The 105,878-nt window shown below is 46.3% G+C and overlaps 2 protein-coding genes across 3 annotated transcripts; one reads left to right on the top strand and one right to left on the bottom strand.

The window, feature by feature from the left end:
* Positions 1-2,750: 2,750 nt before the first annotated feature.
* Positions 2,751-42,429, top strand: c22h17orf75 (chromosome 22 C17orf75 homolog). Its single transcript, XM_063030654.1, has 10 exons — positions 2,751-3,216; positions 6,200-6,295; positions 8,367-8,492; positions 15,904-16,050; positions 19,713-19,770; positions 21,793-21,912; positions 25,467-25,531; positions 29,155-29,291; positions 37,100-37,203; positions 41,619-42,429. The coding sequence occupies exons 1-10, from the start codon at positions 3,083-3,085 to the stop codon at positions 41,838-41,840; spliced, it is 1,209 nt and encodes a 402-aa protein (XP_062886724.1). The 5' UTR covers positions 2,751-3,082; the 3' UTR covers positions 41,841-42,429.
* Positions 42,430-42,547: 118 nt separating this feature from the next.
* On the bottom strand, positions 42,548-96,982 carry rhbdl3 (rhomboid, veinlet-like 3 (Drosophila)). Of its 2 annotated transcripts, XM_063030652.1 has the most exons (10): positions 96,846-96,982; positions 96,324-96,491; positions 90,985-91,008; positions 85,964-86,122; positions 76,878-77,102; positions 70,243-70,391; positions 60,951-61,063; positions 53,565-53,665; positions 49,867-49,927; positions 42,548-47,313 (listed from the first exon to the last, which is right to left on the bottom strand). In XM_063030652.1, exons 2-10 carry the CDS (start codon positions 96,438-96,440, stop codon positions 47,042-47,044), a joined length of 1,221 nt encoding a protein of 406 aa, XP_062886722.1. In that variant the 5' UTR covers positions 96,441-96,491; positions 96,846-96,982; the 3' UTR covers positions 42,548-47,041. The 2 variants fall into 2 exon arrangements, with proteins under 2 accessions (XP_062886722.1, XP_062886723.1); XM_063030653.1 differs by lacking the exon at positions 90,985-91,008.
* Positions 96,983-105,878: the final 8,896 nt, after the last annotated feature.

Here is a 105,878-nt window from a genome sequence, read left to right as displayed (position 1 = left end):
AATTCCTCCCCATATCTTTTCTAAGTGGACGTTCCTCTATTCTGAGTCTGTGACCTCTGGCTGGAGACTCTTCCACTATAGGAAACATCCTCTCCACACCCACTCTATCTAAGCCTTTCAATATTGAATATTATATGGCGAGTTCATAAGCTACATGTTGTTGTCAATGAAAAGTGCTTTATCTTTAGTCTGGGTATGAGGTGACCACTACTTCTTTTTCTTTGCCTTTTTTCTGGTTTGTTCTTCTTTATTCTTGTAACACTTAATAAAATGGCTGTAACCACCAGGTTTTATGCCCCATATAACTTGGTGTATAATATAAGATAGTATTTAACTCAGGAGAAAAGCTTGTAAAATTGCCTGAAGAATATTGTAAATCTGAGGATTGGGAATGCTTTAGACCTCAGTAAGCAATGTCTAAGAAATTGTTAATGGTAAAATGGATTATGAGAGTAATCCAATTGAATTGACTTTATTACTTGCATCCTTCATATACAAGAGGAGTAAAAATCTTTACGTTACGTTTCCGTCTCTTCTATATATTCAAAGATTCAAAAAACTTTATTGTCATTCTAACCATATATCAGCTCTGCAGGGCAGAATGAGACAGTGTTTCCCAGGAGCAGTGCAATCATAACATAACAAATGCAACACTAAATAATAAACATAACAATAATTAGTAAAACACAACAGCCACATGTCAGTTAAAATCAAGTTAAAAGTGTCCAAAGCAGAGTCAGGTAGAGCAGCTATTTAGCAATCTGACTGCCTGTGGGAGGAAGCTGTTTAATAGCCTTGTGGTTTTAGTTTTGATGCTCCTGTAATGTCTGCCTGATGGCAGAAGAACAAACAGTTCATGGAGAGGGTGTGAGGGGTCTTTAATGATGTACTGTGTCTTCTGGAGGCATTGACTCTGAAAGAGGTCTTGGACAGAGGTAGGGAGACCCCAATAACCTTCTCTGCTCCCCTAACCACCCTCTACAAGGCTTTTTTGTCAACAGCACTGCAGCTGGAGTACCAGGTTGTGATGCAAAAGGTCAGCACACTCTCAACCACGCCTCTGTAAAATGTAGTTAAGACGTTAGTGGGGAGTGATGCTTGTTTAAGCTTCCTCGGAAAGTGCAGTCTCTGCTGGGCCCGTTTCACAATCCCAGTGGTGTTCCTGGACTGGGTGAGATTGTCCGAGATCTGCACCCCAAGGAACTTAATGTTTTCCACTCTCTCCACTGTGGAGCCACTGATGCTGAGGGGTGTGCGCTCAGGCTGAGACCGTCTGAAATCGACGATCATCTCCTTGGTTTTGGTGACATTAAGTATCAGGTTGTTATCCCTGCACCAGCTCTCTAGGTGTTTGACTTCCTCCCTGTACATTGTTTCGTCATTTTTGCTGATGAGCCCCACCACTGTGGTATCATCAGCAAATTTAATGATCAGGTTCTCCTTGAATCTGGCTGCACGGTCATGTGTTAGCAGTGTAAACAGCAATGGGCTAAGCACACAATGTGTAATTATAGTAATTTATAATAAATATTATGTATCATGTACAACAGGATAGTCAATATAACATGGAAATACAGTTGTGTCAGCATGAGTTCATCAGTCTGATGGTCTGTTGGAAGAAGCTGTTCTAGAGCCTGTAGGTCCTGGCTTTTATGCTGTGGTACCATTTCCCGGATGGCAGCAGCTGGAACAGTTTGTGGTTGGGGTGACTCGGGTCCCTGATGATCCTTTGGGCCCTTTTGTAAATATTCTGGATAGTGGGAAATTCACACCTACAGATGCGCTGGGCTGTCCGCACCACTCTCTGCAGAGTCCTGCAATTGAGGGAAGTACAGTTCCCATACCAGGCAGTGATGCAGCCAGTCAGGATGCTCTTAATTGCACCCCTATAGAAAATTCTTAGAATTTGGGGGGGCCATTCCAAACTTGTTCAACCGTCTGAGGTGAAAGGGGCACTTTCCACCACACAGCCAGTATGTACAGACCATGTGAGATCCTCCGTGATGTTTATGCTTTATACTTTATTGTCGCCAAAGAATTGATACTAGAACGTACAATCATCACAGTGATATTTGATTCTGCACTTCCCGCTCCCTGGAGTAATAGTAAATATTAAAAATTTAAATTATAAATCATAAATAGAAAATGGAAAGTAAGGTAGTGCAAAAAAACCGAGATGCAGGTCTGGATATTTGGAGGGTATGGCCCAGATCCAGGTCCCAGTGCTGAGGAACTTAAAGATGTTCATCTTCTCAATCCCAGATCCATTGATGTCTATGGGGGTTGAGACATCCCTCCTGTAGACTTCTGTTTTTGCAACATTGAGGGAGAGGTTGTTTTCTTTACACCAGCAAGAAAAGACACTCGAACAAGTTCTATGACAAGACGAAAAGTCCATTCAGGACAAATGTAGTCCCTTTATGTAAATAGGAGAATTTTTAGAGGAGTAAGGAACAGCCATCCTGTTGGCCTCCATCAGCAGCTGCAAAATTACCAGAACCTCGATAGATATTGTGACGTCAAGACATAGGATGACAATAATATGATTGAGCAGAGTTAACTTGGAATTGCGAATATTTCTCTAATCTATAGTGTCCTTTTAGAATGTATCTAGGTTTGTAAATGAGATTTATTTTTGATTTTAAAAGGCTTTCAATAAAGGGACAAACAGGAGTAATGTCCCACAGGAGAACATAGGGGGTTAAAACACAAGCATAGATTGGGAGTTGGTTAACAGAACGTAAATGTTCGTGTTGTACAGCGAATTCGCAAGTAAACACATTAAAGCAGTTTAAAATTTCGAGTGCAGCACCATTCAAGGTTTCTATAATATACAGTACTGTATGTGGGAAGGGGAAACTTTACAGGGACACCCGCCGCAGCCGGAGTGTATTCGAGGACGGACGGCTGACGCTCGCTGTGCGGAGAGAAGCCGAACAATTCCCCCGGGATCAGTGAGGGGTGCGCGGCTGGCGTTGGAATCAGGTCGCGGATCGGACGGGCTGACAAGGCCCGGGCCAGGAGCTGGAGTTGGTGGCGACGCCGGGCTCGGCGCTGGCGTGACGGAGGGGAGCAGCCCGCGATGATCAGTCAGAGCTCACTGCAGGACTCGCTGGACGGCGATGAGAAGGAGGTGGACTCGGAGCCGGTGGAAGAGGAGCGGCCGAAGGAGCTGCAGCAGACTAACGCTTACTACAGCCTGTACCGGAGGCAGAGGTGAAGACAGCCGCCATTCATAGAACATAACACCGTATGGCCTTTTCGGCCCACGATATTGTGCTAACTTGTATAAACCTACTCCACAGTCAATCTAACCCTTCCCACCTAACCTCCATTTTCCTTAATATCCATGTCATCAGCCTCTCCACAGATACAACCTCACACAGAACAGTAGAGCAATGTTGTGCCGACCTTTTAACCACTCCTAGATCAATCTAACCAATCCCTCCTACAAAGCCCTTAAATTTTCTTTCGTGCAGGTACTTAGCTAAGAGTTTCTTAAATGATATCCCTAGTGTATCTGTATCTACCAGTACACCAGGCAGTGCGTTAAAGACATCCAATATGCTCTGTGTAAAGAACATACTTTTGATATCATCCCCCTTATATTTTTCTCCAATATTGGAGTTGTGAGGAATATCGCATGCATTACTAAATGACAATAAAAGAGGACTGTGTGTCCTCATAATCTAAAAAAAAATAAAAATTATGCTTCCTCATGTTAGCTATTTCTACCCTGGAAAAAATATCTCTGGCTGTCCATTCTATCTATGCCTCTTATCATCTTATTCACCTCTAGCAAGTCACCTCTCATCCCCCTCAAAACTAATCAATAAGCTCCAAGACCTGAGTCTCAATAGCTCCTTGTATAATTGAATCCTTGATTTCCTCATTTGCAGATCCAAGTCTGTTCAGATTGGGGACAACATATGATGCACAATCACCACCAGCACAGGTGCACCACAAGGCTGTGTGCTTAGCCCCCTGCTCTCCAGCTTTATACTTATGACTGTGAGGCTAAGTACAGCTCCAGTGCCGTATTTAAGTTTGCTGACGACACTGCAGTTGTTGGCCAAGTCAACAGTGGTAATGAGTCCATAGAAAGTTGGAGGGAGTTTGAAAATCTGGTTGAATGACACCACAACAACAACCTCACTTAACGTCAGCAAAACCAAAGAGCTGATTATTGACGACAGAAGGGGGAGACTGGAGGGTCATAAGCCAGTCCTCACCAGGGGATCAGCGGTAGAGAGGGTCAGTAACTTTAAATTCCTTGGCATTATTTTAGAGTGTCTGAGCTGGGTCCAACACTTAAGTGTAATTATGAAAAATGCCTGGCAGTGCCTCTACTTTCTTACAGATTCAGCATGTAATCGAAACCTTTGACAATTATTATAGATGCACAGTGGCTGGGTGCATCACAGCCTGGTATGGAAACATGAACAGAAAACCCTACGAAAAGTGATGGATACAGCCCAGTGTAGCCCAGCTGCCATTGGGCACTCTTAGAAGGAGTGTTGTCACAAGAAAGCAGCATCTATCATCAAGGATCCCCACCACCCAGGCCATGCTCTCTTCTCACTGCTGCCATTGGGAAGGAGGTACAGGAGCCTTGGGTTCCACACCCCCAGGTTCAGGGACAGTTATTACCCCTCAACCATCAGGCTCCTGAACTGGCTTAGATAACTTTACTCACCTCAAACTCTGAACTGATTCCACAATCTATGGACTCACTTTCAAGGCTCTACAACTCATGTTCTCGATATTATCTATTTGCTTGCTTTTTTTGTTTGTATTTGCACAGTTTGCTTTCTTTCGCACCTTGGTTGTTTGTCCGTCTTTGTGTGTAGATTTTCATTTGATTCTATTGTTTCTTTGTACCTACCATGAATGTCCACAAGAAAGTGAATCTCGGGGTGGTATATGGTGACATGTATGTACTTTGAAAATAAACTTACTCCGAACTTTGAAGAGAAAAGCCCGAGCTCTCTCAACCTTTCCTCATAAGACATGCTTCTAATCTAGACAGCATCCTGGTAAATCTTCACTGGGCTCTCTCTATAGCTTCCACACCCAATCAGAACTGAACACAATACTCCAAGTGTGGTATAACCAGAGTTTTATACAGCTGCAAAATTACTTTGCAGCTCTTTGACTCAATTCCCCTACTAAAAGAAGACTAACACACTGTACGCCTTCTTAACCATCCTATCAACGTGTGGCAACTTTGTGTGATCGATAGACATGGACCTCAAGATCCCTGTGTTCTTCCACATATGTTGTGAAATTTGTTGTTTTGTGACAACAGTTTAGTACAATACATGAAAGCCACAAAAATTACCATAAATAGAGGACAAAGAGAACAAAATAGTGAAGTAGTGTTCATGGACAAAATTTGAGTGATTTTGTGCACTTTGACAACAGTTATGGTGCCCATCTGCCTTGCCTGTGTGAGGAAACACCCCCTAATTGTTCATTGCCTTTACCACAGGGAATTCCTCTGCACTTTGAGCCTTATTTTAATGTCTCATTTGAAGCAGTTTTCTCTCTCAGCACTGCAGTGAGTGCCAGCTTGGATTGCTTACTCACAAATCGGTGGTGTGGGAAAGGAGTGGTGCTTAAATGCTTGACCTTCTGACTCGGAGGTGAAGTAGTACCCTCTGAGTCACAGCTGTAGACTGACACACAACACGGTGGGAGCCTCCAGCCTGATAGCATGACCATCAATTTCTCTAACTTCCAGTGGTTTCTCGCCCTCCCCCATCTCTCTTTTTCCATTCCCCATTTTGGTTTGCCTCTCACCCCTTACTTCTCACTTTCCATCACCTCCCTCTGGTGCCCCTCTTCCTTCCCTTTCCCCCATGTTCCCCCCCTTTCTCCCTTGGTCTCTCCTCTCCTATCAGATTCTTTACCTCCTCCACCTATTAACTCCCAGCTTCTCACTTTGTCCACCTACCCAGCTTCCCCCTCACTCAGTTTCACCTATCACCTGCTAGCTTGTACTCCTGCCCCTCCTCCTGCTTTTTTTTATTCTGGCTTCTGCCCCTTTGCTTTCCAGACCTGACAAAGGGCCTTGGCCCAAAACCTTGGCGACTTATTCCTCTCCATAGATGCTGCCTGACCTGCTGAGGTCATCCATCATTTTGTGTGTGTTACAGTGGTTACAGGAGCAGAGTAATAACTAAAAATCACCTTACAGATCTCGGCAACTGGGAGACCATGGAGATGTGGGTCACAGAAGAACTGGATCATCAGACACTTTCCCCAAGGAAGCATTGTCACAGGAGGATCTCAGGTAATGGAAGTTGGTGGCCTGTCTCTTATGTATGCATTTTGTATATGTATAAGGTTCATGTGATACACTGCAGGAGAAAGTTCTTAATGTTCTGTATTTGAGGGTTAGATGCAAGTATATAAACATAGTAAAGGGTTAAAATAATTATCTTCATTGGTAGACTGTTAGGAAAGCTTCAAGTACCAAAAGCCTGTCTTTACATAAAGTGTAAAAGAGAAGCGAGAGTGGATATTGGAAAATGATGTAGGAGAGGTAGTAATAGGGGATAACTAAACACCAGTGAACTGAATGAGTATTTTGCATCAGCCTTCGCTGTGGAAGATGCTAGCAGTATGATGGAAGTTCCAGGTGTCAGGGAGCATGGAGTGTTTGAAGTTACCATTACTAGAGAGAAGCTTCTTGGGAAACTGAAAGGCTTGAAGGTAGATAAGTCACCTGGACCAGTTGGTGTACACCCCAGAGTTCTGAAAGAGGTGGCTGAAGAGATCGTAGAGGCATCAGTAATGATCTTTCAAGAATCACTAGATTCTAGAATGGTTCCGGAAGACTGGAAAATTGCAAATGTCACTCCACTCTTCAAGAAGGGAGAGAGGCAGAAGAAAGGAAATTATAGACCAGTTAGTCTGACCTGAGTGGTTGGGAAGATGTTGGAGTCGATTATTAAGGATGAGGTCCGGGTACATGGAGGCACATGATAAAATAGGCCACAGTCAGAATGGTTTCCTCAAGAGAAAATCTTGCCTGACAAATCTGGTGTAATTCTTTGAAGAAATAACAAGCAGGATAGACAAAGGAGAATCGGTTGATGTTGTGTACTTGGATTTTCAGAAGGCCTTTGTCAAGATGCCACACATGAGGTCACTTAACAAGTTACAAGCCCATAGTATTACAGGAAAGATTCTAGCATGGATAAAGCAGTGGCTGATCGGCAGGAGGGAAAGTGGGAATAAATGGAGCCTTTTCTGGCTGGCTCCCGGTGACTAGTGATGTTCCACTGAGGTCTATGTTGAGATCAATTCTTTTTACATTATATGTCAATGATTTGGATGATGCAAGTGATGGCTCTGTTGCAAAGTTTGCAGATGATATGAAGGTAGGTGAAGGGGCATGTAGTTTGGGGAAGTAGAGAGGCTGCAGAAGGACCTAGACAGATTGGGAGAATGGCCAAAGAAATGGCAGATGGAATACAGTGTTGGGAATTGTATGGTCATGCAATTTGGTTGGAGAAATGAAAGGGTTAACTATTTTCTAAATGGAGAGAAAATACAAAAAACTGAGGAACAAAGGGACTTGTGACTGCTTGGGCAGGATTTCCTAAAGGTTAATTTGCAGATTGAGTCTGTGGTGAGGAAGGGGAATGCAATGTTAGCATTCATTTGATGAGGACTAGAATATAAAAGCAAGGATGTAGTGTTGAAACTTTGTAAAGCACTGGTGAGGCCTCACTTGGAGTATTGTGAGCAGGTTTGGGCCCCTTATCTTAGAAAGGATGTGCTGAAACTGGAGGGAGTTCAAAGGAGGTTTGTGAAAATGATTCTAGGATTGAATGGCTTGTTATATGGAGAGTGATGGCTCTGGGCCTGTATTCACTGGAATTTGGAAGAATGAGGGGTGACCTTATTGAAACCTATTGAATGGTGAAAGGCCATGTGGAGAGGATGTTTCCTGTGGTGGGAGAGTCTAAGACCAGAGGGCACAGCCTCAGAATAGAGGGGCGTCCTTTTTGAATGGAGGTGAGGAGGAATTTCTTTAGCCAGAGAGTGGTGAATGTGGAATTCTTTGCCACAGGCAGCTGTGGGGGCCAGGTCTTTATGTATATTTAAGGCAGAGGATGATAGATTCTTGTTTGGTCAGGGGATACGGGGAGAAGGCAGGAGGTTGGGGCTGAGAAGAAAATTGGATCAGCCATGATGAAATGGCAGAGCAGACTCGATGGGCCAAATGGCCTAATTCTGCTCCTATATGGTCTTTATGATCCAATATACTCTCCTGTACAGATCTATAGAAGCTTGTCTGTTGAAGGTTATAATTTGTGTGACACCTTTGTTCTGGGCCTTTCTGTTTTCTGCAGCCTCTCTTTACTGGCGTCCAACCTGCCTGTCCTGGCTGAAACAGAACTTCGAACTTTTCTTGTAAAACGGCTCAGTAAAGGAGCATTTTTTGCTGGGATGGGCTCTATCGTAGCAGTGGATTTGAGGTAAGAAATACTCAAAGAGTTATAATTATAAGGAGATTTCCATAACCACAGCACGTTCCCAGAGCACCTTATAAATGACACTCAGCAAATTTTGTTTTTAAAAGTAGTCATTGTTAAAAATTATGAAAATTCAGATATTAATTTGACTTCATCGATCTCTCAACAACAGCAGTGTGATACAGGCCATAATAATCTATCTGGTGATGCAGGGTGAAAAGTAACGATCTGGTTCAGATCAGTGTATCTGCAGTATTGCATACAGTTAGGGAAACCCCATAGTAGGAAGGATGTTGAGGCTTTGAAGAAGGTGCAGATACTTGCTAGGATGCTGCCTGGATTAGAGGGCTGGACAAGTTTGGGTTATTTTCTCTGGAGTGACAGAGGCTGAGAGGCGATCTGCTAGAGGTTTACAAGATTATGAGAGGCATAGACAGAGTAGACAGACAGTATCTTTTTCCAAGGGTTGAAATGCCTAATACCAGAGGGTACCATTTAAGGTAAAAGGGGGCAGTTTCAAAAGAGAGGACGTGAGGGCCAAGTATTTTGCACAGAAAGTGGTGGATGCCTGGAATGCACTTCCTAGGGTGCTGGTAGAGGCAGATACATTAGCGACTTTTAAGAGACGTTTAAATAGGTACATGAATGTGAGGAAAATGGAAGATTGTATGGGCAGAAGCAATTAGTTTAGCTGGACAATTAATTACTTATTTAATTGGTTCGGCACAACATTGTGGGCCGAAGGGCCTGTTTCTGTTCTGTGTTCTTTCTTTTTAAATCTTTTTATTGAATAAGTATACAAAAAAGTAAGCCATATAGGCACTAATACACTGTTAGAATATAATAAAATTACAGGAGATATTAATACAAAATAAATGATACAAACAATGTAATTTAAACACAACATACTAAGGTAACATAATAGTATACTAATTTTTTTATATATGTATCAATAGAGAAAGGATAAAAAACCCCCAAAAAAACCACCGTGCAACTAACTAAAAGCAAAGCAAAGCAATGGGCTAACTTGGAACCAAGCAGAGTTAAAAAACTTAAAATCACATCCTCAATCCCGACCTCCATTAAAAACAGTAAAAAAAACAAGAAGGGTATATAAATATGGAGCAAAAAAAGAGGAGAAAAAAAATTACATTAAATGAAAATATTGAATAAAAGATCTCCAGGTCTGTTCAAATTTAAGTGAGGAATCATAAAGATTGCTTCTAATTTTCTCCAAATTCAAGCATAATATCGTCTGAGAAAACCAAAAAAAGGTAGTTGGAGCATTAAGCTCTTTCCAATGTTGTAAGATACATCTTTTCGCCATTAAAGTAAGAAATGCAATCATTCTACGGGCTGAAGGAGAAAGATTACTGGAAATTTTAGGTAGTCCAAAGATAGCAGTAATAGGGTGAGGAGAGATATCTATATTCAATACCTTGGAGATAATATTAAAAATGTCTCTCCAAAAAGTTTCCAGAGTAGGACAAGACCAAAACATATGAGTTAATGAGGCTATCTGCCCCGGACATCTATCACAAAAAGGATTAATATGAGAATAAAAGTGAGCTAATTTATCTTTGGACATATGTGCTCTATGAACAACTTTAAATTGAATTAGGGAATGTTTAGCACAGATAGAGGAAGTATTGACTAATTGTAAAATCTGCCCCCAGTCATCCACGGAAATGATAGACCCCAATTCCTGTTCCCAATCTACCCTAATCTTATCAAATGGAGCTTTCCTAAGTTTCATAATAATATTATAAATCATAGCCAATGCACCTTTCTGACATGGATTAAGGTTAATTATAGTATCTAAAATATATGTAGGAGGAAGCATTGGAAAAGAAGAAAGTATAGTACTTAGGAAATTTCTAACTTGTAGATATCTAAAAAAATGTATTCTTGATAAATTATATTTATTAGATAATTGTTCAAAAGACATAAGGGAACTATCTAAAAATAAATCCAAAAACCGTGAAATACCCTTAGTCTTCCAAATTTGAAAAGCACGATCTGTGAAAGAGGGAGGAAAAAATATGTTACCTAAAATAGGAATCGCTAGCCCAAATTGGTTAAGATCAAAAAATTTTCTGAATTGAAACCAAATGCGTAAGGTATATTTAACTATCGGGTTAGATACCTGTTTGAGGTGTTTCAAATCAAAAGGAAGAGAGGAACCTAAAATAGAGCCAAGTGTATAGCCCTGAACAGATTGTAATCCCAACGGTACCCATTTAGGAATGGATAGTGTATCCTGGTCAAGTAACCAAAATTTCATATGTTGAATTGCCCAATAATAGAATCTAAAGTTAGGTAATGCTAAACCTCCATCTCTCTTAGCTTTCTGTAAATGTATTTTACCCAGTCTCGGGTTTTTATTTTGCCAAATAAATGAAGAAACTTTTGAGCAACACACATCAAAGTTGCTGGTGAACGCAGCAGGCCAAGCAGCATCTATAGGAAGAGGCGCAGTCGACGTTTCAGGCCGAGACCCTTCGTCAGGACTTGTCCTGACTTCGTCCTGACGAAGGGTCTCGGCCTGAAACGTCGACTGCGCCTCTTCCTATAGATGCTGCTTGGCCTGCTGCGTTCACCAGCAACTTTGATGTGTGTTGCTTGAATTTCCAGCATCTGCAGAATTCCTGTTGTTTGCGAAGAAACTTTTGAGTCAACTTTATCAAAAAAAGATTTTGGAGCGAAGATTGGTAATGCCTGAAATATATATAGAAATTTTGGCAAAAAAAACATCTTAACTGCATTAATACGACCAATCAAAGTTAAATATAAAGGAAACCATTTAGATGAAAGTTGAATAATATGGTCAATTAAGGGTAAAAAGTTAATCTTAAATAAATCTTTGTATTTACAAGTGATTTTAATCCCAAGATATGAAAAATAATTATTAATCAATCTAAATGGAAAGTTATGATATAAGGGAAGTTTTTTATTAATCGGGAAAAGTTCACTCTTACTAAGATTTAATTTATAACCTGAAAAGAGACTAAATTGTGCTAATAACTCTAAAACAGCAGGGATGGATTTTTGAGGATTAGAAATATATAAAAGTAAGTCATCAGCATAAAGTGGTATTTTATGGGACTTTAAGCCCCGAGTTATCCCAGTAATATTTGGAGATTCTCGAATGGCAATTGCAAGAGGTTCTAATGCAATATCAAATAATAAAGGACTAAGAGGACAACCTTGTCGAGTACCTCGAAAAAGAGGGAAAAAAGGTGAGCTTAGAGAGTTAGTACGGACCGAGGCCACAGGAGAATGATATAACAGTTTGATGCAGGTTATAAATTTTGAGCTAAAATTAAACATTTCAAGCACCTTAAATAAGTAAGGCCATTCTACTCTATCAAAAGCTTTCTCAGCATCTAAAGAGATAACACACTCAAGAACATTTTGTGAGGGGGTATAAACAATATTTAACAGTGTGCGAATGTTATAAAAAGAGTAACGACCTTTAATAAAACCCGTTTGGTCTTCCGAAATAATAAAAGGAAGTACTTTTTCTAATCTGTTTGCTAATAACTTAGAAAAAACTTTAGAATCAACATTTAATAAAGATATTGGTCTATAAGATGCACATTGAGCAGGATCTTTATCCTTCTTTAATATTAGAGAGATTGACGCTCTATTGAAAGATTCGGGAAGTTTACCAAGTTTTAATGAAGCCTCAAAAACCCTACAGAACCAAGGGATTAATGAAGGTGCAAAACATTTATAAAATTCTACGGTAAACCCATCAGGGCCAGGAGCTTTCCCCAAATTCATAGAGGAAATAACATTCTTAATCTCATCAGTGGTAATAGGAGTATCTAACATAGAAGACATATCCTGTGAAATCTCAGGGAAGTCTAGGTTATCTAAAAAATCATTCATATATTTAGAGTCTCGAGGAGACTCTGATTGATATAAGGAAGAATAAAAATCACAGAAGGTTTGATTAATCCCCGCATGATCAAATATCAGTCGGTCATTTTGATTATAAGTCTGATTAATTTGAGATTTAGCATAATTAGATTTCAATTGGTTAGCCAGCAGTTTGCCAATTTTGTCACTGTGTACATAAAATTCACTTTTTGTTTTCTTTAATTGGTTTACAATCGAGGACGAAAGTAATAAACTGTGTTCCATTTGAAGTTCAGTTCTTTGTTTATATAACTCCTCAGTGGGAGCTGTAACATATTTCTTATCAATTTCCTTAATCTTGTCCACAATTACCAACTCCTCCTGCTTCAGCTTCTTCCTCAAAGCAGCAGAATACGAGATAATCTGACCACGAATATAAGCTTTAAAAGTGTCCCAAAGAATGTTCACAGAAATATCCTCTGTATAGTTGATTGTAAAAAAAAGATCAATCTGTTCATTCATAAAGTTAACAAAGTCCGAGTCCTGAAGCAACAGCGAACTAAAACACTATTGTCTATTATTTTGTGTATTGGCCTGAATTTTAATAGAAAGCTTAAGTGGAGCATGATCCGAAATGGTTATAGAGTCATAATCACATTTAATCACTGAAGAAGTAAGATGAGAGTCAATAAAGAAATAATCAATTCTTGAATAGGAATGATGAACATGTGGAAAAAAAAGAAAAATCTTTTTCCTGAGGATGCAAAAAACGCCAAATGTCCGTCGACCCAGAATCAGAGAGGAATGAATTAATCAAAGTTGCAGATTTATTAGGTAAGGTCCGTAGAGGAGCCGAACGGTCCAAAGCTGGAGATAAACAGGTATTAAGCTCTCCGCCCCAGATCAATGAAAACTCATTCAAATTTGGGAACTGATTGAATAATGATTTATAAAATTCCGACAGTCCATATTAGGAGCATAAACATTAACCAAAACTACCTTTTTATTAAATAGTAGACCACTAACCAGTAGAAATCTACCATTCGGATCAGAAATAATATCATGTTGTATAAAAGTAACTGAGGAGTCTATAAAAATAGAGACGCCTCGAATCTTAGCGTTGGAGTTCGAATGAAACTGTTGTCTCTTCCAGAATTTAAAAAAACGTAGTCTGTCCCCCCTCCGCACATGGGTCTCTTGTAAAAATAAAATTTGTGCTTTAAGTCTCCGGAACACTTTAAAAACTTTTTTCCTTTTAATAGGATGATTAAGACCATTAGTATTTCAGGAGACAAAATTAATAATAGACTCCATAAACCCTAAAGTCAACCCACAACAAGGAGGATTGACGATAGGCTCGACCCATGAACCTGGAAAGGGAACAGAACAAATAAGGGATACCGGGAAGGAGAACGCAACCAATACTTCAATAGTGTACATAGCCCAAGAAGAAAGAAACTAAAATGTGAAGCCCCTCCCACCACCCCCCACCCCATGACCGCAAGGCTAAATCTAACACAGACCAGCCAGAAAGAAGCAAGCACTAAAACTACCCCCATGACTTCCGGTATACGCTCCCTAAAAAAAGTGTAAATATAAAAAAGATCAGTTAATTATAAAACAGTAAAAGAATAAAAAAAGGTAAATCAATTAAAACAAACACTTAATATAACAAAGAAAAAGCCAGAAAATATAAAAAAAACCGCAACAAACCCCAGACCCTATGAGTAAACAAAAAAAGGAATGAAATTATTAACATAAACTAGTTATGAAAACCTACAAAAAGAAGTAGATTTAAAAACTACAAAATTTAAGGCCTCAAAGGAAATAAGTAGAATGACGGTGAGGGAATAACCACCCAGAATCCCCTGGGAAAAAGAAAGGAATGACGCAGATAGAAAGAAAGTTTAGCAACCATATTAATTAATCAAAAATAAACTTTTCTGCCCATATAAGGCAAAAAAAAATTAAGACAAATTCACAACCTCCGATCAAACGGAGATAGTTAAAAATTATGATTAAGATGTTGAAGGTGAAAATTGATCCAGGTAACTCTGGGCATCTGATGGCGATTCAAAAAAACGGAGGGCTCCATCCAACGTACGAATCCTTAGACGTGCAGGGTAAAGCAGCGCTAGTTTTAAATCCATCTTGTAGAGTTCCGACATCACAGATCTGTAATGAACCCGTTGATCCCAAATTGGTTTACTGAAATCCTCCACGAATCGGAACTTAAGATCCAAAAAATCAATGTAACCTTTAGATCGAACGAAACGAAACAGTTTCTCCTTGTCTTGAAAGTAATGAAAGCGTAAGATGACATGTCGAGCTTTATCTGACTTAGACGAGTATGATGGAACTCTGTGAACACGATCTAATAACGGTGGTTGGTCAGGAAATACAGTAGGAAATGTATCTTTTAAAAGTTGAGAAATATACTTCATAGGGTTATCAGATTCAACAGCTTCACGCACCCCAATCATTCGAAGATTCTGCCGTCGCATTCTGGATTCTAAGTCAGAGTTTTTAAAGGTCAGAAAGTCAAGTTTCTTCTTCATTTAATTAATTGTTCGATTTTCTCCATCTTGAGTTCATTTTGTTGCGTGGATTTTTGAAGATCAGATATAGCCGACTGATGTTCCGTAACAGATGTTTGTATCTTATCGATTGAATCGGCAATTTTCTGGAAATTAATTGAAATTTCCGCACGAATCAGCTCGGTAACAGAGGTTGAAATTTCCTTTTGAATTAGCTCCAATATAGCTTTCAAAGTCAGCGGTGGTTCAGTCGGAGGAAAATCGGTACCTTTCGGTCTAACCGGAGGTTTGCCGTCCTTCCTGTTTTTTCCATTCTTAGACGTAGCAGACCTTAAAAGCATCCGATTTCAAAGAGCCCAATTTATTTCAAAATATTGTAAAAGTCGATGCCTTAATGGTTAATTAAAATATAGCTGATCATAAGAAGAAAAACTCAGAGGTAATGGAGCGAGTCAAGAACACGACTTCACTCCATGAGCTCTACCGGAAGTCTCCCTTCTGTTCTGTGTTCTAATGAACCAGAACACTTACAGGAAACCCACATGGTCATGGGGAGAACATACAAACTCCTTACAGTCAGCAGCGGGAATCGAATCTAGATCACTGACACTGAAAAGCATTATGCTAGCCGCCATGCTTATGGGAAAATGCATGGAATCACAGAACAGATTACAAGATCAGAGATTTTCGTCATGTCGAACTCTCCCTAAAATATTTTCAGAACAAGTGTTGCAGTTGTTGGAGAGAGTTTAGTCCTGGTACTTTTCTTGGCGATAGTGAGTGGTCTCTGGTAGGTGTATAATGTTAGTGATGCAACTCTATAAAATGAGCTTTATTTGTCACGTGCGCATCGAAACATTCAGTTGTTTGCGTCAACGAGCAACATGGTCCAAGGATGAGCTGGGGGCAGCCTGCAAGTGTCACCATGCTACCACCACCAATATAGCAACTTACTGACTACCTAGCCTGTACGTCTCAGTGTCTGTGCAAAACTAATGTGTATTTGTTTTTAGCATTGCCGAGCAGTCTGTGGCTTGTTACTACCGTCTCCTTCATCAGGACCAGCCTTCAGGGGTGGAAGATGACAAAGTGGAGTCCAAAGCTGTGGTCACTGATTACATTCTCTGCTTTCTGGGAAGTACCGAGAAGAGTCTTGAACTATATCCTTCAACGGGACAGACTCCTGACAGGTTTATCCGATGGCTGTTGAAGGTCAAGAGGTCCTTGGTTTGGGATGTGTTAGCTGAACAGAGGCAAACTTGCGCCGAGGGGCCGGGGCTCTGTGCTTTGGCACGGTGAGGGAGAAGATGTGTTCGCTCACCTACACAATAAAAGTTGTAAACTCAGCCAGCTCCACTATGACACTTTCCAAAAAGCTATGTCTCAAGAAGGCAGCATCCATCATTAAGGGCTCCATCACCCAGGAGTGCCCTCTTCTCGTTGCTACCATTAAGGAGACTGAAGACACACACACTCAACGTTTCAGGAATAACTTCTTCTGCCATCAGATTTCTGAACGGACAATGAACCCATGAACACCACCTCATTATTTTTTTTCTCTCTTTTAGCACTACTTACTTAATTTAATTTTTTATGTATATTATTGTAATGTATAGTTTTTTAAAAATATGTATTGTGCTGCTGCAAAACAACAAATTTCACAACATATGCTGGTGATATTAAATGTGATTCTGAACAAATACTGCTGGGTGTCTCTGTGTATGTGTGTAAGTGTCAGAATCAGAATTGGAATCAAGTTTAATATCACCGGCATGTATTGTGAAATATGTCATATTGCGGCAACAGTACAATGCAATACATAATAAAAGACTAAATTACAATGAGAAATGTATACAGTGGATTCCAGTTAATCGGGCCATCGGTTAATTTGGGGCAGCCATTTATTTGGAACAACTTTAAAAGAACAAAACTAAATCGAGAAAATAGCCAGATTCCTTCTGTTTATTTGGGACACTACACCACTTAATTGGGGCAGCAGACTATAGCCGAGAAGTTTCTAACTAGCATTAGTCAAGTGCAGCTGTGTGGCCGTTAGACACTACATTGTGGTTTGCGTGAACAGTTTTAAACAGAAGTGGCGATTTTAGTCACTGATAGTTGGTTAAAAATAAGCAGTAAGACAATTCAGAACTGTTTTGGCTCACTGCAGTTTCAAGCATTCAGGGCTGGAGATGTCAGGAACGGCCGGGAGTGGAAATGTGACAATTTCTCTACTTCAACAAGTTAGATACCACAAAAAGTTTGGAGGTATCGTCATTTGTCTTGAACGTTACAATGAAAATGAAGATTTGGAGTATGCAGTCATCAAGCGCATTGTATGAAGGTAGTCCATTGTCTTCAAAAGGTATCTGCGCTGAATTTTGTTCATCTACAATTAAAAGAACTCAATGTGGATGAATTCCTCCACCTTTAAGTATTAGGAACTAATATACAGTTTTATAGTATTGCGGTAGTGTTGATGGTGTTCTAAATTGCTCTGTATTTCATTTAAATACATAATTTGTCACTCAGTCTTTCTTTATACCTTTTTAACTGTTTCCATGAAACTTCAGCTAATTGGGGCAGCCGCTTAATTGAACCAAAATGACGTGTCCCGATTAATTGGAATCCACTATATATATATAAAATTAAGTTAAATATGTAGTACAAAAAAGTGAAAAAATATTGAGATAATATTCATGGGGGGTCACTATCCTTTAAGAAATCTGATGGCAGAGGGGAAGAAGCTGATCCTGAAATGTTGAATGTGTGTCTTCACGCTCCTGTACCACCACCTCGATGATAGCAGAATGAAGGGGTGACTGCAGGAATATGCTGCACAATGTCAGTGAACGGGCAGAGCTAACCACTCAGCCTTTCAGTAGAGGTGAAAGGAAAATGGAGAAAAGGTGGGGTCAATTTCATTTTTATAAAGGAGGAGGTCTGCAGTTGCTGGAAGTTCAAAGTAGTACACACAATATGCTGGAGGAGCTCAGCAAGTCAGGCAGCATCTATGAAAAAGAAAATATGTTGACGTTTCGGGGCAAGGCCCTACTTTAAGAAGGGGGAAGATGCCAGAATAAAAGAGAATGTAGGGGTAGGGAGGAGGATAGCTGGAACCAGGTGGGTAGGAAAGGTGAAGCGCTGGAGAGGAAGGAATCTTAGAGGAGAGGGGAGTGGACCATAGGAGAAAGGGAAGGAGGAGGGGACCGAGGGGAAGGTGATAGGCAGGTGAGAAAAGGGAAGAGGCCAGAGTGGGGAATAGAGGAAGAGGGGAGGGAGAGGGAAACATTTTTTTCACTGAAAGGAGAAATCAATATTCATGCCATTAAGATGGAGGCTACCCAGATGGAATATAAGGTGTTGCTTCTCCCACCCTGAGAGTGGCCTCATCTTAGCACAAGAGGAGGCTATGGACTGACATGTCAGAAAGGGAATGGGAATGGGAATTAAAATGTTTGGCCACTGGGAACTTCCTCTTTTGGCAGATGGAGCAGAGATGCTCGATGAAGCGACTCCCTCCCCCCAGTTTACGACCAATGTAGAGGAGGCCGTATCGGGAACACCGGACACAATAGATGATGCCAGTAGATGAGCAGGTGAAGTGTTACCTCACCTGGAAGGACTGTTTGGGGCACTGAAAGGAGGCAAGGGAGGAGGTGTAGCACTTTGGCCACTTGCAGAGATAAGTGCTGGGAGGGAGAGTAGTGGGGAGGACAAATGGACATTTTTGTAGCACCTTTTACATCTCTTTCAGGGAGTCACAAAACAGCCCACTGCCCATGCTGACCATCAAGCATTCATTTACACTGATCTCATTTTACACTCCCCACATCCCCATCAACTCCCCCACAACCCCAGATTTTACTGTTCACTAAGTGGCAACTTAAAGCAGCCAGTTAACCTACAGTCAGTGGCCACTTTATTAGGTACCTCCTGTTTGAATTACAGGCTGGAAACTTATTCAAGATATTCCAGGGCTTTATGTATCAAGTAACAGCTATCAAAGAGAGAATTACTGGCTGGAATCTAATCCAGGGGCTTATAGTCTCGGTGACCACTTTATTAGGTACCTCCTGCACTTAATGAGGTGGCCACGAAGTATATGTTCATGGTCTTCTGCTCTGCAGCCCATCCACTTCAAGGTTAGAATCTAAAGGCACAGAATGCATCGCTCAGGCCACCATGTCCATACTGACCGTAAATTGTATCTCTACAAATCCTGCCTACCATCACTTGGGGCATAACTTTCCATGGTTTTCTGATCCAAGTGTATCCTAGATTCCAACCACTTTCACATTGAAATAATCCCTCCTTTAATCAACTCTAAACCCCTTATCCTAAACCTATGTGAATGGTGGGCAAGTTCATGGTCCCCTCTACTGCCATGATGAGGCCAAACTTAGAATGGAGGAGCAATGTCTCATATTCTGTCTGAGTAGCCTCCAGCCTGAAGTCATGAACATCGATTTCTCCAAATTTAGGTGATTTCTCCCTCATCCCCACTTCTCTCGTTTTCCATTTCTTTTTCTGCTTTCCTTCTCACCCCTTCGCTTCTCATTGTCCGTGTCTTTCCTCTGTTTTCCTCTCCTACACATTCTTCCATTGTCCACTGTCCTCTCCTGCTGGATTCCTTGTTCTTCAGCCTCCTGAGCTTACAGGGTGGTTTTGGGAGACCGTACTCTGCCCCCGGATTTGTGCCTCATCTGCAAGGGGACTGGGAGGGAGGGGCAAAATGGAATCCAGATTCTATACCAGTGGAAACTGCAGTTTGTGTTACCTTATTGTGATGTAAGCATTTATTTACTTAACAAGACTATACCTTCAGAATCGAGTTGGATAAATATGCACAAGGGTTGCAGACTTACTTGTATGCTGAGGTAAGGGATTTTTCAGTTTACATTGAGAACCCCAAGCGGTCCTTGTTGGTAATTATTTGCCATACCTGCTCTGTTATCTCCTTCAGAATCCATCCACCAGTGTTAAATATTGACATGCCCTTGTCTCTATTATTAGGTGCTGGAATGTTCAACCTTTCAACCCTGAAGCACTCCTGACCTTGTCCTGGCTATCCTACAGTTAATCTCGTGTTAAGCCCTCTCAGTCATAGAAACAATCTGGTCTCATTGGCTGTATCCTATCTCTAAGTAATTTTAAGCTCCTCCATCAAAATGTTGTTGCTGTCCTGTTGTTCTAAAAGGAATGTTCCCATTTCTTCAGCTTTTGCTGATTTCTACTCCTCTGTATAGGGCAACTATCCTGGTAAATCTGTAGTGAGATCTTTTGCAACTTGGCCCATCCAAAGTATGGACAGTGGTCTCACCAGGTTTTTAAGGACCATCGTTGCATCCACTCAGTTTTAACATCTCATACAGTTGCAACCCTAAACCTGCCACCCACTGTTGCTCCCAAAAGATCTGGGAAACGTTTTTAAAGATAAGATTTAAACATTAGCTTTATTTATCACATGTACATCGAAACACTAAAACATACGTGAAATCGTTTGTTTCATCAACGACCAACGCATTCCGAGGATGTTCTGGGGAAGCCCATAAGTGTTGCCATGGTTCCAGCACTGGCATAGCATGTCTGTAACTCGCTAACCCTAACATGCAACTCTTTGGAATGTGGGAGGAAACCCACGTGGTCACGGGGAGAACGTACAGACTCCTTACAGACAGCGGTGGAATTGAACCCCAAGCACCAGCTCTGTAAAAAGCGTTACGCTAACCACTATGCTACTGTTCCACCCATGCTGTTCCTCTTTATCACTTTGAAATTGACCTTCAGAGAGTGCGTGAAATTTCACCGCTGCTTTTTTTGAAGGGCGAGGAAAATTAATATGAGCTGCTATTTGTGCAATTGAAGTGTTTTGGTGTTGTTTTGTTGTCATTTTTCCACCCTTTTACAATCTCTTCATAGCCTCATTCCTCCTTCCAGATTTTCCCTCTTCACCATCCCAAATTCCATTGCTTTACCTTTGGCAAATATCCATTCAGCACCTGAAGTGGTGGAATTCTCTCCCTGAGCCTCTCCGTCTCCCCATTGCCCTTTACCCTTATTTTAAAATATTTCTTGAAACCTATTAGACCCTATATAGATGAAGAATTTTTAAAAGATTAACTTTGCTTGTCACATGTACATCAAAGCATACAGTGAAATGTGTCATTTGCATCACAAACCAGCCCAGTACGAGGATTGTGCTGAGGGCAGCCCAGTGTGGCGTGTCCGCAACTCACTAACCCTAACCAGTACGTCTTTGGACTGTAGGAGGAAATTGGAGCACCCGGAGGAGACCTACACCATCATGGGGAGAATGTACAAACTCCTTACAGACAGCAGAGAGAACTGAGCCCTGATTGCAAGTGCTATTAAGTATTACGCTAGCCCCTATGGTACCATGCCCTGATCCTAGTTGGTGTCATCTACGTTCAGAGTGTATAATGAAGCCCCATTCTTTAGAGTTTACTGAACATCATCATCATTATGTGCCCTATCATATTACCATTCCATGACCATTATTGTTCGTGGCAAATTTTTCTGCAGGAGTGGTTTGCCATTGCCTTCTTCTAGGCAGTGTCTTTACAAGACGGGTGACCTCAGCCATTATCAATACTCTTCAGAGATTGTCAGTGGTGCATAGCCGGGAGTTGTGATATGTACCAGCTGCTCATATGGCCATCCACCGTCTACTCCCTTGACTTCACATGACCCTGATCGGGGGTGGGGGGGGGTTAAACAGGTGCTACACCTTGCCCAAGGGTGACCTGCAGGCTAGCGGAGGGAACAAACACCTTGCACCTTCTTTGGTAGAGACATATATCTGCACCCAGTCACCCTAAGGTTTACTACTAACCAGATTAAACCTGCCTGGAGTCACTCCTCACCCTTCTGTTCCTCAGGCTGATGCAGTGGAGCTGAACATCCAACCGTACCTGAGCAGCTGGTACAGCAATGCTGTGCTCTACATCCAGAGGGTGGTGCAGCTCTTCCAGGACCAGCTTTCAATTCTGCTCTGGGCTGTGAGTAGTCATAGTCATAGTCATAGTCGTACTTTATTGATCCCAGGGGAAATTGATTTTCATTACAGTTGCACCATAAATAATAAATAGTAATAGAACCATAAATAGTTAAATAGTAATATGTAAATTATGCCAATAAATTATAAAATAAGTCCAGGACCAGCCTATCGGCACAGGGTGTCTGACCCTCCAAGGGAGGAGTTGTAAAGTTTGATGGCCACAGGCAGGAATGACTTGCTATGACGCTCAGTGCTGCATCTTGGAGGAATGAGTCTCTGGCTGAATGTACTCCTGTGCCCACCCAGTACATTATGTAGTGGATGGGAGACATTGTCCAAGATGGCATGCAACTTGGACAGCATCCTCTTTTCAGACACCGCCGTCAGAGAGTTCAGTTCCATCCCCACAACATCACTGGCCTTACGAATGAATTTGTTGATTCTGTTGGTGTCTGCTACCCTCAGCCTGCTGCCCCAGCACACAACAGCAAACATGATCGCACTGGCCACCACAGACTCGTAGAACATCCTCAGCATCGTCCGGCAGATGTTAAAGGACCTAGAGTACTGATATAGAAAATTGGGGTGATGGTGTTAACGATGTGCATAAGGTCATAAGACTTAGGAGCAGATTCAGGCCATTTGGCCCATTGATTCTGCTCTGTCATTCCATGACAGCTGATTTATGATCTCTTTCAACCCCATTCTCCTGCCTTCTCCCTGTAACCTTAAACACCCCTACTAATCAAGAAGCTATTACCGTCTGCTTTAAATATACTCAATGATTTGGCCTCCACAACCCTCTGTGGCAATGAATTCCACAGATATATCACCCTCTGGCTAAAGAAATTCCTCCTCATTTCTGTTTTAAAGGGAAGTCCTTGTATTCTGAAGTTGTGCCTTCTAGTCCTAGTCTCCTCCACTATAGGAAACATCTTCACGTCAACTCTATCTAGGCCTTTTAATATTCGATATGTTTCAATGATATTCCCCCGCCCCCAAATGTTCCTCATACATTAACCCTTTCATTCCCATTCTTGTGAACCTCTTCTGGACCTTTTCCAATGCCACTCCAAAACTACTCTCAATACTCCGTGCAGTCTGACCAGTACTCCAAGTGGGGTCTGACCAGGGTCCTATATAGCTGTAACATTACCTCTTGGTTCCTAAATTCAATTCCAAGATTAATGAAGGCCAATACACCGTATGCCTTCTTAACCACAGAGTCAACTTGTGGATTGTCTGGATTGTGATGGGAATCCTGCCCTCATCCCTTGGGCACCTTCACTGCTGTTCCAACTAACTCAACCCCGATCAGAAGTGCACAAGAATATAATAAATTAGAGCAGGAAAAGTGTGTGGAACCTGCCAGGGCTGCTCCACTATCCAGTAACGTTGGGGCTGATCTAATCTTGGCCTTGTTCCTACTTTGCTTGTTCCCCATAACCTTTGATTCTCCCATCAACCAAAAATCTGTCCCAACCTTTAATAGAGTCATCGTCTCAACCTTCTTCCAGCTCTCTTTCAGAGATAAATTGGTTTATTATTGTCACATGTACTGAGGTGCATTGAAAATCTTTGTTTTACATGCCATCCTTGGAGATTATTGTATTACATCAGTCTGTTGACATAGTACAAGATAAAACAGTAAGAGACGCAGAGTAAAGTTTTACAGTTACAGAGAAAGGGCAGTGCTGGTAGACAATAAGAATACAAGGTTATATTAAGACCATAAAACATAGGAACAGAATGAGGCCATTCAGCCCATCGAGACTGCCCCACCATTCCATAATGGCTGATTTATTATCTCTCTCAACCCCATTCTCCTACCTTCTCCCTGTAATCTTTGATACCCAGAATAATCAAGAACCTATTAACCTCCACTTTAAATATACCCACTGACTTGGCCTCCACAGCTATCTGTGGCAGTGAATTCCAGAGATTCACCTCCCTCTGGCTAAGAAACCTCCTCATCTCCATTCTATTCTGAGTCTGTAACTAGACTCCCCCCGCTATAGCAAACATCCTCTGCACATCAACTCTACCCAGGCCTTTTAATATTTCATAGATTTCAATGAAATCCCCCCACCCCCCTCGTTCTTCCAAACTCCACCAAGTACAGGCCTAGACCTGTCAAACACTCCTTGTACATTAACCCTTTCATTTCCAGAATCATTCTCATGAACCTCCTGTGGACCCTCTTCAATGACGGCCCAAAACTGCTCACAATACCCCAAGTGCGGTCTGACCAATGCCTTATAAAGCCTCACCTTTCATGTATGCCGTAGCTCTTATGATGATGATGTAGATTGTGAGGTGAAGAGTGCATCATATTGTACACTAGGTCTGTTTGTAACAGTGGGATAGAAGTTGTCCTTGAGACTGGTGGTTTGTGCCTTTAGGCTTTTGTTCCTCTTCTGCCCACTGGGGAACCTGTACACCCACAGGAGTGCTGCTACAAGAAAGTAGCATCCATCATCAAGGACCTGGTGGATCTCTGTTTATTTTCTGATCCTTGGGGTTCTTCCAGGAATCAGGAATGATGAGCAGTTTCAATTCTAAGATTTCAGTTTATTTCACAGTACAAATAAACATACAAATACTACGCAAACTAAATAAAGAGCCGAGAAACAGTGCTGAGAAGTGAATGGATGCAAAGACAAAAGGAATAAAGATAGCGTCTCTGAAGAATCCATCACTTTTATAGCTAAGATAAGAAACTCTTTAGATAGGAATAAACTAGTATAGGCTACATAATTAAAACAATTACATCACATGGGTAATATGCTAATACTTAGCCAGTGAAAAATGAGAAACCGTTAGTTTAGCTGCTATACCGCTTTCTGCCAGTGAATGGAGATGAACCACCACATACTGCAAAAAATACTTGAGTTTGTTAAAAAGTACAAATCTTATAAAAGTACTATTCAAACAAAAAACATCCAGGTCGTGCTCTGTTCGCATTACTGCTATCAGAAAGTCCAGAAGCCTTAGGTTCCCAACCATCGGGCTCCTAAATCACTGCGGATAACTTCACTCACTACTGCCCTAACCCACAGACTCACTTTACAACTTATATTCTCAGTATTATTTTAAAAATTTGTTTGCACAGTTTGTCTTCTTTTGTACATTGGTTATTTGTCAGTTTTTGTTTATACACGCTTTTTTTTTGTATGTTCTATTGTATGCCTTTATTTTCCTGTAAATGCCTGTAAGAAAATGAATCTGAAGTTAGACTATACTTTGAAATGGAAAACCCATAGATTTGACCTGGTCTCTGCAACCGCCTGTCACCTCACCGAGTGACCACAACGTACGGCTCCACTGAACACCAACCTGAAACATGATTGAGGCTGATTTTCTTACCTTCCAATGCCTCACACAAGGGCATTATGGCACGAATCCTGTCCTCCATGGCTGGAACAGGCCCTTCGTCTTGACACAGTTAGGAATCAAACCTTCCTCCTTTTAGTGATTTTAATTTGCACCGTTTAGAATAGCAGTGAAGACGCCCATGTCACTCTGCTCTCTAATACCCAGTCGTTATTTGTTTAGGCTTTGAGTAATACTCCAGTTGAAGTGAAAAGTACTGACAATGACGTAAAACTGGCTGCTGAAAGGTAAGACCTTCTCAGAGTTGTAATTTGAGTTTTGTACCTGTTAACTAGCTCTGTTATGCCTGGTATTCAATGTGTTCCTTTAACAGGATGTCAGATGATTTTTAACTTCTGCTACAGCTGTATTCTTGTGCTCTTGTCTCTGCGCTAACACCTCCCCACCCCCACAACCAGTTCTGCGATGCTACGGTAGGTGAATTGCTCATTGTAAATTGTCCTAAAATGAGGTTAGGGTTAAATCAAGGTTGTCGGTGTTTGCTAGGTGGTGCGTTTGAAGCGCCACAAGAGCCTCTTCTAATATGTACCTCTAAATAAATAAACTTGTTGCTCAAGTAGAAAAAATTTCCAGTTTCTTGTCACCAACCTGAAGGAAAGATATTGAAAAAGAGTGTAGAGAAAATTTACAAAGATGTTGCCAGGACTTGAGGACCTGCCTGAGTTACAGGGAAAGGTTGAATAGGTTAGGACTTTTTTCTCTGGAGTGTAGGAGACTGAGGGGAGATTTGATAAAGATATGCATTATTATGAACGGTATAGATAGGGTAAATACAAGTAGGCTTTTTCCACTGAAGTTGGGTGAGACTGCAATTAGAGGTCATGGGTTAAGGATGAAAGGTGAAATGTTTAAGGGGTCCAATCACAAACAAGAGAATATCTGCAGATGCTGGAAATCCAAGCAACACACACAAAATGCTGGAGGAACTCAGCAAGCCAGGCAGCATCTATGGAAAGAGTAAACAGTCGACGTTTCGGGCAGAGACCCTTCATCAGGACTGGGTAACCTGAAGTGGGAACTTTTTCACTCGGAGATTGGTGCAAGTGTGGAGCGAGCTGCTGGCAGAAGTGGTGTTTAGGGGTTCGATTGCAACATTTAAGAGAAGTTTGGGTAAGTACATGGATGGGAGAGTATGGAGGGCAATGGTCCCAGTGTGGGTTGATGGGACTAGGCAGAATAACAGTTCGGCACGGACTAGCTGGGCCAAAGGGCCTGTTTCTGTGCTGTAATGCTCTGAATATTTCACAGGAATGGAATTGGACAAAACTGAGCCAAAGACGTTGGTAGAGGATTAGTCCGAGAGGACATTAGGAAGGAGAGGCTGGCCTTGGAATCGGAAGGCCGAGGGGAAATTTGAGGTGTATTACCTTCAGTGGCTTGAACAAATCCATCCTTTTCAGCCAGATTCCGTTAACAGGGATTAGAGATAATTATTTGAAGCATTAGAGGAAATTTCAGGAAAGCATAATACCAGAGATCTGGAGTGTGCTGCATTTAAAAGGACTTGGAAATGAATGGTGTATCTCGCAGGGCCACAGACCAAGAGTTGAAAAGTGAAGTAAGCCTATAGACCATAATTTGTTCTTATTACCCCCATCTGGCCCATGGAGACTGCTCTGCCATTCAATAATGACACCCAGTGACAAGGCTTCCACTGTGTTAACAAGTTCCACAGATTCAATACTCTCTGGCTGAAGAAATTCTTCCTCATCTCGGTTCTAAAGGGTCATCCCTACTTATGGAGACATCCTCTCTGTTCAGGCCTTTCAGTGTCTGGCGGGTTTTAGTCATGAGTTAAGGGTGAAAGGTGAAATATTTAAGGGGAACCTGAGGGTGAACTTCACTCAGAGGGTGGTGCAAGTGTGGATTGAGCTGCCAGCAGAAGTGGTGGATGTGGGAAGCGGTGAACCCTTATCTTTCTGAACTCCATTGAGTACAGACCCAGAAATATAAAACGCTCCTCGAACGTTTTAGCCTTTCATTCCTGGGATCATTTTTGTGAAGCTCCTCTGGACCCTCTCCAATGCCAGCACATCCTTCCTTGGGGCAGCATGGTAGCATAGTGGTTAGCACAATGCTTTACAGTACCAATGACCTGGGCTCAATTCCTGTAAGTTCCTGTATGGAGTTTGTACGTTCTCCCTGGTGTGCGTTTCCTCCCACAGTCCAAACACTGGTAGGTTAATTAGGCATTGTAAATTGTCCTGTGATTAGGCTAGGGTTAAATAGGGGTCTACTGGGCAGTGTGGTTTAGTCATAGTCATACTTTATTGATCCCGGGGGAAATTGGTTTTTGTTACAGTTGCACCATAAATAATAAATAGTAATAGAACCATCAGTAGTTAAATAGTAATATGTAAATTATGCCAGTAAATTATGAAATAAGTCCAGGACCAGCCTATTGGTTCAGGGTGTCTGACCCTCCAAAGTTTGATGGCCACGGGCAGGAATGACTTCCTATGACGCTCTGTGTTGCATCTCGGTGGAATGAGTCTCTGGCTGAATGTACTCCTGTGCTCACCCAGTACATTATGTAGTGGATGGGAGACATTGTCCAAGATGGCATGCAACTTGGACAGCATCCTCTTTTCAGACACCACCGTGAGAGAGTCCAGTTCCATCCCCACAATATCACTGGCCTTACGAATGAGTTTGTTGATTCTGTTGGTGTCTGCTGGTGTTGGTGTTTGGTGTTTGTTGTTGGTGTCTGTTGGCATTTGAAAGGCCAGAAAGTCCTATTCCGCACTGTATGTCAACAAACACATAAATAAATAAATATGGGCCCAAAACTGCTCACAATACTCCAAGCGTAGTCTGACCAATGTCTAATAAAGCCTCAGTTTTTATATTATAGCCCTCTCGAAATAAACGCCAACAAAACATTTGCCTTCCTTACTGCTGAATAACTTGCAAGTAACTTTTAGGGAATCCTGCACAAAGACTCCCAAGTCCCTTTGTACCTCAAATTTCTTTATTCTTTCCCCATTTAGAAAACAGATTACACCTTTATTCTGTTTACCAAAATGCATTAGCCCACACTTTCCTACACTGTATCCCACTTGCCACTTGCCCATTCTCCCAACCTGTCCAGGTGAGATCATAAAACATGGGGGCAGAATTGGGCTGTTCGGCCCATTGAATCTGCTTCACAATTCGATCATGACTGACTTGTTATCCCTTTCAACCCCATTCTCCAGCCCTCTCCCTATAACCTTTAATGCCCTTGCTAATCAAGAACCTATCAACTTCTGCTTTAAATATACCCAATGATTTGGCCTCCACAGCTGTCTGCAGCAACAAATTCCACAGATTCAACACTCTCTGGCTAAAGAAATACCTCCTCATCTCTGTTCTAAAGGGACATAGAAACAGAAAATAGGTGCAGGAGTAGGCCATTCGGCCGTTCGAGCATGCACTGCCATTCAGTATGATCATGGCTGATCATCCAACTCAGAACCCTGTACCTGCCTTCTCTCCATACCCCCTGATCCCTTTAGCCACAAGGACGTCCTTCTATTGAGGCTGTGGCCCTTGATCTTAAGACTCTCCCACTGTTGGAAGCATCCTCTCAACATCCACTCTACCTTTCAATAGGTTTCAATGAGATTCTCTCTCATTCTTTTAAACTCCAGTGAGTACAGACCCAGAGCCGTCAAACGCGCCTCATACATTGACCCTTTTATGTGGCTGCTGGTGCAGAGGAAGGTACGAGGAGTGAGTAACCTTACTCCATCAGGTTGGACCACTTATCCGACCATTGGTAAGAACAAGGATTGAAAGGAATTGTGGAAAACTGAGCGTGTGTGAGCAGTTACGTTAGTAGTAACAGCGAAAGTTGTTTTCTTGTCAGGTTTCTGTGTGCTGCCAGCCTTCAGGGCCTGTTGCAAGAGGACACCTTGGCTTCCCTGTGTAAGGCAGCGGCTGAGGAGCAGCAGAAAGCTGTGGTTGTAGACTGCAGTGGGCTGACGCCTTCTTTCGAAAATGCAGGTAGGAGCCTGTCAAGGCCACTCGTCACTCTGGGCAAACCCCCTCTGCGTGGGAATCTCGTGCTCGCCTTCTGCCATTGTGCAGTGATTGCTGGTCAGTTGCCGGCAGTGTAATAAAACAGCAAGTACTGCTGAGAGGTTGGCACAGTGGTACAACGGTTACGGCCAGCACCTTGCAGTACCGGTGATCACTGACTGGGATACAACTCCTGCAGTTGTCCTTGTGACGCATGGGTTTCCTCCCTGTGCCCTGGTTTCCTCCCACATTCCAAAGGTGAACAGGTTAGGGTTTGTGAGTGCTGGGCATATAATGTTGGTGACACCTCTGGGCTGCCCCCGGCACAATCCTCACTGATTTGATTTGACACAAATGGCACATTTCACTGTATGTTTTGATGTATATGTAACAAGTAAAACTCATTCTTTCTCTCATACATCACAGTACAAGCCCTTTGGCCCATAATGTTGTGCTGACATTTTAACCCTCTCTAAGATCAATCTAACCCTCCCCTCCTACTTCGCCCTCCATTTTCTTTTCATCCATTGCCTGCCTAAGACTTTCCTAAACACCCCGAATGTAATCTGCCTCTACCACCGGGGGTCCCACGCATCCACACTGTTACGTACCCCGTAACTGGGTTGCCAAACCAGCAGAAATGGATCACTCAGTTGGAGTCTGGAGTACTAGAACTAAGAAAGTTTTATTACAGAAACAAGCAACACAGTAATCGAAAGGATAATAAATGCAACAGTTCAGTGATGATAAACACACATGTGCACAGAATTAAGATAACAGCATCAATCAAGCTCTATCGTTGTCTAGGGGTAAATGACCAATTTCAAAATGACTCAAAGTTCAGTCCAGTTTAGTAGTTCAGTTCGCAGTAATCGTTGCCATGGCGGTGGACAACGTGGGGGAAGAGAGAGATAGAATAGGAACAACTCATCATTCAGAACGGCTTCACTCACAGACCAGCGGGATGGCTCACAGACCAGCGAGATGGCTCACAAACAGCTTTTGGGCGGGTCCTTGGTGATGTCACCTGAGGTCACCGACTGTGACCCCTCCTCCAGATGCGGTCGATCCTCTGCAGTGAACCCGGCACCCAGGCAAGGGCGGACACACACCGGGTTCCCGCTGATCGTACCTTCCACCCTGTGCGTTGTCCGATACTTCTCACCACTCGTGAGAGGCGCACCACTTCCAGGGTCTCGTTACCTCGGGTGGCGTGTGTGTCTGTCTTAGCGAACCTGTCCCTTTTTATCCCCCTGCTGGGGTATCGCCTGTCCATCACTTCAAACAGTTCAGGGTTCAAAGGGGGGAGCCGCTCCAGACAGCTCTTCCTCCCACATCCCTTCATTACACATCTCCAGACGCTGCTCCATTGTTCCTTATCTTTCCTTCCCCTGAGGGCAGGTGGCAGACCAACTGCTGATGCCACTGATGCTAGCCCAGGCCAGCAAACATCTTAATTTTATGTGTATTCTCGTAACACTTCCCCCCTTTAAGGATTTTTACCGGGAGGTAAAAATTACAAACATGACTACATTATCTGATACATACACAATATACATCTTTAACAGTTATTTAGCTAATACAGAGAATTTGAAGCTGTCAACACCTTGACAGACAGTCATCACATTTTCTGTTCCTTTTACACGTGTTATTAATAATCCCTTAGACCAGGCTCCAACTCAGCAAACTTCATAGTGGCCAAAAACACTGATGAATTGCGACCAATGTAACCTCTCATTTGGTTTTGTCCCGGACCACAACAACAAGGGTCGTCCCATTCCGACTCAATTTTCCCTCGCAAGGGCTTAGTAGGAGGGGGACGGGTATTGACCGCAGAGTTATTGCAAAACTTCCTGCAGTACCCCACCATCTCCAAAAGCCTTCTGAGGGCCCTCTTGTCTGTCGGGGTTGGGAGGTCAGCGATAGCCTGCACTGTAGCTTGCATCACTGCCAGCTGCCCCTGTGTCACCACAATTCCCAGGTAAGTGACATTCGTGTGGCCGAATTCATTTTTTCCAAGGTTCACTATCAAGCTGGCTTCAGACAGCCGTGTTAAATTGCCAATACACACCTCTGTGTTCATCAGCCCTTTAGTCACTGAATTACTCAAAAAATATGGGTGTTGTTTACTTGGCTGCCCTATTGTAACAGACATAACCCAACGTCCCAGTTCTTTGCATTTCCTCGGGACAATCAAACACATGGGTGCGAGTCGTTTAATTACTCCTTCGGGGATTAAGGGAGAGACCTTATCAGTAGACCTGGCCAAAACAATAGCCTTCTCCCATCTGACCGATCCCATCCTAATCTTTTCAAAATGGTTTTTTCCTCTTATCAAGGGGCCCCTAGCATCATTGATTTCCACGCTAACACCGACTAGGTTTGTTAGCATATCAAAAGCCGGTGACCGTCTCAGTTCGCGTCAGTCATGATCAATAACATTCTTCCCCCTGGGCAGCCGGTAAATCTCTTTCATGATTCCACCAACTGTTTCCTCCAGCACCGCAAAATGTCCACCGGGGGGTACCTCGTGGGCCATGTTAAAAACCTCATCCCCATAACTCTTTTGCACCACCCCCCATTCCTCATCTGCGGGTACTGTACTTGATTTCCCTTTCTTCCTTAGCACTTCCTCCTCCGCACAATAGCTTGTCAAGGCTGTGTCAGAGAGAGCGGTCTCGGCAAAAACCATCAGCCCCTCGTCTCGCTCCTGCGTCTGCACAAATTCTTTCCTGGCTACTGCTACGTCCGTCCCAGCTCCCTCACTACCTCTTATCTCACTACACCCTGTCTCATACAAGGTTGGCAGAAATGTTTCAGCCAAATTCACCATCGCGGGCGGGGCCTCCATGCTGGCAGGCTGACCCGTCAATCTCACGACTGGGAACACGATTCCTCCGGCGATGTCATTACCGAGCAAGACTTCCACGTCTTTCATCGGTAATTCGGACCTCACCCCAATCGTGACTAGTCCAGAGACCAGGTTGCTCTGTAAGTGTATCTGGTGCAAAGGGACTGACTCTGTCCCTTCCCCAACACCTTTGACCTCTACCTCCCCAGTCTGGGTCTCTGAGCTAAACTCTAATACACTCTTCAGTATTAGTGACTGACACGCTCCCGTGTCTCTCCAGATCCGCACTGGAACTGGTTTTAACCTCTCCTTCACTGACACCAGTCCAGCCGAGATAAACCTCTCGCACCCTTCCTGGACTTTTTCAGACCTGTCCTTCCCTAGCGGTTCGCTTAACAGCTCAATACAGCCATTCAAAATTTCCGCTTTTCCTTTCCCCGTCTCCTTCCTTGGGGCAAAGCACCTGGACGCAAAGTGTCCGACTTTCCCACAATTATAACAGACGACCCCAGGAGACTTCCTACCAGACTGCTCCCGGTCTACCTTATCCTTTTCACTAGTCCCCGGCTTACTTTCTGACTTTTCCGGTGGACTCTCCCCGCCGTCCTGACTACCCTTCTGGTAGCCTTTACTCGGGGCAACCTTCATTTTATGCGTCAACGCATACTCATCCGCTAACTTAGCAGTTGCGGCTAACGTGGCTGCCTCTTTCTCATCGAGGTAGGGTCTCATACCCTCAGGGACACAACCTTTAAACTGCTCAATCAGAATCAGCTGCAGCAGTCTGTCATAATCCCCCTCTACCCCTTTCGAGGCGCACCAACGCTCACAATATGTTTGCATCTCGCGAGCAAACTCCAAATACGTGCGGTCCCACCGCTTCCTCGCATTCCGGAACCTCTGCCGGTATGCCTCCGGGACCAACTCATAAATCCTGAGGATGGCCTCCTTCACCACCTCATACTTCTGGGCATCTTCCGCGGATAAAGCGGAGTAAGCTTGTTGGGCTTTCCCTTTCAGTACACTCTGAAGTAAAACAACCCACTTATCCCTCGGCCAGTCCTGACTTATAGCTACTTTTTCGAAGTGGAGAAAGTACCGATCCACATCGGTATCGTCAAATGGGGGAACCAGCCTAACCTCCTGGGTCGCCCGGAACCCTCCACCTTGGTTCGGCACGAGCCCCTGCTCGGCCCTTATCCTTAACTTTTCCAGCTCAAATTCCCTTTCCCTCTGTTTCTCCTCTCTCTCCAACTGTCTGTCCCTCTCTCTCTCTTCTCTCTCCAACTGTCTGTCCCTCTCCTGCCTTTCTAACTCTCTCTCTTTCTCCTGCCTTTCTAACTCTCTCTCTTTCTCCTGCCTTTCTAACTCTCTCTCTTTCTCCTGCCTTTCTAACTCTCTCTCTTTCTCCTGCCTTTCTAACTCTCTCTCTTTCTCCTGCCTTTCTAACTCTCTCTCTTTCTCCTGCCTTTCTAACTCTCTCTCTTTCTCCTGCCTTTCTAACTGCCGTACCCGGAACTCGTGCTCGAGTCTCAGTTTTTCAAGCTGTACCTGTACCGCGTCTCCAGCAGGTTTTTCAATAGGCACCTCCCCCAGCTCACCTTGGGGAAACACACCTTTAGATACATAGTGCTCTACAATAGCTCTGTGTATCTCCTCTCTCCTCATTGTCGACTTCACCTTAGCAAGATTCACCCGTTTTGCCACAGCTATCAATTCCGATTTCCTGGCATCCTCTAATGCCTCCAAGGTCGGCGCCTTTATAAATTCCTCAACCTCCATTTCTGCTGTTTGTCTTTTCTTTCTTTCGGGAATTTTAACCCAATCAATTTACTCCGTCCCAAATTTAGCGTTCAAAATCGCGGACGAGAACCCCACTTATGTTACGTACCCCGTAACTGGGTTGCCAAACCAGCAGAAATGGATCACTCAGTTGGAGTCTGGAGTACTAGAACTAAGAAAGTTTTATTACAGAAACAAGCAACACAGTAATCGAAAGGATAATAAATGCAACAGTTCAGTGATGATAAACACACATGTGCACAGAATTAAGATAACAGCATCAATCAAGCTCTATCGTTGTCTAGGGGTAAATGACCAATTTCAAAATGACTCAAAGTTCAGTCCAGTTTAGTAGTTCAGTTCGCAGTAATCGTTGCCATGGCGGTGGACAACGTGGGGGAAGAGAGAGATAGAATAGGAACAACTCATCATTCAGAACGGCTTCACTCACAGACCAGCGGGATGGCTCACAGACCAGCGAGATGGCTCACAAACAGCTTTTGGGCGGGTCCTTGGTGATGTCACCTGAGGTCACCGACTGTGACCCCTCCTCCAGATGCGGTCGATCCTCTGCAGTGAACCCGGCACCCAGGCAAGGGCGGACACACACCGGGTTCCCGCTGATCGTACCTTCCACCCTGTGCGTTGTCCGATACTTCTCACCACTCGTGAGAGGCGCACCGCTTCCAGGGTCTCGTTACCTCGGGTGGCGTGTGTGTCTGTCTTAGCGAACCTGTCCCTTTTTATCCCCCTGCTGGGGTATCGCCTGTCCATCACTTCAAACAGTTCAGGGTTCAAAGGGGGGAGCCGCTCCAGACAGCTCTTCCTCCCACATCCCTTCATTACACATCTCCAGACGCTGCTCCATTGTTCCTTATCTTTCCTTCCCCTGAGGGCAGGTGGCAGACCAACTGCTGATGCCACTGATGCTAGCCCAGGCCAGCAAACATCTTAATTTTATGTGTATTCTCGTAACAACACTCTCTGTGTGAAGAACTTACCTTTGATACCCCTCCCCATACTTTCCTTTAATCACCTTAAGGATATGCCCTCCTGTATTCGCCATTTCTGTCCTGACAAAAAGTCTCTGGTTGCCCACTCTATCTCTGCCTCTTTTCAACTTGTACACCTCTATAAACTATTCGGCCCATCAAGTCTGCTCCGCCATTCAATCATGGGCTGATCTAATTCTTCCAGTCATCCCCACTCTGCTGCCTTCTCCCCATACCCTTTGATGCCCTGGCTAATCAAGAACCTATCTATCTCTGCCTTAAATGCACCCAGTGACTTGGCTTCCACAGCTGCTTGTGGCAACAAATTCCACAGATTTACCACCCTCTGACTAAATTTCAAAGTGAACTCAGTCATATTGTGATCACTGTTCCCTAACCTTAAGCTCTCTTATTACCTCTGGATCATTGCACAACACCCAATCCAGCACAGCCGATCCCCTAGTGGGCTCAACAACAAGCTGTCCTAAAAAGCCATCCCTTAGACATTCTACAAACTCACTCTCTCGAGGTCCAGTACTGGCCTGGTTTTCCCAATCCAGTTTCATGTCAAAATCCCCAACGATTATCATGACATCGCCCTTCTGACATGCCTTTTCTATCTCCTGCTGTAATTTGTAATCCACATCCCGGCTGCTGTTTGGAGGCCTGTTTACAACTGCCATTAGGGTCCTTTTACCCTTGCTGTTTCTCAACTCAACCCACAGAGACTCTGCACCTATCCTATGTCACCCCTTTCTAATGATTTAATATTATTTCTTATACGCAGGGCCACACCACCCCCTCTGACTACTAACCTATCTTTCCGATACACTGTATATCCTTGGAGATTCAACTCCCAATGGCAGCCATCCTTTAGCCAAATTTCAGAGATGGCCACAACGTCATACTTGCCCATCTGTATCTGAATTTCAAGATCGTCCATTTTATTTCTTACGCTGTGTGCATTCAATTACAACACTTTCAGTCCAGTATTTGTTGCTTTCTGTTTTAACTGCACCATGCCTCTATTGCCTCTAACTCATCCCACTGGCTGTGATTATGATAAAGTTTAAGGGAATGGGGGATTCTCAGATTCCTGTAAACAATGGATTCAGTACTGACTATGTCTGTGACTGCAGTGTGTTTGAATAATGTCTCACAGCTGCTTTCTTTGGAGCAAGATGAGGGTTAAAGTTCGCCCAGATCCACATAAGATGTCTCTGGGCTTTTCACACCTTTTGATTTTGACAAAAAGCAGTACCTGACGGAAATTAGACAGAACATTCCTTTCTTAATTAAAGCACGAATTTGACAGATGTTTTTATCTTTGTAATTAAGTTGTGGCTCCAGCAAACCAGGTAGGACATTCCTTTTTTTAATTAAGGTGGCTGGAGTGTCTATCATATTGGTTGTTCATTTGTATCAATAGTCCATTGACTTGACCGGAATAGTTATCGAGCTGATTGTTCTTTTGTATCGGTGGCCTTATAACCTCTGACAATTCTGACATCGGGCAGTGAACTTGTAGAACCACTGGGGAGATGAGAAAGAGTCTCTCCCCGATGTCGGGTCCAATTTCACTCGCCGGCTGAGCTCGAAGAAATAAACGGGCGAAAAGATAAGTAACGATCTTTTTGTGCTGTCGTTATTTGATCCAGCAAAGTTACGTTTACAATTATGCCTCATCTCCTGCCCGTCCTTTCTATCATCTCTGTTGCACGCTATCTTTGATTTACTTCTGTTTTCCCCTTCCTCAGCCCTATCACTCCAGTTACCATCCCCTTGCCAAATTAATTTAAACCCTCCCTAACAGCTCTATTAAACCTGCCTGCTAGGAATTTGGACCCCTTTGGGTTCAGGTGTAACCCATCCTTTTTGTACAGGTCGTACCTCCCCCAGAAGATGCCCCAGTGATCCAGGAACCTGAAGCCCTGCTCCCTACACCAGTCTCTCAGCCAGGCATTAATATGTTGTTGGCTATCCACTCTATCTGTGCCTGTTATCATCCTGTACTCTTCTAACAAGTCACCGCTCAACGTTTCCTCATAAGACATTTGACTTTACTCAGCCGGCAGTTGGGGTCAAAGAACCAGCCGCTTTGTAAAATGTTTTTGCCGTTATTCAGCGAGTGTTCCCTCCTCTCATCAACTTATTTGTTCCTCATGCAGCGAGCAACAAATTCTGTGAAGACTGGATTCCTTCTTTTTTAAATGGCCTTGAGAGTGGAAACCCTTTCCACCTGCGGCAGATCCTGGAGAATTTTAAATTAAAGGTAAGTTACTTTTCCTTTCGGGTGTTCCTACAATGCAGGGTTTGGTTCTGGTTATGGGTTCATGGGGTCAGAGATCACTGCAGCACAGAAATGCACCTTTGGCCCATCTAGTCCATGCCAAACGATGACTGTGCCTACTCCCATTGACCTGCATCTGGATCATCGCCCTCCATACCCTTCCCATCCACGTACGTGTCCAACCTTCTCTTAAATGTTGCCATCGAGCCTGGATTCTTGGGGACTTTGCACATTATAAACACAAGAGATTCTGCAGATGCAGATGATGTTGCCGCGGTAGTGTAGCGATTCACACGATACTTTACAGTACCGGCAACCCGGGTTCATTTACCACCGCTGCCTGTAAGGAGTTTCTGTGTTCTCCCCGTGACCATGTAGGTTTCCACTGGGTGCTCCAGTTTTCTCCCACAGTCCAAAGATGGCTGATAGGTTAATTGGTCATTATAAATTGTTCTGTGATTAGGCTAGGATTAAATTGGGGTATTGCTGAGTGACATGGCTCAAAAGGTTGGAAATGTCTATACTGCAATGTATCTCAATAAATAATTTTTTCAAATGCTGGAAATCCAGAGCAAAGCACGTATACACACACACACACACACACACACGTACGTACGTACACACACACACACACACGTACACACTCAAACACACGCATACATACACACACACATACGCACACACACATACTCACACATATATACACACACACACACACACACGCGCACACACACTCACGTACACTCGCACACTTACACGTACACACTCAAACACACGCATACATACTTTCACACTCACACACACTCACCACTCACATATGCGTGCGTGCACACACACACAATGCTGGAGGAGCCCAGCAGGTCAGGAAGCATCTATGGATTGGAAGAAACCGTCAATGTTTCAAGCTGAGACCCTGCATAATGATGCTTCCTTTCCTGAATGTGCTGGTTTTTATGTCCATTGAGCTCATGACTTAGTTTTAATTGGGGTTTTTTTGTGTTTTTTTGCGGATGATTTTGGGGCAGAGAGGGGAATTGGAGTCAAGTTACGGTTTTAGGGACAGGGATTTGGGGGAATTTGAGGATAGGCCAGAGTCCTGAATCTTCAGAATGTGTGGTAACGCTTGCGGCTGTCCTCAGCATGTCTATAGGTATGGCAGTTGTTAGTGCAAACAACACATTTCACTGTGTTTTGATGTATGTATGATAAAGAAACGTGAATCTTGAATCTTGCTTTCTGGAGCACCATCTAGTCTATGTCCAATCCTACCTTCAGAATAGCTGGGTAAAATTATTGTTACAAGTGCCAAGGTACAGTGAAAAAATTTGTCTTGCATGCAGTCCATACAGATCAATTCATTACCCAGTGCATTGAGGTGGTTGGCATTCGTCTGTCTCGAAGGACAATGGGTGATGGTTATCATTATCATCACAAGCCTGGGCAGAAGGTATGGACATCCTGAGATGCCCAGTCGTCAAAATCCCCCCTCTCGGCCTCACCAATGTAGTCCAAAGGAAAGCTAATGAGGCAGGAGCTGCCGAAAGGATGTTCAATGACATCAGCTGTCTTAGGGGCTCTGCTCCGGATTTGCTGACTGGGTTCACTCCCGTCCTTTGTCTCTCCCGAGGCCGCCCACAAGGCAGTGGGGCCATTTACCTGCTGCTGGGGATCTGGTTCACGAGCACCAAGGCATTGCCACACACGGGTGGGACTGCGTGCTACATGTGCAGGGGCCAGACCTCCTCTGCACTGAGGTAGTTCAAGGTAAAACAATAACAACACTGAATAAAGTGTTACAGTTACAGAGAAAGTGCAGTGCAAGCAGACAGTAAGGCACAAGGCCATAATGAAGTAGAGTGAGGTCAAGACTCTATCCTATCATACCAGAGGGATGTTCAGTATTGTCATATCAATGGGGTAGAAGCTGCCTTGTGCCTGCTGGTACGTGCTTCCAGCTTTTGTATTTTCTGCCTGATGGGAGTTGGGAGAAGAGAGAACGTCTGGAGTGAGTGAGCTTTTTGATTATGATGCCTGTCAACCCTCAGATGGAGTAGATGTGGAGAGGATGTTTCCCATAGTCAGAGGGTCGAGGACCAAAGTACAAAGTTCAATTTATTATTAGGGTACATACATGTCACCACATACAACCCCCGAGATTCTTTTTCTGTGGGCATCCTTAGCAAATCTATAGAACAGTAACTGTAAACAGGACAGCAAACTCTGCAAATGCAGATATAAATAAATAGCAATAAATAACGAGAGCATGAAATAACAAGACAAAGAGTCCTTAAAGTGAGGCCATCAGTTGTGGGAACAGCAGAAGTAGAATGAGTGTAGTTGTCCCTTTTTGTTCAAGAACCTGATGGTTAAGGGGTAGTAACTGTTCTTGAACCTGGTGGTGCGAGTCCTGAGGCTCTTGTACCTTCTACCTGATGACAGCAGTGAGAAGAGAGCATGACCTGGGTGGTGGAGTTCTCTGATCATGGATGCAGCTTTTCTACGACAACGTTTCATGTAGATGTGCTCAATGGTTGGGAAAGTTTTACCCATGACGTACTGGGCTGAATCCACTACCTTTTGTAGGATTTTCCACTCAAGGCATTAGTGTTCCCGTACCAAGCCGTAATATAGCCAGTCGGCGCACTTTCCACCACACATCGATAGAAGTTTGCCAAGAGTTTTGAGGACGTGCTGAACCTCCGCAGACTCTTGAGGAAGTAGAGGCACTGTTGTACTTTCTCCGCAATAATATTTATATGACAGGTCCTCTGAGATAGTGACACCCAGGAATTTAAAGCTCCAGACCCTCCCCGCCTCTGATCCTACGATGATTATTGGCTCAATGGTCCTCTGGTTTCCTTCTCCTGAAGTCTACAATCAGTTCCTTGGTCTTAGTGACATTGAGTGAGAGGTTGTTGTTACTACACCACTCAGCCAAGTTTTCAATCGCCCTCCTGTTTGCTGATTCATCACCCCCTTTGATACAGCCCACCAAAGTGGTGTCATCTGCAAAGTTGTATAAGGTGTTGGAGTTGTACTTAGCAACCAAGTCATAGGTGTAAAGTAGTAGAGCAGGTGGATGAGTACACATCCCTGTGGTCTTCATAGAAACATAGAAAATAGGTGCAGGAGTAGGCCATTTGGCCCTTCGAGCCTGCACCGCCATTCAGTATGATCATGGCTGATCATCCAACTCAGAACCCTGTACCAGCCTTCCCTCCATACCCACTGATCCCTTTAGCCACAAGGGCCATATCTAACTCCCTCTTAAATATAGCCAATGAACTGGCCTCAACTGTTTCCTGTGGCAGAGAATTCCACAGATTCACCACTCTCTGTGTGAAGAAGTTTTTCCTAATCTCGGTCCTAAAAGGCTTCCCCTTTATCCTCAAACTGTGACCCCTCGTTCTGGACTTCCCCAACATCGGGAACAATCTTCCTGCATCTAGCCTGTCCAATCCCTTTAGGATTTTATACGTTTCAATAAGATCCCCCCTCAATCTTCTAAATTCCAATGAGTATAAGCCTAGTTGATCCAGTCTTTCATCATATGACTGTGCTGATGGAGATTTTGGAGGAGATGTTTTTGCCAACCCGAACTGACTGGGGTCTACAAGTGAGGAAATCTGGGATCCAATTGCACGAGGGGGTATTGAGGCCCAGGTCTTGGAGTTTACTGGTTAGTTTTGAGGGGGATGATGGTATGAAATGCTGAGCTGTAATCAATATAGAGCATCAAGTGTATGCAGTCTTTGCTGTCCAGATGTTTCAGGGTTGCATGAAGAGCCAATGAGATGGCATCTGTTGTGGACCTGTTCCGATAGTCAAATTGCAGCAGATCCAAGTCGCCACTCAGTCAGGAGCTTGTATGCTTCAATACCAACCTCTCAAGACACTCCCATCATTATGGATGTAGGTGCCACTGGGTGCAGCCTGAATGCACAGCCTCAGACAGCAAAACAGAGATGAAGAGAAATTTCTTCAGCCAGAGAGTGGTGAATCTGTGGAATTCAATGGCTGTGGAGGCCAAGTCATTGGGTATACTTAAAGTGAAGGTTGATAGGTTCTTGATTAGTCAGGGTGTCAAAGATTGTAAAACAAAGGCAGCAGAATAGGACTAAGAGAAATAATTGATTAGCTATAATAGAATTGCAGAGCAGACTCAATGGGCTGAATGGCCTATTATCATGACAATCTCCACTAGCTTGCTGTGTTCCTTGACTTTCAGTAACCAACTCCGCACAACCAGAAACCAAAACCTTGAACCACCTGGTCCCAAATGCCCAATATCAGACCCGCCTGTGTCTGAGCAATGTGGTAACTGGCTCACAGTGTGGGCCCTGCTTTACTGGTTTCTTTCAATCTGTTAACTTTCCCTCCTCCTTGCTCTCCCTCAGGCCATCCAGGACATGAACAGTCTAAAGCGGTACATTCAGCAGGCTGAAATGAACAACTACGCCCTGTTCAAGTGCTTTGTCTTTCTCAAGAACTGCGGCAATGGGGATGTCCTGCTGCGTAACGTGAAAGTGGAGCACGTCAACATGCCCGAGGCTTGCAGTGTGGTGAAGGTGCTTGAGGAATTCATGTACGAGGAAGGTGTGATTACCCCCACTAACTAACAATAGGTTGTGTCAGACGTACTTTAACGAAGACTTCCCTCTTTAAATGTTGTGCTACTTGTGGAGAAACCTCACTGTCACCGATATTTGTTTGGCAACGCATGGATTCAGATATTTATTCCTATCAGAAGAGGTAATTGGGGGGGGGGCAAGAGAGAAAGAGAGGAACAGTTTTTTTTAAAAGGGGGATTTGTGATTGGTTACTGATCACTGGAAAATTTAACATGGTGAACTGTAGTTATTTTCCTTGTCTGTCATTAATAGAGTTGTTACTCTGATTGTTTAGAAACATGTAGAGTGTAACTTTACTAAAGTTTATCAACCAAAACACTACTTGAAGATTCAGAGACACACCCACAGAATGAAACCTGCCCACACTAGAGTGTGTGTTATTAATTAATTGTAAATAGTTGCCGTGTGTTCTAGGAATCTGTCTGGTTAAAAATGAAAATGTACCCTGGTTTGTTCAGAATCCAAATAGAAAATCAATATTGGATGATTTTTGGTGTAGATCTGTCTGCTTCTGTCAGTTTTATATTTTATTAAGGAATGTATATCTCTGAATTAATTAAAGTAGATGCTTAATTAGCATGTGAGCTTTTACTGGTTTTTAAAGATTTAAAGTATAAAGTTTTCAAAATTTAAAGATCTATAGTATTAATGGTAAGACTCTTGGCAGTGTGGAGGATCACAGGGATCTTGTCCGAGTCCATAGGACGCTCAAAGCTACTGTGTGGTTAAGAAAGCATACGGTGTATTGGCCTTCATCAATCGTGGAATTGAATTTAGGAGCCGAGAGGTGATGTTGCAGCTATATAGGACCCTAGTCAGACCCCACTTAGAGTAGTGTGCTCAGTTCTGGTCGCCTCACTACAGGAAGGATGTGGAAGCCATAGAAAGGGTGCAGAGGAGATTTACAAGGATGTTGCCTGGATTGGGGAGCCTGCCTTATGAGAATAGGTTGAGTGAACTCGGCCTTTTCTCCTTGGAGCAACGGAGGATGAGAGGTGACCTGATAGAGGTGTATAAGATGATGAGAGGCATTGATCGTGTGGATAGTCAGAGGCTTTTTCCCAGGGCTGAAATGGTTGCCACAAGAGGACACAGGTTTAAGGTGCTGGGGAGTAGGTACAGAGGAGATGTCAGGGGTAAGTTTTTTACTCAGAGAGTGGTGAGTGCATGGAATGGGCTGCCGGCAACGGTGGTAGAGGTGGATACAATAGGGTCTTTTAAGAGACTTAAATAGGTACATGGAGCTTAGTAAAATAGAGGGCTATGGGTAACCTTAGTAATTTCTAAGGTATGGACATGTTTGGCACAACTTTGTGGGCCGAAGGGCCTGTATTGTGCTGTAGGTTTTCTATGTTTCTAAAGATTAGCTTTATTTATCACATGTACATCAAACTATGCCATAGTGGGGTGTGTTGTCAGTGCCAATGACCAACACAGTGTCTATGTAGTGATATAGCACAGAGTTGGCTCTTGCAGATCTTCGAGCCACGCTGCCTCTGCAACCTCAATTAACATTAATCTAATCGTGGGACAATTTACAATGACCAATTAACCTGCCCGATACGTCTTAGAACCGTGGGAGGAAACCGGAGCACCCGGAGGAAACCCATGCAATCATGGGGAGAAAGTACAAACATAATGGCAGGAATTGAACCTCAGTCTCCCAGTCACTGGTGCTGGAAGCGTTTTTGCTAACTGCTGTGTTACCATGCTGCCCCAGGGTTGTTATCAGGTAGGTCAGGTACTGCAGAGCACAGACTGATCCCTCACAGGCTCAGGACAGGACAATGGTAGAAATGATCCTGGGTATTCTGCCCTGCCCCTACCAACCCTCCCCAAACATCTCACCTCCATCACACAAGTTACTTTCTGGAGGTCAGTGATTACTGATTTAAAATAAAATGAACACACTCCAAAAGTTTGTTGAGATAGAAAAGTCCTTTAATAGGACTGCATTCATGGAATGCTGGCTGCCAATATTGCACATACACTCAGTGGTCATGTAATTAGACTCGCCTGTACACCGGCTCGTTAATGCAAATATCTAATCAGCCAGCCATGTGACAGCAACTCAAATGTATAAAAACATGCAGACATAGTCAAGAGGCTCAGTTCTTGTTCAGACCTAATATCAGAATGGGGGAGAAATGTGATCCAAATTACTTTGACTGCAGAATGATTGGTGGTGCCAGATGGGGTGGTCTGAGTATCTCTGAAACTGCTGATTTTCACACACAACCCAGTTTCTGGAGTTTACAGAAAATGGTGTGAAAAACAAAAAGGTCCAGTGAATGGTAGTTCTGTACACGAAAACACCTTGTGAATGAGAGAGGTCAGAGGAGAATGGCCAGACAGGTTCAAGCTGACACGCACGTTATAACAGTGGTGTGCAGAAGAGCATCTGTGAGTGCACGACACTTCAGACCTTGAAGACCTTTGGACTATAGCAGCAGGAGACCATGAACTTACGTTCAATGTCCTTGTTATTAAGTATTGGAGATACCTGATAAAGGTGGCACTGAGTGTATATGTACAACACAACCTGTCCACTCTCCCACATTTTATGTATAAAATTGCTGTCAAAGCACTTATGTTCACAGAGGTGTCAACGATTGTTCTGTTCTGAGTTGTGATAGAGTTATTTTTAGTGCAGGAAGACCTAAAAACTACTTGGTGTGAGGTGGCACAGTAGTGCAGTGGTTAGCACAATGCTTTACAGTATCAGTCACCCAGGTTCAATTACCACTGCTGTCTGTAAGGAGTTTGTATGCTCCCCCTGTGACCGCACGAGTTTCCACTGGGTGCTTTGGTTTCCTCCCACAGTCCAAAGACGTATGGATGAGGTTAATTGGTCATTGTAAATTGTCCTATGATGAGGCCAGGACTAAGTAGGTGGGTTGCTGAGTGGCATGGCTGAAAGGGCCAGAAGGTATTCTGCTCTGTATCTCAATAATAAGGCCATAAGATATCGGAGCAGAATTAGGCCATTTGGCCCATTGAGTCTGCTCCACCATTTCATCATGGCTGATCCATTTCCCCTCAGCCCCAGTCTCCTGCCTTCTCCCTGGATAAATAACTACAAGAACAGAGACAAAATACACCCTCAACAGACTCTGCTCATAGATTTGTAGGGCTTGGATCATCCTTCAAGTGGGAGGGCAGGTTTAGATTGATCTTAGAGTAGGTTAAACAGACAGCACAACATCGTTGGGCAAAAGGGCCTGTATTGTGCTAGACTATTCTCTGTTCTGCTTTTTGACTAAATTGATACTGACAGATAGAGCAGATTTTAAAAAAAATTCCTCCGAGCTATTTTTTAAAAACTTTTCTGCATTTTAACTGCAGATTTGTTCTGTGAGGTTTTCCGTTTATTGTGGTGTATTGTCCATAAAATTGTTGTCTAGGCGGGCCAAATTATCTACAGACCATCATCGCAAACCTTATTTACAGAGTTTGGACAGTTATGTACACTTGGTAAAACCTTTTCTACAGAAGTTAATTGGCACTTGGAGACCAAAGTATTAAACAGGTGAGTGTTACAAAAAAGCTGGGAAGAAAATGTACCATACGTTTGCTCACTGTAACAGTCGGGATGCAGTGCAGCTCTTTCACTGGAGTTTAATTCTTCCGAAGTTGAGAATCTCCAGGAGGACCACAACCTTATCATGATTTGGAGACTTGTGTGCCTCATTGACCTGGAGCGTGTTGGCTCCTGGTAGGATCACCCATGCCAGACAGATCAAAGGGTAGAGGCCAGACTAAGAGCTGTCCACTGGTCCTTCTACATCTGAGTGCGACGGTTCTCCTGAGTCTCCACCCAGAATTCGCACGACTGACAGGAGTGAAAACTGAGGGGAAGCTACTGAAGCGATGAAGGAAGTCCTGAACACCGCCAGATATGGAGCAGCTTCATTGCTGCCCTGAACACCAGCAGTGTAACAGACAGTAAGAAGTAGCGGTTGAGAACTCCACCACTAGATTTCTAAATGGTCCATAAACACTACCTCATTATTCCTCTCTTGTATTAGTTATTTAACTTACAGTAAGTTTTATATCTGATTCTGTACTGCTGCCACAAAACAACAAATTTCACGACACGTCAGTGATAATAATTCTGATTCTCAGTGTAACGCAGCCCTGCTGATACCTGCAGAAGGCAGTATCCATCATTAAGAAACCCTCGCCACCCAGAACATGCCCTCTTCTCATTCCCACCATCAGGGAGGAGGTACAGGAGCTTGAAGACCCACACTCAATTTTTTTTTAGGAACAGTTTCTTCCCCTCCACCATCACATTTTTGAGCAGTCCATGAAATATTCCTAAAATGCTGAGTATGGGTCTTCAGGCTTCTGTATCTCTGTGTCTCCTCCCTGATGCTGGTAATAAGAAGAGTAGAGCAGACTCAACGGGCTAATTCTGCTCCCATGTCCAAGCAGGTCCTTAGGGATGGATGCTGCTGTCTTGGGACATCACCTTTTGCAGATGTCCTCAATGGCGGGTTGGCCAGTGCCATTGATGGAGCTGGCTGAGTTTATAACCCTCTGCAACTTATTCTGATCTTGTGCAGTGGCCCCTCTATACCAGGCAGTGATGCAACCAGCCAGAATGCTCGCCACAGTATATCTATAGAAATTTGCTAGACTCTGGTGACAGTCCAAACCTCCTCAAACGCCTAATGAAATATAGCCACTATCGTGCCTTCTTCATAACTGCATCAATATGTCCAGCCCTGGATAGATCTTCACCCAGGAATGGGAAGCTGCTCTGCTTTTCTACTGCAGCTCTTGTTACAAGCTTCAGTTAGGCACCACTGAATCAAATCCCAGTGTCCATTTATCCAGTTGTTTCAATCAGTTAAGGGTGATGTTCAAAGACATCAGCTTTGCAGAGCCTGTGATTGGAGTTCAATTCCCACTGCTGTCTGTAAGGAGTTTAATATTTTCTCCCCATGAGCACGTGGGTTTCCTCCAAGTGCTCCACGTTCCAAAGACATATGCGTTAGGGCGAGTAAGTTGTGGGCATAATACGCTGCGATGCTTGCGGGCTGCCTGCGGTGTATCCTTGGAGTGTGTTGGTTGTTTGCACAAAACGACACATTTCATTGTATGTTTTGATGTACATGTGACAAATAAAGCTAAACTTTAAAGTCCGGGTTGTGATATCATGCTGGCTTGGCCAGTCCGGAGTATTAAGCTGGGGGAAGCATTCCGATTTCTAGGAGACTGTAGGCGAAGATGTTCCAGAGGATGGCAAAGAGCACGAAGACGAGATAGGCGAAGACAAAGATCCACCAGATGGACTGTTCATGGAGTTTCTGCTCGTAGTTCCTGAGGATCACCAACCCCAGCGTGATCCCCACCAGCACTCCGCCAAGGTGAGACACAAAGCTGGGATGGGTGCAGGACGGGTGGGCGGGTGGGTGGAATCGTAACCAGACGGCACGGCCAAACTCCAGACTCACTGAAAGGGAAAAGGAGACTTGTATTTCTACGGTGCCAACCGCTCCAAAGACCAGCAGGACTGTCAGCGAACAGAGAGGAAGTTCTAGCAAAGCTTGCAAAGTGACCTGAGTTAATAGGGAAAGGTTCAACAGAACAGGACTTTAGCAGACCAGCAGGACCATAAGACATAGGAGCAGAATTAGGCTATTGTACAGTTTTGGTCACCGAATTATAGGAAAGATGTCAACAAAATAGAGAGAGTACAGAGAAGATTTACTAGAATGTTACCTGGCTTTCATCACCTGAGTTACAGAGAAAGGTTGTAGTTGGGTCTTTATTCTCTGGAACGTAGAAGGTTGAAGGGGGGGACTTGATAGAGGTATTTAAAATTATGAGGGGGATAGATAGAGTTGACGTGGGTAGGTTTTTTCCATTGAGAGTAGGGGAGATTCAAACAAGAGGACATGAGTTGAGAGTTAAAAGGCAAAAGTTTAGGGGTAACATGAGGGGGAACTTCTTTACTCAGAGAATGGTAGCTGTGTGGAACGAGCTTCCAGCAGAAGTGGTTGAAGCAGGTTTGATGTTGTCGTTTAAAGTTAAATTGGACAGCTATATGGGCAGGAAAGGAATGGAGGGTTATGGGCTGAGTGCAGGTCGGTGGGACTAGGTGAGAGTAAGAGTTCGGCACGGACTAGAAGGGCCGAGATGGCCTGTTTCTGTGCTGTAATTGTTATATGGTTATTCAGTCGAGGTGAATGAAGGGAGATTTGATAGAGATATAGAAAATTATGAGGGGTATAGATTGGGTTAGTGCTAGCAGGCTTTTTCCACTAGGTTGGTTGAGACTAGAACTGGAGGTGATAGGTTAACAGTATTGGAACAATGGCAGATGGAATTTAGTGCAGGCCAAGTGTGAGGTGTTGCACTTTGGGAGGACAAACGTGGTGAGTGACAGGGGCACCGAGTGCAGTTGAACAGCGGGATCTGCGAATACAGGTTCAGAATTTCTTGAAAGTGGCATCACAGGTAGATAGGGTCGCAAAAAGAGAGCTTTTGGCACTTTGGCCTTTGTAAATCAAAGTATTGCGTACAGCAGATGGGATGTTATGTTGAAGTAAGACGTCGGTGAGGCTGAATTTGGAGTGTTGTGTACATTTGTGGTTAGCTACCTGCAGGAAGGATGTAAATAAGCTTGAAAGAGCGCAGAGAGAAGTTAGTAGGATGTTGGGGACCTGAGTTATAGGGAAGGTTAGATAGAATAGGACTTTATTAGATGCTGAGACATAGGAGCAGGATTAGGCTCTTTGGCCCATTGAGTGTCGGAGACAGAGGGACGTAGAGGGTAAATGCAAGCCAGGCTTTTTCCACTGAGCTTGGGTATACCGAGAACTGAAGGCCATGGTTAACAGTCAAGGGTAAAACGTTTAAATTTAAGAGGAGCATGAGGGGGATCTTCTTCATTCAGAAGGTGATGTGAGAGTGGAAGAAGCTGATGGTGGAAGTGGTGGAAGCAGGTTCATTTATAACATGTAAGAGAAATTTGGATAAGTACATGGACGGGAGAGGTATGGAGAACTATGGTTCAGGTGTAGGTCGATGGGACTGTGCAGGATAACAGTTTAACGTGGACTAGATGAGCCGAAGTTAATGAGCACACCTTCCTGCCCCACTGGATGACTCATATGAAGAGGGTGGGGCTTTGGAGAGGGTGGGTGGATGAACTAAACACTGGATGGCATCGGGACATGATGGTGGCAGCCACAACCTCTGCCCCTGTACTCAATGTGCATGGACTGATTTACCCAGTGCCTGACTGTACACTCTGTCAGGCTCAGCCCGAACTGCTGAACCATCAAAGGAACAGAGCGTGATCACTGTTCAGATGCAATATTTCATCTGCTGTCGTACTCAGACCTCAGGGCATCCCACAGGGCCTTGAATTTACCGTCCTGACCCCTAAACTGACAGCAGATGATGTATAGTTTTTCTCAGCACATATGGTTCTATAAGACATTAGGGGCAGAATTAGGTTTTTTGCCCCATCAAGTCTGCTCCACCATTCCATCATGGCTGATTTATTATTCCTCTCAACCCCTCCTCCTTCCCTTTCTCCTATTGTCCACTCTCCTCTCCTATCAGACTCTTTCTTCTCCAGCCCCTGACATTCCCACCCACCTGGTTTCACCTTATCACCTTCCAGCTAGCCTCTTTCCCCTCCCCTCCTCACCTTTTTATTGATGTGTCTTCCCCTTTCCTCCTCAGTCCTGATGAAGGATCTCAGCCCGAAACATTGACTACTCTTTTCCATTGATGCTGCCTGGCTTGCCGAGTTCTCCAGTATTGTGTGTGTGTTGCTTTGGATTTCCAACATCTGCAGACCTCCTTGTGTTTGTGGTTTACAACCTCATTCTCCTGCCTTCTCTCTGTAACCTTTGATGCCCTTACTACTCAAAAGCCTCTGCTTTAAATATACCCAGTGACTTGGCCATCACAGCTGCCTGTGGCAATGAATTCCACAAATTTACTAGCCTCTGGCAAAAGAAATTCCTCCTCGGCTCTGTTGAATACTTACTACAAATCATGGCAATTCCCATCCGGATCAGTTTGAACTGACATCTCATTCCGGACCAGTTCTGAAAAACATAATGCAATGTTGAGCAGTTTTGCAGCACTTCCAGTAGTTTTCGGAGACGGTCCTACCCCACATGTAAAATGCACCGACAGGGGTTGGCCTTTATAAGTCATTTAATTTTTTAATGTTAAAGTAGGATTGACGTAGTATTGGTGTAAATGGGTGCTTGATGGCCAGGCACATGGTTGACAGAAAGGTAGAGGCTATGTAGGAGGGGAGGGTTAGATTGATCGAGGAATAGGTGAAAGAGTTGGCACAACATTGTGGGCCAAAGGGCCTGTTTCTGTACTGTTTGACTCTATGATAGAGAAAATGTAGAACTGTAGGAAAAAAACCTCACTGAATTCCTTTAAGGCATGGACCCCTACCATTAACCATAGACCCCTGGTTGGGAACCACTGCTGTAAGGGAAGCTACTGTCCTTCCTCAGTCATTCCATCCTTCTTTGGTCAAACCCTCACTGGCAGCTCAGTTAAACAGCTGAGGAAGGAAAACTACACCGACAGCTTCAAAGCTCAAAACTATACCTTTCCACACCAGGCCATGGAGTTAACTAGCGGATAGGCAATAAATAACTCTCCCCCGTACCACCCAAATAACATTGTAAATTTTATTTAGAAGGCCTATGGTGTGTTGGCCTCCATTAGTTGGGGAATTGAGGTTAAGAGCTACACGGTAAAGTTGTAGCTTTATAAAACTCTGGTTAGACCACATCTGGAGTATTGTGTTCCATTCCGGTCCGGTCTCCTCATCATAGGAAAAATGTAGAAGCTTTAAAGAGAGTGCACAGGAGGTTTACCAGGATGCTGCATGTCAGGGGTCATGAAGTCTGTGAAGTTACCATAACTAGAGAGAAGTTTCTCAGGAAACTGAAAGGTCTGAAGGTAGATAAGTCACTTGGACCAGATGGTGTACACCCCAGGGTTCTGAAAGAGGTGACTGAAGAGATTGTGGAAGCATTAGTAATGATCTTTCAGGAATCACAGATTCTGGAATAGTTCCAGAAGACTGGAAAATTGCAAACGTCACTCCAATCTTCAAGAAGGGAGAGAGGCAGAAGAAAAGAAATATAGGCCAGTTAGTCTGACCTTCGTGGTTGGGAAGATGTTGGAGTTAATTATTAAGAATGAGATCTCAGGGGACTTGGATGCATATGATAAAATAGGCCGTAGTCAACCTGGTTTCCTCAAGGGAAAATCTTGCCTGACAAATCTGTTGGAATTCTTTGAAGAAATAACAAGCAGGATAGTCAAAGGAAAATGTTATGTACTTGGGAGTTTCAGAAGGCCTTTGAACAAGGTGCCACACATAAGGCTGCTTATCAAGCAATGACTCCATGATATTACAGGAAAGATTCTAGCATGGATAAAGCAGTGGCTGATTGATAGGAGGCAAAGAGTGGGAATAAAGGGAGCCTTTTCTAGCTGGCTGCTGGTGACTAGTCGTGTTCCACAGGGGTCTGTGTTGGGACCGATTCTCTTTACATTATATGTCAATGATTTAGATGATGGAATTGATGGCTTTGTTGCGAAGTTTGCAGACTATATGAAGATAGGTAGAGGGACGGGTAGCTTTGAGGAGGTAGAGAGGCTACAGAAGGACAGGCAGATTAGGAGAATGGGCAAAAAAATGGCAGATGGAACACAGTGTAGGGAAGTGTACAGTCATGCACTTTGGTAGAAGAAATGAAAGGGTTGACTATTTTCTAAATGTAGAGAAAATACAAAAAAAACTGAGATGCAAAGGGACTTGGGAGTCCTTGTGCGGGATTCCCTAAAGGTTAATTTGCAGGTTGAGGCTGTGGTGAGGAAGGCAAATGTGATGTTAGCATTCATTTCAAGAGGAGTAGAATATAAAAGCATGGATGTAACATTGAGACTTTATAAAACACTGGTGAGGCCTCACTTGGAGTATTGTGAGCAGTTTTGGGTCCCTTATCACAGAAAGGATGTTCTGAAACTGGAGAGGGTTCAAAGGAGGTTCACAAAAATGATTCCAGGATTGAATGGCCTGTCATATGATAGCTCTGGGCATGTATTCACTAGAATTCTGAAGAATGATGGGTGACCTCATTGAAACCTATAAAATGCTGGAAGGCCTTGTGAGAGTGGATGTGGAGAGTATGCTTCCTACGGTACGAAAGTCTTAGACCAGAGGACACAGCCTCAGAATCGAGGCACATCCTTTTCAGAACAGAGACGAGGAGGAATTTCTTTACCAGAGAGTGATGAACTCGTTCCACAGGGATCTCTGGAGGCCAAGTCTTTATGTATATTTAAGCAAGAGTTTGATAGATTCTTGATTGTCAGGACTTGAAGGGATATGGGGAGAAGGCAGGAGATTGGGGCTGAGAAGAAAATTGGATCAGCCAGGATGAAATGGTGGAGTGGATTTGATGGGTCAAATGGTCAGATTCTGTTCCTATATCTTATGGTCTTGTATATAGCCAGGGAGCCTAAGACTTTTGCACAGTACTGTAGTAATTCTATGTATTACATCGTACTGCTGCCACAAAAAAAAATGAATTTTATGACATATGTGAGTGATGATAAACCTGATTCTGATCTGGGTCTTTATTGTGGACTGAGAGTGGGAAGGGGGCAAGGAGAGGGGAATCATGGTTGGGAAAAAGGGAAGGGAGAGTGGAGGGAATGGGAAGCACCAGAGAAACAGTCTGTAATGATCAATAAACCAATTGTTTGGAATCAAATGACCTTGCCTGATGTCTCAGCACCTGCACTATCCACCTCCTTCCAGCACTACTTCTCTGCCACCTGTTCCAGACCCTTCCTGCAGTGCCCCACCCTTGCCATTCCCAAATCCTTTGCTCCCTACCAGATTTACAAACTCACTCTTTGCTACACATTGACAAACACAGTACTGTGCAAACTCTTAGGCACCCTAGCTGTATATATATATGCCCAAGACCTTTGCACAGCACTGTAGGTGGAGTGCACTGGGGCTTTTCTCTTTGCAGTGAAGGAGAACGAGAGGGACTTGATAGAGGTGTACAAGATGATAAGAGACGTAGCCAGCACTTTCTTTCCAGACACAAGAGGTACTGCAGATGCTGGAAATCTAGAGCAGTGTGCTGGAGGAGCTCAGAAGGTTAGGCAGCATCTGTGGATGGGAATAGACAGCCAATGTTTTGGGTTGAGACCCTTCTTCCCAGGGCAGAAATAGCTAATACAAGGCGGTATAATTTTAAGATGAATGGAGTAAAGTATAGCGGGGGGATGTCAGAGGTGTTTTTTTTTAAACACTGAGTGTTAGGTATGTGGAAATTGCTGCCAGAGATGGTGGTTGAGACAGGTACATTAGGGGCATTAAACAGATGCTTACAGTAGATAGGCATGTGGATGAAAGAAAAATGGATTAGACTGATCCAGGTGTGGAAGTAGGTTGGGGTTTGGCATGTCAAAGTGGCCCGTGGTCTACTGTATGTTCTGTGTTCACACTCTGTATCTCGGTACGTGTGACAGTAATAAACTAATTCGAAATATGACTGACTCTCATTGTGTGTCTTTGGTGACTAGCCACCACGTGTCTGCGGAAGGTCTGTTTGTTACAGAGTGTGTGTGATGTGGATCCTGCACTCTACTCGTCGAAAAGCACCGGGGCCAGGCGCGTCTCATTACCATGGCTACGTTGGCCAGATGTGCGGAGATGAGTGCGTAAACTCCTCCCGAGGATCCCGCTACGGGCGCAGTCATGTCTGCCACCGACACGCCCAGTGAACCTGATGAGAAGGGGGAGAAGGCATCAGAGTGAAGGCTTGAGAAGCCCGGAGAAACATTCACTGATCTTGTACCTTTCGTAACCACGACTTAGAGCATATAACCGTAAACCCACGTATACTACCTCACGCTGCATTTGCCTTCCTCAACACCAGCTCAACGTGCAGGTTAACCTTTAGGTAATCCTTCACTCAGACTCTCAAGTCCCTTTGCACCTCTGTCTTCTGAATTTTCACCCCGTTTAGAAAATAGTCCACGCCTTTATTCTATCTAGTAAGTACACAACCCATACACTGCTGGGCGCTGTGTTCCATCTGTCACTTCTTTGCCTATTCTCCCAATCTGTCTAAGTCCTTTTGCAGACTACCTGCCCCTCAACCTATCTTTATATCATCTTCAAACTTGTCCACAAAGCTATCAATTCCATCATCTAAATCATTGACATATAACGTAAAAAGAATCGGTCCCAACACCAACCCCTGTGGAACACCACTGCTCACCGGCAGCCAACTGGAATAGGCCCCCTTTGTACCCTTGCACCCAAATTTCTCACAGCCAGAGAGGCAGCCCGTGTAATGTACACTCAGTAGGTACCTCCTGTACCTAATAACTGGCCACTGAGTGTATGTTCATTGTCTTCTGCTGTAGCCCGTCCACTTCGAGGTTCGATGTGTTGTGTGTTCAGAGATACTGTTCTGCAAGCCACTGGTTATCTGAGTTATTATCACCTTCCTCTCAGCTTGAACCTGTCAGTCTGACCATTCTCCTCTGACCTCTCTCATTAACAAGGCACTTTCACCCACAGAACTGCCGCTCACTGGATTTTATTTTTGTTTTTTGCAGCATTCTCTGTAAACTCTAGAGACTGTTGTGCATGAAAATCCCAGGAGATCAGCAGTTTCTCAGATTTTCAACACCCTGTTGGACACCAACAATCTCCATGGTCAAAGTCACTTAGATCACATTTCTTCCCCATTCTGATGTTTGGTCTGAACACCTGAATCTCTTGACCACGTCTGCATGCTTTAAAGCATTGAGTTGCTGCCATATGATTGGTTGATTAGATATTTGCAATAACAACCTACTATTTGTTATTTGCAATAACAAATAACAATTTGTCAAATGGTAGAAGCTGAATCATCTGCAGCTCAGCATCAGTAAGACAAAGGAGATGGTGATGGACTTTAGGAGGACAAAGCCTGCACTGCTCCCTGTTACTGTTGATGGTGAGGACGTGGGTGCGGTGAGAGCCTACATGTACCAGGGCTGAACCTGGATGACAGACTTGAGTGGAGCACCAACACAGAGGCCGTGTACAAGAGGGGCCAGAGTCGCCTCTACTTCCTGAGGAGACTGAGGTCCTTCAAGTATGCAGGCCTTTTTCACATGTTCTACCAGTCTGCTGTCACCAGTACAATCTTCTATGTGGTGATGCGCTGGGGCAATGGCATCAACATGGGTGATGCCAACAGGCTCAATAAACTGATTAGGAAGGCTGGCTCAAACTGGATACACTGGAGGCTGTAGTAGAACAAAGGACCCGACGGAAAATCCTGGCAATTCTGGACAATGTTTCTCACCCTCTGCACGCCACCTTGGCTGAACAGAGGAGCACGTATAGTAATAGACTAAGACAACTGCGCTTCTCCTAAGAGCGATATGAGGCCATTCTTACCATCAGCCATTAGGCTCTATAGTGAGTCACCTATAGCTGGGGAAGTGATCTTGTAATCTTTGACTTGTTAATCTTGTACATCTTATTTTTAAGATAACTTATTTTTATGCTTTCTTACTTCTAATATTTGTGTATTTTTACACTTGTAATGCTACTGTGACACTGTAATTTCCTTTGGGACCAATAAAATATCTATCTATCTATCTATCTAACGTGCGGGTGTACAGGTATACCTAATAAAGTGGCCACTTAGAATAAGCACCCCAGCTAATTGGGGCACAGGTAGATCCCATAACTTGCAGATCACACACTTTCAACTGGCATACCGTCAACATCCTGACTTTGTGCAATGACACACAGATCCCAGGCGTGAAGGTAATCTATTCCTGTCTCTTTACAAAGCTGACTGAACATTGATCGCTGCTGTCCGCCTGTCAGCCGCCCAGGTCAGGCATTATATTCATCAGGCCAATATTGACAAACTGTTGTCAACTCCCCTCCTCCACTGACAATCCATCAGCAGATGTCAATGTGTATTGTACATCGTGCCTGGAAATCTGGCAGGGGCACAGGCTGCCTTCACACTCAGTTATGTGGGACAAACAGACCACTGGGGTTAACATGCACATACTGGTGTTTCTCCTCAATGAGACTCCTTCACTTCATCTTCCTCTCTGTTCCATTCTCCTGCTTGTGGTTACCCAGGCTATGTGCTCCAACTGAATGCGGAAGTGAGTTCCCCATCCCACTCTTGGTGAATACGTTTCTGAGTTCTTTATTGCGTTCAATAGTGTTTTGATCACTTATTACTTACACTCACTTCCACGACTGTTACACCCCGTCAGCCTGTCTTCCACTGTTACACCCGTCAGTCCGTCCCTGTTACACTCGTCAGCCCGTCCCCGACTGTTACACCTGTCAGCCCGTCCTCCACTGTTACACTCGTCAGCCCGTCCCCCACTGTTACACCCGTCAGTCCGTCCTTCACTGTTACACCCATCAGCCCGTCCCCAACTGTTACACTCCGTCAGCCTGTCTTCCACTGTTACACCCGTCAGTCCGTCCCCGACTGTTACACCTGTCAGCCCGTCCCCGACTGTTACACTCGTCAGCCCGTCCCCCACTGTTACACTCGTCAGCCCGTCCCCCACTGTTACACCCGTCAGCCCGTCCTTCACTGTTACACCCGTCAGCCCGTCCCCGACTGTTACACCCGTCAGCCCGTCCCCCACTGTTACACCTGTCAGTCCCTCCTTCACTGTTACACCCGTCAGCCCGTCCCCAACTGTTACACCCCGTCAGCCTGTCTTCCACTGTTACACCCGTCAGTCCATCCCCGACTGTTACACTCGTCAGCCCGTCCCCGACTGTTACACCTGTCAGCCCGTCCCCGACTGTTACACTCGTCAGCCCGTCCCCCACTGTTACACTCGTCAGCCCGTCCCCCACTGTTACACCCGTCAGCCCGTCCTTCACTGTTACACCCGTCAGCCCGTCCCCGACTGTTACACCCGTCAGCCCGTCCCCCACTGTTACACCTGTCAGTCCCTCCTTCACTGTTACACCCGTCAGCCCGTCCCCGACTGTTACACCCGTCAGCCTGTCCTTCACTGTTACACCCGTCATTCCCTCCTTCACTGTTACACCCGTCAGCCCATTCCCCCACTGTTACACTCGTCAGTCCGTCCCCGACTGTTACACCCGTCAGCCCGTCCCCGACTGTTACACCCGTCAGTCCGTCCTTCACTGTTACACCTGTCAGCCCGTCCCCCACTGTTACACCCGTCAGCCCGTCCCCCACTGTTACACTCGTCAGTCCGTCCCCGACTGTTACACCCGTCAGTCCGCCCTTCACTGTTACACCCGTCAGCCCGTCCCCCACTGTTACACCCATCAGCCCGTCCCCGACTGTTACACCCGTCAGCCCGTCCCCACTGTTACACTCGTCAGCCCGTCCCCGACTGTTACACTCCATCAGCCCATCCCCCACTGTTACACCCGTCAGCCCGTCCCCCACTGTTACACCCGTCAGTCCGTCCTTCACTGTTACACCCGTCAGCCCGTCCCCGACTGTTACACCCGTCAGCCCGTCCCCCACTGTTACACTCGTCAGCCCGTCCCCCACTGTTACACTCGTCAGTCCGTCCCCGACTGTTACACCCGTCAGCCCGCCCGTCCTTCACTGTTACACCCGTCAGCCCGTCCCCCACTGTTACACCCGTCAGCCCGTCCCCCACTGTTACACCCGTCAGCCCGTCCCCAACTGTTACACCCGTCAGCCCGTCCCCCACTGTTACACCCGTCAGCCCGTCCTCGACTGTTACACCCGTCAGCCCGTCCCCCACTGTTACACTCGTCAGTCTGTCCCCGACTGTTACACCCGTCAGCCCGTCCCCCACTGTTACACCCGTCAGCCTGTGCCCCACTGTTACACCTGTCAGTCCATCCCTGACTGTTACACTGGTCCTTTCTTGACTGTTACACCCTGGCAATCTGTCCTTGACTGTTACACCCGTCAGTCCCTCCTCGACTGTTACACCCGTCAGTCCCTCCTCGACTGTTACAACCGTCAGCTCCTCCTGGAATGTTACACTTGTCAGTCTGCACTCGACTGTTGCTGGTCTTTTACACCCATCACCCACCTCCTTGTCTGTTACAACCATTAGCGCCCACCCCCATCAGAAGTCAGACTGAACAGGTTTCTAGATACTTGAGGAACAGAGGCGATGGGACTGGAGTAGGAACGTGGTGTCGAGGTCGAAGCTCGATGTGAGATAGATCAACTGGTTGGTGTTGCCACAACAGCTTGTACTCAACGTCAGTAAGACCAGGGAGTTGATTGTGGACTTCAGGAAGGGAGAGCCTAGGGAACACACACCAGTCCTCATTGAGGGATCAGCCGTGGAGAGGATGAACAACATCTCGGAATATCTATCCACAGCTCAACACGTTGATGCAGTTACAAAGAAGGCACGTCAGCGGCTATATTTCATTAGGAGTTTGAGGAGATTTGGGCTGTCACCAAAGACATTTGCAAATTTCTACACACGTACCATGGACAGCATTCGAACTGGTATGGAGCAGCCACTGCACAGGATCAGAAAAAGCTGCAGAAAGTTGTAAACTCAGCCAGCACCATCATGGGCTCTAGACTTCCCATGACTGAGGACAACTTCAAAAGGAGATGCCTCAAAAAGTCGGCCTCCATCATGAAGGACCCCATCACCCAGGACATGTCCTCTTCTCATTGCCCCCATCACCCAGGACATGTCCTCTTCTCTTTGCTACCATCACCCAGGACATGTCCTCTTCTCATTGCTACCATCACCCACGACATGTCCTCTTCTCTTTGCCACTATCAGGAGGGAGGTACAGGAGCCTGAAGACACACACTCAACAATTCAGGAACAGCTTCTTCCCTCTGCCATCTGATTTCTGAATGGGCATTGAACTCTTGGAATTGCTTCACTGCTTTTTTCACAAACGAGAGAATCTGCAGATGCTGGAAATCTGAGTAACACGCACAAAATGCTGGAGGAGCTCAGCAGGCCAGGCAGCAGCTATGGAAAAAGTGCAGTCGACGCTTTAGGCCGAGACCCGTCAGCAGGACAAGTCCTGCCTGGCCTGCTGAGTTCCTCCAGCATTGTGTGTGTGTGTTGCTCACGACTCTTTTCCCCTCGTTTTTACTGCTACTTATTTTTTATATATACTTACTGTAATTTGTAGTCTTTTTATTATGTATGGCAATGTACTGCTGTCATAAAACAACAAATTTCATGATGTATGCTGGTGATACATGAAGTAGCTGTGGAGATTGCTGAGGCATTAGCGATGATCTTTCAAAAGTCGATAGATTCTGGCATGGTTCCGGAGGACTGGAAGATTGCAAATGTCACTCCGCTATTTAAGAAGGGGGCAAGGAAGCAAAAAGGAAATTATAGACCTGTTAGCTTGACGTCGGTGGTTGGGAAGTTGTTGGAGTCGATTGTCAAGGATGAGGTTACAGAGTACCTGGAGGCATATGACAAGATAGGCAGAACTCAGCATGGATTCCTTAAAGGAAAATCCTGCCTGACAAACCTATTACAATTTTTTGAGGAAATTACCAGTAGGCTGGACAAGGGAGATGCAGTGGATGTTGTATATTTGGATTTTCAGAAGGCCTTTGACAAGGTGCCACACATGAGGCTGCTTAACAAGATAAGTGCCCATGGAATTACAGGAAAGAGAGAGTGGGAATAAAGGGATCCTATTCTGGTTGGCTGCCGGTTACCAGCGGTGTTCCACAGGGATCAGTGTTGGGGCCGCTTCTTTTTACATTGTACATCAACGATTTAGATTATGGAATAGATGGCTTTGTGGCTAAGTTTGCTGACGATACGAAGATAGGTGGAGGGGCCAGTAGTGCTGAGGAAACGGAGAGTCTGCAGAGAGACTTGGATAGATTGGAAGAATGGGCAGAGAAGTGGCAAATGAAGTACAATGTTGGAAAGTGTATGGTTATGCACTTTGGCAGAAGAAATAAACGGGCAGACTATTATTTAAATGGGGAAAGAATTCAAAGTTCGGAGATGCAACGGGACTTGGGAGTCCTCGTACAGGATTCCCTTAAAGTTAACCTCCAGGTTGGTTCAGTAGTGAAGAAGGCAAATGCAATGTTGGCATTCATTTCTAGAGGAATAGATTATAGGAGCAGGAATATGATATTGAGGCTCTATAAGGCACTGGTGAGACCTCACTTGGAGTACCGTGGGCAGTTTTGGTCTCCTTATTTAAGAAAGGATGTGCTGACGTTGGAGAGGGTACAGAGAAGATTCACTAGAATGATTCAGGGAATGAGAGGGTTAAGATATGAGGAACGTTTGTCCGCTCTTGGACTGTATTCCTTGGAGTTTAGAAGAATGAGGGAGGACCTCATAGAAACATTTCGAATGTTAAAAGGCATGGACAGAGTGGATGTGGCAAAGTTGTTTCCCATGATGGGGGAGTCTAGTACGAGAGGGCATGACTTCAGGATTGAAGGGCGCCCTTTCAGAACAGAAATGCGAAGAAATTTTTTTAGCCAGAGGGTGGTGAATCTATGGAATTTGTTGCCACAGGCAGCAGTGGAGGCCAAATCATTGGGTGTATTTAAGGCAGAGATTGATAGGTATCTGAGTAGCCAGGGCATCAAAGGTTATGGTGAAAAGGCGGGGGAGTGGGACTAAATGGGAGAATGGATCAGCTCATGATAAAATGGCGGAGCAGACTTGATGGGCCGAATGGCCTACTTCTGCTCCTTTGTCTTATGGTCTTATGGATATTAAACCTGATTCTGATTCTTATGTACTGTATGTACATAGATATAGATATACACAGAGATAGATATACCGTATATAGATAGACACACACACACACACACACACACACACACACACACACACACACACACACACACACACACACACTCACACACACACAGGAGCTGAGACTCCTGACCCCTGCTCCATTACCTGCGAGGACCCCGGTGAGGTAGTTAGACACACACACACACACACACACACACACACACACACACACACACACACACACACACACACGAGCTGAGACCCCCCCCACCCCTGCTCCATTACCTGCGAGGACCCCGGTGAGGTAGATGAAGCTGATTCGAAGGGATCCGTGGACCATCTCCAGGGGAAGACCGACCAGAATCTGCAGCGTTACGTTGAAAGCCAGGTGCTCCACCCTGGAACAGAGAGGGTGCACACACGAAGGACATCATTAAGCCAGAGAAGGCGCAGAAAGGATTCACAGGGGTATTTCCCCCGGGGCTGCAGGCAGTAGGGTAACAGTAATTAGCATATTGCTATTACAGTTACCAGTGACCTGGGTTCAATTCCTGCCACTGTCTGTAAGAAGTTTGTACGTTCCCCCTGTGACCATGTGGGTTTCCTCCAGATGCTACCGTTTCTGAGTGTTAGGGTGGAGATACGTCTCTATCAAAGGAGATGTACAATGCTCCTTCAACCGCTAACCCGCAGGTCACCCTTAGACAAGGTGTAGCACCTGCTTAGCCCCCGATCAGGGTCATGTGAAGCCATGGTGGACGTCACAAGTCCTAGTTATGTGACCACTGGCACCAGGGTGAGAACCTCTGAAGAGCATAGATAGTGGCTGGGGTCACCCATCTTGTAAAGACACTGCCCAGAAGAAGGCGATGGCAAAGCACTTCTGTAGAAAAGCTTGTGAAGAACAATCATGGTCATGGAAAGACCATGTTCCCCCAGGTCCCACATCACCAGGTTCAGGAACAGTTATCACCCCTCAACCATCAGGTCCCACACCACCAGGTTCAGGAACAGTTATCACCCCTCAACCATCAGGTCCCACACCACCAGGTTCAGGAACAGTTATCACCCCTCAACCATCAGGTCCCACACCACCAGGTTCAGGAACAGTTATCACCCCTCAACCATCAGGTCCCCCACCACCAGGTTCAGGAACAGTTATCACCCCTAAACCATCAGGTCCCACACCACCAGGTTCAGGAACAGTTATCACCCCTCAACCATCAGGTCCCACACCACCAGGTTCAGGGACAGTTATCACCCCTCAACCATCAGGTCCCCCACCACCAGGTTCAGGAACAGTTATCACCCCTCAATCATCAGGTCCCACAGTACCAGGTTCAGGAACAGTTATCACCCCTCAATCATCAGGTCCCACAGCACCAGGTTCAGGAACAGTTATCACCCCTCAATCATCAGGTCCCACACCACCAGGTTCAGGGACAGTTATCACCCCTCAACCATCAGGACCCACACCACCAAGTTCAGGAACAGCTTTCACCCCTCAACTATCAGGTCCCACACCACCAGGTTCAGGAACAGTTATCACCCCTCAACCATCAGGTCCCACACCACCAGGTTCAGGAACAGTTATCACCCCTCAACCATCAGGTCCCACACCACCAGGTTCAGGAACAGTTATTACCCCTCAACCATCAGGTCCCACACCACCAGGTTCAGGAACAGTTATCACCCCTCAACCATCAGGTTCAGGAACAGTTATCACCCCTCAACCATCAGGTCCCACACCACCAGGTTCAGGGACAGTTATCACCCCTCAACCATCAGGTCCCCCACCACCAGGTTCAGGAACAGTTATCACCCCTCAATCATCAGGTCCCACAGTACCAGGTTCAGGAACAGTTATCACCCCTCAATCATCAGGTCCCACAGCACCAGGTTCAGGAACAGTTATCACCCCTCAATCATCAGGTCCCACACCACCAGGTTCAGGGACAGTTATCACCCCTCAACCATCAGGACCCACACCACCAGGTTCAGGAACAGCTTTCACCCCTCAACTATCAGGTCCCACACCACCAGGTTCAGGAACAGTTATCACCCCTCAACCATCAGGTCCCACACCACCAGGTTCAGGAACAGTTATCACCCCTCAACCATCAGGTCCCACACCACCAGGTTCAGGAACAGTTATTACCCCTCAACCATCAGGTCCCACACCACCAGGTTCAGGAACAGTTATCACCCCTCAACCATCAGGTCCCACACCACCAGGTTCAGGAACAGTTATCACCCCTCAACCATCAGGTCCCACACCACCAGGTTCAGGAACAGTTATCACCCCTCAACCATCAGGTCCCACACCACCAGGTTCAGGAACAGTTATTACCCCTCAACCATCAGGTCCCACACCACCAGGTTCAGGAACAGTTATCACCCCTCAACCATCAGGTCCCCCACCACCAGGTTCAGGAAGTTATTACCCCTCAACCATCAGGACCCACACCACCAGGTTCAGGAACAGTTATCACCCCTCAACCATCAGGTCCCACAACACCAGGTTCAGGAACAGTTATCACCCCTCAACCATCAGGTCCCACACCACCAGGTTCAGGAACAGTTATCACCCCTCAACCATCAGGTCCCACAACACCAGGTTCAGGAACAGTTATCACCCCTCAACCATCAGGTCCCCCACCACCAGGTTCAGGAACAGTTATCACCCCTCAACCATCAGGTCCCACACCACCAGGTTCAGGAACAGTTATCACCCCTCAACCATCAGGTTCAGGAACAGTTATCACCCCTCAACCATCAGGTCCCACACCACCAGGTTCAGGAACAGTTATCACCCCTCAACCATCAGGTCCCACACCACCAGGTTCAGGAACAGTTATCACCCCTCAACCATCAGGTTCAGGAACAGTTATCACCCCTCAACCATCAGGACCCACACCACCAGGTTCAGGAACAGTTATCACCCCTCAACCATCAGGACCCACACCACCAGGTTCAGGAACAGTTATCACCCCTCAACCATCAGGTCCCACAACACCAGGTTCAGGAACAGTTATCACCCCTCAACCATCAGGTCCCACACCACCAGGTTCAGGAACAGTTATCACCCCTAAACCATCAGGTCCCACAACACCAGGTTCAGGAACAGTTATCACCCCTCAACCATCAGGTCCCCCACCACCAGGTTCAGGAACAGTTATCACCCCTCAACCATCAGGTCCCACACCACCAGGTTCAGGAACAGTTATCACCCTTCAACCATCAGGTCCCACACCACCAGGTTCAGGAACAGTTATCACCCCTCAACCATCAGGTCCCACACCACCAGGTTCAGGAACAGTTATCACCCCTCAACCATCAGGTCCCACACCACCAGGTTCAGGAACATTTATTACTCCTCAACCATCAGGTCCCACACCACCAGGTTCAGGGACAGTTATCACCCCTCAACCATCAGGTCCCACACCACCAGGTTCAGGAACAGTTATCACCCCTCAATCATCAGGTCCCACACCACCAGGTTCAGGAACAGTTATCACCCCTCAACCATCAGGACCCACACCACCAGGTTCAGGAACAGTTATCACCCCTCACCCATCAGGACCCACACCACCAGGTTCAGGAACAGTTATTACTCCTCAACCATCAGGTCCCACACCACCAGGTTCAGGAACAGTTATTACTCCTCAACCATCAGGTCCCACACCACCAGGTTCAGGAACAGTTATCACCCCTCAACCATCAGGTCCCACACCACCAGGTTCAGGAACAGTTATCACCCCTCAACCATCAGGTCCCACACCACCAGGTTCAGGAACAGTTATCACCCCTCAACCATCAGGTCCCACACCACCAGGTTCAGGAACAGTTATCACCCCTAAACCATCAGGTCCCACACCACCAGGTTCAGGAACAGTTATCACCCCTCAACCATCAGGTTCAGGAACAGTTATCACCCCTCAACCATCAGGTCCCACACCACCAGGTTCAGGGACAGTTATCACCCCTCAACCATCAGGTCCCCCACCACCAGGTTCAGGAACAGTTATCACCCCTCAACCATCAGGTCCCACACCACCAGGTTCAGGAACAGTTATCACCCCTCAACCATCAGGTTCAGGAACAGTTATCACCCCTCAACCATCAGGTCCCACAGCACCAGGTTCAGGAACAGTTATCACCCCTCAACCATCAGGTCCCACACCACCAGGTTCAGGAACAGTTATCACCCCTCAACCATCAGGTCCCACACCACCAGGTTCAGGAACAGTTATCACCCCTCAACCATCAGGTCCCACACCACCAGGTTCAGGAACAGTTATCACCCCTCAACCATCAGGTCCCACACCACCAGGTTCAGGAACAGTTATCACCCCTAAACCATCAGGTCCCACACCACCAGGTTCAGGAACAGTTATCACCCCTCAACCATCAGGTTCAGGAACAGTTATCACCCCTCAACCATCAGGTCCCACACCACCAGGTTCAGGGACAGTTATCACCCCTCAACCATCAGGTCCCCCACCACCAGGTTCAGGAACAGTTATCACCCCTCAACCATCAGGTCCCACACCACCAGGTTCAGGAACAGTTATCACCCCTCAACCATCAGGTTCAGGAACAGTTATCACCCCTCAACCATCAGGTCCCACAGCACCAGGTTCAGGAACAGTTATCACCCCTCAACCATCAGGTCCCACACCACCAGGTTCAGGAACAGTTATCACCCCTCACCCATCAGGACCCACACCACCAGGTTCAGGAACAGTTATCACCCCTCAACCATCAGGTCCCACACCACCAGGTTCAGGAACAGTTATCACCCCTCAACCATCAGGTCCCACACCACCAGGTTTAGGAACAGTTATCACCCCTCAACCATCAGGTCCCACACCACCAGGTTCAGGAACAGTTATCACCCCTCAACCATCAGGACCCACACCACCAGGTTCAGGAACAGTTATTACCCCTCAACCATCAGGTCCCACACCACCAGGTTCAGGAACAGTTATCACCCCTCAACCATCAGGTCCCACACCACCAGGTTTAGGAACAGTTATTACCCCTCAACCATCAGGTTCAGGAACAGTTATCACCCCTCAACCATCAGGTCCCACACCACCAGGTTCAGGGACAGTTATCACCCCTCAACCATCAGGTCCCCCACCACCAGGTTCAGGAACAGTTATCACCCCTCAATCATCAGGTCCCACAGTACCAGGTTCAGGAACAGTTATCACCCCTCAATCATCAGGTCCCACAGCACCAGGTTCAGGAACAGTTATCACCCCTCAATCATCAGGTCCCACACCACCAGGTTCAGGGACAGTTATCACCCCTCAACCATCAGGACCCACACCACCAAGTTCAGGAACAGCTTTCACCCCTCAACTATCAGGTCCCACACCACCAGGTTCAGGAACAGTTATCACCCCTCAACCATCAGGTCCCACACCACCAGGTTCAGGAACAGTTATCACCCCTCAACCATCAGGTCCCACACCACCAGGTTCAGGAACAGTTATTACCCCTCAACCATCAGGTCCCACACCACCAGGTTCAGGAACAGTTATCACCCCTCAACCATCAGGTTCAGGAACAGTTATCACCCCTCAACCATCAGGTCCCACACCACCAGGTTCAGGGACAGTTATCACCCCTCAACCATCAGGTCCCCCACCACCAGGTTCAGGAACAGTTATCACCCCTCAATCATCAGGTCCCACAGTACCAGGTTCAGGAACAGTTATCACCCCTCAATCATCAGGTCCCACAGCACCAGGTTCAGGAACAGTTATCACCCCTCAATCATCAGGTCCCACACCACCAGGTTCAGGGACAGTTATCACCCCTCAACCATCAGGACCCACACCACCAGGTTCAGGAACAGCTATCACCCCTCAACTATCAGGTCCCACACCACCAGGTTCAGGAACAGTTATCACCCCTCAACCATCAGGTCCCACACCACCAGGTTCAGGAACAGTTATCACCCCTCAACCATCAGGTCCCACACCACCAGGTTCAGGAACAGTTATTACCCCTCAACCATCAGGTCCCACACCACCAGGTTCAGGAACAGTTATCACCCCTCAACCATCAGGTCCCACACCACCAGGTTCAGGAACAGTTATCACCCCTCAACCATCAGGTCCCACACCACCAGGTTCAGGAACAGTTATTACCCCTCAACCATCAGGTCCCACACCACCAGGTTCAGGAACAGTTATCACCCCTCAACCATCAGGTTCAGGAACAGTTATCACCCCTCAACCATCAGGTCCCACACCACCAGGTTCAGGGACAGTTATCACCCCTCATCCATCAGGTCCCACACCACCAGGTTCAGGAACAGTTATTACCCCTCAACCATCAGGACCCACACCACCAGGTTCAGGAACAGTTATCACCCCTCACCCATCAGGACCCACATCACCAGGTTCAGGAACAGTTATTACTCCTCAACCATCAGGTCCCACACCACCAGGTTCAGGAACAGTTATCACCCCTCAACCATCAGGTCCCACACCACCAGGTTCAGGAACAATTATCACCCCTCAACCATCAGGTCCCACACCACCAGGTTCAGGAACAGTTATCACCCTCAACCATCAGGACCCACACCACCAGCTTCAGGAACAGTTATCACCCCTCAACCATCAGGTCCCACAACACCAGGTTCAGGAACAGTTATCACCCCTCAACCATCAGGTCCCCCACCACCAGGTTCAGGAACAGTTATCACCCCTCAACCATCAGGTCCCCCACCACCAGGTTCAGGAACAGTTATCACCCCTCAACCATCAGGTCCCACACCACCAGGTTCAGGAACAGTTATCACCCCTCAACCATCAGGTTCAGGAACAGTTATCACCCCTCAACCATCAGGCCCCACAGCACCAGGTTCAGGAACAGTTATTACCCCTCAACCATCAGGACCCACACCACCAGGTTCAGGAACAGTTATTACTCCTCAACCATCAGGTCCCACACCACCAGGTTCAGGGACAGTTATCACCCCTCAACCATCAGGTCCCACACCACCAGGTTCAGGAACAGTTATCACCCCTCAACCATCAGGTCCCACACCACCAGGTTCAGGAACAGTTATCACCCCTCAATCATCAGGTCCCACACCACCAGGTTCAGGAACAGTTATTACCCCTCAACCATCAGGTCCCACACCACCAGGTTCAGGAACAGTTATCACCCCTCAACCATCAGGACCCACACCACCAGGTTCAGGAACAGTTATCACCCCTCAACCATCAGGTCCCACACCACCAGGTTCAGGAACAGTTATTACTCCTCAACCATCAGGTCCCACACCACCAGGTTCAGGAACAGTTATTACTCCTCAACCATCAGGTCCCACACCACCAGGTTCAGGAACAGTTATCACCCCTCAACCATCAGGACCCACACCACCAGGTTCAGGAACAGTTATCACCCCTCACCCATCAGGTCCCACACCACCAGGTTCAGGAACAGTTATCACCCCTCAACCATCAGGTCCCACACCACCAGGTTCAGGAACAGTTATCACCCCTCAACCATCAGGTTCAGGAACAGTTATCACCCCTCAACCATCAGGTCCCACACCACCAGGTTCAGGAACAGTTATCACCCCTCAACCATCAGGTCCCACACCATCAGGTTCAGGAACAGTTATCACCCCTCAACCATCAGGTCCCACAGCACCAGGTTCAGGAACAGTTATCACCCCTCAATCATCAGCTCCCACAGTACCAGGTTCAGGAACAGTTATCACCCCTCAATCATCAGGTCCCACAGCACCAGGTTCAAGAACAGTTATCACCCCTCAATCATCAGGTCCCACACCACCAGGTTCAGGAACAGTTATCACCCCTCAACCATCAGGTCCCACACCACCAGGTTCAGGAACAGTTATCACCCCTCAACCATCAGGTCCCACAGCACCAGGTTCAGGAACAGTTATTACCCCTCAACCATCAGGTCCCACACCACCAGGTTCAGGGACAGTTATCACCCCTCAACCATCAGGTCCCACACCACCAGGTTCAGGAACAGTTATCACCCCTCAACCATCAGGACCCACACCACCAGGTTCAGGAACAGTTATTACCCCTCAACCATCAGGTCCCACACCACCAGGTTCAGGAACAGTTATCACCCCTCAACCATCAGGTCCCACACCACCAGGTTTAGGAACAGTTATTACCCCTCAACCATCAGGTCCCACACCACCAGGTTCAGGAACAGTTATCACCCCTCAATCATCAGGTCCCACACCACCAGGTTCAGGAACAGTTATCACCCCTCAACCATCAGGTCCCACACCACCAGGTTCAGGAACAGTTATCACCCCTCAACCATCAGGTCCCACACCACCAGGTTCAGGAACAGTTATTACCCCTCAACCATCAGGTCCCACACCACCAGGTTCAGGAACAGTTATCACCCCTCAACCATCAGGTCCCACACCACCAGGTTCAGGAACAGTTATCACCCCTCAACCATCAGGTCCCACACCACCAGGTTCAGGAACAGTTATCACCCCTCAACCATCAGGTCCCACACCACCAGGTTCAGGAACAGTTATCACCCCTCAACCATCAGGCTCTTGAACCAGAGGGGATACCTTCACTCAACTTCACTTACCAATCAATGAAATGTTCCCACAACTTTCAAGGACTTTTCATCTCATGTTCTCAATATTTATTGCTTGTTTATTTATTTATTATTATTATTTCTTCTGCACACTGCTTGAATGCCGAAGTTGGGCAGTCTTTCATTGATTCTGTTATGGTTATTATTTTATAGATTTGTTGAGTAAGTCCACAAGCAAATGAATCTCAGGGCTGTAAATGGTGACATATATGTAAGTTTGATAATAAAATTTACTTTGAGCTTTGGTGCAGTGAAGATTTCTAAGTGGGATTTGAGTATTGCCAACTGGAGAAGGTCGCAAGGACTGAAGGGAATGGGGAACAGACGGGAGGGAATGCACTGATGGGGAGGGAATGGGGAACAAATGGAAGGGAATGGACTGACGGGAGGGAATGGGGAATAGACAGCAGGGAATGGGGAAAAGACGGGGAGGGAATGGGGAAAAGACGGGGAGGGAATGGGGAACAGACGGGAGGGAATGGGGAACAGACGGGAGGGAATGGACTGATGGGAGGGAATGGGGAATAGACAGGAGGGAATGGGGAAAAGACGGGGAGGGAATGGGGAACAGACGGGAGGGAATGAGGAACAGACAGGAGGGAATGGGGAAAAGACGGGGAGGGAATGGGGAACAGACGGGGAGGGAATGGGGAACAGATGGGGAGGGAATGGGGAACAGATGGGAGGGAATGGACTGACAGGGAGGGAATGGGGAACAGACGGGAGGGAATGGACTGACGGGGAGGTGCTTTCACTGAGCCAGCACACAGACCATGGACAGAATGGCCTGAGCCAGTGTTGTAACTTCACTCTCATACGAGTGGTGAGCTCTGGTCTGAGGCTGGAGTCAGGCAGGGGAGTTGGTGTGAGGCGGTGGGCCGCGGTCAGAGGCTGGGGGAGTTGGCGAGGGGTGGTGCAGTGGGGTCCAGCTTCAGTCGGTACTTACCCCACATGCATGAAGATGTAGCTGAGGTAACGCCAGGCCTGCCTGCGGAGCTGAGGCTGGTAGACCAGCGGGTTCTCCAGGTAGGACGGGTGTGTCACCTGCAGCACCCACCTATCCAGCACCAGCCCGTAGTAGATGAAGGTAACAATCTGTCGGGACAGGTTCATCACGTGTTACACAATAGATTCATATTCATTCATTATCACACGAGCATCAAAACTTAGGGTGAAATGTGTCTTTGCATTGACAATCAACTCAGTCGAAGGGCAAGCGGGGGGTAACATGCAAGTGTCGCCACGCGTTCCTGCCCTAACACACGTCCACATTGTCCACAGAACAGCCCAAACAAAAGCAACACACGTCCACATTGTCCACAGGACAGCCCAAACAAAAGCAACACACGTCCACATTGTCCACAGGACAGCCCAAACAAACACACGTCCACATTGTCCACAGGACAGCCCAAATAATAGCAACATACGTCCACATTGTCCACAGGACAGCCCAAACAACACCAGCAACAAGCTCCTTTCTCCTCTCTCACCACCCACCAACACACACACACACAAACAGACAGACACAAACACTCACAGACACACGCACGCACACACACACTCACAAACACAGACACACTCACAAAAACAGTTTGCTGACGATATGAAGATAGGTGGAGGGGCCGGTAGTGCTGAGGAAACAGAGAGTCTGCAGAGAGACTTGGATAGATTGGAAGAATAGGCAGAGAAGTGGCAAATGAAATACAATGCTGGAAAGTGTATGGTTATGCACTTTGGCAGAAGAAATAACCGGGCAGACTATTATTTAAATAGGGAGAGAATTCAAAGTTCTGAGATGCAACGGGACTTGGGAGTCCTTGTGCAGGATACCCTTAAGGTTAACCTCCAGGTTGAGTCAGTAGTGAAGAAGGCGAATGCAATGTTGGCATCCATTTCTAGAGGAATAGAGTATAGGAGCAGGGATGTGATGTTGAGGCTCTATAAGGCGCTGATGAGACCTCACTTGGAGTACTGTGGGCAGTTTTGGTCTCCTTATTTAAGAAAGGATGTGCTAACATTGGAGAGGGTACAGAGAAGATTCACTAGAATGATTCCGGGAATGAGAGGGTTAACATATGAGGAATGTTTGTCCGCTCTTGGACTGTATTCCTTGGAGTTTAGAAGAATGAGGGGGGACCTCATAGAAACATTTTGAATGTTGAAAGGCATAGACAGAGTGGATGTGGCAAAGTTGTTTCCCATGATGGGGGAGTCTAGTACGAGAGGGCATGACTTAAGGATTGAAGGGCGCCCTTTCAGAACAGAAATGTGAAGAAATTTTTTTTGTCAGAGGGTGGTGAATCTATGGAATTTGTTGCCATGGGCAGCAGTGGAGGCCAAGTCATTGGGTGTATTTAAGGCAGAGATTGATAGGTATCTGAGTAGCCAGGGCATCAAAGGTTATGGTAAGAAGGCGGGGCAGTGGGACTAAATGGGAGAATGGATCAGCTCATGATAAAATGGCGGAGCAGACTCGATGGGCCGAATGGCCGACTTCTGCTCCTTTGTCTTATGGTCTAAACACAGACACACTCACAAACACAGACACAGACACACACACACACTCACAAGCACACGCACGCACACACGTGGATATTCTGCATGTGTTCACCCACACCAACGGGCACTCTGACCCGTGCACACGTACACGCACACATATAGAGCATTACAGCACAGTACAGACTCTTCGGCCAGGAAGTTATGCCACGCCTCTAAAATCAATCTAACCCTTCCCTCCAACACAGCCTCCAATTTCTTTCATCCATGTGCTTATCTACAAGTCTCTTAAACGTTCCTAATGTTTCTGCCTCTATCACCACCCCCAGCAGGACGTTCCACACACCCATCACTCTCTGTGTAAGAAACCTACCGCTGGCATCACCCCCTATAATCCCCCTGTGCAGGAGGGAAGGGTTAGATTGATCTTAAAAGCAGGTTAAAGGGTTGGCACACCACTGTCTGTACTACATTCTATGTTCGCACTAAAATTCAGATCCTGATGAAGGGTCTCGGCCTGAAACGTCGACTGTTTATTCCTTTCTAGAGATGCTGCCTGATCTGCTGAGTTCCTCCAGCATTTTGTGTGTGTTTCTTTGAATGTTTTTGCTCTAATTGTGTACTTTCTTGTAAAAGTCGCGTATAATTCATGATCAATTAATTTCTTTTCTCGTGAATGATGCTGTGTGCCTGTGATGCAGCCACAGTTTTAGTGTTACATTACACCTGTGCTCACACATACGTGTGTGTGTTGAAATGGTAAGGTCTGTTAATGTATTTTGACACTTGTCAGGTACCGTGATGAGGTCATCAGTCGGGGACAGAACGCGTGGTGTGCGGGAGTATGGAAGTGAGAATGAGAAATACAGACACTTTCAGAGCATGAAGCATTGATATATACACTATCTAAATAAATACTAAGATAGGTTGCAAATACATGGCAGGGGCGATTAGGATATGGACTTTGAAAGTAAGGGTAACGTTAGTTGATGAGAATGGAGAAATCAAGGATCCGACACTTACAATGTTTTACGGAGCCGGCTACTCTGGGTCCGAGATGGACACGGTGGTTCAACTCATTTGAACTTTATGCTGATGGTAAAGGACCGATGTGGATGATAACACGACAAATAATACAAAACAGAGACGGAGAGCACTGCTTGTGCACCTTGCAGGGGCAGATGTGCAGGTTATATTCTCAAAACTGACAAACACGGGACAAATCACAAGCTCTGCGGCAGCGGTGGTTGCGCTGAATGCTTTCTTCGTCCCCAGGTCAACACTACGTTGGCCCGGCAGCATTTTCATCAGCTTGCCCCAAGACAAGGTGAGACGGTTCAACAGTTCTCTACTCACCTTCAGCAGGCAGCAGAAGACTGTAAGTTTCTAATGGACACCGACAACCAAATCAGGGATGTCACAGTGGGAAAACGTAACTCCGTTTATGTGCGGAGAAAACCACCGGAGAATATGCAGGGCCTAACACTTGCCGCACACTGGAAATAGCGGCACAATGTGAAAAAGTAGAGGAACAGTTGTCAGCCATGTCACTACAAGGAAGCCAGCCACAGACTGTGTGCCGTGTTCCACACCATGAGGACACAACACATGGCAAATCGACAGAGGGAAAAATAAAGTTTACTAACACAAAAATTACAGCAGTGGTTTGCCATTGCCTTCTGCTGGGTGAGTTTCCGAAGAGATCACCAGCTCGTAGCCCAGCACGGATGGAAGACGTGCAGGGGAGTCGGCTGGCTGGATTTGAACTTGGGACCAACACATGGCAAATAGACAGAGGGGAAAATAAAGTCTACTCACACAAAAGAAAAGGAAATGCTACAGATGTGGAAATACAGATCGCCTGGGTAGAGACCCAAAGTACCCAGCTTGTGGACAGACGTGCAGACAATGCACTGGAAAGGACGACTTTACAAAACTCTGCCTGACAAAAGGACTAAAACACAAAAAATGAACAACGTTGAGGATGACCAGAAGGAATTTGCATTTGTTGTTAATGAGACTGAGTCATCTGAAAAAAAGTACTTTTTGTGTAGGGGGTGTAAATCTGTGCATGTTAGTAGATTCAGGAGTCAGAAGGAAAATGTGTGGGAGAAACTGAAGTCAGAGGAGATAATATTCCTAAGCAGAAGAGAAAGCTGTTCCATATTCATCCAGCACATCATCACTGGAGGTTGAGGGGGTGTTTGAGTGTGGAATAAGTTTTGGAAACAGAATGGACCAGGCAGAGTTCGTCATGATAAAAGGCAATGGTGAACCACTCACTCCTAGGTAGAAAACAGCTACAAACTTGGGTGTGTTAAAGACTGGAGAAACTGTGTCAGTAGTGACAGACGTTAAAGGGTTACTTAAGCTGCCGTACCCAGAAGTGTCTGAGGGGGTAGGACAGCTGAACACTGAACAGATCAGTCTGTACATTGATGGAAAGGTAAAGCCCTGCCACTCAGACACATACCTTACCACTTCAGGGAGGTGGTTGAGAAACAAATTGAACAGCTAGTGAAAGTAGACAATCTTTCGGAGGGTAGGCCTCAAAATCCCCGGCCTTGCCTGCTTTTGGCAACCGAGAAGGAGGTCGAATCGTTCGGACAGAGATGGCGCTCAGTACTCGGTGTCGGAGAGCTGATCAGAGCTTGAAGTTTTCGGATGACTCAAGAGTCGGATTGTGGTCGGCATGGCAGGGAGAGTTTTTCTTCCTTCTCCCGTCTGCGTGAGATGTGGGACATTTGAGAGACTTTGAACTTTTTACTGTGCTCACGGACTTCTTCATCAAGTTATGGTATTGTTACACTGTTGTAACTATATGTTATAATTATGTGGTTTTGTCAGTTTTTTCAGTCTTGGTTTGTCCTGTGTTTCTGTGATATCACACTGGAGGAAATAATGTATCATTTCTTAATACATGCATTACTAAATGACAATAAAAGAGGACTACGTGTCTTTCATAATTGTAATCATATTAAGAAAGTTGAAGGCCCCAGTTTCTTGGGTTAACCCAATAGTCATTTTACAAAACCCGACAAGAACATCAGAATGTGCCCAGACATGAGAAGGGCAAATGAAGCAAGGGTGAGGGAGAGAGATCCCATCCCAACTGTAGATGAGATACTACAGGGTATGAATGGGGCTGCGGTGTTTAGCAAACTGGAATTGAAATGGGGCCATTACCAGCTAGAACTGACTCCAGAATCTAGATAGAGGGCCACATTTGCTCTGCATAATGGGGTGTGTAGGTACAAAAGACTTGGTGTGTCATCAGCCAGTGAGCAGTACCAGCATGAGATAGCAAATGCTTTAGCTGGAATTGAAGGAGTTCAGATGATGTGATTATAGATGCGTCTAACCAAAAACTGCATGATGAGAGACTGCATGCTGTCTTAAAGAGACTCACAGAGTGTGAACTGACACCGAACCCAGAGAAATGTCAGTTCAACATGGACAGACTAGTTTTCATGGGAATTCTCCTGTCACAGGAAGGCATCGCAGCAACTGAGGAGAGAGTGCAAGCAGTAACTGAGGCTCATGAACCAAAAAAACGCAACAGAAGTGAGGAGTTCCATAGGTTTTGTTGGCTACAGCAGCAGATTCACACCACAGTTTGCAACTTTGTCAGAACCACAGAGACGATTGACCAGGAAAGACACCCAGTTCAAGTTTGGAAAGGAACAGAAACCAGTACAGAGATTGCAAAGGGTCAGAAAACAACCTCTGAAGTTTACACGGGCTAGAAGATTAACTCGTCTTTGGAGTTTCGGGATTTCGTGGCTCTGAAGGCAGGCGGACTCGAGGCTGGTGCCTCTGCAGGAAATCGGTGTGTCGTGGGAGTACATGGAAGATCGAAAGCAGCGACCCGAGTTCTCTGGGCACAGAGCTCGGAAAAAGTGACACAACGGATTTTTAACATGGTAAACCAGCGAGTTGTTGTGTTATGTCTCCCCTCTCACTGCAAAACAGGAACACCTCTTTTTCCCTTATTAGGGAGAGAGAGAGCCTGTGGTATGTCGAATTACTGGATGAACGAGTAGTCTTTGGAATACTGCAAGTCTGTGTCTTTATCAATGCTTTGCTGCACACTTGAGTGATTGGTGGGGGTTGCCAATGCTTTTTGCTGGTGGGGGAGGGGGGTCGTCACTTTTCTACTGATTACGCATGGGAGGGGGAGCTGGGGGGGGGCTTTGGGGTTCTGACATTTAACTGTCATTCATCCTTTGGGGCACTCCTCTGTTTTTTGTGGATGGATGCAAAGAAAAAGAATTTCAGGATGTATATTGTATACATTTCACTGACATTAAATGGACCTTTGAAACCTTTGAAAGTATTCAAAGCTCTAAATGAGGGGCTAACAAGAGCAGGTAGATTGGCTTATTTTGATAAAGCTGCGCCAACTAAAGTAATAGCAGATGGGGGGGTAGAACTCATACAGAAATTCAAGGATTTGACTACGAGGTTCCGGGACAGGAGGACAATATGGTGGACAGTTACAGACAAGCTCAGGTTCACAGTGAGAAAAAGTCACACCAGACATTGAAAGCAAAGAGAAACCAGTAGAGTGATCTCAAAGGGTTAGAAAACAACCTCTGAAGTTTAATGATTTTGTACTGTATTGAAGTAGAACTTTAAGTTGTGGGTTTTGAAACAATGAAAACTGTTGCAAGTTGAAAATGAACTTTTCATTTGCAGAGCAATCATTAAGTTGAGACAGAAGATGTGTTGGTTATAGTCATGTATATCAAAGAATATGTGTTGAATTGACCTGGTTAAATGTGTTCTAAAACACTGAAGTTTATTTCTCAGGAAGGGAGGGATGTCATGTATTGAAAGGGTAAGGTCTGTTCATGTACTTTGACACTTGTCAGGTACCGTGATGATGCCATCATTCTGGGACAGAATACGTGGTGTGCGGGAGCATGGAAGTGAGAATCAGAAATACAGACACGTTCAGAGCGTGAAGCGTTGAGTCATGATATATGCACCATCTGATTAAATACTAAGATAGGTTGCAATTACACAACAGGGGTGAGATGAAACTCGACTCTGTCTGTGTGGCTGAGCACGGGCGCGACTTGCCTCCAGGACAGTGACGGTGATGATGAACCAGGGCGGCGGGTAGCAGGTGTAGCTGTCGTAGTACCAGCGGCGGTCCAGCCCCCGGGGCAGGGTCTCGTAGGCAATGTGCCTGATGAAACGCTGGCCCAGGGTGAGGCCCGTCTCCTCCAGCAGCGAGTCGGCCCGCAGACGGCGGCTGCCCAGGAGGACGGCACGGCGGAAGCTGTTGGTCCTTTTGTTGCTCATCTGGTGGGAAGGAGGGAGACAGCAGGAGTGAATCATTTCCAGGGATGCACCGGGGCCACAAGCCAACCCTAACCCTCATGCAAGTTCCGGGGGGGGACGAGGAGCTGGAGGTTGTGGGGTGACTGTTAGATGATTCCAATTCAGAGTTAATTATCACTTGGACGTCGAAACATACAGTGAAATGTGCCGTTTGCGTGAACAACCAACACAACCAAAGGACGTGCTGGAGGCTGCCCGCAATCATCACCACACACTCAGGCACCAGCATAGCTTGTTCACAATGCTCGGCAGGGCAACTCAAGGCAAGACGACAACAGCAGAACAAGCTCCTTTCCCACCCTCCCACCAACAGACACAGAGGCCTCCAACCCCAACCCCAGGACAGGCCACTTCCGGGTCTCCAGACCTTGGCCCCAGACTCTCTGCCTCACAGTTATCAGGTCTCCAAACTCTAGTCCCTTGCAGACTCGACCTTCGGGCCTCTACCTCCGGACTCAGCAATACACATTACTCGTTGTTACCCATACACACAGCACCTTGTTGCAAAATGGTTGTTGATCAGTCTTTGTCTGTGTCTAGTTTTTTTTATAAATTCATAAGAGTCATGGAAAAGTACAGCACAGAAACAGGCCCTTCGGCCCATCAGGTCTCTGCTGACCCATTTAAACTGCCTCCTCCCATCGACCTGCTCTGGGACCGTAGTGTGATTAGGGACAGTCAGCAAGGCTTCATGAGGGACATGTTGTGCCTCGGGAGCCTGACTGAATTCTTCGAGGATGTGACAAAGCACATGGAGTGGTGGATGTGGTGGATATGGATTTTAATAAGGTGTTTGATAAGGTTCCCATGGTAGGCTTATTTAGAAAGTCAGTAGGCATGGGATTGAGGGAAAGTTGGCTTGCCCACAGAGGCAGAGGGTGGTAGTAGACGCAGTGTTTTCTGCCCGGAGATTGGTGAACAGTGGTGTTCCACAGGGATCAGTTCTAGGACCACGGCTCTTTGTGATTTTTATAAATGACTTGACTGAGGAAGTGGAAGGGTGGGTTAGGAAATTTGCAGATGACACGAAGATCGGTGAAGTTGTGGATAGAGGGTAAAACAGGACATTGACCCACTTGCAGAGCTGAGCTCAGAGTGGCGGATAGAGTTCAAAGTGGAAAAGTGTGAAGTGATTCACTTTGGAAGACTGAGTTTCAAGGCAGAGTGTAGGGGGCTGGTGGCAGAACTCCCAACTGTGTGGAGGAACAGAAGTGCAAAAAATCGCTGCTTTTTAATTCAGCGTCAGCACAAATGAGTAACATAACACAAGCATACGCAAGTGATACTATTTAAAAACTGTACTCGTAGTGAAGAGCAGGCAGGTACAAAGCCTTTGGACGAGTTCCAGTTTCTTTGGTTATATTTCTTTAATACAGATTTGAAGCTGCCTTGAAGAACTTTCATACACTATATAGAAACAAAAAGATATGGGTTAACTTTTTCTATTTGAATCTCACAATAAAAGTTCAGGTTGGCAGGGGAGGAACATCTGTCCCACAGGAGGTGTAAAACGCTCCCTCCCTCCACGAGCCTGCAGGTCACCCTTGGGCAAGGTGTAGCACCTGCTTTGCCCCCTGAAGCAGGGTCACGTGAAGCGATGGGAGCAGGTGGTGGATGGTCGTACGAGCAGCTGGTGCAGATCACAAGTCCTGGTTACGTGACCACTGACACCAGACAGACAGCCTCTGAAGAGTATTGATAATGGCTTGTAAAGACACTGCCCAGAAGACAGCAATAGCAAACTACCTCCGTAGAAAAATTTGCTGAGAACAATCATGGTGATGAGACTATGAATCACCCACATCATATGACACAGCACATAATGATGATGATGAATATAATTTCCTATACAACTATTGTTGGCAGAATCTCAGATGATAACTAGGAGGTGTACAGGAGGGAGCTGTACCAGCTGGTTGAGTAGTGTCATGGCAACAACCCTGCACTGATTGGTCAGTAAGACCAAAGAACTGTTTGTGGATTTTAGAAAGGGTAAGAGGAGGGAACACATACCAGTCCTCATCCAGGGATCAGAAATGGAAAGCGTGAGTGACTTGAAGTCCCTAGGTCTCAGTATCTGTGAGGACATAACCTGGACCCAACATATTGCTGCAGCTACAAAGAAAGCAAGACAGCTGCCATATTTCATTATGAGTTTGGGGAGATTTGGTATGTCACCTTAAACACTTGTATATTTCTACAGATGTATTGTGGAGAGCATTCTAAGTGGCTGCATCACTGTCTGGTGTGGGGTGGGGGGCACGGTTGTTACTGCACAGGACTGAAGTCAGCTGCAGAGTTGTAAACTCAGTCAGCTCCATCATGGGCACTGGCCTCTGTAGTATCCAGGGCATCTTCAAGGAGCAGATCCTCAAAAAGGCAGCTTCCATCATTAAGGACCCCCACCACCCAGGACATGCCCTCTTCTCATTGTTACCATCAGGAGGGAGGGACAGGAGCCTGAAGGCACACACTCAATGATTCAGGAACAGCTGATTTCTGAATGGACATTGAACCCGTGAACAATACCTCACTACTTTTTTATTTCTATTTTTGCACTAATTATTTAATTTATATATATATATATTTAATGCAATTCACTGTTTTTTCATATATATATATATATATATATATGTGTGTGTGTGTTTCCGTGTGTGTGTGTATGTGTGCGTATCGCATTGTACAGCTGCCACAAGGACAACAAATTTCACGACACATGCCGGTGATATTAAACCTGATTCTGGCTTCCTCAAGAGGCTAAAGAAACTCAGCATGGCTCCATCGAGCACCACAGACCGCTTTCTGTCTGGATGCAAGACGGCCTGGTCAGCAGACGACCATAAGGAACTGCGGAGAGCTGTGCCCACAGTTCGGCCCATCACGGGAACTCTGTGGGCATCGTCTTTGCTTCTCGCTGCCTCACAGAGCAGAAGGATTTGAACTGCTCCTTGGGAAAGCTGCTACAGTTTATATCTGCTTCCCTCAGCGCTCAGGTAATGCACCTTCACAGAAAGCAGCCACACGACAGGATAATCAATTCTACACTCCGCATCTGAGTGCACTGCTGCCCCACAGAAAGTGAACACGAGCTCATCTGTTTACGTCTGAAATATGACACAGAGCAGCTCAGTCAATGAGGTTTGTCTCTTGTGATTATATTAAATATGATCAGGTTCATTAACCCATCAAAAGAGGAATTATGTCTCAGTGCCACGGAGATTTAAGACAATGAATATCTGGGTGAGTTACAGAGGGGAGCGGGCAGTTTAAATGCTTCAGCACTGACCAGATGACCGAAGGGCCTGTTTCTGTGCTGTGATTTTCTTTGACCCTATGACTTCTGTCAGTCAACGGGTTTGGAGGGTTAATATAAAATAACAGATACACACATGAGATTTAAACTCCAAGGGGACCACAACCTTGTCGTAGGGTTTGGAGGCTTGCGTGCTCAGTGACCGGGGGAGCGATGTTAGCTGGAGTCAGGGCTGGAGGCTTTGGCTCTCGGTAGGGTCACCCATGCAGAACAGGTCAAAGGGTAGAGGGTCAGACTACGAGTGGCCCACCATCCCTCCAGGTTTGGGGGTTCAGCTCAGGGCTAACAATCCTGACTGGTAAAAACAAAATGGAAACAGCAATGAAGAATCCTTCTACGTCTGAGTGCGACGGTATTCCTGAGTCTCCACCCAGGACTGGCACGACTGACAGTGGTGAAAATCGAGAGGGAGCTACTGACATGATGAAGGAAGCTCTGAACACCAGCAGAGATGAAGGATCTTCATTGCTGCCTTAATCACCAGCGGTGTTACCGACAGTAAATAAACACATTTGGCTTAAAGGGTGTAATCTAATTAAGAGGTTCAGGCATTTTGTACATATAGTAACAGCTCCTGGGAGTCTAGTTATAAGCTAGAATGAGGGGGGATTTGATGGAGGTATACCAAACTGTAGGATAGACCTCCACTAAGATGGTGACGTGCTCGGACTCAGCAGCTCCCACAGGGCCAAACAACAGTGCTATTGTCTTTTTAAAATGCATTTATTATGATCGCAAGACCCTGCTGGAGATTAATAACTTAAAGAACCGTGGGTCTTCCCCATCACTGAGTTCTGGCCGGTGGAGAAACTGAAGGTGCTGGACTTGGTGCGGATCGTGCCGCTGTCTGTAATAGGGAGGCGTTGGGGGGAGTTGGTGCGCGAAGGCGACGTGCAATCGAACAGTGAGTGCTCACCTTGGTCACCTTTATTGTGATCACAAGACCCTGTTGGACATTGTTAATGTGGAATGCTGCAAGTCCGATTCACTGATACTGGTGGACGGTGGGGGAGCTGTGTAGCCTCAGTCGTAACGATGACTAGGCCTCAAGCCGCGGTGTTGCCTGTCTACAGTTGCCCAGGAGAGAAGCTTTGGAGTTGGTACGCTCCACAGGAGTGCTGGTGGCCGTGTGGTGTGGTGTCCAAGCTGGAGTTGGTGCTGCCCCCTAGTGTTCGCTCGGCAGAAGACAAGACGTATTGTGTTTGACTGCAGACAGCTGCAACATTCATGGACTCAGGGACCTGGACTATATTTTTTTTCTGTCACTGTACTTTACTGATATCTTATATGTGCTATATGTTCCTTGTGGTGTGTATGATTGCTGGTGATATGTTTTGGCCCTTGGCCCTTGGCCCTGGAGTAACGCTATTTTGCTTGGCTGTATTCATGGGTATTCAATGACAATTAAACTTGAACATGAACTTTTCCACTGAGGTTGGATGAGATGAACACTAGAGGTCTTAAGAGTGGAAGGTCAAATACTTAAGAGGAAGGAACCTGAGGAGGATGATCAGTGGAATGAGCTGCCAACGCAAGTGGTGCTCGGGAACTTGACTTCAACATTTAAGAGAAGTGTGGATAAGTACATGAATGGGAGGGATATGGAGAGCCACGGTTCAGGTGCAAACTGATGAGACTAGGCAGAATAACAGTTTGGCACGGACTAGATGGGCTGAAGGGCCTGTTTCTGTGCTGTAATATTCTATGACTCTATGGAATCTAATCAAAGGGCACACACACACACGCACACACATGTATGTATATATATATATGTGTGTGTGTGTGTTGAATGATAGATATTTATGAATGAATTACATAGATATTTATTATTCTATATATTATTCTGGAATCTAATCAAGCGGTTATACACTCCGTGACCACTTTATTAGGTTCCTCCTGTACTTAGTGAGGTGGCCACGAAGTATATGTTTGTGACCTGCTGCTGCTGTAGTCAATCCACTTCAAGGTTCAACACGTTGTGCATTCAGAGATGCTCTTCTGCACATCACTGTTGTAACAACGTGGTTATTTGAGTTCCTGACTCCTTCCTGTTAGCTTTTTTTTTTGAACCATTGCATGTAAACTCTAGAGACTATTAAACGTGAAAATCCCAGGAGATCAGCAGTCTTTGAGATACTCAAACCACCCTGTCTGGCACCGACAATCATTCCACAGTCGAAGTCACTTAGATCACATTTCTTTCCAATTCTGATGTTTAGTCTGGACAACGACTGAATCTCTTGACCATGTCTGTGTGCTTTTTTGCATTGAGTTGCTGCCATATGATTGGCTGATTAGATATTTGCATTAGCGAGGTGTACAGGTGTACCTAATAAAGTGGCCACTGAGTAACAGATACTTAGGAGTGAGTGATAGGCTGAAATCTAATCAAGAGATTCAGTATTTTATATACAGTGGATTCTGGTTACTTGGAACACATTAGGACCAGTGCCTTTCGGCCCAATTAAGCATCTGTCCCATTTAGCCGAACTTTCAAGTTAAAAAGGTATAAAAAGACAAAATACTGTTTAACTGAGTAAGAAATTGTGTATTTAAATGAAATACAGAACAAATTAGAATACTACCAATACTGTGACAGCAACATAAAACTGTGTATTAGTTCCTAATGGTTATCGATGGAAGAATTCAGTGTAGGCTGCCGTTTTTCGACTGACTGCGAATGAACGAAGCAACACAGATACCTAGTGCAGATAACTGACTGCCTTCATACAATGCTTCTGATGATTACGGCTTCCAAATCTCATTTTCATTGTAACATTCAAAATGACTGTTGATACTTTCAAATTCTTCATAGTTCCTAACGCGTTGAAGTAGTGAAATTGTTTCATTTTCACTCCCAGGCGCTCCTGGCATCTCCAACTCTGAAATCTTGAAACTGCAGTGAGCAAAACAGTTCTGAATTGTCTTACTGCTTATTTCTCACCAGCTATTAGTGACAAAAATCACTGCTTTTTGAACAGAAACACACGTAACGGACACTACCTTAAAACTGTTTGCTCTAAGCATAATGTAGTCTAATAGCCACACTAAGGCACACGACTGACGCTAGTTAGAAACTGTTAACCATCTCCTGACCCATCCTGTCAATAGTGTCCCAAATAACCAAAGGGAACCCCTGCTACTTTCACAATTAGTTTTTGGTCTTTAAAAGTTTTCTCAAATGAGTGGCTGACTCGATTAACCGATGGCCCAATTAACTGGAATCCATAGTATTGAATGAGAGAGATCAAAGAGAATTACAGGCTGGAAACTAATCAATGGGTTCAGAAGGTTTATATATAGAATAGCAGATGTACAGGAGTGAGTTACAGGCTGGAATCTGATCAAAGGTTTTGAGGGGTTATATATAGAGTAACAGATTCCGCAAGATGGGTGATAGGTTGGAATCTAATCCCGGGATTTGGGTCGGGGGGGGGGGTGTAGGAGATGGACCTTGACCAGCAGAGATTCAATTTCACGTTCCATGTGTTGGATTAGAGCATAAATTGTTAGTTTCCTCGTAATTTCAATGTTCCTCTGCTTGCTTGTGTTTTTATATAATCATACATACACTTGACGGCCACTTTATGGGCGACTTTGACCGTGTAATGATTGTTGGTGCCAGACAAGGTGGTTTGAGAATCTCAGAAACTGTTGATTGTGTGGGATTTTCTTTTTTTTACTTTTCAAATCTTTTTATTATTATTAACCAAAATTAACACGAGTACATCGAAGTAAGAAACACTTACAATGACTCAAGAAAAAAAACATTATTTTAAAGATTGAAAAAATGTTGGTGATAAAAAAAACCCTACTAAGCAAGAAAAAGTGGGGAAAAAAAAACAGAAACCCCATTAGGTGTTCAACCCCGGAGCCATGCGTCATACAAAAAGCTTCTAAAGATAAACATCAAACCGCCAGCAAGGAAAAAATATGTACCAAAAATTTACAACTAGCTCGTGGAGGAAATCTATCAATTAACTCAAACGATAATAAAGAGCAAATGAACCCCACCTTTTCTCAAAATCAAGCATAGGTTCAAAGGTCCGACCTCTAATTTTCTCAAAACTAAGACATAGCATCACTTGAGCGAACCATTGTAACAAAGTGGGAGCTGATGTATCCTTCCACTTCAACAAAATGGCCCTCCTTGCTATCAATGTAACAAATGCAATAACATGTTGGTCAGACACAGAGATACCACAGATACTTTGAGGAATTATTCCAAAGAGCACAGTTAATTTATTAGGTTGTAAATTAATTTTAAGTGCTTTAGAAATTGTCCAAAAAACTGACTTCCAGAACTGTTCCAGTATAGAACGAGACCAAAATGTGTGTGTCAGTGTAGCTGTCTCAGTTTTACGTCTATCACAATGACTATCAACATTAGGAAATATTTTAGAGAGTCTCTCCTTTGTCAAATGGTAACGATGTACAATTTTAAATTGAATCAATGATTGACTAGCACAGATCAAAGAAGAGATTGTCTGGGATTTTCACACACAACAGTCTCTAGAGTTTACAGAGAACGGTGCGAAAATCAAAACAAAAACACATCCAGGGAGTGGCAGATCTGTGGGTGAAAAGACCTTGTTAGTAAGAGAGGTCAGAGGAGAATGGCCAGACTGGTTCAAGCTGACAGGAAGGTGACGGTAACTCAGATAGCCACGTGGTCTCTGAACGCACAACACGCCAAACCTTGAAGTAGGTAGGCTACAGCAACAAAAGACGACAAGCACACTGTGCACTCACTGGCCACTTCATTAAGTACAGGAGGTACCTAATAAAGTGGCCACTAAGTGGTTATGTACTGCAATTGTTCAGTGAATTTTTCAGTGACTCTATAACGTATTCTGTATTTTTCTTGGCAAAACACACAAAATGCTGGAGGAACTCAGCAGGCCAGGCAGCATCTATGGAAAAAAGTACAGTTGACGTTTTGGGCCGAGATCGTTCGGCATTTTGTGCGTGTTGCTTGGATTTCCGGCATCTGCAGATTTTCTCCTGTATTTTTCTAGAAGCTTCTTCGCTTTTCTGCAGCAGGTGTCATGCCACTTGAATCTAGCTATTTCACAGGTTATTTGTTGTCAAGGGGCGTCTTGTTATCTTTTTTTTATCTTTGACAATGAACTCGATAAGCAGTGGTAAACAACAGGTTGCATGCTTCATTCCTGACATCTGAACCTCCGGATCAGAAGATCACTGGGATCCGACATGTGGGATGTGGGATTGTGGTCAGAGGATCTGATGCCCCTTGGAACTGAGTGACTGGCCGGTCCATTTCAGAGGTTTGGTAAAAGTCAGCCACTTCGAAGATGGTTAGCAGTCGCACATGGTCCATACAAAGTAAGGGAAAACACAGGAAAACTCCCGATCTGCTCCTGACCCCACCAGCCTACCCGCCCCCCCCTATCAATACAAGGTGGTATCACATAATTTCAGAGACACGGATTCCATCCCACATCCCAGCCTCCGCCGAAGGACCCCCCCACCCCGCCACCCCACTCACCAAGTTGACAAAGTCCTGGTAACAGATGCCACTGTCCGAGCTGCCGTCCGCCAGCGCCAGGAGTACCTCCAGCTTGTGTGGTTCCAGCTCCGAGCCGCGAGCGTGCAGGAGATCCCGGAACTTTTCCGCACTGATGTAGCCTGTGTTTGCCGGGTCAAACTGCGGAGATAACAAAGAGGACGAACATGAGTGCACAAAGGCACTTGGAGAGGCAGCTAGGTTGAACCAGCGTAGACCTTAAGACGTAGGAGCAGAATTAGGCCATTCAGCCCATCAAGTCTGCCCTACCATTCCATCGTCTGATTTATTATCCCTCTCAACGCCGATTTCCTGCCTTCCCTCCATAACCTTTGATGCCCTTACTAATCTAGAACATGCCGAAGGGTTTCGGCCCGAAATGTGGACTCTACTTTTTTCCATAGAAGCTGCCTGACCTGCTGAGTTCCTCCAGCATTTTGTGTGTGTTGCTCGGATTTCCAGCACCTGCAGATTTTCTCTTGTTTGTGATCTAACCTAGAACCTATCAACCTCCACTTTAAATATACCCAATGACTTGGCCTCAACAGCCATCTGTGGCAGCCAGTTCCACAGATTCACCACCTCTAGCTAAAAAAAAATCCTCCTCATCTCCATGCTAAAGGGTTATCCTTGTATTCTGAGACTGTGTGCTCTCATCCTAGACTCCCCCACTCTATCTAGGCCTTTCGGTATTCAGTAGGTTTAAATGAGATTCCCCCCTCATTCTTCTAAACTCCAGTGAGTCCAGGCCCAGAGCCATCATTCACTCCTCGTACATTAACCCTTTCATTCTCGTGATCATCCTCTCCAATGCCAGCACATCTTCTCTCAGTTAAGGGGCCCAAAACTGCTCACAATAATTTAGTACAGCCAAACCAGTGCCTTATAAAGCCTCAACGTTACATGCTTGTTTTAATATTCTGGTCCTCTGGAAATTAATGCTAATATTGCTTTTTTCCTTCATTAGCTGGTCAGCATGGCTGGGTTGGGCCGAAGGGCCTGTTTCTGTGCCAGTTCACTTGATGATGAAGGCACGGCTGAGCTACCAACAGCAAAACCCAACCAGCCTCCCTCACCCCTTGAGTACAGAACAATGGCCAGGGAAGTGGCCACCCACAGAGGTGCATCACCCTTGACCTTGACGGGAGGGGGTCAGAGGTCAGCTGCTCTCAAGGAAAGGAATTCTTGCTCCGCTCTTCCTTAGTTAGCTGATGCAACAATGTGAGTAAAGGTTGAGCAAACCAGGACTTTTCTCTTCGGAGCGAAGGAGGTGATAGAGGTGTGTAACGCCCTGGTTAAGTTTTTACTGCTGATGCTGTAGGGTATTTAATCGCTTTCTGCAGAAGGAGTGTGTCCTGCTGATCACGAACAAGAGAAACATCGGACCGAGACACTTCAGCAGGACTGGAGAAAAAAAGCTGAGGAGTGGATTTAAAAGGTGGGGGAGTAGAGGGAGAAACACAAGGTAATTAGTGAAACCGGGAGGGGAGGGGTGAAGTAAAGAGCTGGGAAGCTGATTTGTGACAGAGATACAGGGCTGGAAAAGGGGGAGTCTGACAGGAGAGGACAGAAGGCCACGAAAGAAAGAAAAGGGGGGGGGGAACCAGAGGGAGGCGATCGGCAGGCAAGGAGATAAGGTGAGGGGGGAAAAGGGGATGGGGAATGGTGAAGTGGGAGGCATTACCAGAGGTTCAAGAAATCGATGTTCACGCCGTCAGGTTGGAGGCTACCCAGACGGAATATAAGGTGTTGTTCCTCCAACCTGAGTGTGGCCTCATCTCAACAGTAGTGGAGACCGTGGATAGACATATTGCAATGAGATTGGGAAGGGGCCTTCCTCACCACAGACTCAACCTGAAAATTAACCTTTTGGGAATCCTCCCAAGTCCCTTTGCACCTTGGATTTTTGAATTTGCTCTCTATTTAGAAAAGAGTCTACGCTTTTATTTCTTCTACCAAAGTGCATGACCATATATTTCCCGACATTGTATTCCATTTGCCACTTTGCTTATTCTCTAAATCTGTCTAAGTCCTTCTGTAGACTCCCTCCTTCCTCAACATTACCTGCATCTCTATCTATCTTCATATTGTCTGCAAACTTGGCCACAAAGCTATCAATTCCATCATCCAAATCATTGACATATAATGTAAAAGGAATCAGTCCCAACACAGACCCCTGTGAAACACCACTAGTCATCGGCAGCCAGCCAGAAAAAGCTCCCTTTACTCCTACTCTTTACCTCCTGGCAATCAGCCAATTTTCTACCCCTATATGGGGCGGGGGGGGGCAATTAATCAATGGCCCAATTAACCAGACCATTTTCCTGCTGTAACTTACAGTATTTTTATGTACTGCTGCCGCAGAACAACACATTCCGTGATATATCAGGGATAATAAAGCTGATTCTGATTGTGACAAGTTGAAGGGCTTTGAGAGTGAAGCCTGGTTTAACTGGGATGCCAGGAAGGGCAGTGACGAGAGGGACAGTGGGTGACGGGGCCCAGGGGATCTGAGACGGAGGATAAACAGTGGGAACGGGCAGGAGAACAGCAGATCGGTGTCGGACTAAAAGTGACATGGAGGAGAGAGTGGGGCACTAGGCCCGGGCCAAACGTTTGTATTTGTTCTGTCTGCCGAAGCCGATCTCGGCTCAGCAGATGTTGGAGGATTTGCTGTCTTTGGGCGACCGATTCAAATGCAAATCACCAGCTGCCAGTCTTTATCTGCGTCTGCCTCCAGGGGTTGTGACGGGGCCACACGAGGGGGGCTCTTTAATCTGACTCACTCCGCCATGAAACCATGGCGACCCGGCAGGTCCCAGCTCTGCGTTGGACTTGTGCAACAGGTTGGGGAAGGGGGAAGAGCTGACCACCTGGGATAGCATATTCACTACCCCGTCTGTCCCCACCACCCCTGTGTACACCCACCACCCTGTGTATACCGACCATCCTTGTGTATACACCCACCACCCTGTGTACACCCACCACCCCGTGTATACCAATCATCCTCGTGTATACACCCACCACCTCTGTGTACACCCATCACCCCTGGTACACCCACCACCCCATGTATACCGACCATCCTCGTGTATACACCAAACTATCCATGTGTACACCCACCACCCTGAGTATACTGACCATCCTCGTGTATACACCCACCACCCCGGTGTACACCCACTACCCTGTCTGTACCCACCACCCCTGTGTATACTCACCCACCCCAAGTGTACTCATTGCCCCCGTGTGTACCCACCCCTCCCGTCTGTCCTCATTGCCCTGTATATGCTCACTACCCTCTGTGTAAAGAATTGTCCTCTTAAGTCCTCTTTAAGTCTCTGCCTCTCACCTGTATGTCTGAACTCCCCTACCCCCATGGCAATCATCGTTTTTATACCTTGGTAAGGTCACCTCTTGGTCTCATACATTCCAAGGAATAAAGTCCCAGCCTACAGAACCTCTCCCTGAAAGTCAGACCTTTGAGTCCTGGCAGTATCTCGTAAATTTTCTCTGCACCTTTCCAGCTTAATGACATCTTTCCTACAACACAGTGAGTAAAACACGGCGGCTTTTACAGTGGCAACAAGATAAAGTATTTCCGCATACACACACACATACACACACACAGACACACACACACACACAAACCACACACACGCACGCACACACAGACACACACACACACACACACACAAACACACACACACACAAACATTTTCCCTTCCACTGCAAGGGCGATAGGCCCAGGTTTAAAAAAGTTCACCTTTTAATAAAGTTTCTTTGCACGCCTCCGACGGATGGAAGCCAGTTTTGTTGCCAAGATTGCTTCCTGCCCTACACTCATCTCCCTGTCGGATGACAACCTCAATATACGAACACTGTACACAGAAATCCCAGGACACACTGTACACAGAAATCCCAGGACACAAACACTGTACACAGAAATCCCAGGACACAGACACAGTACACAGAAATCCCAGGACACACTGTACACAGAAATCCCAGGACACACTGTACACAAAGACTGAACTAGTCTTCCAAGCTGGATCTGCAAAGGTGCCAGTGCTGTTTCTCACATGGATCCCAGCTGACAGGTTTTCACTGTGGGGGTGTTGGAAGTGACAGGTACAGCGGGAGGTTCATCACACACATCCGCAGTGCAATACTCATCTTGCACAATGCGTTGCTGGTGATGGCTTGGGGTGGGGGGGGGAGGAATGTGCGAGGGGACAGCTGCTGCAATCCTTCCCCCTCGTGTTTTCATTTAGATGTACCGTGGAGAGCATTCTGACTGGGGTGGCGTACAGGATGATAAGAGGCTGCAGAGGGTCATTTAACCCTCCCCGCCATCAAGAAGGCAGCATCCATCACTATGGAGCATCTTCTTGTAACTACCATCAGGGGTTTTAAAGATAGATAAAGATTAGCCTTATTTACCAATCATACATAGAAAGGTGTTGTTTGCGTCAATGGCCAACGCAGTCCAAGTATGCGCTGGGGGCAGCTGGAAAGTGTTGCCACCTTTTCTGGTACCAACGTAGCACTCCCACAACTTACCAACCCTAACATGTAGGCCTTTGGACTGTGGGAGGAAACCAGAGCACCCAGAGGAAACCCACGCGGCCACAAGGAGAATGTACAAACTCCTTACAGACAGAAGTGGGAACTGAATCCCGATCTTCCAATCACGAGCACTGCAAACCGCTACGCGTTCCTTATTGTAAACCATAGTAATTTGTATTCTCATTGTAACTTGTAGTTGTTTATGTACACACTACTGCTGCTGCAAAACAACAAATTTCACAGTGATAATAAACCTGATTCCAAGGTAACAGAGACATTAACATAGGACAAATAGCAGAGACATATTAACACAAACATTCATATCACTTAACAAGAATTAATATTCAGGTCAACCCCAGTAAAATCTTCGCAAAATTACCAAAGGGACTTATTCAATAATTAGCCCAAAGCCTCCATGAGGAAATGTTTAAATTCGGACTCACCTGGTTAAAGAGGGCATTCCAGTACTGTAGAACAGGCAATAGGACAGGGAAAAAGAACAGAATAGTTTTCAGTGCAGACAGCCAGATGTGCCACAAGGCACCGTAACACACAAAAATACACACAATGTGTAGATAGAGCAACACTCCCAAAGTGCTGGAGGAACCCCTATTCCCACCCTCCCCCTCACTTGGTCTCACCTATCCCCTATCTTCCCCTCAACTGGTCTCACCTATCCCCTCCAGGATTCTCACCTGGTCTCACCTATCCCCACCCTCCCCCTCTCCTGGTCTCACCTATCCACACCCTCCCCCTCACCTGGTTTCATCTATCCCCACCCTCCCCCTCTCCTGGTCTCACCTATCCCCACCCTCCCCCTCTCCAGGTCTCACCTATCCACACCCTCCCCCTCACCTGGTTTCATCTATCCCCACCCTCCCCCTCTCCTGGTCTCACCTATCCCCACCCTCCCCCTCTCCAGGTCTCACCTATCCACACCCTCCCCCTCACCTGGTTTCATCTATCCACACCCTCCCCCTCACCTGGTCTCACCTATTTCCACCCGGCCTCTCACATTGTCTCCCCACCCTCCCCCTCACCTGGTCTCATCTATCCCCTCTCTTCCCCTCACCTGGTCTCACCTATCTCCTCACAGACTCTCACCTGGTCTCACCTATCCCCACCCTCCCCTCACCTGGTTTCACCTACTTACACGGCCTCTCACATTGTCTCCCCTCCCTCCCCCTCAGCTGGTCTCACCTATCCCCTCTCTTCCCCTCACCTATCCCCACCCTCCCCCTCAACTGGTTTCACCTAACCCTTCACAGACTCTCACCTGGTCTCACCTATCCCTTCTCTTCCCCTCACCTAATCCCACCTTCCCCCTCACCTGGTCTCACCTAACCCCCCCTTGTCCCTCACCCGGTCTCACCTATTCCCCTCTCTTCCCCTCACCTGGTCTCACCTATCCCCACCCTCCCCCTCACCTGGTGTCAACTTTTCCCCTCCTGGCTTCTCATGTCACTCACCTACCCTCCCCCTCACCTGGTCTCAACTATCCCCTCCCGGACTCTCACCTGGTCTCAGCTGTCACCTACCAGCTGGTCCTCCATCCCCTCCCCCACCTTCTTCCCCCTTCCTTTCCAGTCCTGAAGAAGGGTTTTGGCCCAAAACGTTGTCTGTTTGTTCAGCTCCATAGATGCTGCCTGACCTGCTGAGTTCCTTCAGTATTTCATATGAGTTGCTCTGGATTTCCAGCATCTGCAGAACCTCTTTTGTCCATTTATAGAACATAGAACAGTTCTGCACAGCACAGACCCTTCGGCCCACGATATGCCAGCTCTTTAACCCACTCCAAGATCAACTTAACCCTTCCCTTCCACAAGCCCTCCATTTTTGTAAACTATTATCCTTCGCAACCCCATTCTCCTGCCTTCTCTCTGTAAGCTTTGACACACTTACTAATCAAGAACCTATCAACGCCACTTTAAATACACCCAATGACTTGGCCTCCACAGCCATCTGTGGCGACAAATTCCACAGATTTAGCACTCTGAGGCTAAAGGAATTCCTCCGTTCTCTGTTCTAAGGAGACATCCCTCCATTCTGAGGCTGTGCCCTCTGGTCCTAGACTCACCCACTATTGGAAATATTTTTGTGACACTTCCACCAATCAGTGGGAAGCAGTTACTGGGATCTCAAAACTAACACTGGGTCCTGGACAATTCCACCACATCTGGACCAGGTGGTTCTCTACATTTAACTAACACTGGGTCCTGGACAATTCCACCACATCTGGACCAGGTGGTTCTCTACATTTAACTAACACTGGGTCCTGGACAATTCCACCACATCTGGACCAGGTGGAACTCTACATTTAACTAACACTGGGTCCTGGACAATCCAACCACATCTGGACCAGGTGGAACTCTACATTTAACTAACACTGGGTCTTGGACAATTCCACCACATCTGGACCAGGTGGAACTCTACATTTAACACTGGGTCTTGGACAATTCCACCACATCTGGACCAGGTGGAACTCTACATTTAACACTGGGTCTTGGACAATTCCACCACATCTGAACCAGGTGGTTCTCTACATTTAACTGACACTGGGTCTTGGACAATCCAACTACACCTGGACCAGGTGGAACTCTACATTTAACTAACACTTGGTCCTGGACAATCCCACCGTATCTGGACCAGATGGAACTTGACATTTACCACAATAATATTCAGCTAACATAACTGAACCACAGCACCCCATCACTGGTCGCCCTCTTATTGGGAACATAGTCATAGTCATAGTCATACTTTATTGATCCCGGGCGAAATTGGTTTTCGTTACATAAATAGTAATAGAACCATAAATAGTTAAATAGTAATATGTAAATTATGCCAGTAAATTATGAAATAAGTCCAGGACCAGCCTATTGGCTCAGGGTGTCTGACCCTCCAAGGGAGGAGTTGTAAAGTTTGATGGCCACAGGCAGGAATGACTTCCTATGACGCTCTGTGTTGCATCTCGGTGGAATGAGTCTCTGGCTGAAGACCGGGAAGATGTTACTGCAGTAAAATATGTGAGTGCAGAATTGACTTACCAGGACGCTGCCTGTACTTGGGCCTGAGCGAGAGGGAAATGTCTTATCGCCTAGGATTTCATTCCCTGGGAGAGAGGCAATGAGGCACTGCTACTTCCTTAGGAGTTTACAAAGATGACGTCCAAATCTTTGACAAGGTTCTACAGATGTGTAGTGGGGAGTACGTTATCACAGACCGGTGTGGAAACACCAGTCCCCTTGAACTGAAAAACCTACAAGGAGGAGTAGCTGATATGGCCCAGTATATCACAGTTAAAGCCCTCCTGACCATTGTGCACATCTATATGAAACGCTGTCGCAGGAAAGCAGCATCCACCACCCGGGACATCAGAAAGAAGGTACAGACAGGAGCCTCAGACTCACACCACCAGAACAGTTACTGCCCCTCAACCATCAGGCCCTTGAACCAGAGGGGTTAACTTCACTCAACCTCACTTGCCTCATCACTGAAATGTTCCCACAACCAATGGACTCACTATTGAGGTTCTTCATCTCACATTCTCGATATTTATTGCTTATTTATTTGTTATTATTATTTCTTTGTTTTTGTATTTTCACAGGTTATTGTCTTTAGCACACTCTGGTTGAATACCCAGGTTGGGTGGTCTTTCATTGATTCTGTTATGGTTATTATTCTGTAGATTTATTGAGTATGCCCACAAGAAAACGAATCTCAGGGTTGTGTAAGGTGACAGACTGTATGTGAACTTCGATAATAAATTTAATTTGCACTTTGAGACCATAACAGCCGAGGGCAGAGTGAAAACACATAGTCTTTTTTCCCATGGAGGAGGTGGGGGGGGGGGTTGTGAAGGACAAAAGAGAGGGTTTAAGATCAGAGGGGAGGGAATCAAAAGGGACATCGGCGGGAGCTTCCTGTGGTGGGTAGTTGGAATGAGCTGCCAGAAACCGCAGTTGAAGTGGACACATTAGCAACATTAAAAAACCATCTAGATATGTCCATGGGCAGGAGGGTTTACAGATCTGTGGGCAAATAGGACTAGCTGGCCGAAGAATGCAGTCAGTATGGGATGAGTTGTCCGAGGGCCTGTTTCTGTGTGGTAACACGTTCTGATCAGTACAGAGCCCCTTCCAATTCAAATAGATTCCTCTCAACCACATCGAGACACAACTCCTGCCCCACAGTTAGAGATTTGTGGAAGGTTAAACCTGATCTGAAAGTATTTTCAACCACTGTTAAAGAGACATATTTGGCACGGAGGAGAGTGAACTTTATTCACTTCTTGGGATTAGGCAAAAAAAATCATAGTTCCTCGTAAGGGTATAGTGAGTGTGTGTGTGAGAAAGAGAGAGAGAGTCTGTCTGTAAGAGGGGGAGAGCGACGGATAGAGTGTGAATGAGAGTGGAGGAGAGAGAGAGTGTGAGGGAGTGTGGGGGAGAGAGAGTGTGGGAGAGAGAGAGTGTGGGGAGGGGAGAGTGGGGGGAGACAGAGTGTGGGGAAGAGAGAGTGGGGGGAGAGTGGGGGAGAGAGAGTGTGGGGGGAGAGTGGGGGGAGACAGAGTGTGGGGAAGAGAGAGTGGGGGGAGAGTGGGGGGGAGAGAGTGGGGGGAGACAGTGTGAAAGAGGAGGAGAGAGGAGGAGGGAGGGAGAGAGAGAAAATGAGAGAGTGAGCGAGTGAGAGAGAGAAGGGGAGAGTGAGAGAGTGAGGGAGGGAGTGAGAGAGTGAGAGAGTGTGAGAGAGGGAGGGGGGAAAGAGGGAGGGAGGGAGTGAGAGAGGGAGAGGGGGCGAGAGGGAGAGAGGGAGAGGGGGAAAGAGGGAGGGAGGGAGGGGGAAGAGGGAGGGAGGGAAAGAGGGAGAGAGGGAGGGAGGGAGGGAGAGGGGGCGAGAGGGAGAGAGGGAGAGGGGGCGAGAGGGAGAGAGGGAAAGGGGGAAAGGGAGGGAGGGAGGGAGGGGGAAAGAGGGAGGGAGGGAGGGGGGAAAGAGGGCGGGAGGGAGGGAAAGAGGGCGGGAGGGAGGGAAAGACGGAGGGAGGGAGGGAGAGAGGGAGAGGGGGCGAGAGAGAGAGAGAGGGGAGGGGAAAGAGGGAGGGAGGGAGGGGGAAGGAGGAGGGAGGGGGGAAAGAGGGAGGGAGGGGGGAAAGACGGAGGGAGGGAGGGAGGGAGGGAGAGAGAGAGGGAGAAGGGGCGAGAGGGAGTAAGGGAGAGAGAGAGGGAAAGAGGGAGGGAGTGAAAGAGGTATTGCGGAGAGGGACAATTACGGAGAGGCGGACGGCGTTCGGAAGAACGGTGTCCGTTGTGGAGGACGGAGTCACACCGATACTGCAGCGTTGAACCGCCGATGCCACACGTTACCCTTTCAAACAGGTCGGGGAGGTCAGACCCGGGCTGTCTCCAGCACCGGGAAACATCGTTTAAAACAGCCGGGGTCAATGCAGCGGGCACAAGCAACATCAAACAGATCCTATGCAGATGTCGGCGAGGCCGGGTTACCGAGAGCACGGCAGGGGAGACAGCCCGCCTGAGTCCCGCACGGTCCGGAGCCGGGAGCCGGACGGGCAGTGACAGAGCGGGACTCACTCTGACACCGACCAGCGCACACAGAGACTCCACTGACACAGACACACACACACACACACTTACCCCGGGTCTCCTCTCACACACAGGGACCCTCACCCCCAACCCTCTCTCACACACAGGGACCCTCACCCCCAACCCTCTCTCACACACAGGGTCACTGACACAAAGATGGTCGTACACACTGATAGGTATTAACTCACGTCCTCCGGCCCCATGGACAGACCCTCAGCGTTGCCCAGTTCCACGATGCCCTCTCCCCGGTCGTTTCTGGACGCTGGCGGTTCGTCGCTGGGCTCCGGCCTCTCTCTCCCCTCCATCGCGGCCTCGGCTCGTAACGGCTCACCCGGGGAGAAGCCGCTTCATCCTTCCTGGCTCCCAGACACACAGCAACATCAGGCGGACGCCCCCGGACCCCGAAATACCGCGGCAGCCTCGCAGAGCCCGCGACACGGGGACGCGGCGAGAGCGAGTTGCGCTCGGGGACCTGAACCGGGATCATTCCCCGCACCAGACACCCGAGTCCAAAACATTAAAGAAGCACCTTTCACTGTTGTTATTTTACTAAACTTTATCTTAATAAAACTTCCAAAGAAAACTAAACAATACCCGGTAGATTACAAATACTTCCCTCAAAGTATTCATGCACCCAATTGACCCCGGGTCTCCCGTTCGTTAACCCCGGCCCTTTCCCGAACGGGTTAACACAACGGATGAATCTGTACCTGGCCGGGACGGCGCGGCGCCTCTTCCCTTTGCTCTCTCCGGCTCGATCGCACCACGTGGAGCCGCGAACGCGTGAAATCGATAAATCTTCCGCAATACTGGAGAGACCGTCCCGGCTGAAGGCTGCGAAGATCAGACCCCCACCCCTCCCCAACCCGACCCTAAGGTCAAACGGCTGCCAGCGTAACACAAACCAGCACCGATCACCACCCACCCCGCCTGTGTGGAATACGCAGACATAATCGACACATTCTCTTCCATATTCTGTTTACTGCGCACTTCACAGGGAAAGCGAGCGAAATCTGTGGTAGTGTGAAGGGTGGGGGGGGGGAGAGGAAGGGAGAGAGAGCGACATTCAACATTATCATTCGGTCAGGCAGCATCTATGCAGAAAGAGTTAATGCCGGGACAGATGAAGTTGGTGTTATAACGTGAGGCTGGACGAACTTGGGTTGTTTTCTGCGGGGAGGGGAGGGGAGGGGGAGGCTGATGGGGAGATGGCTAGATGACTATGAGAGATAGTGTGTTTCCCAGTATTGAAAATGTCCATTTAACGTGGGGGGGGGGTAATTTCAAAGGAGATGTGAAGGGCAAGTTTTTTTTTACGCAGAGTGGGTTGGTTGCCTGGAATTCGCTGCCTGGTCTGGTGGTAGAAGCCGACACATCGAGATGTTTCAGATAGGCACATAAATGTGAAGGTTGTGCACACTGTAAGTAGAGGGGATTAGTTTAGTTGGTCATTTGATGACTAATGTCAAAGTTTCAGGCAGCATCTCTAGGAGGAGGTACAGTCGACGTTTCAGGCCGAGACCCTTCGTCAGGACTGACTGAAGGAAGAGTTAGTAAGAGATTTGAAAGTGGGAGGGGGAGGGGGAGATCCAAACTGATAGGAGAAGACAGGAGGGGGAGGGATGGAGCCAAGAGCTGGACAGGTGATAGGCAAAAGGGATATGAGAGGATCAAGGGACAGGAGGACCGGGGAGGAGGAAAAGGGGGAGGGGGGAAAACCCAGAGGATGGGCAAGGGGTATAGTCAGAGGGAGAAAAAGGAGAGTGAGAGAAAGAATACGTGTATAAAAATAAATCACGGATGGGGTACGAGGGGGAGGTGGGGCATTAGCGGAAGTTAGAGAAGTCGATGTTCATGCCATCAGGTTGGAGGCTACCCAGACAGAATATAAGGTGTTGTTCCTCCAACCTGAGTGTTCCTTACTAGCTCTTCCTTCAGTTAGTCCTGACGAAGGGTCTCGGCCTGAAACATCGACTGTACCTCTTCCTAGAGATGCTGCCTGGCCTGCTGCATTCACCAGCAACTTTGATGTGCGTTGCTTGAATTTCCAGCATCTGCAGAATTTCTCGTGTTTGCGTTGATGACTAATGTAATTGGTTCAGCACAACATTGTGGGCCGAAGGGCCTGTTCCTGTGCTGGACTGCTCTATGTTACCACATTGGGTTAAGATGGGGTGGGGGGGAGGAAGAAGGGTGTCATGTTAGTGTAGTGGTTAGTGGTTCGCATAACGCTTTACTGCACCAGAATCGGGCTTCAATTCTCACCGCTGTCTGTAAGGAGTTCGTCCATTCTCGCCATGTTCCTGTGGGTTTCCTCCAGGTGCTCTGGTTTCCTCCCAAATTCCAAAGGCGGACGGGGTTGGCGTTAGGACGTTGTGGGCATGCTGTGTTGACGCTGCAAGTGTGCTGGCTCTTGCGGGCTGCCCCCCAGCACATCCTCGGAGTGCGTGGGCCATTGATCCAAAACTGCGCATCTCACCGTCTGTCTCAACGTACGGGGGGCCAGTGAAGCTGAACTTCGTAACGTCGAGAGGCTACGGACGCTTGAATCTGGAGCAATACTCAGACGGTCAGGCAGCCACTGTGGAGACGGGGTGGTGTTTCAGGTGGACACCCTGCATCAGAATCAGATTTATTATTGCTGACTGAAATTTGTTGTTTTCTGGCAGCAGGACAGACAGAGCAAAGACATAAAATGATTATAAATTACAAAATAAATCAATAGGAGAATGGGTTCATGGTCCATTCAGACTCAATGGGCTGAATGGCCTAATTCTGCTCCTACATCTCATTTCTTTTCGAGGGAGTGGATATTTCCCATGTCTTTCCCGTTTCCCAGAGAGACGAGGCACCATCCGGGTTGTAGATATTTCCCATGGCTTTCCCGTTTCCCAGGGAGATGAGACACTGTCTGAGTTGTAGATAATTCCCATGTCTTTCCCGTTTCCCAGAGGGATGAGGCACCGTCTGGGTTGTAGATAATTCCCATGTCTTTCCCGTTTCCCAGAGAGACGAGACACCGTCCGGGTTGTAGATAATTCCCAAGTCTTTCCTGTTTCACAGGGAGATGAGGCACCGTCTGGGTTGTAGATATTTCCCATGGCTTTCCCGTTTCCCAGAGAGACGAGATACTGTCTGGGTTGTAGATATTTCCCATGGCTTTCCCGTTTCCCAGAGAGACGAGGCACCGTCTGGGTTGTTTGTGATTGGTGGGCGCCACAGCAGTGTAGAGGTGAGCGCGACACGATTACAGCTCAGTGCTTCAGGGTTTGGAGTTCAATTCCAGCGTCCTCTGTAAGAAGGTTTGTACGTTCCTCCCGTGAGTGCGCGGATTTCCTCCAGATGCTCTGGGTCCTCTCACAGTCCAAAGACATACCAGTTAGTCGATTGATCAGTATTTGCAAATTGTCCTGTGATTAGGTAAGGGTAGGTGAGCTGCTGGCTGGTGCATCTTGTTGGACTGGAAAGACCTGTTCCACACTGTAAAACGGAGATAAGGAGGAATTTCTTTAGCCAGTGAGTGGCGAACCTGTGGAATTTGTTGCCACAGGAGGCTGTGGAGGCCAAGTCTTTATGCATATTTAAGGCAGAGGTTGATAGATTCTTGATTGGTCAGGGCAAGAAGGGATACGGGGCGGAGATTGGGATTGAGAGGGAATGAACCATGATGAAATGATGGAGCAATGGGACGAACAGCCTAATTCTGCTCCTATATCTCAAGGTCTTATGGGCTAAATAAATAAATAAGTAGCAGAGGGGTGGAGGGTAGCACAGACCAGACACATCCTCCCTTCCTCCCTCCCTCCCAACAATACTGTGCTGATAATGCAGTTTATTCTGCATAGTACACCTTCTCCAAATTAAATCCCTGCACACTTCTCTGGTTTTATGATATAATTCGCAGCGTACCGTGTCTACAGCTCAGTAACCTGAAGACGAACTCTCTGCATTTAGGATATGGAAAAGAGTGCTTCCTTCACTTGTTTGGGGGATGTGAATGTCACTGGAAGCTCTAGAATTCTCTGCCCGTCCCTGACTGGTCAAAACCGAGAGGGTGACCGGGGTGAGTCCGGATTCACGTACAGACCTGACAAGACCTAGAAAGGACAATGGAGTTCTTCCCCCAGTCTCTGAATCAGGTTTATTATGTGGACTCATTCCACCGAGATGCAACACAGAGCGTCATAGGAAGTCATTCCTGCCTGTGGCCATCAAACTTTACAACTCTTCCCTTGGAGGGTCAGACACCCTGAGCCAATAGGCTGGTCCTGGACTTATTTCCTGGCATAATTTACATATTACTATTTAATTATTTATGGTTTCATTACTATTTAATTATTTATGGTGCATCTGTGACGAAAACCAATTTCCCCCGGGATCAATAAAGTATGACTATGACTATTATCACTGATGGGAAATTTGTTGTCTTGTGACAATTGTACAGTCCAAAGGCATAAAATTACTATACATTACAAAATAAATGAAATATTGAGGTACTGTCCATGGACAGTTCAGATAGCTGATGCCTTAGGCCTGAGTCGACATAGTAGTAGTGGTCAGATAGCTGAAGGCCTGATAGTTGAGGGGTAGTAACTGTTCCTGAACCTGGTGGTGTGAGTCCTGAGGCTCTTGTACCTTCTACCTGATGGCAGCAGTGAGAAAAGAGCATGGCCTGGGTGGTGAGGGTCTTTGATGATGGACGCTGCTTTTCTACGGCAAAGTTTCATGTAGATGTGCTCAATGGTTGGGAGGGTTTTACCAGGCTGAACCAACTACCTTTTGTAGGATTTTCTGCTCAAAGGCATTGGTGTTCCCGTACCAGACTATAATGCAGCCAGTCAGCACACTTTCCACCACACATCTTTCGAAGTTTGCCAAGGATTTTCGATGACATGCCGAACATCCGCAGACTCTTGAGGAAGTACAGCCACTGTTATACTTCTTCCGCAATAATATTTATATGATGGGCCCAGGAGAGGTCCTCTAAGACAGTGACACCCAGGAATTTAAAGTTCCAGACCCTCTCCGCCTCTGATCCTACGATGATTACTGGCTCATGGACCTCTGGTTTCCCTCTCCTGAAGTCCACAATCAGTTCCTTGGTCTTGTTGACATTGAGTGACAGGTTGTTGTTATTACACCCCTCAGCCAAGTGTTCAATCTCCCTCCTGTTTGCTGATTCGTCACCCCCTTTGATACAGCCCACAACAGTGGTGTCATCTGCAAAGTTGTATAAGGTGTTGGAGCTGTACTTAGCCACACGGTCATAGATGTAAAGTGAGTATAGCAGAGGGCTAAACACACATCCCTGACATCCCTGTGGTGCTCCTGTGCTGATGGAGATTGGGTCTAAGTATACATCCCTGTGGTGCTCCTGTGCTGATGGAGATTGGGTCTAAGTATACATCCCTGTGGTGCTCCTGTGCTGATGGAGATTGGGTCTAAGTATACATCCCTGTGGTGCTCCTGTGCTGATGGAGATTGGGTCTAAGTATACATCCCTGTGGTGCTCCTGTGCTGATGGAGATTGGGACTAAGCACACATCCCTGACATCCCTGTGGTGCTCCTGTGCTGATGGAGATTGGGTCTAAGTATACATCCCTGTGGTGCTCCTGTGCTGATGGAGATTGGGTCTAAGTATACATCCCTGTGGTGCTCCCGTGCTGATGGAGATTGGGTCTAAGTATACATCCCTGTGGTGCTCCTGTGCTGATGGAGATTGGGTCTAAGTATACATCCCTGTGGTGCTCCTGTGCTGATGGAGATTGGGACTAAGCACACATCCCTGACATCCCTGTGGTGCTCCTGTGCTGATGGAGATTGGGTCTAAGTATACATCCCTGTGGTGCTCCTGTGCTGATGGAGATTGGGTCTAAGTATACATCCCTGTGGTGCTCCTGTGCTGATGGAGATTGGGTCTAAGTATACATCCCTGTGGTGCTCCTGTGCTGATGGAGATTGGGTCTAAGTATACATCCCTGTGGTGCTCCTGTGCTGATGGAGATTGGGTCTAAGTATACATCCCTGTGGTGCTCCTGTGCTGATGGAGATTGGGACTAAGCACACATCCCTGACATCCCTGTGGTGCTCCTGTGCTGATGGAGATTGGGTCTAAGTATACATCCCTGTGGTGCTCCTGTGCTGATGGAGATTGGGTCTAAGTATACATCCCTGTGGTGCTCCTGTGCTGATGGAGATTGGGTCTAAGTATACATCCCTGTGGTGCTCCTGTGCTGATGGAGATTGGGGCTAAGTATACATCCCTGTGGTGCTCCTGTGCTGATGGAGATTGGGTCTAAGTATACATCCCTGTGGTGCTCCTGTGCTGATGGAGATTGGGACTAAGCACACATCCCTGACATCCCTGTGGTGCTCCTGTGCTGATGGAGATTGGGTCTAAGTATACATCCCTGTGGTGCTCCTGTGCTGATGGAGATTGGGGCTAAGTATACATCCCTGTGGTGCTCCTGTGCTGATGGAGATTGGGACTAAGCACACATCCCTGTGGTGCTCCTGTGCTGATGGAGATTGGGTCTAAGTATACATCCCTGTGGTGCTCCTGTGCTGATGGAGATTGGGTCTAAGTATACATCCCTGTGGTGCTCCTGTGCTGATGGAGATTGGGTCTAAGTATACATCCCTGTGGTGCTCCTGTGCTGATGGAGATTGGGTCTAAGTATACATCCCTGTGGTGCTCCTGTGCTGATGGAGATTGGGTCTAAGTATACATCCCTGTGGTGCTCCTGTGCTGATGGAGATTGGGTCTAAGTATACATCCCTGTGGTGCTCCTGTGCTGATGGAGATTGGGTCTAAGTATACATCCCTGTGGTGCTCCTGTGCTGATGGAGATTGGGACTAAGCACACATCCCTGACATCCCTGTGGTGCTCCTGTGCTGATGGAGATTGGGTCTAAGTATACATCCCTGTGGTGCTCCTGTGCTGATGGAGATTGGGTCTAAGTATACATCCCTGTGGTGCTCCTGTGCTGATGGAGATTGGGTCTAAGTATACATCCCTGTGGTGCTCCTGTGCTGATGGAGATTGGGTCTAAGTATACATCCCTGTGGTGCTCCTGTGCTGATGGAGATTGGGACTAAGCACACATCCCTGACATCCCTGTGGTGCTCCTGTGCTGATGGAGATTGGGTCTAAGTATACATCCCTGTGGTGCTCCTGTGCTGATGGAGATTGGGGCTAAGTATACATCCCTGTGGTGCTCCTGTGCTGATGGAGATTGGGACTAAGCACACATCCCTGTGGTGCTCCTGTGCTGATGGAGATTGGGTCTAAGTATACATCCCTGTGGTGCTCCTGTGCTGATGGAGATTGGGTCTAAGTATACATCCCTGTGGTGCTCCTGTGCTGATGGAGATTGGGTCTAAGTATACATCCCTGTGGTGCTCCTGTGCTGATGGAGATTGGGACTAAGCACACATCCCTGACATCCCTGTGGTGCTCCTGTGCTGATGGAGATTGGGTCTAAGTATACATCCCTGTGGTGCTCCTGTGCTGATGGAGATTGGGGCTAAGTATACATCCCTGTGGTGCTCCTGTGCTGATGGAGATTGGGACTAAGCACACATCCCTGTGGTGCTCCTGTGCTGATGGAGATTGGGTCTAAGTATACATCCCTGTGGTGCTCCTGTGCTGATGGAGATTGGGTCTAAGCACACATCCCTGTGGTGCTCCTGTGCTGATGGAGATTGGGTCTAAGTATACATCCCTGTGGTGCTCCTGTGCTGATGGAGATTGGGTCTAAGTATACATCCCTGTGGTGCTCCTGTGCTGATGGAGATTGGGTCTAAGTATACATCCCTGTGGTGCTCCTGTGCTGATGGAGATTGGGTCTAAGTATACATCCCTGTGGTGCTCCTGTGCTGATGGAGATTGGGACTAAGCACACATCCCTGTGGTGCTCCTGTGCTGATGGAGATTGGGTCTAAGTATACATCCCTGTGGTGCTCCTGTGCTGATGGAGATTGGGTCTAAGCACACATCCCTGTGGTGCTCCTGTGCTGATGGAGATTGGGTCTAAGTATACATCCCTGTGGTGCTCCTGTGCTGATGGAGATTGGGTCTAAGTATACATCCCTGTGGTGCTCCTGTGCTGATGGAGATTGGGTCTAAGTATACATCCCTGTGGTGCTCCTGTGCTGATGGAGATTGGGTCTAAGTATACATCCCTGTGGTGCTCCTGTGCTGATGGAGATTGGGACTAAGCACACATCCCTGTGGTGCTCCTGTGCTGATGGAGATTGGGTCTAAGTATACATCCCTGTGGTGCTCCTGTGCTGATGGAGATTGGGTCTAAGCACACATCCCTGTGGTGCTCCTGTGCTGATGGAGATTGGGTCTAAGTATACATCCCTGTGGTGCTCCTGTGCTGATGGAGATTGGGTCTAAGTATACATCCCTGTGGTGCTCCTGTGCTGATGGAGATTGTGACTAAGCACACATCCCTGTGGTGCTCCTGTGCTGATGGAGATTGGGTCTAAGTATACATCCCTGTGGTGCTCCTGTGCTGATGGAGATTGTGACTAAGCACACATCCCTGTGGTGCTCCTGTGCTGATGGAGATTGGGTCTAAGTATACATCCCTGTGGTGCTCCTGTGCTGATGGAGATTGGGTCTAAGTATACATCCCTGTGGTGCTCCTGTGCTGATGGAGATTGGGTCTAAGTATACATCCCTGTGGTGCTCCTGTGCTGATGGAGATTGGGGCTAAGCTCACATCCCTGTGGTGCTCCTGTGCTGATGGAGATTGGGACTAAGTATACATCCCTGTGGTGGTCCTGTGCTGATGGAGATTGGGTCTAAGTATACATCCCTGTGGTGGTCCTGTGCTGATGGAGATTGGGTCTAAGTATACATCCCTGTGGTGCTCCTGTGCTGATGGAGATTGGGACTAAGTATACATCCCTGTGGTGGTCCTGTGCTGATGGAGATTGGGTCTAAGTATACATCCCTGTGGTGCTCCTGTGCTGATGGAGATTGGGACTAAGCACACATCCCTGTGGTGCTCCTGTGCTGATGGAGATTGTGACTAAGTATACATCCCTGTGGTGCTCCTGTGCTGATGGAGATTGGGTCTAAGTATACATCCCTGTGGTGCTCCTGTGCTGATGGAGATTGGGTCTAAGTATACATCCCTGTGGTGCTCCTGTGCTGATGGAGATTGGGACTAAGTATACATCCCTGTGGTGGTCCTGTGCTGATGGAGATTGGGTCTAAGTATACATCCCTGTGGTGGTCCTGTGCTGATGGAGATTGGGTCTAAGTATACATCCCTGTGGTGCTCCTGTGCTGATGGAGATTGGGACTAAGCACACATCCCTGTGGTGCTCCTGTGCTGATGGAGATTGTGACTAAGTATACATCCCTGTGGTGCTCCTGTGCTGATGGAGATTGGGTCTAAGTATACATCCCTGTGGTGCTCCTGTGCTGATGGAGATTGGGTCTAAGTATACATCCCTGTGGTGCTCCTGTGCTGATGGAGATTGGGTCTAAGTATACATCCCTGTGGTGCTCCTGTGCTGATGGAGATTGGGACTAAGCACACATCCCTGTGGTGCTCCTGTGCTGATGGAGATTGGGTCTAAGTATACATCCCTGTGGTGCTCCTGTGCTGATGGAGATTGGGTCTAAGCACACATCCCTGTGGTGCTCCTGTGCTGATGGAGATTGTGACTAAGTATACATCCCTGTGGTGCTCCTGTGCTGATGGAGATTGGGTCTAAGTA

This window comes from Mobula hypostoma, chromosome 22 (assembly GCF_963921235.1).
Source record: "Mobula hypostoma chromosome 22, sMobHyp1.1, whole genome shotgun sequence".
Lineage (NCBI taxonomy): Eukaryota > Metazoa > Chordata > Chondrichthyes > Myliobatiformes > Myliobatidae > Mobula > Mobula hypostoma.
The sequence above is the reverse complement of the archived record's forward strand: the minus strand, read 5'-3'. Positions and strand labels throughout refer to the sequence as shown.

Coding starts and splice junctions, on each gene's coding strand:
- c22h17orf75 (XM_063030654.1), top strand. CDS start 3,083: ATGATCAGTCAGAGCTCACTGCAGGACTCGCTGGACGGCGATGAGAAG. Junction 21,913..25,466: donor TTTCAATTCTGCTCTGGGCT/GTGAGTAGTCAT, acceptor TTATTTGTTTAG/GCTTTGAGTAATACTCCAGT. Junction 29,292..37,099: donor GCCTTCTTTCGAAAATGCAG/GTAGGAGCCTGT, acceptor TTCCTCATGCAG/CGAGCAACAAATTCTGTGAA.
- rhbdl3 (XM_063030652.1), bottom strand. CDS start 96,440: ATGGAGGGGAGAGAGAGGCCGGAGCCCAGCGACGAACCGCCAGCGTCC. Junction 77,103..85,963: donor ACCAGGACTTTGTCAACTTG/GTGAGTGGGGTG, acceptor CCTTCCCACCAG/ATGAGCAACAAAAGGACCAA. Junction 70,392..76,877: donor TCACCGTCACTGTCCTGGAG/GCAAGTCGCGCC, acceptor CTGTCCCGACAG/ATTGTTACCTTCATCTACTA.